This window comes from Haliotis rubra, unplaced genomic scaffold (genome assembly GCF_003918875.1).
Source record: "Haliotis rubra isolate DU_JTF1 unplaced genomic scaffold, ASM391887v1 Scf1319, whole genome shotgun sequence".
Lineage (NCBI taxonomy): Eukaryota > Metazoa > Mollusca > Gastropoda > Lepetellida > Haliotidae > Haliotis > Haliotis rubra.
The window spans coordinates 51,508-195,686 of NW_025765247.1; the positions used below are offsets into that span (position 1 = coordinate 51,508).

At 40.3% G+C, this 144,179-nt stretch overlaps 3 protein-coding genes and 3 long non-coding RNA genes across 9 annotated transcripts; 3 read left to right on the plus strand and 3 right to left on the minus strand.

Annotated features, from left to right (window-relative positions):
* Window positions 1–1,159: 1,159 nt before the first annotated feature.
* LOC124267527 lies at window positions 1,160–32,355 on the plus strand. Of its 3 annotated transcripts, XM_046702452.1 has the most exons (19): window positions 1,160–1,284; window positions 1,700–1,764; window positions 6,577–6,958; window positions 8,693–10,144; window positions 11,074–11,153; window positions 12,211–12,441; window positions 16,077–16,295; window positions 17,657–17,711; window positions 18,741–18,808; window positions 19,695–19,925; window positions 21,657–21,878; window positions 24,292–24,367; window positions 24,700–24,804; window positions 26,557–26,613; window positions 27,564–27,743; window positions 28,816–29,025; window positions 29,871–30,070; window positions 30,651–31,046; window positions 31,982–32,355. In XM_046702452.1, exons 3-18 carry the CDS (start codon window positions 6,592–6,594, stop codon window positions 30,894–30,896), a joined length of 3,999 nt encoding a protein of 1,332 aa, XP_046558408.1. In that variant the 5' UTR covers window positions 1,160–1,284; window positions 1,700–1,764; window positions 6,577–6,591; the 3' UTR covers window positions 30,897–31,046; window positions 31,982–32,355. The 3 variants fall into 3 exon arrangements, with proteins under 3 accessions (XP_046558408.1, XP_046558409.1, XP_046558407.1); XM_046702453.1 differs by lacking the exon at window positions 1,700–1,764 and having other exon boundaries at window positions 1,161–1,284; window positions 30,651–31,087; XM_046702451.1 differs by lacking the exon at window positions 1,700–1,764 and having other exon boundaries at window positions 1,161–1,284.
* A 2,452-nt stretch (window positions 32,356–34,807) lies between these two features.
* Window positions 34,808–59,107, minus strand: LOC124267531. The gene is made up of 3 exons (XR_006896058.1): window positions 59,098–59,107; window positions 58,430–58,431; window positions 34,808–34,930 (listed from the first exon to the last, which is right to left on the minus strand). It is a non-coding gene; the product is annotated as an uncharacterized LOC124267531 (long non-coding RNA).
* Window positions 36,073–50,072, plus strand: LOC124267528 (protein mono-ADP-ribosyltransferase PARP14-like). Of its 2 annotated transcripts, XM_046702455.1 has the most exons (12): window positions 36,073–36,793; window positions 36,890–36,948; window positions 40,308–40,369; window positions 40,626–40,862; window positions 43,267–43,485; window positions 43,787–43,859; window positions 44,708–44,809; window positions 47,229–47,402; window positions 47,822–48,004; window positions 48,437–48,591; window positions 48,992–49,160; window positions 49,773–50,072. In XM_046702455.1, the coding sequence occupies exons 1-12, from the start codon at window positions 36,705–36,707 to the stop codon at window positions 50,039–50,041; spliced, it is 1,791 nt and encodes a 596-aa protein (XP_046558411.1). In that variant the 5' UTR covers window positions 36,073–36,704; the 3' UTR covers window positions 50,042–50,072. The 2 variants fall into 2 exon arrangements, with proteins under 2 accessions (XP_046558411.1, XP_046558410.1); XM_046702454.1 differs by having other exon boundaries at window positions 36,074–36,948.
* LOC124267529 lies at window positions 51,285–57,741 on the minus strand. The gene is made up of 3 exons (XR_006896056.1): window positions 57,730–57,741; window positions 54,404–54,408; window positions 51,285–51,392 (listed from the first exon to the last, which is right to left on the minus strand). It is a non-coding gene; the product is annotated as an uncharacterized LOC124267529 (long non-coding RNA).
* A 281-nt stretch (window positions 59,108–59,388) lies between the features above and the next one.
* Window positions 59,389–105,004, plus strand: LOC124267535. Its single transcript, XM_046702458.1, has 31 exons — window positions 59,389–60,476; window positions 61,089–62,015; window positions 65,293–65,369; window positions 65,802–66,038; window positions 67,334–67,555; window positions 67,922–67,997; window positions 68,108–68,212; window positions 68,336–68,395; window positions 68,951–69,127; window positions 69,910–70,119; window positions 70,910–71,091; window positions 72,274–72,679; window positions 73,302–73,438; window positions 73,914–74,088; window positions 74,849–75,255; window positions 80,590–80,841; window positions 83,464–83,574; window positions 85,720–85,771; window positions 86,825–86,989; window positions 87,993–88,610; window positions 89,136–89,200; window positions 90,868–91,089; window positions 94,555–94,770; window positions 95,175–95,226; window positions 95,719–95,853; window positions 97,412–97,477; window positions 98,068–98,248; window positions 98,983–99,156; window positions 100,006–100,082; window positions 100,571–100,752; window positions 103,972–105,004. Exons 1-27 carry the CDS (start codon window positions 60,053–60,055, stop codon window positions 98,148–98,150), a joined length of 5,859 nt encoding a protein of 1,952 aa, XP_046558414.1. The 5' UTR covers window positions 59,389–60,052; the 3' UTR covers window positions 98,151–98,248; window positions 98,983–99,156; window positions 100,006–100,082; window positions 100,571–100,752; window positions 103,972–105,004.
* Window positions 63,529–64,497, minus strand: LOC124267530. The gene is made up of 3 exons (XR_006896057.1): window positions 64,335–64,497; window positions 64,110–64,213; window positions 63,529–63,562 (listed from the first exon to the last, which is right to left on the minus strand). It is a non-coding gene; the product is annotated as an uncharacterized LOC124267530 (long non-coding RNA).
* Window positions 105,005–144,179: the final 39,175 nt, after the last annotated feature.

A 144,179-nucleotide genomic window follows, 5' to 3' on the forward strand; every position in this document is an offset into this window, starting at 1 on the left:
CACTAGGCTTTACTCCCACACTAAGCTGACACGTCCTGTCTATGTGTCAGAAGGCTGTTCACAACAGTGTTAAAAACAACGTACCGTGTTTTCTCTAATAAGTGGGCAAACATTCACGAAGCCTTTTAACGTTTTTGCGCATTAAACTACGCCGTATTGCTGTTTAACATAAAGCTGTGCACCCCACCCACCCCCCCCCAAAAAAGAAAAAAGAAAAATTCAAACGAAGGACCGCACTCACTCACTCTTAAGCTACTTGAGTGAAGATTATTGGGTCGCAGATGCTAGAAGTTGATTCTGGGCAGGGATTCTAGCCGCTGAGGCTAGAAATAGATATAGGGCGAATATCCTAGACATAGATGCTGTAAGTAAATATACTGAGGGAATCAAATAAGGGAACGCCACTTCATGGCATCGTTCCTATATTTATTATCGTTTTCCCCCACAGCGCTATTCAAAGCTGGTGATAAAAACTGGAAAGCATTAAAGGAACGCTTGAATTTTCCTGTGTTCCTTCATTTGATTCTCTCAGTATGTCAATCGGAGATGCTGGTCGTCAATGAAGACAGGGCTAGAGGTAAATGCCAGGCTTTAATGTCCGACATTGAAGTTAGACATGGATGCTTTGAGAAGACGCTGGACAACTGTAAATGATAGTCAGAAATGCCAGACAAAGATCCAAGACATAGATGCCAGACGTAAACATTAGACGTGCTAGACGTAGATACTTGACGAAAATCACCACTGATCCACAGCTGCAAATCTCTTGAGCAGACTAATATGATACTTATTTTCCTGGGCCCTTATTCTCGAAACGTTCGTAGCCCTAAGAATTCTTCACTTTGAACGTAGCCAATATGTTAATAATGGGCTTCAGAAGTTCGTAGTGCTACGACCGTTTCGAGAATAGCTAGCCAGATGTAAATAAACACTTAATAACGTATTAATTTTGACCAAGAAATACCTGTCTCTCAGCCTTGTATGTTTTATGTCATATGTCAAGTGTTATCCATGTAGATATTAGGGACAGCAAGCATGGTTGATATTAATTATCCTACAATGAAAACCTGTTCAACAGAACGCAGTATCTATTTCGGGCTCTGGTTTACCCAATATATATAGTTAATAGTCACCGAGACGGAGCAGGCGGTAACAAGGAAGTGTATCAGCTGTCATTGTCATTGAAGACACGGGGCATGCAGTTGCTCGTTGACATATATATCTACAAGTTGACTATGTAGATTACAACTCTCATACAGTGATACAGTGTTACGTGGGAGAGAGGTAAGATACTGTTTTCAGTAATAGTGCAGGAAGTGTCCGCGATTTATGGCTGTAGTTCTAGCATATTCACTATATGACTTCATGCGAACATTCAAAGCTATATGAACCAATTGGGACTGTGTAAGTACCGCTTTCTAAACCCCCATTGATCAATGGCTACTGACTGAACTTTGTACTGTGCAGTCGTCGTGATGGGGATTTCATTGTGGTCCACTGTCATAGCTGTTTAGCTACTGGGATTTTCGGTATGCGATGTTATTGTTTCGTTGTACTGCTTTGAAGCGCGAATGAGGGATTGCTTCTGTGCGGTGAAAAGTCGAGGTTTTATTTCACTGTGTCTAAATTTAGATAACAGCGTTGGGTAACTAGTGAGTGTTTTCTATACAGTTCGGGTTGGGGAGTATCTTACACACAGATCGGGTTGGCGAGTATCGTATTTACAGATCGGGTTGGTGAGTGTTCTCTATACAGTTCGGGTTGGTGAGTATCTTACACACAGATCGGGTTGGTGAGTATCTTACACACAGATCGGGTTGGTGAGTGTTCTCTATACAGTTCGGGTTGGTGAGTATCTTACACACAGATCGGGTTGGCGAGTATCGTATTCACAGATCGGGTTGTTGAGTGTTCTCTATACTGTTCGGGTTGGCGAGTATACACACAGATCAGGTTGGTGGGTATCTTATATACAGATCGGGTTGGTGAGTGTTCTCTATACAGTTCGGGTTGGTGAGTATCTTACGCACAGATCGGGTTGGTGGGTATCTTATATACAGATCGGGTTGGTGAATGTTCTCTATACAGTTCGGGTTGGTGAGTGTTCTCTATACAGTTCGGGTTGGTGAGTATCTTACGCACAGATCGGGTTGGTGGGTATCTTATATACAGATCGGGTTGGTGAGTGTTCTCTATACAGTTCGGGTTGGTGAGTGTTCTCTATACAGTTCGGGTTGGTGAGTATCTTACGCACAGATCGGGTTGGTGGGTATCTTATATACAGATCGGGTTGGTGAGTGTTCTCTATACAGTTCGGGTTGGTGAGTGTTCTCTATACAGTTCGGGTTGGTGAGTATCTTACGCACAGATCGGGTTGGTGGGTATCTTATATACAGATCGGGTTGGTGAGTGTTCTCTGTACAGTTCGGGTTGGTGAGTATCTTACACACAGATCGGGTTGGTGGGTATCTTATATACAGATCGGGTTGGTGAGTGTTCTCTATACAGTTCGGGTTGGTGAGTGTTCTCTATACAGTTCGGGTTGGTGAGTATCTTACACACAGATCGGGTTGGTGGGTATCTTATATACAGATCGGGTTGGTGAGTGTTCTCTATACAGTTCGGGTTGGTGAGTGTTCTCTATACAGTTCGGGTTGGTGAGTATCTTACGCACAGATCGGGTTGGTGGGTATCTTATATACAGATCGGGTTGGTGAATGTTCTCTATACAGTTCGGGTTGGTGAGTGTTCTCTATACAGTTCGGGTTGGTGAGTATCTTACACACAGATCGGGTTGGTGGGTATCTTATATACAGATCGGGTTGGTGAATGTTCTCTATACAGTTCGGGTTGGTGAGTGTTCTCTATACAGTTCGGGTTGGCGAGTATCTTACGCACAGATCGGGTTGGTGGGTATCTTATATACAGATCGGGTTGGTGAGTGTTCTCTATACAGTTCGGGTTGGTGAGTGTTCTCTATACAGTTCGGGTTGGTGAGTATCTTACGCACAGATCGGGTTGGTGGGTATCTTATATACAGATCGGGTTGGTGAATGTTCTCTATACAGTTCGGGTTGGTGAGTGTTCTCTATACAGTTCGGGTTGGTGAGTATCTTACACACAGATCGGGTTGGTGGGTATCTTATATACAGATCGGGTTGGTGAGTGTTCTCTATACAGTTCGGGTTGGTGAGTATCTTACGCACAGATCGGGTTGGTGGGTATCTTATATACAGATCGGGTTGGTGAGTGTTCTCTATACAGTTCGGGTTGGTGAGTATCTTACATACCGTTCTTGTTTTATCTGACATACATATCGGTGTGGCGAGTACTTGACAGTTCGTTTTTCTGTGTAACTAACAGTTCCGGTTTGTTAGTATATTACATTGTGTATGAAGTAACTCATATTTTCTCTACAACAGCGGTTGGTGAGCATCCTACACACAACATTGGATGGTAATTATTCGGCACAGTGTGCGTGTTAATGAGAATCTTAGAAACACCTATGATGGTAATCATCTTACATCGTGCCGGGGTGGCCGGTATCTTACATACAACACTGATGGTAATCATCTTACATAGTGCACGGGTTGGTCGGTATCTTACATACAACACTGATGGTAATTATCTTACATAGTGTCTGGGTTGGCCAGTATCTTACATACAACACTGATGGTAATTATCTTACATAGTGTCTGGGTTGGCCGGTATCTTACATACAACACTGATGGTAATTATCTTACATCGTGCCTGGGTTGGTCGGTATCTTACATACAACACTGATGGTAATTATCTTACATAGTGTCTTGGTTGGCTGGTATCTTACATGGCCGGTATCTTGGTTGGCCGGTATGTTACATACAACAGTGATGGTAATTATCTTACATAGTACCTGGGTTTGCCAGTATCTTGCATACATCCCTGATGGTAATTATCTTACATAGTGCCTTGGTTGGCCAGTATCTTACATACATCACTGACGGTAATTATCTTACACAGTGCCTGGGTTGGCAGGTATCTTACATACAACACTGATGGTAATTATCTGACATAGTGTCTGGGTTTGCCGGTATCTTACATACAACACTTATGGTAATTATCTTACATAGTGCCTAGGTTGGCAGGTATCTTACATACAATACTGATGGTAATTATCTTACATAGTATCTGGGTTGGCCAGTATCTTACATACAACACTGATGGCAATTATCTTACATCGTGCCTGGGTTGGTCGGTATCTTACATACAAAACAGATGGTAATTATCTTACATCGTACCTGGGTTGGCTGGTATCTTACATACAACACTGATGGTAATTATCTTACATAGTGTCTGGGTTCACCAGTATCTTACATACAACACTGATGGTAATTATCTTACATAGTGTCTGGGTAGGCCAGTATCTTACATACAACACTGATGTTAATTATCTTACATAGTGTCTGGGTTGGCCGATATCTTACATACAACACTGATGTTAACTATCTTACATAGTGTCTGGGTTGGCCAGTATCTTACATTCAACACTGATGGTAATCATCTTACAAAGTGTCTGGGTTGGCCGGCTTCTTACATACAACACTGATGGTAATTTTCTCACATTTATAGTGCCTGGGTTGGCTGGTATCTTACATACAACACTGATGGTAATTATCTTACATAGTGCATGGGTTGGCCAGTATCTTACATACAACACTGATGGTAATTATCTTACATAGTGCATGGGTTGGCAGGTATCTTACATACAACACTGATGGTAATTATCTTACATAGTGTCTGGGTTGGCTGGTATCTTACATACAACACTGATGGTAATTATCTTACATCGTGCCTGGGTTGGTCGGTATCTTACATACAGCACTGATGGTGATTATATTCCATAGTGTCTTGGTTGGCTGGTATCTTACATACAACACTGATAGTAATTATCTTACATAGTGCATGGGCTGGTCGGTATCTTACATACAACAGTGATGGTAATCATCTTACATCGTGCCTGGGTTGGCCGGTATGTTACATACAAAACTGATGGTAATTATCTTCCATAGTGTCTCGGTTGGCTGGTATCTTACATACAACACTGATGGTAATTATCTTACATAGTGTCATGGTTGGCCAGTATCTTGCATACAAGGTGAGGTGATATTGGGTTTAACGTCGTGCTTGAGAATATTTCGCTCATATGACGACGTGCATGCGTGTGTATGTGTATGTGCGGCTGCTTGTACTAGCCCAGACTTAAGCTGGTTTTATAGTGCTAGCTCACTGAGATACCATGCCGCAGTGAAGCATGAATACCCCACTCAGACACATTATACTGACTCCGAGCCGACCAGTCAATGTTGTACCCATTCATGCCGAGCGCCAGGCAGGGACCAACAAGTACCATATTTTAACGTCTTTTGGTATGACGCGGTCGGGGATCGAACCCGCGACCTTCCGCTCTCCGGGCGGACGCTCTAACCACTACACCACGGAGGCGGTCTCTTGCATACAACACTGATGGTAATTATCTTACATAGTACCTGGGTTTGTCGGTATCTTGCATACATCCCTGATGGTAATTATCTTACATAGTGCCTTGGTTGACCAGTATCTTACATACATCACTGATGGATATTAACTTACATAGTGCCTGGGTTGACCAGTATCTGCGATGGAAATTACAAACTGACGTTTCTTTTGCAAACAAAGAGAAAAGGACATACAGCACTGATGGTAATTATCTTACATAGTGCCTGGGTTCACCAGTATCTTACATACAATACTGATGGTAATTATGTTACATAGTGTCTGGGTTTGCCGGTATCTTACATACAACACTGATGGTAATTATCTTACATAGTGCCTGGGTTGGCAGGTATCTTACATACAATACTGATGGTAATTATCTGACATAGTGCCTGGGTTGGCCGGTATCTTACATACATCACTGATGGTAATTATCTTACATAGTGCCTGGGTTCGCCAGTATCTTACATACAACATTGACTGGTATGTATCTCCTGAACTGTTCAGTCTGGTTAATATCTGGTATGTGTTCGAGTTATAGGTATGTATGAATAAATGATAAGAGTCAAGTCTGAAGGCGACAAACAACGTCTCACGCTGTCAGGGAACAATGACGTCCAGATCAGCTTTCAGTCAAGCCGTATGACAACTGTTGCTTGTTAGGGATCCACGATTTTCTCTCCAGATAATCCCTTAGTGATAATCTGCAGGGTACAGCTTAATTAAGCCTTATACAACCAAACATAAAATGTGTTGTTTTAAGCGGTCTGTCTTTTGGGAGGCCTGTCTTATGGGAAGATACCAATCAGTCCATATAGTTTATGGGTTGAATAGTGGTATTATCATATTATAATAGTGGTATTGATAATGGTATTATTGTCCTGGCCCGACAATATGAATCGTCTATGAACACTCGAATCCTCCTTCTTCATTAACACACATTTTGCTGTTACCTATATATATGAAAGAGGGGTCGATAGGGCATTTTGTTGTTTTGTTGTTTCCTCAATCTAAGTAATACTCTGTACAAAATTTACGATATTTGTTTTTAACAAAATTTGACAGAAAAAAAGCTCGACTATGATGGCGGAACCAGCAGATACTGACCGTTCTGAAACAGAACCTGAGACAGATACGATTGGTGTAGATGTATTCAGTAGAGCCATACTAAGCTTGGTAAAGGAAAAAGAACTATTGCCTGAAAAGCCTCACACTGTTTATGAACGAATTAGTGGTGAAGAAGATGAAGAAGAAGAGGATATGCGCAAGGAACCCAAACAGGATGAGGAATCCCCATATTTGTCCTTTAAAACATGTCTCAAAGACTGCTTCAGGGAAGATATGAAGAACATGGTGCAGAGCATGAGGATATCGCAGATCAGTGAGAAGATCCAGCAAAACACGCCACCCCCATTGCCTCCTCCAAGACTTGGTGCCAAACCAAAGGGTGAGCGCTGTATCAATATTTCATTAGAAAATTCGTGATTTATTGCGCATTGTAGACCATCGGCCAATAGTACATTTAGGTATTCAGGTCCACAGATGACAGAGCTCCTGATATTGGTGCATGGGGTGTAAACTGACAAACAAAAGAAAGTACACACCCGGTGCTTTTGGATTACTTTCCAAAATGCGACGTAAATGTTTTCAAAAGAGTTTTTACAGTGATATATGTCACAGACTTTCCTAATATGTTGCCAAAACACCCCATATATCGTGCCCAATTGCGACATTGCCAGTCAAAATAACAACACTTTTCAAATAATCCCAAGACACCAGGTGTGTACTTTCTTTTGTAAGTCAGTTTATATAATGAATGTTTTTTCATGATTTCATCACGGCATATTGGCATCGGTACGTTAATAATATTCAATGCAGGATGGACATGGTATTTTCCTTGTATGTAGATTATATTAGAAGACTATTATATATTTTATAAACAAAGAGAAAAGGACATGCACCAGAGGTTACAGAATCTTTGATATCTGCCCACTTCAATATGGACTCTACGAGAACCACAGCGAGACTACACATTTATCAAAAATATGTAAATGCGGTTCAACACAGAAATTCAGTTTAAATAAGAAATAGGTATACATTTTAGGGCTATTCTGAATTCCTTTCTTGTTCATGAATATACTTTCATCGTTATACAAATTCAGTGTTAAAAAGCCTTGGATAAGAAACTGCTTGTTTTTCCCAAACATAGTCCAAACCAAATGTATGTAAGCTTAACCTCGGATACCTTATTAATCTAGCTATTTAGCTTCTTTGAACAACACAGTATAACCCTTATTCAGGTAACGATTATGAGGCATAGATTTCACCGTACAGTCATAGTAGCCGCTAGGGATGTAACGTTACATCGAACTATCGATGGATTCCAATTGTTGAGTCTCCGATAGCAAATAATCGATGGTAGAAACGAAAACTATCGATGCATCGATAGTATGTGTGACTATCGATAGTTTAGTAATTCACTTTCGTTGATAAATGCGCAGCGCAAAATACAGGAAGTACCAGATTTGTTCACTTTGAGTTACAGTTTCCCGCCTCTGTTACCTCTTAAACAAACTTGATCTGGGTTTGAAGTTTCTTGTCAGTTATTAAAAGAGACTGAAACTACTTCAACTTGTTAGTATTTCATATCAACTATATATTCATTTGGGAAATTACTTCAAATGAGACAATTCAAGGAGAGAAAAAGCTATTGCAATAGTATTGCAATAGTTGGTCGCAATAGACTCTCGCTATCGCAATAGTTGTTTCACCCTCAATAGTCACCCCTACTAGGCGCCAATAGCTGCAAAATTCCTGATGCGGCTTCATGCAACATTTACTCGCTCACTATAAGTGAAATAATGATCATCGATTAGCTTTACAATGATAAGTGATGATAACGCTTGCTTGGTAACAATGTTAACATCCAGACCGAAACATCGCATCTCTTGTAATAAAGAAGTTGTCTATCAATAAAACTTGTCCTTCTTGAACGTACCAGCTCTGGCGAATCTCATCGTATCCTGGTTGCATAGATCGATGCTAGCAAAGTCAATCACCTGATTGTCTGGTCCAGCTTCGATTGAAATAGAATGTAGTCGTCATTAAATAACAAAAGAAAACAACCGAACAAACAACTTAAATTAAGCAGAAATTTATTGAGCATATGCTCCATTTTCAGTTACAAATGAACACCAGGCAGACGCAGATGTCCCGACAGAGTACGAACCAGTGACTATGCTTGTCATGCATAACGAGGATAGCAATAAGCTATCCCACCTTAAACAGTCCGATACTTGTAGGAAGAGGCTGACAGATATCCTCAAGAAACACCGAGCAGCTATACAGTGGGCCAACGTAACAGCCGACCGCATTGTTGCACTGGAAACAAAGGAAGGCCCGCGAATTTCATCTCAGCTAGACATACAGTTGTGGAGAGAAAGTGCTGAGTCAGCAATAAAGGGTTTCCTTGACGACATCCTGGTGTTGAAGGTTCCACTTATGCCAAGGACATGTGCCAAAATAAAGAATTCCGAGTTCCCAATACAAAATCCTAACCCAGAAGAAATGAGTATTACGCTGTCCAACGATCTGGTTACCCTGGTTGGGTCTCATACGCATGTACATCAGGTAGCTGAGAACATCACGGAACTAGTTCGGAAGGTCGAAGGGGACATAGACAAAGAAATGCTTCCAGTTGCTCAACAGAAGCTAGTCGTTACAGAACTGAAACCATGGCAGTTCAAGTATTTGCAGATCATCGAGTGTTCGGTCTTTCTGGAAAATAAATACCTGGGTCTTACTGTAGAGATCAACGCAGAAGGTGGAAAGGTTACCATATCTGGTCAAGGAACAGACATAATGAATGCAAGGATTAAAATTGAAGAAACCCTTAAAAAGGTTCGGAGTTCAACTCTCCCGAACGTGCATAAGATTTTGCTGTTCGCGTTCACTCGTGTGGAATTCCAAAATTACATTCGGGGCAAATTCGCGGCCAAGGATCTGCGTGCAGTGATCGAGGTTCTCTCGGGCGAACTTTGGATTCACGCGGGCGATTCGGCGACGGCCTCGGCTGCATCCACAACGATCATCGAGTCGGTGAAGGTGACCTACCTGAAGACGGACATGTTAACACGGGGAAAATGGAAGACGCTCATCGAGGACATACACCAGAGAGTTAAAGAGCCGTTTATCATCGACAGATTAAACGAAGACGAACCTGCCGTTATGGCCTGTGCTGCTGAGGTTCAGGAGACTGTCATGAAGATGTTGAAAGAAGCGGCTGAAAGAAGCAGTATGTACGAGAGGAAACTCATCTTCGAGAGAGGGATATTCCTTGCCATTACCCGCTGTTGTTCTGCTTCCATTGAAACTATTAAGGCCAAATATGAGGTGGATGTTTCTTTTGATCATGCCTCTTTCTTGGTGAAGGTTGTTGGACCAAAATCACAGCTTAGCAGTGCCATAGGCGAGTTGCAGTCGTTGAGTGATGACGTTGTCGTGAAGTATTCCAGTTTGGATAAACCGGGTGCTGTGGAATTTCTCAAGTCCCCATCAGGGAACAACATGATGAAGGTGGCTGAAGATGCACATGCTTGTGTAATAGATATTGAGGAAGATACGCCTCCTATAGGTAAGTATATTTGATATCTTTGTGTAAAGCTGTCTTAAACATATCTTTCATCAGAGAGAGAGAGAGAGAAAGAGATAAGGAGAGAGAGAGAGAAAGAAAAGAGAGAGAGAGAGAGAGAGAGAGAGAGAGAGAGAGAGAGAGAGAGAGAGAGAGAGAGAGAGAGAGAGTGAATTGTCTTACAAATATCGTTATTCAACTGTGTGAGTGAATTGTCTGACACATATCATGGTTATTCGACTGAGTGAGTGATTGTTAACATCTAAGGTTATCCTGAGAATCGAATCGAATAATTCAACCTTATCTCGGAGAAAGTCCCAAAATGAAATACACGTTCATATATATACACTTTGGTAAACCCTAGGTCATGGGGGAGGAGCTCTCAGACCAGCATCTTGAGCTGCGACTGACAATTAACCCCATGGCACTGGGGAACCATTGCGGGTGGCGGACGACATGTAGTAATATGTCCACACCCGTGAAGATGCGAGTTAGAAGTAGTCTATAGCAACCAATGCTTGTCGAAAGAGACGACTAACCGGGTGGGGTGGTCAGGCTCACTGATTTGGTTGATGCGGGTCATTGTATCCCAAGGGCGTGGATCGATGTCCATTATGTCAATCACTGGATTGTCTGGTTCAGACTCGATTATTTACAGACCTCGATCGTATAGCTGGAACAGTGCTGAGGTTGACGTTGAACAACAAACAAACATACAAAGAAATACATGATGACATGCGAACATCCCCCACCCCATCCCTCCACCCTCCACATGGGTTTTGCCCAAATTCTTTGTACTCGTCTCAAACACATTTGTTCAACATATCCCGGATTACCAAGTATACGTGCAAAAACATTATCATTGGATCCTAGGCTGACATTTTCACGAATAATATGTGATATTAGCTGACATGGTCATGTTTTTTTTCTAGGTTCAAGGTCTAATGAGGAAATTGGAAACGTTTTGAAGGCCAAGGTGACAGTTGTCAAAGGGGATATCACCAAACAACTTGTGAGTATTTGTAACTTGATTCCAGGTTCGGTTTCAATCAACACACTGCTACAGCATGGAACATGATGCAGTTCTTTCAGGTGGTTGGTTTGCTGCTTCATGCCGAACAGCAATATTCCTGCTATATGTCGGCGGTCTGTAAATAATCGAGTCTGACCAGACAATCCAGTGATCAACAGCAAGAGCATCGATCTACGATGTCAACCAAGTAAGTGAGCCTGTCCACCCGATCCTGTTAGTCGCCTGTAAGACAAGCATGGGTTGCTGAAGACCAATTCTAATACCGGATCTTCACGGGCGTGAAATTCTGTTAACATTCCATGCTGTTGTACGTTTCGCAGTTCTTGCTGCAAAATATAATCTGATATTTGCTTTGATACGGTTAACCCAGTCAACCGAGGGGCCATGATTCACTCTGCGGGATGACTTTTTTAAGACAGTCAGGCATATCGTGAGTTCGAATTCCAGATTCTCAGTATTTTAGCACCGTCTTAAATGACTAAACATAATCGCACATCCTTTACGACATTCCTTCCACATCTAGCAGAATGGAAATATTGTTCAAAGCGACAAAACACCCATGATGTTTGTTGCTGAAACTGCGATAAGGTGCATCACACGAATAACTCTGTGAGGATTTCCGGGTACAGCAGATACTGATTGTCGAATGACCCAACGGAATTAACAAGCTTGGTGACTGTCCGTGCATGCATGCTAGTGCCATCATCCCTCGGATCCGTAAAGATCCGGGTAAGAATCGATCTTCAGCAAATGCAAGCTTGTCGTAAGAGACACCAAGCCTGATCCTCCGATCCCGTTAGTTGTGTCTAACGTCAAGCATTGGTTGCTGAAGACTGAACCGGCTGTTGAGAAACACCCAACTTATTTTCCCTCTGTCGGGAATAAAACTCAACTAAGATAGATGTTGTAGGTACTATGACGTGGTAAGTTTAAGACACCTTAACAATGCCTCTTAGGCAGTCGTAGGTTTAGTCGTAAGTCGCTAATGCTAATACAGCTCCGAGAACTAACCTCTACTTATGTCATTTGTGTCCAGGTGGATGTGATCGTGACGTCCGCCAGTAAGAACCCTACATATAAGGATGGAACACTAATAAAAGCAGTATCGGTGGCGGCAGGTGCCGGCCTTCAGAAGGAATACAAGAAGAAGGTTTCTAAAGGCGTGGCATACGGGCAACTTACTGTGACGTCAGGCGGAAATCTTAGGTGCAAAAGTGTCTTCAATTGCTGTCTTCCTGCCTGGGACACGGTGAAGGGGAACATTAAGGTAAGCTGAGTTTGGGCCTTTTGACCAGAAAACTGTCAACGTTTCACAGTATCCATACGGTTCTCTAACCTTTCGTAAATTAATGTCTGGGAGTTATGATAGTGCAAAAGTCGCTTCATGGAACGGGCGCTAGAAAGATAATATTACCAACTGTGCGTCGTATATGCAACAGAATTTGAGGTGTGGATTTCAATTTTGGATAAAGGTTATTCATGTGTTCATAATACACCTGGATACAAGTTATTCACATGTGGAAAGTGCACCTGGATACAAGTTATTCATGTGTGGATAGTACACCTGGATACAAGTTATTCATATGTGGATAGCTAGTGCACCTGGATACAAGTTATTTATGTGTGCATAATACACGTGGATACACGTTGTTCATGTGTTCATAATACACCTGGATACAAGTTATTCATGTGTGGATAGTGCACCTGGATGCAAGTTATTCATATGTTCATAATACACCTGGATACAAGTTATTCATGTGTGCATAATACACGTGGATACACGTTATTCATGTGTTCATAATACACCTGGATACAACTTATTCATGTGTGGATAGTGCACCTGGATACAAGTTATTCACATGTGGATAGTGCACCTGGATACAAGTTATTCATGTGTGGATAGTACACCTGGATACAAGTTATTCATATGTGGATAGCTAGTGCACCTGGATACATGTTATTTATGTGTGCATAATACACGTGGATACACGTTATTCATGTGTTCATCATACACCTGGATACAAGTTATTCATGTGTGGATAGTGCACCTGGATACAGGTTATTCATGTGTTCATAATACACCTGGATACAAGTTATTCATGTGTGGATAGTGCACCTGGATACAAGTTATTCATGTGTAGATAGTGCACCTGGATACAAGTTATTCCTGTGTTCATAATACATCTGGATACAAGTTATTCATGTGTGGATAGTGCAGCTTGATACAAGTTATTCATATGTTCATAATACACCTGGATACAAGTTATTCAGATGTGGATAGTACATCTGGATACAACTTATTCATGTGTTCATAATACACCTGGATACAAGTTTTTCATTTACGAATAATACACCTGGATACACGTTACTGAGATGTGGATAGTACATATTGCTATGCAAATTATTCAGATGTGCATAGTACACTTAAAAACATATTTTGCAGTCAAGGTGAAAAGAGGTGAAATGAATGTGGTGAGATCAGGTCAAATGAGTTGGGTGGAATGGAATGTGAATACATGTGACTTAGGTGAGATACATACGAGGGTCGGTCAAAAAGTACGTAGCCTAACTATATTCTCAATGTCCAATGTTTGAAAAGCTTCCATTTTAGTTTGTAGGAATCATTAGCAAAGTCGTATAAAAAATTTCACATATGTGGGTAATGTGATTAACGAGATATTAGTCATCACAACACATTGGGGTATAATATTTCTAGAAAAAATGCAGAAAATGAAAAACGATCCGTCATTTAGTACCTCTTGGATAATGGTATGCCGTAGATAATGTCGTATAAAATATGTTAGTATAGTATTGGATGACTTCCCGTCATAATCAACATTCAAAGATTTGGATTGCTTGATTTATGTTTAGACAGGGCTGTTTTTTTAAGGACACACCCATTTTAGTCTTTCAAAAACATTGTGTCTAGATATTCAAGCTGGCCCTGTTTACAATATACAGAGAGTTGACACTTGTGTGACCATTCAGTATTTACTTTGAACCTTTAGCATCATGTGTGAAAAAGTCAAAACATTAGAATAAGTTATGTCCTTATGAAATCGTCGTCTGAACGGGGGTGGGTAGTGTCTCCAAAACAAGCTGTTTCAGTAAACATGAAAGGGGAATCACTTTAACAAGCGATTGTACTTTCAAATTGCTTTTTTATCCACTTTAATATCTAAGTTTGATTCTAGCGGACGTCTACCTATCTCAAACACACAAAATGTTTCTTGCATATTTTGTTACCTGAAGTTTGTGGTGCATTTATTCCAGATTTTGCGCTTTTTGGGGGTACCAAGATAAAATTTCAAACAAAATGGGGATCGTAAGGCTGAAACGTAGCAAAACCAATTTGCTTGAGGTTGACAGATAATATGTAGAAAAATAAAACATAAGAACAGCTGCATTTGTATCATTTACTAGGTCAGGCTCACTACTTTTTGACTGTCCCTCGTATAAGAGAAAAGGACTGCAATTTATGTATTTGAAACGCGTGTTTTCAAACCCGTCAATGTATGAGTATGTGGCAAAGGTGTCCTTTCAGTTGTATATTGAATGGAAAAAAAACTGACGTCGATTGTAGACGATTGCAAATTTGTTGAAATGTTATCTAGACATGAATAGATTCAGGGCGACTCCAACCCGCAATCAATGGTTTCCGGAAAAGCTTAGGAATGCAAGAGATGAGTTTTATGAAAGTCGTACAGCCAGGTGAATCCGCGCCTCAATTCACCGTCATCCCTGTTATCAGTGAGTGGTAGAACCACCATGCTGGTAGAATAACAACACTTACTGTTTCATACCAAATACACTCTTCAAAAAAGAAAGAAAAAAGAAACGTATAAGCCATTTATTTTAAGTTTAAGAGCAATTATTTCGGTCCACAGTCGGAATTATGTGACGTGCAAGGACTTCGTTGATGTACCGATTTGCTGTCAAATTCACATGACCCACCACTAAATCAGATCTTTGTGTGCTGGATATCGCTCCTCACACCATGATACTTTCTCCACCGAATCTGTCGACCTGTCGAATGCAATTAGGGGCAAAACGTTCATCGGTAAACACGCCGGTGAAGAAGAAATCGTGATTCATCACTGAGCCAGACTCCAGTTTCTAAGGTTCCAGTTCCGGACTTTACGATACCACTACAAGCGATTGCGTCGATGGAAGTCTCTCAAAACAGGGGCGACAACTGGCCTTCTTGGTCGAATCCCCACTTTATGCAATCGATTTCTGACAGTTTGGTGGGAAATTCTTCTCAAACCAGGGATGCGTTGTGCAGTCTCCACGGCTGTGACAAGACGATGACGCAAGTGAGCAGCCCGGATTTTGCGGTCCTGGACTTGGGTGGTGACTCTTAGTAGGTCACAGGCAAGATATGGTGCTCTGATGAACGTTGAAATGTCGGGCAATTGCAGACTGCGACTCCCCAGCTTCATGTTGATGTTTCGATTGGCGGTATTCAGATGAGGCAGGATGATTTCCTCTTTTCCAGGAAAAACGAATGACAAACTTAAACACACCGTTTGCCTTTTTATAGTGGTCAATACCGCATGTTTTTCCGCTTACTTGCACGTGCAGTTTGCTTTGCATGTTTTCATGGTGACGTTTTGGCGAATATTTCTTCAAACGCTTCTAAAACAAGGGGAAAAAGTCAACATTGCCGCGTTTTGGCGCTGTTTACAAAGATGACGTTTTCACTCAAAGATGACGTTTTTGGAAAGAAAGAGTATATTTGTATTGTTTTTTCCGCAGCTACACGAGTCCAAATTTCTTTTTTATTTGAAGAGTATAGTTGCATTTTCACAACAAAGGCATGCACTACTTTCTTCTATAGGAGGTTTAGACAAGGAGCCTCTCTACCAACATGCTTCTTCAAATGTGTTTTTTTACCTGTAGGTCTTCCAGAAAGCAGTTTTGTCTTGCCTTGAAACGGCCAACGTCTCCAACTACACTAGCATAGCGTTCCCGACGATGGGTTGCGGTCGACTCGGATACCCTCCTCATTTAGCTGCCAAAGCTCTGTTCGATGCATTCTCCTTGTTTGAAAGGACAACCAAGAGTGGCTTACAGGAAATAAATATCCTGGTCTACGGCACAGAAGAAAAGATATATAAGGTACTAGTGAGACATAACCGTCTGTCTTGGAGACATTGCAGTTGGTGGTGGAACATTAAGAATAATTGATTAGGCTTAACACTGCTGTGAAGTTATATCTCGATAATGTCAGAGCTAACATTTTAATGTAAGACTAAAGCAGAAAGAAACATCCTACTGCCGCGAATATCATTACTACTACCACAATAACAACTACCACAACAACAACTGCTACGACGACTACCACCACCACCACCACCACCACCACTACTACTACTACCACCACCACCACCACCACCACTACCACCACAACCACCACCACAACCACCACCACTTCTACTACTACCACCACCACCACCACTACTACCACCACCACCACTACTACTACCACCACCACCACAACCACAACCACAACCACAACCACAACCACAACCATCACCACCACCACCACCACCACCACCACCACCACCACCACCACCACCACCACCACCACCACCACCACCACCACCACCACCACCACCACTACCACCACTTCTACTACTACCACCACCACCACTACTACTACCACCACAACCACAACCACAACCACCACAACCACCACCATCACCACCACCACCACCACCACCACCACCACCACCACCACCACCACCACCACAACCACAACCACAACCAAAACCACTACTACTGCCGCCACCACCACTACTACTACCACCACCACCACAACAACAACAACAACCACACCCACCACCACCACCACTACCACCACCACCACCACCACTACCACCACCACCACCACTACTACTACTACCACCACCACGACCTCCACCACTACCACCACCACCACTACTTTTACTACTACCACCACCACCACCACTACCACAACCACCACCACCGCCACCACTCCTACTACTACCACCACCACCACCACCACCACCACCACCATCATCACCACCACCATCACCACCACCATCACCACCACCACCACCACTTCTACTCCTACCACCACCACCACCACCACCACTTCTACTACTACCACCACCACCACTACCACAACCACCACCACCACCACCACTACCACCACTTCTACTACTACCACCACCATCACCATCACCACCACTTCTACTACTACCACCACCACCACAACCACCACCACCACCACTACCGCCACCACTACTACTACCACCACCACTACTACTACTACTACTCATGGTAGTAGTAATAGTAACAATAGCAGCAGTGGTATTAGTTGGTAGAAGTTAACGTTTTAAGTTTTCAGTATAAAGTGCAATAATAAAACTGAAGGAGTTGTCGTTAGTTATTGTGCAAATAATTAGTAAATCTTCTTGTGTGAACGTTTTAACGACACATTTTGTTGGTTTCAGATATTTGAGAATGAGAGAAACAACAGGCTCCTTGGAACAGTTAAACGGTCGAAGGGTAGGACTCAATGATACTATTTCGATTCGAAATGCCTGTGTACTTATTTGGTCCAGATTTCTGTTTGTTTGAAAAGGATCACATGTTTGTACGCGTGACTCACGGAGAGGGTTACTATAGGGCCTGTAAGTCTCGCGATGTGCTACTGCCGGTACTAAGCTGATTCCCGGCTCAATTGGCGTGCTTGGCTGTCACAGCTGTTCACAGTCGTAATAGTTGGCTAATTTAGGGATAGTTAGATCGGAAATTTGTTATTCCTGCAAGGATTATTGGTTCCTTACAGTCAACTGACAACCATGAGACCATTCGAAAGGATATGAAACGTTGTTTGTCACCGAAAGTACTAAGGTCTCGGGAAGTGTCGTGACCTACTTACGGGCCCGATACACTACCGGGAAATGAGAACGTGCTCGTGTTTGAGGCGGCTAAAAATGAAATAAACAAAATACATGTACTGTTATTACATTGCAATGTATTTAATACAGGCATAATACTTGTGTTTATGGACCGTAAGTTAAGTGTTTCGGCGATGTTTCAGCCAATAAATATAAACGAAAATACACACCCACAAGAAATCTCCACTAAAAGGTTGCCCAACTCCGTTAATTGAGTACAATTGTTAGTTTCGCTCCCTTTAATTACACAAAAACAAACGTGTGAAACAGTAGCAAACGTATATGTTGGCCATTGTACAATTCCGACCTCATCATAAGCATGTGTTTAAGAATCTCTATCAAAACAGTGATGATATCAGGTGTTCGCGTAAAGTTCAGCGTATTCTGCCCCATCGGTGGCACCCATGCATCATACACACACGCAAAGGCTAGTCAATTGTTCAGCTGAAAACGTATGGTATTATATTTGTTATTGCTGCGTCAAATTTCCTCCACCTGTCTACTGTACAACTTTAACGTTTTGGGAATGTTTGAAGCTTTCTATACAACATTGATTGAAGTGTATACTTTCAGTTTATGTATACAGCCCGTACTTATCAGTATATTAGAGACTTATGTAGATGTCTGTATTCAGATGTTGGTGATGGAGATGTCACGGGTGTCGAGATTACAGTCAAAGTCGGCGAGCTGTCCAAAACCATGGTATGTTCTCTCTGTTAAGGGGCGGTGGGGTAGCTGAGTGGTTAAAGGGTCCGATCGTCGCGCCGAAGACCCGGGATCGATTCCCCACATGGGTTCAATGTGTGAAGCTTGGCGGGTGTCCCCCGCCGTGATATTGCTGAAATATTGCTAAATGCGGCGTAAACCTATACTCACTCACTCACTCGGTGTGTGTTAAACTTACAATATTAGTTAATATTTTGCAGCTGACCAGTCATTGTTGTATTCCCTAGTTGGGCAGCAGCAAGTCCCATGTATTTTGTTACCACACAGACGGGATTCGAACTACCGACCTACCGCTCTTGGACAGGCACATATCTACTCATCCTCTATATAGCCCTATGCAGAAGAATAAGTGAGTGAGTGAGTTCAGTTTTACGCCGCTTTTAGCAATATTCGAGCAATATCACGGCGGGGGACACCAAAAATGGGCTTCACACATTGTATCCATGTGGGGAATCAAACCCTGGTCTTCGGCGTGACGAACGAACGCTTTAACCACACTGCTACCTCTCCGCCCTACAGAACAATAAGGATTTAATGTCAATGCATACTGACTGATTCAGGCATCCCTTCACGAAAATTAATGTCTGAGGGAAAGTACCCGTGAAGATCCGGGTTCGAATTGGTCTTTAGTAATCCATGCTTGTCCTTAGAGGCGACTAACGGGATCGGGTGGTCAGGCCTGCTGACTTGGTTGACCCGAAAATAATCGAGTCACCAGGCAATCCAGTGATCAACAGCATGAGCATTGATCTACGTAATTGGGATACGATGACATGTGTCAACGAGCCTGACCACCGATTTTACTCACGGGCTGCGCGACAGACTATGCATAGCAACTGAGTACTGTATTCTCATGGAACAGGCAGATGTCATAGTGAACACGACCAACAAGGACTTGAGACTCAGCCAGGGAGCGGTTTCCATGGCGATATCTACAGCAGGGGGCCCTACCATACAGAACGAGTGCAACAGCCGTTACCGCAAGGGCATCAAATTCGGCGATGTCGTGGACACAGGGGGAGGTAATCTACGCTGCAAGAAGGTGTACCACACATGCCTCCCAAAGTGGGAGGATTCAAGCGATGCTTTACAGGTGGGCCCTCAGTAATGACCTGATGTAGTCAACAGGCCGTTTGCTGTAACATCGTAACGATGATATACATATGTGTGCGTGCGTGCGTGTGTGCGTGCGTGCGTGCGTGTGTGTCCGTGTCCGAATAGCAACAAGTTGTATGAAAGATATTTATTTGTCGACACCATAATTAGACGTTGACATAACTTAACCTATGGTTAGAGATGCCCGTATTATTGCTTTTCGGATAATTATAATGCAGACAACGGTATGTGCTCTATATCTCTTTACTATACAGTACAATACAGAGATTCAAAGATGAGTTGAAAATGTTTACATTTTACGTTTATGATTATTGCAAATTGGATGGGGAGGACTCTTTTTACAGTTTCAAAAACAACAACTCCACACACAATAATTGGCGGACCTTTCTGAACGGAAAATGGAGCACTTATTACAGAAAAGTGTCCACCATTTCAACCATCTTAAAGGACTTAAGTCGAAAATATGGTCAATTGTCAACAAGAACTTGCAATTCTGAAGTTGGTATCTTTGCGACTGTTGAAGGATTGTTTATACCTCATGGCAATGTCTGAGATTGTGGTGACGAGTTGGTATGGAAAAATAAAAACAACTTTCATGCCATATATTTCTTTTTAGATGTATATTTATTTTGCATTTCATTGTTACTATTTCGCAGCAAGCGGACATCAGTGTACATTCTTTCAAACATATAAACGTGCACTTCATATTCAGTATTCTTTAAGAACTTGGATACACCGATGGAATCAGTGTTTAGACGCGGGTTCCGATACCTGATCAGGATGCTAACAAATTACTTTTTTCTTATGTAACCACTGAGGATCTAATCAGTATCCCAGAACATCTGTCTACTGAGCAGTTACAGTCACTGTGGTTATCAATATCCTTTCACTTCGAAACTTGTTTATGACTGAAAGTTTCTTTCATTTTTAACACGGGTCACAATCAAAACACGCCAGTGTAGTCTGTACTCACGGTAAAAATAGAAAGATCTTTGAAATGATTTAAACAAATTTTATTCATCATGAGTAATGAAAATGATTGGCAAACAAGCCAAAGGCTTATCTTAATGCCGCCCCAATACAACAGCATTGATTATGTACATATGTATGACAGTTCAACAGTAAATAATTAAGTGACATTGAATCTGATGAATGAAATAAAGGTTTACAGTAGGTTTACAGTTATGTATTACATTGTGTTTCAGTACATTACTTCTTAAACTTATTTATTATTATATATTTTTCGATAAAACAATGAACAGATTTAACAATTTGCAAATTTTAAATTTCCGATGATTGAATATTTCCACATAGTACTGATTTGAGATTGTATCCATTTCTATGAAAATGGATATCATTTCTTAAATTGTCATAATTTGGACACAGGAAGAAATAGTGTAAATTATCTTCACAAAATGCACCACAGGACCAAGATGGGTCATTAGATATAAAACGATTAACTTTGTGCGAGTTTAGATCACTACATCCTAATCGAAGTCTACAGTGCATAATTTGATAGAATCTGCTTCCAGAATTTGGATCATAGGCAAATTAATACCTGGGTTGTGTGAGATTTTATTTGTGAAAGATTTAGGAGATTGTATTTGTTTAATATCAAGAAAGAATTTGATTAAGATCTAAGAAATCACCAATGGAGAGTATTATTCTTAGTAGAAACATAACAGTTGCTTTAAACCTCTGCTTTCAGTTTTTGATAAAGACTGTGGACGCGTGTTTACAACGAGCACCTTCCAGAGGCTACGGGACCATCGCTTTCCCGGCCCTCGGGACCGGCATACTACAGTACCCACCCGAGACAGTAGCCCGGGTGTTCAAAGAGAGAATAGCCGCTTTCTCCACAGATAACCCACTGACGTGTCTGAGGGAAGTGATCATTGTATTGTATCACAAGGATGCGAAAACAACAAAGGCTTGTATATTTTACACGTCTAAGTGATACAGCCAAAGCTGGTCAAATCGTCGTTCTGGGGCCATTATAACTATAATTCGTAGTTCGAGATAAGCAGGGCAGTGATCCACATATACTCCTACAGCCCTAGGGATCATAAACTTGCAGTGTCGAATTACCCCTCTTTCGAGACAAGTGGAGTTTTTATATTAGTTTGGAAAGATAATACAATTTGTTCAAAAAGAATTAAGTTGCATAATGAAAAAATAATAAAATAAAAAACTCACATAACTTTCAATGTCAAAGGATAAATTACTGTGTGTTTCGACAGTCTCAAAGTCATTTTCGGAATTAGAAAACTATGAAGACACTGTACACCTTCGACCTTACTGTCTCGCGGGAAGCCTATAGGCTACCATTCGGAAAGTAAAAGAACATTCTGCTTTGGTAACGATGTATACTGAGTCAAAAAAGAAACTTCACATTCTTTCTTAAGGGCAATTAAAAAAAACAAGAGATGGTAAGATGGTTAAATTGTTACTATTTCATTGCTGAGATCTGTGTGACACTGACAGTGCCATAATCAGTTCCATTAGGCTACACCGCCGTTCCAAAACATGGGTATACAGAATGTCAAGTCACAAGAATAAAAATGCGAAATTTCTCAGTTCAATATCGTGTATGGCTGCCCCGCGCATTCACCACTGCCAAACACCGTCTCCTCATCGACTGCCTGATGCTTGTGGACACGTGGTTGGGGATTCTGCGCCATTGCTCTTGCAAGGCAGCGGCAAGTTCCTGCAAATTCTGAGGTTGGTTCCTAAGACCACGAAGCCTTCTCCTAAGTGCATCCGAAACGTGCTCTATTGGATTAAGGTCAGGGGACCTCGATGGCCAGTCCATGACGTTGATTCCAGCGTTTTGAAGGAAATTTCGTGTCCACATCGAGGTATGCGGCCGAGCATTATCATGCTGGAACTGTACACCTGGACCATGAGCCGCTATGAAAAGAACGAGTTCAGGGGTGAGCACCTGGTCGCGGCAAGCAGCAGCTGTCAGGTTTCCACGGATGAACAGAAGTCGGGAACGGTTGTTCCCACAGAAAGCACCCCACACCATGCAACTTCCGCCTCCGAATCTGTCGACTTCCTGTACACAACATTGGGCATACCGTTCACGACGTCGTCTCCAGACTCTATGCCCGCTGTCCGCGAATCTGAGGGTAAACCTGGATTCATCGCTAAAGACGACTCGATTCCAGTCTCTCTGGGTCCATCGGAGGTGACGTTGGGCCCACAGCAGACGTTGACGTTGATGAAACGGCGTTAATTGGCCCACGATATGGACGTCGAGAATGGAGATTGGCAGCCCGCAACCGATTTCGAATGGTCTGTGAGGACAGTCGACCTCTAAACATCTCAGCCCTGGTTCGTGTAGCCGGCAGAAATATGTAACGTAGGTGACGTAGGACGATTTGACGGTCTTCTGCTCGTGACGTCACACGTGGACGACCCGACCTTGGGCGATCAGAAGTGGTGCCAGTTTGTTGTAGACGACCTCGCAAGTCATACACAGTACGTCAATAACTGATCTTCCCGCTTGCAACATGCCAACGGCACGTTCACGTTGCACATTTGACAATCGTGGCATTTCAAGTACCGTTAGAACTGTGGTTTAAAAGTGTTTTTTCAATTCTTGAGGCCAGTGCAAACACGTGCATATGAAGAAAACTTCGATGCGAAGATCACGTGATCGACTGCACGTGCAAAACCTGATTTGGCAATAACGTCATTTGCACGAGGAATGGATGGGTTTGAGTGGGTTTTGCTAATGTTTTCCTAGAGTCGAAAGATAGGGATTCCATTTCGGATACATAGATGTATCATCAGAGAAAAATTATTCATTATTTTTCAAATTACATTTTGTGAAGTTTCTTTTTTGCCTCAGTTAGTATCATTTTCTGTCATGATGTTTGAGGATTAGATAGATCTGACACAAATATGGACGCTGTGATTTTAACGCAATGACAATGTTATCGCAAATGTCACCTCAAGTCAGGTTCTTAGCGGATAGTAACAGCGGATAGTAACAGCATCTGGTTCCCGATCCAAGCGTTCCTAGCGTCACGAGCCATCGCAACTATACAGTTTATCATAGGATTACGAATGACGTAGTGCTACGAACGCTGTGTGGATTGGAACCCTGAAACCTACGCCGACGTCACTTAAATGCATGATGGAGTTAATGTTTATAGGGGCGATGGGGTAGCCTGAAGGTTAAAGCGTTTGCTCGTCTCACTGAAAACTAGGTTCGATTCTCCACATGGGTACAATGTGTGAAGCCCATTTCTGGTGTCCCCCACCGTGATATTGCTGGAATATTGCTAAAGGCGGCGTAAAACCATACTCACTTATGTTTAACGTTTGTTTTACAGGCTTTCAATGAAGCGTTCGACAGCGACCCGAGTATGATCAGAGAACCAACGACCATGGATAGGACGAACAGTGAAGGTACCAAGTCAGCACAAAGACTAATACCTGGTTATCAAACCAGCTTCAACTGATAAATATGCCTATAAATATTTGTTATCTGCAGTGTGATTGTACAGACTTTGGTCCCGCTCCACAAGGCGTTCGTAGCGTGGCGACATTCCTAAGCCTACGATAAACTATAGTTACGACAGGTCGTAACGTTACGAACGCTTTGTGGGACCCAGGTTCAGTAAAGATGTAACTGTAGTCGGGCAAATACAATAGTTTGTACTTTTTTGTTTCCGTTTATATGCAAACTATTGACATGTTGACACAAACGGTTACTATGACCGAATGTTTTCGTCTTGTAGAATTTTGGATTGACCCCCTCAGGATTGAGGTGAAAGTAGGAACTCTGCACACGGAAAAAGTGAACACAATCGTGGTGCCAACTGACAACAAGGTGTCACTGCGTGGTAAGTGAAGTTCGCAAAGATGAATGAAGAGTAAATGAATACGTTTTTTCCTGTTTTGGTTGGGGTTGTTTTTTGTTTGGTCTGTGTTGTTTTACGCCGCACTCAGCAATATTCCAGCACTGTCTGGCGGCGGTCTGTAAATAATCAAGTCTGGACCAGACAATACAGTGATCAACAGCATGAGCATCAATCTACGCAACTGGGATACGATGATATGTGTCAAACAAGTCAGCGAGCCTGACCACCCGATCACGTTAGTCGGCTCTTACAAGTTACTGAAGACCCTTTCTAACCCGGATCTTCACGGGTCTTCTTGTTTTCAGAAATGCTCCAGCATTATATCATGGGGGCTTCAGACATAGTACAGTGGAATCTGTCAAATCCGGATTCTGTGTAATCCGCTTCTCTCCATAATCCGGACTACTCTCTGAGTCCCGGCAAAATTGTTTTTAATTTATCATTTAAGAGTGCTTTATCCGGACTCTCTCAATTACGGATTACAGACTAAAATAACAGTCCCGACAATCAACATGCTATGAGAACAATTCTTTGTAATCCAGACGTAGCTGACTAAAATAACAGTCCCGACAATCAACTTGCTATGAGAACAATTCTTTGTAATCCGGTTGTAGATGACTAAAATAACAGCCCCAACAATCAACTTGCTATGAGAACAATGCTTTTAATCCTGTCGCAGGTGACTAAAATAACAGTCCGTTGAATAAACATTTCCGTTACTTCTGCTCCGAATTGCTAATGACTGACAACATTGTATTACGTGGAAATTTACAGAGGCAGAAGAATTTCATGTTAACAGACTTTTTCCAATGAGAGTATAAATAATATAATAAAAAACATATTGTCTGGTCCAGACTCGATTATTTAGAGACAGCCGCCATAATATATTTGCTACTTTGCTACTTTGCTAAATCTTTGCTACTGCTGTTGATCACTAGATTGTCTGGTCCAGACTCGATTATTTACAGACCGCCGTCATACAGCTGGAAAACTGCTGAGTGCGGCGTTAAACAACAACCAACCAACCAACCAACATATATAATCTCAAACCTATGCGATCTTGGGTTCGAATGTTCGTAAACGTCGGAGAACTGCAACACACTAGGCTTTTCTCCCACATTAAGCTGACACGTCCTGTCTATGTGTCTGAAGGCTGTTCACAGCAGTGTTAAAAACTATCTACCGTATTTACTCTACTTAGCGCCCGGGCACTAATGTTTTCACCGGAGTTCTCCCGGGACATCCGAAATATATATTTTAGCCTTCCCAGCACGACACTATGAGATACCCGGCGCTTATTAGAGGAAATACGGAATTACTGTAAATTGTAACGATTGCATATTAATAACTTTACCGTAGCTTTCTAAGACCACCGCGATATAATATTTTTTTGAGTCCGGCGTTAAACAACCAACAAACCAACCTCTCTCATACAACCAGTAGTAGACAAATAAAAACTTATCTAGGTGAGCTAGCACTAGAAATCAAGCTCAGGTCTGGGCTAGTACAAGCAGCCACACATACACACCCATACATGTTGTCATATGAGCAAAATAATCTTAAGTGCTACGTTAAAGCCCATATCGCATCACCTAACCCATCACACCCACTCAGGCCCTTACGACGTTCTGGTTTAACCCTTAGCGGGCCTGTATGTTATATATATTTTTTCATTTCTCTTAGCCGTTTTAATCTACTAATGTATATAAAGGACAGTTTGTCTTTTTGTTTCAGGCCAAGTGGCATTTCTGAAGTCCGAGTTTGGGCCTGACTGTATGGTTGGAAGTGACCGTAAGTTCTCTCTGCCATTGTATCGCCTTTAGAGTTCAAGTAATGACTTAGACTCCAAACTCTATATTTTCATTAGGAGAAAAGATCTATTTAGAACTGAATGGTACAATCACAGGCCATCGTGTCTTTGCGAGAAATAAAGATTTTTTAATTTTTTGTAGAAATTTGAGATGACCCCGTACTCGAAATGCTTCATATTAGAAAAAGTCATGACGCATTGTACTGTGAAGCATTTCGAGTCGGGGGTCATCTCAAAAGCATTTTGTTAAATCTTCAATCATCGCAAAGACATGATTGTCTGTGGGTACCATTGGCGTATTATTGTATACCGTTAGTTAATGTGCAGATGAAGAATCATATGCTGATATAATGTAAGTGAGTGCAACATACTTCTTTCTTTTCCATATTGCGAAGCCTGGAAACTTTCCCCCGTAAAGATATACGCTATCATGATGTTAAGTTAGTGTAATGTATTGTATGATTTACCCTCTCACAGTGTCTGTAAACATAATTCGTAAATTTGGATATGTAGGTTCATATGTCGGTTAACACTGGAAAGGGGCCGTGGGGTAGCCTAGTGGTTAAAGCGTTCTCCGGTCAGGCCGAAGACCCGGGTTCGATTCCCCATGTGGGTACAATGTGTAAAGCCCATTTCTAGTGTCCCCCGCTGTGATAATGCTGCAATATTGATAAAAGCGGCGTAAAACCATACTCACTAACACTGGGAACATAGGGTTAATTGGATTTGTACGGAACATCGTAAGGGACATTCTTGCTTTCGCGACATCTCTATCTTCATGCTAAAGTGCGAACGTGATTATTTGTCTCGGTGCTCGCAGTCTCGTTGTCAGGGCACAATGTTTTTTTTACAAAAGATAAAAGTTCGTATATCTTACAATATTTCATAATTTGGGTGTATACCATCAGTTTGTCAACGTTTTCTAATCCAGGAGCAAATATCACAAAATCCGGAGCTGTCGTCGTTCCTGCTCAAAATATGTCCTGCACGAACGTCATGCTTGTGTCTACGGAATATTTCAAGAACAATGTAGAGGAGGTGATCAAAAAGTGCTTCAGAAAGGCAGAAAAGGAGAAAATCATGTCACTCGCAATTGGCCACGTTATTCCAGGTAACATGTTCATCAATATGCATCGACAATTCGAGTTCCCTGTAACGTTTGCATATTAGTGCACACAGACACACATGCACGCACGCATGCACGCACGTCACACGCACTCACACAACCATCTGGGGATTCCTGGCTACACTAGGATCAGTTGATCGTACGAGGCAATGGTCAGTTGGCAGGGGCGGATACAGCTTTTTGAGAAATGTGAGTGTGTGTGTGTGTGTGTGTGTGTGTGTGTGTGTGTGCACTCTTTTGAGAAAGGGGGTGCACACCACGCACTATTTGAACACTTGCTTATGAGTGAAATACCTTCAGTTCTAATTTGCAGTCCAACTGAAGTGTTCGAAACACGAAGAAACTACTAACAGATACTACACCAGAAATATGTTTTGAAACATATGCAGATCTTATCTTTGAAATTATGAACGATATTATTATATCTTCGGCTTGAATAGATAACACATTTTACGGACAGCCACTTCTTTTTATTCTTTATACGACGTTTCAGAGCTATTTCTTGCTTCTTCGTCACATGATGAACTTCTATAAAGAATAAAAAGAAGTTGCTATACATAAAGCGTTTCGTGTATTCATGTTCTTCCAACTTCTAAATGCCTTTTAAGAACTTTATCTTCGACTCATTGAAGACGGATTTGACAATGGGTGAGTGAGTGAGTCTGTTTAGTTTTACGCCGCACTCAGCAATATTCAAGCTATATGGCGGCGGTCTGTAAATAATTGAGTCTGGACCAGACAATCCAGTGATCAACATCATGATCTACGCTGTTGGTGTGTCATGTGTCATGACATGTGCCAACCAAGTCCACGAGCCTGACCACCCAATCCCGTTGGTCGCCTCTCACGACAAGCATGGGTTATTGAAGATCAATTCTAACCCGGATCGTCAAGGGTTATTTGACAATGGCTTTGGCGACATAGTCAAAGCGTATGACAAAGATTATGAGGACCTAACAATAGTATGCATGCTTTCAACCGTGCTAATTTATTAGAAAACATTCCATGTCTTCAACCTCATGTTTTATAGAATAATAAACACTAATTGTTCTTACAGAGCAAGACGACGACGCTAAGGTATTCGCCACTGGCATGGAGAGGGCCATCAAACGACACAAGACTAACCTGAAGGTCCTTAGTGATGTTCGGATCCTCCTCAACAACACAGAACAAAAGTCCACATTTGATTCCATTTTCCGACAGAACGTTGGTCGCCCAGCTATGAGGAAATCTTTTGTGCTGTCTCATGAAGATGAGTTGTCTTCACGTACGTCCATTTGATATAACCATCTTCTTTTTCATCATTTGTGTTTGATAGATGGATGGAGGGATGGAGGTTGTGCAGGTGTTGCCTTCATGTACGCCCACTTAATATAAGCATGACTCTTTGTTATATTTAATGTCCAAGGTGACCGTGTTGGGTAAATGGGTGGAGGTTGTTGAGGGGTTGCCTTCATGTACGCCCACTCAATATAAGCATGACTCTTTGTTATATTTAATGTCCAAGTTGATCGTTTGGTGTAAAGTTGATCGTTTGGTGTAAATGGATGGAGGGATGGAGGTTGTGCAGGTGTTGCCTTCATGTACGCCCACTTAATTTAAGCATGACTCTTTATTATATTGAATGTCCAAGGTGACCGTGTTGGGTAAATGGGTGGAGGTTGTTGAGGGGTTGCCTTCACGTACGCCCACTTAATATAAGCATGACTCTTTGTTATATTTAATGTCTAAGTTGATCGTTTGGTGTAAATGGGTGGAGGGACGGAGGTTGTTAAGGTGTTGCTTTCACGTGCGTTTACTTAATATAAGCATGGCTTTTTGTTATATCTAATGTATTTGAGGTGGAATAAATGGGTGGAGGTTGTTGAGGGGTTCCCTTCACGTACGCCCACTTAATATAAGCATGGCTCTTTGTTATATATGATGTCTGAGGTATCGGCTACGGGTTGGAAACCCCACATGGTTAGAATGTGTGAAACCAATTTCTGGTGTCCCCCCCACCGTGAGATTGCTGGACTATTGTTAAACGCTGTGAAAAACCCAACTCATTCACAAACTCTATGTTGTGTTCTCAGAATTGGTTTATTTGATTTTTCGTTATTTTGTTCGTAGGCTCCAAACCACAAAGATACCAAAGTAAGTCCATGAGGTCGGATGATCCGTGCCTGCTTCCACTGCCGCGACTGCGTCTATTGGCCGTGACCAAAGAGCACCTTGAAAACTGCATGGACACTGTCTCCGTCATCTTGCTGAACAATGTTGTGTCAGATATACAGACAGGTTCGGCCATTGAAACTCTTCCTGACGACAAGGTGAGCTGAGGCGTAGCACTTCGTTGTCTTTGGACCTTAGTATCCATCCCTTCAAATATTTAAGGGCAGTGGGGTAGCCTAGTTGTTACGGCGTTCGCTCGTCACGCCGCAGGCCCGGGTTCGATTCTCCACATGGGTACAATGTATGAAGCCCATTTCCGGTGTCCCCCGCCGTGATATTGCTGGAATATTGCTAAAAGCGGCGTAAAACTATTTAGCTCATGCGCTTGTTTTGTTTCTTGGATTGTGTGCAGCATGACCGAGGTCTTGTGAGTGAGTGAGTGAATGAGTATATTTTTACGTCGCTTTTAGCAATATTCATGCATAATTACGACGGGAGACACAAAAATGGGGTCTACATGATGAACCCAATGTGGGGAATCGAACCCGGGTCTTTGGTGTGAGACCTAACACTTTAACCACTAGGCTACTCCCACATGAAGATAACACCCATGATACAAATGGAATACTCTTAACAAGAGGTGTTAAACCAAGCCCACTCACTCACCGTAACCTTAGGTTCGAATCCAAGTTTCGTCATGATCGTTTTTCTGCACCATGCAATTGCTAATTGTTTTAGGTGCCACGCGTGACCTCCCTCTGCGCGGATCTGCACGTGCTGGCGCAGGTAGACAAGAGCAACGGGATGGTCCACTTCCACGGCTCCAGAGAAGACGTCATGGCAGCGAAGAGAAAGACTCATGAATATGTCCAAGGTCTAAATACGAAGCACCAGACACGGGAACGAGCCGAAACGATTCAGACCAACGTCCAGTGGTGGTACATGACCACTCCGGGAGGGGAACTCAAGGCCTTCCCTCAGTGACCAACATGCTGCTGGAGCAGGCCTTCAAGGAAGATTTCCCATCGGCTACCTTCAAAGTCTCGGGAGGCATGGTCACTGCTGACTTCCGTACAAATCGGTTCCACATGTCGCCTACAGAGTCGTTGAAGATGTCTCGGGTTGAGAAGCGTGGTGGGACTTTCTGACATGGTCGTGTTAACACTACGCGAAAAGTATGATTTGTGTCAACTTGCAATATATGGGATATTGAAATGTTGTTGATAAGTGCATGTGCTTCTAGATATTTGAGCATGTTTGAATGGAACTGTCCCATCTTCTGTTTCAGCCAAGTTACGGTGTCATGACGTTTGTAACGGTTATGTTTTAGCAAAATCCCGTTTTCTAATGTTTACTTCGATTTGATGGCGATTTACTTGATGCGGGTGTCATATTATATTTCCACCTTCATTTGGGACGGTGAGGTAGCCTAGTGGTTAAAGCGTTCGCTCGTCACACTGAAGACCTGGGTTCGATTCCCCACATGGGTACAGTGTGTGAAGCCCATTTTTGGTGTCCCCCGCCGTGATATTGCTGGAATATTGCTAAAAGCGGCGTTAAACTAAACTCACTCAAACGACCTTCATTTTGCATTGTTTCGTTGTTTTGTTGCAGCCTAGTGACGGTTTGAAGACGTTTGTAACCTTTTGGGAGGCAGATCCAGTTTTTTAATGTTTACTTTCTTTTGCCAGGCAATTTAAAAACGTCAACCTTATGTTTGCTGGGAATATTTGAGAACATTTACCACGTTAGAGCCGTATCGTTTAAACTCAATTCAGTCCTTTTTTATAAAATATTTTATCAGTTCACTGTGTTGTTTCCTAAAACTTTCGGAAACCTCTTTTTTTAAATGTATGCAACCATCTTTTCTTATGGCTTATGTCATGTGCTGGATGGATTGTGAAATAGCAGACTAGAAGGTAAAACCGGGATACTGGGATAAACACTGTTGAATCACGATAGAACAAATACTGCATAAAAACCAAAGGGGAAATACTGTTACACAGTAGATACCGACGACTCCCACTGTAGACTGGTAGAGCTGTTAAATGTACGAATTTGTCTTTCAGCTGCTTTGCCAACTCCACCTTCACACACGTTGTAGTCTGGCCTATCATGTGACAACTGGCAGTCATCTTCGGGTCTACTGGGGACACTTAAATGTCTGGTTTATCCTGGACTCAAATGAACATTTAAGTTGCTAGGGTACAACGACCTTTCTCTTTGGGATCTTTGAAAGACTAACATGGAGAGAAGGCCTTCGTTACTTGTCAGTATTTTCTTAAACGGAATATTTTGATATTTCTTGATTTGAAATCTGATATGTCTGTCTCTTGTTGAATCATTGATTAACTTTATTAGGTTAACATAAACTCACGGGCGAAAAAACGTCACCAAAATGATTATTTTTATCTTTTATCGTACACTAAGTGATTATTCATATCTGTAGTTCACACTTTCAACATTCAGAATGTTGTAGATCCATTAATTTTCCAAATATGATTGTTAAATTTTCAAAATCTGAGTTTGTTGTTTTGTGACAAAAAAAGCGAGGTGACGTTTCTTTCGCCCGTGAGTTATATTTGGAATTACACTTTCTCAATAAAGTACAAATACTAGGAATATTTTGGATGGAGAAGCACCCGGGATCTAAGCGAAGATCTCATAGAGAAACACCTAATGGCCAGCACCAATTGCCTCACTCTGTTAGGTTCGAATCCCGGATAGGACTCCGAAATGAACTATTAATTGTACTTACTAAAACACTGTAATCCGCTTAATGGCAAACATCATGTATTTGTTTCACATTCATATACCTTATTTCAGTTACATGTTAAATCAGTTTACATCATCCCATTGGTTTCATGAATTATTTTGTTTGTTCATGGTATTTATTGTAACCAGACTTGCCTAAACGTCAACGTGCAATGTGTATTTCTTGGTTAGCATTCAAGCGTTATATACTACCCATCAAAAGTTTAGACTCACTAGTGTAAATGTAGCCACTTACTTCAGTCAACTGTTCTAAACTAGATTTTGCATAATATCCCATACTGTTTGAAGGTACTGTTTTCACATGAGCTGATGTATTGTAAAACGAATTCGTAACGTTGAAAAGATTATTGTCATGAGTTTAATAAATGATGAAACTCAGTGAAAAATGGCGAATTCTTAACAAAACTTTACACCAAAACGCAGCTGTTCACATTCGCGATATTTGCACATGCTTTTCAGCAATTTGATCCATGATACCTGTGCAATTCATCAACATAAACTTTGCAGTTGGTTCCCCCCAGTTAGTGGAGAAATTCATCTCAGATGTAACCATATATATTCATAACATATAGTAAGTGATTCTAGTGAGTCTAAACTTTTTATGGGGAGTATATAAGAGCCACCAATACCAATATAGGGGCTATCGTAATATCATTTTAATGCTGACGTTAACCAGTATTCTTGTACTATATACAATAAATATTTTAGACTTATCTTAGTGTTATTATGAGTTAAAAATACTCAATAGTTGAAATGAACACCATCAAATTGTCATATATGATTTCAAACGATTTTTATATTTCTAAATGTATATATTACAGTCAATGTCTACAATCAGGCAATGTGTACAATGACTGATTTAACCAGTCAATGTGTACGTTGTCTGAATTTCCAGGCATTGTGTACATTGCCTGATTAATTAACCTAAATATTGTACATATTGATTGATTGTTGAACAGTGATTATTGAGAAGACAAGAATAGCATGGGTTCCGTTTTATATCAAACAGCTCATCAATATGAGTGAAATAGCTAACTGCAGATTCTGATTCTGGCTTTCACCTTCTGATTAACTTCTGATTAATACCTACTTCTATGTAAATGGCCACAATCTCCAAACTGTGTTATACGGAATATCTCCGGCAAACAACAACGTCAATAAGAACATAATAGAGTCCCTGCATCAATACATCTTTAAGTCTAAACGATTTGACAAATTATACTAACAATTATATGCAATCAATTAATGAAGTGTAGCTGCAAGCTCAATGTTTATAAGCACCTACAACGCACATAGATGATTTAATTTGTCGGTTTTTGTATCCAGTTCTTGTGCATTTTGTTTAAATGATATATGTACTGGTGAGGTATTGATATAAGCAGAGTTCTGCTTGTTTACCAAAATACCTCCCAAGAACGTAATACTGCCGGAACGTCCTCTTCTCAGCTCCTAGTGAAACCTTGACTTCTTCAATCAAACTAAGGTAATCTCCTTTAGTCAACAAGATTGACTTCGAATCGGGCTGTCGTCTGCTCACGAAATGCAGGCTCCATGATGATAACAAGAATGAATGTCAAGTCTAGTAAGAATTTGAAGACTTTATTGAATTCTATCAATCTGTTGATGATTTTGTGAACTCTATATCAGCTGAAGCGATTGATGGAACTGTTTATATGGAAAGCGAGTTAGATCAAGCTATCAGTATAGGTGAGTTGTTATCAGCACCAGCAGTATGAAGCCAGGTAAAGCGCCAGGCCTCTCCGGGATTTCAGTTGATGTCTTTCAGAATGCGCCACCGGTTTGTCTGAACATGTTGTTGGATTGATTTAATCTTGTATAAGCCTGTGCTCTTAGGAAGCATCATTACTAGGGAAACCTTTGCTTTAAGGAAAGTTGGATTAATCTAAACTATAAACATTACTTTATTACACGAAGCCTCAGTGATCACAGAACGGAACCCATGCTAATCTTGTCTTCTCGATAATCCCTGTTCAACAATCAGTCAATCTGTACAATATTTGGGTTAATTAATCAGGCAATGTACACAATGCCTGGATATTTTAGACAATGTACACAATGACTGGTTATTTCAGTCATTGTACACATTGCCTGATTGTAACCATTGGCTGTAACATATATAGATCCGTTGTCCAATACAGGTGTCCTTATCACACCCTTGTCCATTGCTCCTATTCAGACAATGGTTAGTTGATCTGTCGGAACTAGTGTGAGGGAATTTGGTTCTGAACATTATTTCAGTTGCAAAACAATTGGTCATTGTTGTCGGGAGTATTGGTGTCATTACCGGGGATATAATCGAGGGATCTTAGTCGGACCGACCACTGTAGTTAACAACCAGTCCAAGTCAGTCCACTTTTGTCACGTGACTGCGGCCAAACTATTTAATTGTTTTGTTTTTTCTTATCTAAGTGGGTAAGGTATTAGTTCGAGAAAAACCTGAAGTTATCATTGACGTTTATTACTTTGATGAAAGCAGGAAAACGTAGTGATGTGACTGATATTCTGCTTAAAGTGGCCTTAACCAAACTCACCTATGAAGTGAGTCTCTGTCTGAACGATTTGATCTCTGTCTGAACGATTTGTATTTGACAACGATGCCAATCTGTCTCAGATAAAACGTTTACTGTGATCAATAAAACAATTTTTGTTCCACTGAGTTCATTTTGGTATGTTTACGTCCGGTACAGACACAAACATTACAATTAATTACCCCACAACGGGTATGTCAGACCAGACATAACTTTAGTCGCTGGGGGCGATGGGGTAGCCTAGTGGTTAAGCTCGTCGCGCTGAAGACCCGGGTTCGATTCTCCACATGGGTACAATGTGTGAAGCCCATTTCTTGTGTCCCCCGCTGTGATATTGCTGGAATATTGCTAAAAGCGGCGTAAAACTAAACTCACTTACTCACTAACACCGGGAACATAGGGATAATGGATTTGTAAGGAATACCGTAAGGGACATTCTCGCTTTCACGATATCTCTGCCTTAATACTAAAGAGCGAACACGATTATTCTGCGTAAAAGCTGCGTAAAACCATACTCACTCACTCACTCGTGTATAAAATGTGTTTGTCACAGAACAGTTACATACATGATGCCAAAAAACAACAGGAACTTTGCTGGCTATGGTCTATAATAAGCAAATCAGCCTTAGGTATTCAATTTTACAGTGATCAACAACGTGAACGGGGAAAACCTGCGCCTGAATGCCATTACGTCCTGGCAGAAATATGTTTGTATGGAGGTTGCTCAATGTCCCATTCAACGACGTGTGAATGTGATAGAATAGCAATACATCGCACATACAAACTTCCCCGTGTTCAGCATACACGGGGTTAGAAATGTTACCAGCTTTGTATTCGTATGTTGATGTGCGTCCTCTTTGAAACAGTGACTCAGTGTGGTAGGCGATTTCCTACTAATCTAACTGCGTAGATGTGCGGTGTATGTATTTATAGAACCGATACAAAAGATTTCCTTATTATACCCGTTGTCGTTTGATATTGTGTACATGTTTTAACTGAACATACCGGTTTGTGGGTATATAATGAGACGCTGGAATCATACCAATTAACAACACCGTCGTAGCCGATGTTACCTTGTCTCTGAAATGGCGCCGTACTGTTTAAGTGGTATGGTGCAAATCTGCTGTATAATTCCCACAGAAGAAGAAGTATCTGTGCCTGTTTGAAGACAAGCTAGTGCATTTTTGAACGAACTGTTGCTCCTAATGACATGGCAAATAAAAGGTTGGAAAAGCTATTTGCGATAGCTTGTCGTGCAAATAATATGCTTCATGTCAAGGTCTAATAGTTATTTACAATGGCAATGGATTAAGAGTGGCGGATTTTCCATAACATAAACACACTGAAGTTTCGTTTGCTTTGTACATTAACAACGGCTGAACAAGTGGATTCCTTATTCAGGTTACTGAGGTCGGCTGTTTGTGACTCATCTACGTAACAAGGTTTTATTTTGTGAAGCTGAAATTGCATGGTCGTGAAAATGAATCCGATAACTGGAAATATCAGTGGGTCAGATACTGACCAGCAAAGGATGACAACCCAGGAGGGGGTTCACTGGTCACTTTCGGACAGCGAAGCGTCATATGTGAACGTAAGGAAGGATGGGTCAGATACTGACCAGCAAAGGATGACAACCCAGGAGGGGGTTCACTGGTCGCTTTCGGACAGCGAAGCGTCATATGTGAACGTAAGGAAGGATGGCACTGAACACAGTAAGTTAAAACATGTTTGTATATTTTTGTCTCAGACAAGTGGCCTTTAATTATCTGTGTTGGTGCCGAAAGATGGCAATATATGCATTATAAACAAACATTCAAGGTGGAGTTGTCAGCGGTGTCCCCGACGACGTGTTGTGTCCTTTATGAATGTGAATATTTTGGATCCCGACTTGAAAAGAGTAGATGAATAGCTGTTTGAGTCATTCTTATGGCACGGTAATATATAACCGGGGTCCGTTTCAAAACTCTATCACAACTCAGTGATGTAGTATGTCTGTGCTACAGTACATGATTATCAGTAGACCGAGTGCTGAGACTGTATTCTGAATAGGGCCATGGGCATGCCAGTGTTAACTTTATGAGAGGGACTTTCAATAAGAAGGTTTTCATTTCAACGGCAGGTAGGATGTGGGTATTACCGGCCTTCGTTTCGCTGCATTCAAACATGTTTCCTATCAGTATAAAGACTAAGTGTAAATCCTTGCCACAGGATTAACATCCACAATATGCTGAATACTTCACAGGATAAAAGCGCCGATCGTACTTCTCGACGTTCCTCCACGTTTAATCGAAAGTTGTCATTGTTGACAGATGTTCATATAAATAATGCTGTTATTGCACTGTGACGTACATAGGTCACGTGAAACTTTAAGTCTTGGAGTTTTTATGTAGCGTTCGATGCTTTCCCCGGAACACATAAATCCATTGTTGTGTTCACCATCATATCAACAAGAGAAGTTGCAGCGTAATCAGAAATTGTAACATATTGCATGAACAATAGCTGTTTTACACGAGGGTGGCATTACAGGTTACTTGAGAGCGGCATTACCAGTTACATGAGAGCTGCACTACAAGTCAGGTTACATGAGAGTGGCATTACGAGTCAGGTTACATGAGAGTGGCATTACGAGTCAGGTTACATGAGAGGGACAGTACAAGTCAGGTTACATGAGAGTGGCATTACGAGTTACATGAGAGTGGCATTACAAGTCAGGTTACATGAGAGGGACATTACAAGTCAGGTTACATGAGAGTGGCATTACAAGCCAGGTTACATGAGAGTGGTATTACAAGTCAGGTTATATGGGAATGACATTACAAGTCAGGTTACATGAGATTGGCATTAAGAGTTACATGAGAGTGGCACTACAAGTCAGGTTACATGAGAGTGACATTACAAGTCAGGTTACATGAGATTACAAGCGGCATTACCAGTTACATGAGAGTGGCACTACAAGTCAGGTTACATGAGAGTGGCATTACAAGTCAGGTTACATGAGAGGGACATTACAAGTCAGGTTACATGAGAGCGGCATTACCAGTTACATGAGAGTGGCGCTACAAGTCAGGTTACATGAGAGTGGCATTACAAGTCAGGTTACATGAGAGGGACATTACAAGTCAGGTTACATGAGAGTGGCGTGACAAGCCAGGTTACATGAGAGTGGTATTACAAGTCAGGTTATATGGGAATGACATTACAAGTCAGGTTACATGAGATTGGCATTAAGAGTTACATGAGAGTGGCATTACAAGTCAGGTTACATGAGAGGGACATTACAAGTCAGGTTACATGAGAGTGGCATTACAAGCCAGGTTACATGAGAGTGACAGTACAAGTCAGGTTACATGAGAGTGGCATTACAAGTCAGGTTACATGAGAGTGACATTACAAGTCAGGTTTCATGAGAGTGACATTACAAGTCAGGTTACATGGGAGTGACAGTACAAGTCAGGTTACATGAGCGCGGCATTACCAGTTACATGAGAGTGGCACTACAAGTCAGGTTACATGAGAGTGACATTACAAGTCAGGTTACATGAGAGAGGGCATTACAAGTCAGGTTACATGAGAGTGACATTACAAGTCAGGCTACATGAGAGTGACAGTACAAGTCAGGTTACATGAGAGGGACATTACAAGTCAGGTTACATGAGAGTGGCATTACGAGTTACATGAGAGTGGCATTACAAGTCAGGTTACATGAGAGGGACATTACAAGTCAGGTTACATGAGAGTGGCATTACAAGCCAGGTTACATGAGAGTGGTATTACAAGTCAGGTTATATGGGAATGACATTACAAGTCAGGTTACATGAGATTGGCATTAAGAGTTACATGAGAGTGGCATTACAAGTCAGGTTACATGAGAGGGACATTACAAGTCAGGTTACATGAGAGTGGCATTACAAGCCAGGTTACATGAGAGTGACAGTACAAGTCAGGTTACATGAGAGTGGCATTACAAGTCAGGTTACATGAGAGTGACATTACAAGTCAGGTTTCATGAGAGTGACATTACAAGTCAGGTTACATGAGAGGGACATTACAAGTCAGGTTACATGAGAGTGGCATTACGAGTCAGGTTACATGAGAGTGACATTACAAGTCAGGTTACATGAGAGATTACAAGTCATTACATGAGAGTCAGGTTACATGAGAGGGACATTACAAGTCAGGTTACATGAGAGGGGCATTACAAGTCAGGTTACATGAGAGTGACATTACAAGTCAGGTTACATGAGAGTGGCATTAAAGTCAGGCTACATGAGAGGGACATTACAAGTCAGGTTACATGAGAGTGGCATTACGAGTTACACGAGAGCGGCATTACAAGTCAGGTTATATGGGAATGACATTACAAGTCAAGTTACATGAGAGCGGCATTACGAGTTACATGAGAGTGGCATTACAAGTCAGATTACATGAGGGTGGTATTACAAGTCAGGTTACATGAGAGTGACAGTACAAGTCAGTTTACATGAGAGTGACATTACAAGTCAGGTTATATGAGAGTGGTATTACAAGTCAAGTTATATGGGAATGACATTACAAGTCAGGTTACATGAGAGTGGCATTACAAGTCAGGTTATATGAGAGTGGTATTACAAGTCAAGTTATATGGGAATGACATTACAAGTCAGGTTACATGAGAGTGGCATTAAGAGTTACATGAGAGTGGCATTACAAGTCGGGTTACATGAGAGTGGTATTACAAGTCAGGTTACATGAGAGTGGTATTACAAGTGAGGTTACATGAGAGTGACAGTACAAGCCAGGCCACATGAGAGCGGCATGACAAGTTACTTTACGACTCACTACTTGGATATACAGTCTTCGAATGGCGGATGATACCGGTAGGGCAGGACACCTGGTGTCATCACTGACTTTGTTTTGTCAATTCACACCATTTTAACAGCTATTTTCCCCTCTGTACCAAAAGGATATGGGGATGGTCAAGATGGGGTATTGTTTTGCACTGGGGTATAATGTTTAAAACACTGCCTCATAATTGAGAGATTAAAATTTCTCATCTTATAATATCGTTTCATTCTGTTTTGCTTTGTTCCAGAACGTGGTACTTTCGCTGAGATCGGGATCACTCTTAAAGTAGGAAATTTGGCAATAGTAAAGGTATGAGGGTTGAATCTGACAATTGGTAATTTCACAAATATTGCTCTGTTTATCACATCTCTTTATATACCACTACATCATATAATTAATGTCTTGCTGGAATATTGCTGAGTACGACGAAAAACTAACCTCACTCACTCACTATTTAATGTCTTGGGTCATTCAGAGTTTGTTTTGAATGTGACGTGTATTGGTGTATTATCGCTAACACATAATATAAACCATGCATAACCAGTGAGTTATTCTTCATCACCAGGCGGATGTGATTGTCAACTCTACAAACACAGAGCTCGACCTGTCAACATCGGCCATGTCCAGGGCTATTGTCAGTGTAGGCGGTGCTATTGTACAGATGCAGTGTAAGGAGCTCTTTCCCCGGGGTATGAAGAATGGTGACGTGGTGCAGATACGAACGTATGTTGGCAAACTCCGCTGCAAGGAGTTGCATCACTGTTGTCTTCCAATTTATAAACCGCAACAGCGCCATGAAGAGGTAACGTCAACGACGCAGCTTTTGTACAGCTTTGTATATCAATCTCATCTTCTGCGATACAAACTGTCAAATTTGTTTCTGTAACATCAGTGGTAATGTGTCATGTGTCCTGTCATTAGCACAGCTGTGTGGTGTGTGCCTGTGGCTAACACCAGTTGTAGTGTGTCATGTGTCCTGTGGCTAACGCCTGTCGTAGTGTGTCATGTGTCCCTGTGGCTAACACCAGTCGTAATGTGACACGTGCCCCTGTGGCTAACACTAGTGGTAATGTTTCATGTGTCCTGTGGCTAACATCCATGGTAATGTGCCATGTGTCCCTGTGGCTAACACCTGTCGTAGTGCGTCATGTGTCCCTGTGGCTAACACCAGTCGTAGTGTGCCATGTGTCTCTGTGGCTAACACCAGTCGTAATGTGACATGTGTCCCTGTGGCTAACACCAGTGGTAATGTGACATGTGTCTCTGTGGCAAACACCTGTCGTAGTGCGTCATGTGTCCCTGTGGCTAACACCAGTCGTAATGTGACATGTGTCCCTGTGCCATACACCTGTCGTAATTGTACAGCTTTTGTACAGCTTTGTATCAATTTCATCTTTTGCGATACAAACGGTCAAATCTGTTTCTGTAACGTCAGTGGTAATGTGTCATGTGTCCTGTCATTAGCACAGCTGTGTGATGTGTGCCTGTGGCTAACACCAGTCGTAATGTGTGATGTGTCCTGTGGCTAACACTAGTGGTAATGTTTCATGTGTCCTGTGGCTAACATCCATGGTAATGTGCCATGTGTCCCTGTGGCTAACACCCATGGTAATGTGCCATGTGTCCCTGTGGCTAACACCTGTCGTAGTGTGTCATGTCTCGCTGTGGCTAACACTAGTGGTAATGTTTCATGTGTCCTGTGGCTAACACCAGCGGTAATGTGTCATGTTTCCTGTGGCTAACACCAGTCGTAATGTTTCATGTGTCCTGTGGCTAACATCAGTGGTAATGTGCCATGTGTCCCTGTGGCTAACACCTGTCGTAGTGTGTCATGTGATGGTTTGGCTAACACTAGTGGTAATGTGTCATGTTTCCTGTGGCTAACACTAGTGGTAATGTGTCATGTGTCCTGTGGCTAACACCAGTTGTAATGTGTCATGTGTCCTGTGGCTAACATCAGTTGCCATGTGTCATGTGTCGCTGTGGCTAACACCTGTCGTAGTGTGTCATGTGTCCCTGTGGCTCACATCAGTGGTAATATCCCATGTGTCCCTGTGGCTAACACCAGTCGTAGTGTATCATGTGCCCTGTGGCTAACACTAATGGTAATGTTTCATGTGTCCTGTGGCTAACATTAGTTGCAATGTGTCCTGTGTCCATGTGGCTAACACCTGTCGTAGTGTATCTTGTGTCCTGTGGCTAGCACTAGTGGTAATGTGTCATGTGTCCTGTGGCTAACACCAGTGGTAATGTGTCTAGTGTCCTGTGGCTAACACCAGTGGTAATGTGTCATGTGTCCTGTGGCTAACACCAGTGGTAATGTGTCTAGTGTCCTGTGGCTAACACCAGTGGTAATGTGTCATGTTTCCTGTGGCTAACGCTAGTGGTAATGTTTCATGTGTCCCTGTGGCTAACACTAGTGGTAATGTTTCATGTGTCCTGTGACTAACACTAGTGGTAATGTGTCCTGTGTCCTGTGGCTAACACCAGTGGTAATGTTTCCTGTGTCCTGTGGCTAACACTAGTGGTAATGTGTCATGTGTCCTGTGGCTAACACCAGTGGTAATGTGTCATGTTTCCTGTGGCTAACACTAGTGGTAATGTGTCATGTTTCCTGTGGCTAACACCAGTGATAATGTGTCATGTGTCCCTGTGGCTAACACCAGTGGTAATGTGTCATGTGTCCTGTGGCTAACACCAGTGGTAATGTGTCATGTTTCCTGTGGCTAACACCAGTGGTAATGTGTCATGTGTCCTGTGGCTAACACCAGTGGTAATGTGTCATGTGTCCCTGTGGCTAAAACCAGTGGTAATGTGTCAGGTGTCCTGTGGCTCACACCCGTGTTAATGAGCAAAATGCCCTGTACTAAACCCACACTGTGATTTATCCTTGCCATGTGATTTGTCAAGGTGTCGATTATACCTGTGGCATTGAGATGTACTTCCCTGAAGTCACCCCGCCTTAAGGTAATGCGTTAATTGTCCTATGATTACCACATCATTGTTCATGTGTATAATGTCCCTGTGTATAGGGGGCAGTGGCGTAGCCTAGTGGTTAAAGCGTTATTTCGTCACGCTGAAGACTCGGGTTCGATTCTCCTCATGGTTACAATGTGTGAAGCCCATTTCCGGTGTCCCCCGCCGTGATATTGCTTGAATATTGCTAAATGCAGCGTAAAACTACACTCACTCACTCCTGGGTACAGGTGTTACGTCGCACAATACATCAGTGTCTCCAGAAAGCATCTCAAGCAGGACGCAGCACCATAGCATTCCCAGCTCTTGGAACTGGAGTCAGGAACTATCCGCCTCACACAGTGGCAGATGTCTTCAGAGAAACCATTTGGGAATACATACAACAAAACCCGACTTCTCTCAAAGAAATCATGGTCGTCATCTTTCATAAAGATACAAATATACTTAAGGTAAGTCGTGTATATTTAATTGTTCTGTACAATAAAACCACGTTCATCTGGATAACATGCTTTCCTTGCGACTATTGTTAATTATACCTGCATACAGTGGACTATACTCCGTTATTATTATTCATTAATACAGACATGAATTGTTATTCTAAAACTGATTGAACCTTACTTTTGAAATTACATGAAATATTCAGCACCATTTACCGTCAGAAAATGACATGTTAATTGCTTGTGTGGTAACAGGTAAATAAACAAAATACAACAGAAAATATATATACACCTTTTTCATCGGCGTAAAAAGGTATTTCAAGACACGTTTGACGGAGATGTTCGATACAGACGATCTACAACCCTAAAACAAGAGCAGATGACGGGTAAGTTTCTTCATAACAGTACAGTTCACTATTACTCACCTTCAAATTTGTTGGATGACGGTATTGGTTGTAATATTATCTCTGTCTTATCCGTTGCCTTTGAACTTAGCCCAGTGTCATTGGTTTGGCGTGAGTCTCATCTATGAGGCAGAGATGTAATTACCATACCAAGACATAGGTTCATTCAACAATAAGTCAGAGATTAGATTGTGGAGCTTCAGCCGAATGTCAAAGCTTCGAATTAAGACTTTCCCCCATTGTACGTGCGCAGGATCAATTCCTTTGTTTTTAAACCCTTTGTTTTCAGAACACGCCGGCTTTTGTTCCAGAGACCCCTGTTTCAGAGCTTCCATGTTTCTGAATACATTGATTCACAGTCTCTGTGTCCCAGAATTAATCGATTCACAGTCTCTGTGTTCAAGAATGCATTGATTCACAGTCTCTGTGTTCCAGCATTTATTAATTCACAGTCTCTGTGTTCCAGCATTTATTGATTCACAGTCTCTGTGTTCCAGCATTCATTGATTCACAATCTGTGTTCCAGCATTCATTAATTCACAGTCTTTGTGTTCCAGCATTCATTGATTCACAGTCTCTTTGCTTCAGAATCCATTGATTCACAGTCTGTAAGTTTCAGAATCCCACTTTTCAGTTCCCCATGTTTCAAAGTCTTCGTGTTTCAGAGATTCAATGTTTTAGAGATGCTGTGTTGCAGAAAACCACGTTTCAGACCCTCCATGTCTCAGAAGCCCTTGTTTCAGAATCCTTGTTATCTCAGCGTCCCTTTTGGGCCAGAATGCCCAGTGTTTCAAGGTCAATCCTATTTACGTTATGTCTCTGTGTTTCAGAGTTCTTCCACGGCAACGTGCAGCTGGAAGTGAAGCACGGGAACATCCTCAGTGAGTGCGTCGACGCCATTGTTGTCCCCACAGACATCATGGAGGCATCAGGTGAGTAACACCACCCCACCCTCAAGGGTCGATGTCCACTGACCACTGAATTACCATGGACAAGACCATTATAGACAAATAAATATGCAAATGGTACATTTAGGATTATTCATTACCATCATATGATAAGCTTCTTTATATTAACAGACCCGTGAAGATACGGGGTAGAATAGGTCTTCAGCAACCCATGCTTGCCACAAAAGGCGACTATGCTTTTAAGAGGCAACTAACGGGATCGGGTGGTCAGGCTCGCTGACTTGGTTGACACATGTCATCGGTTCCAAATTGCGCAGATCGATGCTCATGCTGTTGATCACTGGATTGTCTGGTCCAGACTTGATTATTTAAAGACCGCCGCCGGAATATCGCTGAAGGCTGCGTAAAACTCAACTCACTCACTCACTCTTTATATTAATAATGACAACATACATTTGTATCCTTGTATAAACACTGCAGGAGGTGGTGAATGGTTTGTTTTGGTGTGTGGTCCTGTGCACTGATCCAAGGTCACCAATAAGTTAAACTTGAGCAAGGTTGGTCACGAGTCCTTGGATGGTTGATCGTGTTAGACAGTCAGACTCTTGAGAGTTTCTGGGACTATCCTGCCCCACAACCAAGCACACGTGGCACATGTCTCACCCTAGGAAAGTGAATATGTTGCCACTGTTCACCAAGTACTGAGTGGTACCCGATGTGATGAGGCTATGATTGGCTATCGTTCTAGCGCCTCACAGATGGGTGTGAAATATGGGAGTTTGAAAACTTAAGTATTCCGAAAAATATCCATTTAACTTTTTTAAGGAAATTACTTACATATAGGGCAAGGAAAAGTAAACCATTATATATGATTTATGCATAGACAGGACGAAGACCACTCTCTATTGTTATATATACTAAAATGATATACTCCTGGGCGAGATTAATCACAGGAATATACTCAAAGCTGGCAAACATGCTACTGCATATTTCATCAAATAATACATCTAATAACAAATGGCTATCATGTATCGAAGACATACTAATAAAGACGGGAAATAATGATGTATGGATTAATCATGCATTTGTCAATAGGGATTGGATTAAATGTAAAGTCAAGAATAGCTTTATAGATCTTTTCATACAAAAATGGCATTCAGATATAGAAGCATCATCAAAGGGTAGGTTTTATGAGGTTGTAAAAAACAACACTGATACTGATTTTTATTTACAACACTTACCTGAAAAATATATATTCAATTTGTTACATTTTAAACTGTCAAATCATCGTCTTCCTGTTGAAAGTGGAGGATGGTACAATATCGATTATGATTATAGAAAATGTACATTGTGCACCTTAGATGTAATAGGAGATGAGTACCACTACCTTTTTAAAACTTTTTAATACTTTGTCAATACTTTAACGAAATAAGAAAAAGATTTATTCCTAAAAAAGTTGATTACAAAGCCCTCAATATTTAATATGATTAATTTATTCCAGACAAAAAATGTATCTACTTTAATAAGACTTTTGCCGCCATGTGCTCTGTAAATTCAGATAAAACTCCATCATTGTATTATTCGTGTATATGATATCAATGTATGTACTTAACCATGTATACGCCCATATGCAATTATTATATATCTCTTGAAAACCTCATCATGCTACATTGTAGCCTTGAGTGAATAAAGTAAAAGAGAACAGACAACTTGGGTTAACCGGAGTAATAATGCCTTCGCTTTGCGTATAATTTGTCCACTGAGCAATTTTGAGGTGGATACTGAGCGTTCTACAAATGCAGAGTGTCTGCCCAGATACCGGTGCACCGTGTTTAACTGAAAGACGTTAAACAAGGACTAGACTAAGTCGGCTCGGTATTAATATAATGTAAGGGACCAGCGATAAATCCAGTAATGCAGAAACAGCAACCCAAAAGAACCAGAAAGAAGGTTACCTTCCAAAAAAAACTTAGATTGTTCTCCGAGTCAGACATGAAGTAATTCACTCAAGCCTGCCGTAACCAACAATGGTTAATACGAATTTATGTTTTCCTCCCTGAGATTTGTACCGTCTATCAAAACCTTCTACCACAGGCCAGCGAGGTGTGACGATTTGTTCTATCTTGTACAGTCAAGTCAACAGTATTGTTTTCATCTTTGTCAAGTCCACATATTTTGACAAATATATGTCATAAAATAAAAATATACCATCAAATGTGAAAAAAAACCCTCCATGTGCGTAATATTTAATCTCGGTTTAAAACTGGCTGTAAGCCCCTTTTCACTTCGTTTTTGCATGTGTGCTGTGCTATGTAAATACATATATGTATCTCCTTGTATAATCCAAGTATATTTAAGCAATACTCTCAGGAAGTTTACTGACCGCATGGCTTGCACTTCATACATATCTGGGTACAAGTAACCTCCTTTAATTTTACGTTAGAGTCGAGCTTGAAGGCTACGGGAGCCATGATACTGCCTCTGCCCAAACCTCCAGCAAAGACCGTCACCACCCCGCGGCAGCCTGTGAAGTACAGCTTGTGGAAGCAGATCAGCAAGTGTCTGTGTAAAGCTGACCGAGACAAAGCAATGTCGCTCGCCATAACATACCAGTCTGGTGAGCCATTAGATATCATTCCTGTATGTGGTGAGAAGGAATCGTTTATGCGTCCTCGCGTTTTATAAATTTACTTTATCTATAAATCAGTTGAGAACGATACAATACGTTTTGGCACGATACGAGAGAATGTAACCTCAGTGTTTCGACTCTAAATCCCATGGTTAGAACTGGTCTTCAGCAATCCATGCTTGTAATAAGAGGCGACTTATAGGGTCTGGTGGTCAGGCTCGCTGACTTGGTTGACACATGTCATCGTATCCCAATTGCGTAGATCGATGCTCATGATGTTGATCTCTGGATTGTCAGGTCCAGACTGGATTATTTACAGACCGCCGCCATATAGCTGGAATATTGCTGAGTGAGGTGATTTATAATGTTGAGAATAACATTTAGAATGTTGTGTTATTTCCATGAAGGTAACACACATGAGGATTCCTTCATCTTGGCTTTCAACAAGGCAATAATCAACAACCACGAGAAATTTAAATGCCTCCGAGATGTGCGACTTGTCCTCAGTAACCCTGCTGCAGTGTCTGAAGCCGCACAGTTGTTCAAGGATACCCTCAGCCAAGCGGGTGTCAGAAAATACTGTATAACGGGTATGGCTCTTCCTGTTAGTTAGCGATGGTTACCATTTTTCTAAAATCCACGAGCACGGTAATAATGCTTTCATCATATCATCTGATCCAGTCTATATTATATTATATTCGTTTTGAAGTTTTCCGTGAAGATCCGGGTTAGAATTGGTCTTCAGTAACCCATGCTTGTCGTAAGAGGCGACTAACGGAATCGGGTGGTCAAGCTCACTGACTTGGTTGACACATGTCATCGTATCCCAGTTGCGTATATCGATATTCATTCTGTTGATCACTGGATTGTCTGGTCCAGACTCGATTATTTACAGATTGCCGCCATATAGCTGGAATATTGCTGAGTGCGGCGTAAAACTAAACTCACTCACTCAACCGTTTTGGAGTTGAATTTTTCTTTTACCATCTTGTAATAATGCTAGCCATTTATTTTACATGTAGGTCCGTCTATCCTGTCCAAGGATTGGTCAGAGGATGTGTGGGATAACATGGACGACAGTGATGTGACCACTCCGAGGGTCATATCGGGCTCAGAAGCAGAGGAACTGATGGAGATATTCCGGAGCAGTGCCAGAAACACGTTCGATATTGTAGACGTAGGTTCTAGATGTATTCTTCTCTTCTGATTTACATGTTGGGACAGGGATGGCATAAATGTGTAAAAAGCAGCTGTACAGTGCTACGTCCCCAGCCGAGCCAGGATCTGCTGTCTGGGTTCGAGTCCCTGATTAGCTCTCAATATCATCTATGTCTTGGCAATATAGATCTCTTATGATTTTGGAAACGGTTTTGTCGCATGTGTTTTAATAATTATTATCAATTTCACCGAAAAAAGGAAATATCTTTGATCTGCATTACCGTGTTCCTTCCTTACACATTACTGAAATACTTCCTTAAAATCATACTGAAACAAGTTGATTGTTTATGGTGTTCATATGCAATCCAGCAATGTAATTATCTGTTCTCAGTTGTGCTGATGGAACAATTGTATTGCAGATACTCCGTATCCAGAACAGAGAAAGGTACCAGAAGTACCAGCTGCTGAAACAGTCCATGAACGATAGACCTGAGAGCAACGTTAGACTTCTCTGGCGTGGCACCAACGTGGATGATATTGACGATATCAATACACACGGCTTCGACATTGCACATCGTGGTGACAATGGTAAAATATTACATAACTGAAACTTAGTTACTTTATAACAGTTTTGACATGTATACAGAAAAACCTATCGCATTGAATACGATATTATCACAAAAGATCGTTTTCCAAGAGCAAACTTCATTGTCACATCAAGTAAATGTTGCTCCATGAAGCTATGAGGCTTCTTTGAGATGGTATAGGCGATTCTACTCAGTAACTGGGTATGCTTTTGAACTGACGAATTATATTTACGTCATCATCCTTTGGCCGATTGACGTTTCGTTAGCGTGAGGTTCCAATGTTCAAATCTACATGAATCGAACAAACCAAAAATTACCTATTTCAAGATGTATTATTTCCAACATCGTGACAATACCGAACTCTTTGATTCCACAAACTGTGAATTAAGTGCGAGGCCAAAGTTTTCCATACATTAACGTCTTAGAAAATCTACGTCGGAACGTGACGTTTCAACCATGCCGTGATTATCACTTTAAAAATGGTGACTTTGTGATGTTTCGAAGTACAGACTGATCCTAAATTATTTAACGAAATATACTACCCTATCTGCATCTTCATTTGACTTTCATAATTGCATTTTCCAAATCAACTAACTTTATTAATTATTCATAGATACCATCTACGGAAAAGGCATGTGCTTCGCCACAGAGGTCAGTTGTGCGACTCAGGACAAATACTGCCATCGAGACTCGAACGGCATTAGGTACATCTACCTATGCCAGGCAATCACCGGTGAACGCACTAAAGCGGACGAGACGATGGCGCCAGCGATGATCATGATGGATGGACCTCCATCCCAATATATCATTTTCAGAGAAACACATGTATATCCACAGTATTTATTTGCAATTAAACAGCTACATGGTGACAATGGTGACTGAAATAACTTTGCCCTGTGTAAAAGTAAATGACTGCAACGGGTTTTTGTACATTCTAAGATTCCTGCGTGTCAATTTGTCTACAGGCAAAACCTGCGCCAAGACTTCAGCATGTCAAGCCTACTCATGTGAGGAAAGCACTGACAGTGCCTGTTGATAGCGATGTGTATTTGAAATAGTTCATCTTACTGTAGCAGTTACGAAAGTGACAGTGCCTGTTGATAGCGATGTCTATTTGAAATAGTTCATTTTACTGTAGCAGTTACGAAAGTGACAGTGCCTGTTGATAGCGATGTTTATTTGAAATAGTTCATCTGATTGTTATAGTCATTAACGTGACAGTGCCTGTTGATAGAGATGTCTATTTGAAATAGTTCATTTTACTGTAGCAGTTACGAAAGTGACAGTGCCTGTTGATAGCGATGTCTATTTGAAATAGTTCATCTGATTGTTATAGTCATTAACGTGACAGTGCCTGTTGATAGCGATGTCTATTTGAAATAGTTCATCTGATTGTTATAGTCATTAACGTGACAGTGCCTGTTGATAGCGATGTCTATTTGAAATAGTTCATTTTACTGTAGCAGTTACGAAAGTGACAGTGCCTGTTGATAGCGATGTCTATTTGAAATAGTTCATCTGATTGTTATAGTCATTAACGTGACAGTGCCTGTTGATAGCGATGTCTATTTGAAATAGTTCATTTTACTGTAGCAGTTACGAAAGTGACAGTGCCTGTTGATAGCGATGTCTATTTGAAATAGTTCATCTGATTGTTATAGTCATTAACGTGACAGTGCCTGTTGATAGCGATGTCTATTTGAAATAGTTCATTTTACTGTAGCAGTTACGAAAGTGACAGTGCCTGTTGATAGCGATGTCTATTTGAAATAGTTCATCTGATTGTTATAGTCATTAACGTGACAGTGCCTGTTGATAGCGATGTCTATTTGAAATAGTTCATCTGATTGTTATAGTCATTAACGTGACAGTGCCTGTTGATAGCGATGTCTATTTGAAATAGTTCATTTTACTGTAGCAGTTACGAAAGTGACAGTGCCTGTTGATAGCGATGTCTATTTGAAATAGTTCATCTGATTGTTATAGTCATTAACGTGACAGTGCCTGTTGATAGCGATGTCTATTTGAAATAGTTCATTTTACTGTAGCAGTTACGAAAGTGACAGTGCCTGTTGATAGCGATGTCTATTTGAAATAGTTCATCTGATTGTTATAGTCATTAACGTGACAGTGCCTGTTGATAGCGATGTCTATTTGAAATAGTTCATTTTACTGTAGCAGTTACGAAAGTGACAGTGCCTGTTGATAGCGATGTCTATTTGAAATAGTTCATCTGATTGTTATAGTCATTAACGTGACAGTGCCTGTTGATAGCGATGTCTATTTGAAATAGTTCATTTTACTGTACCAGTTACGAAAGTGACAGTGCCTGTTGAAAGTGATGTCTGTTTAAAATAGTTCATCTTACTGTATCAGTTACGAAAGTGACAGTGCCTGTTGAAAGTGATGTTTATTTGAAGTAGTTCATCTGATTGTTATAGTCAATAACGTGACAGTGCCTGTTGATAGCGATGTCTATTTGAAATAGTTCATCTTACTGTACCAGTTACGAAAGTGACAGTGCCTGTTGAAAGTGATGTTCATTTGAAGAAGTTCATCTGATTGTTATAGTCATTAACGTGACAGTGCCTGTTGATAGCGATATCTACTTGAAATAGTTTATCTTACTGTACCAGTTATTAAGGTGTCAGTGCCTCTTAAAAACGATGTCTATTTAAAGTAGTTCATCTCACTGAATTACTTGCAAATACCAGCAGATCAGGATAGTACTGACTTGTGCCTCCACGTGAAACACATAAGAAGGTACTGCAACAACAATGTCATAGATCTTATGTACATTATCCGTTGACTTCTAGAGGAGCAACACATGTAAAGGTTTTTGTGATGCTTCGATAGTGAACAAACGTTTACGTCGATAAAGAACAATAAAAAGCCGGCTTAGAACTGATCTTCAGCAACCCATGCTTGTCGTAAGAGGCGACTAACGGGATCGGGTGGTCAGGGTCGCTGACTTGTTTGACACATTCATCGGTTCCAAGTTGCGCAGGTCGATGCTCATAGTGTTAATCTTTGGACTGTCTGGTCCAGACTGGAATATTTACTCGGTTGCAGCCCTATAGCTGGAATATTGCTAAAAACAAACTTTATTAACATCAAACTTATATCTATTTGAACATTGTTGTAATTATCCCGAATAATTTATTCATTTAGATTTTCTTTAGTGGTTATACAATGTACACTGCAATAAAGAGGTAAATAAGCTGGAAGCACTGAGGTCATTTGTCAGAAGTTTCATCCAAATGTGTTCATTAATCTATATCTATGTAGATGCGGACTCAGGTTAGAAATGGCCCCTAACCGCCTACAAAACACATGCACATGTAAGAGGCAACGAGATGGATTGGGATCACAGGGGTTGGAATCACTGTTTGGACAATAATTTTTAGAAATAAAAATCTAGACTTTTGCAATTGTATATTGTTTATATATGTTATGATTAATATATGTTTCAAATTTGAATGAAATCGGTGTGGAAATGAATATTTTAGAAAACTCATTATTTTATGTAGTTATTGCCCAAACAGTAATTCGAATCCCTGTGATTGGGATGCCAGGCTATGTGGATTGGGCGTCATTTTACTTCGCCCGAATCGATCGTTGTTCGCAATATGGATCACTGGATTGTCTGGTCCAGATTTGATAATTTTGATGATATTGTTGCAATATCATTGAATACGTGGTGAACCATAAATACAATGCCGGTGTTGAGAAAGGGTCATAATATTTAATTAGTTATAACGGATTCATAGTTTAGACCATGTAGAGATCAAGGCACAATATGCACATATCATAACATCAGGAATTCCAATACGTCTTTCAAAATACACAAAAGTTGATGTCGGTTCTAAGATACGTGCACGTGAACCTGATGGAATACACCTGTATATACTCAAGTGAGTAAATTCCTTTTTTCTGGAACACCTGGTGTCATCACTGACTTTCAGTAATTCAGTTATACAGTTTTCACAGCTATTATCCCCCTTTACACCGAAACGGATTTTGTTTCTGAGTATAGTCAACACTGACATTGTATATTACTTCCCATAATCATGTTTGTTTAGTTGTTGTTTTGTAAGTCTGAAACTATTCTGATGCAGTTAGCCCACATGTTAACCACGAAGATTCAACATCACAATAATCCATAGTGTAATTCGGATATTGCCTACTACAAAGGAAACAATATGTACTAAAAACTCAAGTTTGCAAGGAGTGAGTGAGTGAGTTCGGTGTACGCCGCTTTTAGCAATATTCCAGCAATACCACGGACACCAGAAATGGGCTTTACACAATATAACGATATGGGGAATCGAACCCGGGTCTTCAGCGTCACGAGCAAACGCTTTAAGCTCTAGGTTACCCCACCGCCCCTTTGCACCCACAGCTATTGAGCAACTTATCAACTGGGTAAAGCAGACTGCACAAAGTGAAACATGTCATCATTCATGTGTACTTCACTTTGTGAGAGGCATGGACTTGAACAGAATGTACACGTGTTACATGCTGGAAATATAGGGGACGTAGGTTATGATCCGATGAAATTATGTAATAACAAGAGCAACAATGTTTGATTTATGACTGGATTCTTTATTACGTTTGTCTCACAGCTTGTCGTGCAGGTGTGTCTAAATGATTTACGACTATAATACATGTTGAAGTAATAACCTGTTTATCTACCTGTGTATTATCAGTATATATGCGCATCGATGTCGTTGAAATAGAAGCAACACCTAGATGTACATGTGTATGTATATGAAAGAAACCCGGGAAAATATCTTCTACTGCATATTCCTCTTACTCACAAAAAAACTGGGGGCGGTGGGGTAACCTAATGGTTAAAGCGTCGGCTCGTCACGCTGACGACCCGGGTTCGAATCCCCACATGGGCACAATGTGTGAAGCCCATTTATGGTGTCCCCCGTCGTGTTATTACTGAAAAATTGCGTTGAATTATGGTGGCTGATTAGGGCCGTCTCGTGTTATCGCTTTCTCGCCTCCGGATTTTAAGACGAGAAAGCGATGGCCCTAATCAGCCACCATATTGAATCCATATCACCCCGCAGAGGTGTGTCGCTAACCGTCATACACCATGTGGGCTACACTTTTCACTTGCGTGATAGATGACTTACCTTTTCCTAATGATATCGTCCATATATCTCCCCTAGGTAGATACCAAACCAATTAAATGTACTCTGTGTGCTCGTGATTGCGAACATTCGTCAAAACGCTACCTGTTCATGCCATGATCTCTAACGAGAATGTGCACGCTGTTTCCGAGCATATCAATGCAGTTGTGTGTGCACTTGGTGACAGTCGTTGGCAAACATTACTACAAAACAGTCCGTTTGGCTCAAAAGCGGACCGATGAATTGCAATCTAACTCGAAAACTAATAAACATAACATACTCAACGCTGATCATAATCAAAACATCATACCCACTCTGTGAGGTTTTTGCAGAATGTTTGTCCTAAAAATAATAAAGTTGTTTAACAAACTATCATTAAAATATTGACACAGTTCACTGTTTGTTACGAGGGAGGAGTGCAGAGAAAGGGACAGCCAGGTGTTCGAGAAGCACGTTCACAGACAAAGTTATTTATTCATTAACCTGTGCTGTGCCGTCTCCATCCGTTCTCGGACAAAACTTCTGCAAAAACCTCACAGAGTGGGTATGATGTTTTGATTATGATCAGCTTTTCATTGAGTATTTTATGTTTATTAGTTTTCGAGTTAGATTGCAATTCATCGGTCCGCTTTTGAGCCAAACGGACTATAGTAGGATCATGCTTTCTGACGAGTCTGATGAAGAATTAGTTCATGCGTCCCAAGTCATAGAGTCCCAGCTTGGTATAGAAAAAACTGCAACAGGTGAGCGTTTTGTTGAAGCGAATTATGATGAAGTTTTAAATCGTACATTGGAAGCTATATCTACAAACACTCAACGCCGAGGCAAATTTGCTGTTAACACTTTTCAAGCATAGGCTATAGCTATGAACAATCGCCGAAGTTCACACAGAAAGTTAACCTGCACATTAGAAAGCATGTCAGAACAAGAACTGGGGTATTTCATGTCTAAATTTGTCGTTGAGGTTCGGAAGCAAAACGGGGAGCCTTATCCACCAAAAACACTGCTGCAATTAGTAATAGGGATCCAGTCTCACATTAAACTACAAACCAAGAGAAATGTGCATTTTCTACAAAATGAAGCCTTCGAAGAGTTTGGCCAGGTGCTTGATGGGGAAATAAAATGATTAACACGTCAGGGTCTGGGTCAGGAAGTTAAAAAAGCCGAACCATTCACAGAACATTTTTCATTGTGGAAGTCAAAACAATTAGGAGATCACAATCCAAGGGTACTTTTGCATACAATTCTGTATTTGAATGGAAAGAATTTCAGCTTACGTAGTGGTCAGGCGCACAGGAAACTGAAATATGTGAACTCGCAGATTTCTCTCAGTAAAGATAACACTGGGCGAGAATATTTGTTTTATCGAGAAGACTATTCCAAAACTGTACAAGATGGGCTAAAACATAGGAAACTCAACCCGAAAGAAGTCAAACACTACCCGAGTTTGAATCCAGAGAGATGTCACGTAAGGCTCTATAACGAGTACCTCTCCCTCTGCCCTACCGGCGACCATGATGATGCCTTTTATCTCGATCCAGGTTTTGCAGTCGCCCACAGACAAATGCTGGTAAAAACCTTTCAAATATAATCTAACATATACATTTAAAGATTATCACTTACTGTTATTAATTATGATTTAGGAAGTAATGTTGCCCAGTACTATTCTATACTGTTTTGGTTTAAGTACTAGTATTAAATTTTATTACAAAATAGTACTTTCGAATTCGTACCTATTAATTTAGTAGTAATGATCTAATTATGATTTGCATATATATAATTTAAGTAACTAATTAAGAGAAATATTTTAATTGACAGTCGGGTGTGTTAAACAAAATTACCAGAGAAAGTAACGTCTGAATCGATCAAGTCATGTGATGTCCCATTGTTAAACTTTCGCCCGAGTTGGTATTTCCTGAACAAATGTCTGTGATTGGAAACTTCTGTCATTTCTTCCAGTATTTTGCTAATGTTACTAAAATGCGTATTTTCAGGTACAGTAGGCAGCCCTTAGGACATAACACGCTGCAGAAGATTGTTCCCGAGATGTGTGCCAGGGCGGGTATTCAAGGTTATAAAACCAATCACTCGCTACGTGCTACAACTGCTACAAGACTATACAATGCTGGTGTAAGTGAACAGCTCATTATGGAGCGTACTTGTCACAAAAGTGTTACAGGTAATGTTATACTGGATATTTTATAACTCCAAAAGCCGATTTTAAAGTACAAAAATGAATAATTTACCGTGAAGGTATAATGCAGTCTTTTTAAATGTTTCAATATGAAATATATATGTAAAATATGTAATAGATGTGTAACAGGTAAGTTTTAACTTTTATAAATTGTCTCATTTTTCAAAATAAGGGTCCGTAGTTACACGAGGACGAGCGGGGAGCAGGAGAGTATGGTCAGTGCTATTCTTACTACCGACCCTGCTTCTTCTGATAAGGATTCTGAGCCGACTGCAGTAACCGAGACAGTAACTAAAGAAGCCGTCCAGATGGGTAGGAACACTGCCCCTGAAACATCAACTATTGCGGTACCTCGGTCCGCATATCCAGAGCTTAGATTCGAGAACTGTGTTGTCAATTTAGTTATGAGGTGAACACTGACAATAAATAAAATCTCAAACATTGTGTTTTCTTTCCTAATTTGTTGTGTGTTGCGGTTAGGACTCTTTCCACAGTATTAAAGTGCTGAATATTTCTATATTAGTTTGAACACTTCCAATACACGTGCCGGGGTTACTATTAGGAGGTTACTTCTTACGTGCCTTAAATTTCGAAATTTCCATCCGTCGCCTCCAACGGCTATTTTACAGAGGGAATTTTCGAACATTGATTCGAGGCGTAGCCGAGAAGCAATATTCGAAAATTCCCGATATCGAGTGCAGATACCTACGATTCCGAGGCGAAGCCGAGGAAAGGTGAGGTATCTGCACGAGAACACATCTTATTTGTATACAGCGGTGAAAACAAATATACCTCCATATAGATACCTCCGCACGTGAAGGTTGGGTGTAGCTATGGAAAAAATCAACCTGTTGAAACAATGGAGATATCATACCCTAGTGGTGTATACACATGTATCAGCTTATGTCTCTTGAAAAACATGTGTGCGAAAAGTGACAGGTCATGTATAGAAATGTCCAGTTGAGTGAGCACACCCCACTGAATGAAAAATCGCTCGACTAGACATACATTATGTCTTTCCATTGAAATGGGATGTACACAGGCCAACACTTTACCGAGAGCAGAATTGAAAGACTTTATCAGATGATGGATATGAACATTCCAATTGTTAACTCTCCAGCCTCTAGTGCGGTTAGTTTCCAAACTTGACGTCAACTCGAGGCTTATCTTTCACTGTCGATTTCAAAGGGCGTTAGAGACTCTTGCTCGGAAACAACAGGTATTATCATGACTGTAACAGTTATATTTAAACACACACTTATGACATGATGGAAACCGTTCACCGGACTCTGCTTTTAGTGAACGTTTTGATTGTAGAGTGAATTTTGTCGCTTTACTGGCGCTCCGTGTTGCACGGCTGAAGCAATATCTCAACAGGAACACCTAATAGTTGTACCCATGTTTGGAATCGAACCAGGACCTACGACCTGATGTTGAAACTGTAACACCGACGGTATACATAGGATTAATCACGATGACACCCGGTGTAGGTGTGAGTGAACAAGGACACCGGGTTTTGGTGAAGTGGATGGTAGCTCGTTTCCGGCGCAACCAACGCCGAGTTAGGGCAAACGTAATATGACACCGGGTGTTAGTGAAGCGGATGGTAGCTCGTTTCCGGCGCAACAAACGCCGAGTCAGGGCAAACGTAATATGACACCGGGTGTTGGTGAAGTGGATGGTAGCTCGTTTCCGGCGCAACAAACGCCGAGTTAGGGCAAACGTAATATGACACCAGGTGTTGGTGAAGTGGATGGTAGCTCGTTTCCGTTGCAATAAACGGTGTGTAAGGTAAACGTAAGATGACACCAGGTGTTGGTGAAGTGCGTGAAAGTAGTCCGCTGGTAGCGATGTGTTTGGTAAACGATGACTTGACATACCTGTGACATAGTGTTGGCAAAGCTGTGCATTTCGAACCTGAGACGAATTGACCACTTGAACCGCCTTATATTAAATTGTATCCCGACTAACACCCACTGCCTACTTCGGTAAAGGTTTGCTGTAACGGTTCATTTTGTATGTACCCCGCTGGAAATGCCGAACTGTAGAAATTCATTTTACACTTCGTGTTAGTAATTCTTTATCTCGAATAACTGAGTCACATAAAGATATACGGAAATTACCGATGTTTTACGAATGCAAATCGATGGAAGGGAGATAACTCTAAATTTGTTTTTCTTGTCTGTCGTAGGTATTTGGCTAACTCTGGTTCTCCTTATTACTCAAACAGTTCAAAATTAACATTGAGGTTTTTGGTAATATAAATACATGTTTCCCTGGGGCCCATGGTCAACGTACCCTCTATGTACATCAACCCATGTCCCCTTCGTGACCAGGAAACAACTTGTATTGTGTTTACTAAATATATCAATATGACGTCAGGTTGCTACATTTCGCTGACAACTGAACATTTCCGTGATCTGTCCTATCAGCAAAAGCAAAACGTATTTTCCAGTGAGACGGATGGGGAAAACCACCATCATTTGTTGTATTGTATTGACGAATTCAACCCCAAACCAGGATCCTCATTGAATACGGCGTATGGGTTTCATAGAAAGAAAAATAAACACTGCACATCTAGGGCAAACCTAGACTTGAACAAGTCTCTAAGGTAATGATTAATAGTTTAAATAATAATTTCTAAAGAATATATTAATAACAGATGTGGTCTGTCCCTTTATCTAGACTTACCTATTCAAAGGATAGAATTATTATAATTGTATGGGCGTAGCACTCAGTACAGCCTTGGAGCAAGGCTAGAGCAAACAGGGAATGTTGAAATATAAATTGAATGGACGGAGTAGTCATGCATGAAATTTTCCTTTGACGTTTTCTACACTCGACAAGCAAATTCAAACAGGATATTATATGATACAATGTACGTGTATATATAGACATCCAGCCAATAATACAGGTACAGTTACTGTTATTAGTCACGCAGGTGTGAGAGAATGAAAGCGTAGTAGACCTATTCTACTCCATATCAAGGAACGTCATAGCAGGATGTAGTAATGCAGGTTTGTACCGGACGGGGCGTCTCATACACTGACACTGTTACAGAAGTGGGTGTTGTCTACTGACTATCGTTCTAGGTCCTGCCACGCTTTGGACGTTTGAAAACGGGACGATTGTAGCAAGGTATGAAGTTTACATAGAAGTACGTGTACATGCCTCTGTGAAGGACACTTAACATCAACAGGTGCATAGTGAAATCTGGATCAGTGTTATCCATACCGCCATGATGGTGCATGTTTGCTAATAAGAGACCCGTAAGGTGGATGTTTCCTGGGACACTGTGTGATTCATATGTCGTGTTGGAAGTTTGCTGATAAGAGACCCGTACGGTGGATGTTTACTTGGATACTGTATGATTCATGTGTCGTGTTGGAAGTTTGCTGATAAGAGACACGTACGGTGGATGTTTACTGGGACACTGTGTGATTCATATGTCGTGTTGGAAGTTTGCTAATAAGAGAGCCGTAAGTAAAATAACTGTTTTGTAAGAAAAGGTTTCTGCTGAGTAGACGTATCTTTGAAGGACTGATTCCAGCAGCAATGTCCAGCAACCCTATGTACGGACTCTTTGGGGCATCTGAGGACGAGCCACTGCTTAATGATGAGCAGCTTGGCCTCACAACAGTCCAGTTTGGACACAGTGTCCGGGTCTTTCTGATGAGCAGTGTATCTGAAGATGTTGCGGATGAAGATATACTTTACAGAAAGTTACTGGTGGGCAATGACAGTGTGTTTGACGATGATGCTGATGACTATATGGCAGCGTTTGGAGACAGCGTTAGTTCTGCAACAGCGCAACGTGATCGCAAGGGAAGAACGTTTGGCAGCCGTGAAAAGAGGCGAAGCCTATTGTCGTTCTGTTCTGACCGTCGGAAAGGCCGGGCTGTAAAACCAAGGGATAAAACTCTCCAGATTATCACTTCGGAGATTAGTGATATTATCTCGCCTATTGACAGCTTATCTGGTAAGTGAACGAATAGGATTTTACGCCGCATTTAGCAATAATCTAGCACTATCACACCACAAATGGCTTTCACACACTGTATCTATTTGCAAAATTAAACTTTCGCTTTTTTGAACGCGTTAACCATTAGGCTACCCGACTGCTTATGTCTTGGTATATGTCTGTATTTTAATAGTACATGTCTTGAAACTTCTAACCCTGAACATAACCATCGATACGCACGCGCGTCCACATGAGCACACACGTACACACACTCACATACATACATACATACATACATACATACATACATACATACACACACATACATACATACATACATACATACATACATACATACATACATACATACATACATACATACATACATACATACATACATACATACATACATACATACATACACACACACACACATACATACACACACACATACATACATACATACACACACACACATACATACATACATATATACATACATCTAAGCAATACAGTCTATAACTTTCATTTGTTTTTCATGTTAAATACTGATTGAAGACAAATTGAAGCATGCAACTGTGTTCACTAGTTCAAGAACATGCATAAAGATGACCATGTATTTTGTTCTAGATTATGAATCTCTTCCTGATCCACCATCAGCTGCGTACCTTGAGCTCCTTAGCGGGGATGACCATATTTTGTACACCATTCAGAACCTGGATAGCAACAAGGTGAAGTTTTTGAAGCAATCCCATACACACAGCATGAAGATAGCAACCTTAGCTCACACTAAATGTGGTGAAATCAGATGGGATGAGAGCAAGGATGATGAACTGGTTGTGGCACTTGTGAAAGATGATAATACAGATCATCTCGATTCTTCAGACTCCTCGGTTTTCTACATTCAGACATGGAGAGACAACATGGATACAGCCATCGCAGATGTCCTTAGAGACATAAAAGTACATCCAGTTACTGTGATGCATATTTTATGGCCAGAAATGAAACAGAAAAAATTATCGAAGATTCTTCCACAAACGTCAGATGAAGTGATGGTGAGTCTGTCCGACGACCAGCCAGGATATATTGTTATTGGAGTACAGGACCGAGTGTTACCGATTGTTCAGAATTTATTGGTGCTGGTTGAACAAGCTGAAGAAGAGCATATCCTGAAGAAGTACGCCCCGGAGCAGGTTCTAAAGGCACCAGAAGGAGCTGGTTCAGGAGAGGAACAACAGGAAAGAAAGATTTACGAAGAGCGAGACAAAATCATGTTTCTGCAAAGGCACTGCTCATCGTCAATAGATATAATCAGGAGAGAACTGTCTGTCACTATCTCATTTGATCTCAAGTCCAACTGTATCATCATGTGTGGGTCGAAGGCTGAAGAAGCCTTTAGTCGCATCAAAGCTCTGGTCGCTGATGTTAAGATGGAAGTGTACAAGTCAATGCGAATGGGAGCAAGAAAATATTTCAAATCCGCCACAGGGGAGACGTCAGTCAGGCAAGCTGAAGATAAATATAAGTGTTTCATTCACAGAAACCTTGAGAGGAGAGGTAGGTAGATTCTCTGTAGATGTGGTTATTTTTGTTCATTATTTATCCTTTTAATAAACAGCCACTGGAGGCCAAAGTGAAGGCATAAATCCTCCTGGTCTAACTTTGGTCGTTTTTTAGTGGTCTGTAGCCCAGATTTAATTTCTACTAAATAATATTTTGAGTACGTAATATTTTTAATGATGAATTCGTGTGTTTTATACTCAACATACTGTTTCACTTTAAATGAAAAAGTATTTAATCAAATAAAGTGAATTTAAGATTGCGAATCCTCATAACTTTACCTTGCCAATTGAACATTAAAATCTCAGAATTTTATTCAACTTAGGATTAAAGTTGCTTAACAAACGATCATAGTTCCAACTCGCTATTATTAGTTTGTATTACAAGGGGGGATGCATATTAAATGAACCCCGAGAAGGGTTGGTTTCTACGGTAGTCTAAGTCAACGCTCATCCACACGTGCATTTGTTTCACTGTTCCAACTACTGCGCCAACGCCACAGATCAACGAGTTCCGATCATCCTTTTATAGAAAGTACACTACTCTTAAGCCCTAACGAATCTCGGATAATAGATGCTGGCTCCCAGCTAACAATTTCGTTATGGTTTCGTTGTTACAACGTTATTCTGTCGACTCCCATTTACGTTGTCACAACGTTGTGACGTGACGTTGCACAGTGACGTGATGTTAACGTTGTCAGTAAGAATGGAAATTACTGTCACTGTGACCTCAGTACATTTATGGTATGGTAATCACAAAGTATAATATAATAGGGAAATAATGCACTACTGTCTTGTTTTCTGGATAAATTACGAATAATTCGATGTCACTCTTTTACATGGGTTTCGGGAAAGTTTACCTCCCATAAACGATAACGTTTCAGAAACGATGAAACATAACGTTGACTTATAGTCAAAACACAACGTTCTGACAATATGTGTCTACGGTAACGTAGTTAAAATGACGTAATGCTAACGTTGTGAAACCGTTGTGTCATGACGTTACCAATCTACACCCTTCACTTTAACCTTGCGAAATGTTGTGTCATGGCGTTAACAATATACACCCTTCACATTAACCTTGTAAAAACGTTATGTCATGACGTTACGAATCTACACCTTTCACATTAACCTTGTGAAAACGTTGTGTCATGACGTTACCAATCTACACCCTTCACATTAACCTTGTGAAAACGTTGTGTCATGACATTACCAATATACACCCTTCACATTAACCTTGTGAAAACGTTGTGTCATGACGTTAACAATATACACCCTTCACATTAACCTTGTGAAAACTTTGTGTCATGACGTTACCAATATACGACCTCCACATTAACTTTGCGAAAACGTTGTGTCATGACGTTACTATACACCCTTCACATTAACCTTGTGAAAACGTTGTGTCATGACGTTACCAATATACACCCTTCACATTAACCTTGTGAAAACGTTGTGTCATGACGTTAACAATATACACCCTTCACATTAACCTTGTGAAAACGTTGTGTCATGACGTTACCAATATACACCCTTCACATTAACCTTGTGAAAACGTTGTGTCATGACGTTAACCAATATACACCCTTCACATTAACCTTGACGTTAACAATGAAAACTTGTGAAATTGTGTCATGACGTTACATTGTGTCAACGTTAACAATATACACCCTTCACATTAACCTTCACATGACGTTAACAATACCCTTCACATTAACCTTGTGAAACGTTGTGTCATGACGTTACGAATCTACACCTTTCACATTAACCTTGTGAAAACGTTGTGTCATGACGTTACGAATCTACACCCTTCACATTAACCTTGTGAAAACATTGTGTCATGACGTTAACAATATACACCCTTCACATTAACCTTGTGAAAACATTGTGTCATGACGTTACCAATATGTCATTAATGAAAACGTCATGACGTTACCAATATACACCCTTCACAACGTTGTGTCATGACGTTCACATTACACCTTTCACTTGTGAAAACGTTGTGTCATGACGTTACCAATATACACCCTTCACATTAACCTTGTGAAAACATTGTGTCATGACGTTAACAATATACACCCTTCACATTAACCTTGTGAAAACGTTGTGTCATGACGTTACCAATATACACCCTTCACATTAACCTTGTGAAAACGTTGTGTCATGACGTTAACAATATACACCCTTCACATTAACCTTGTGAAACGTTGTGTCATGAACGAATCTACACCTGTCATGACGTTACCAATATACACCCTTCACATTAACCTTGTGAAAACATGTCATGACGTTAACAATATACACCCTTCACATTAACCTTGTGAAAACATTGTGTCATGACGTTACCAATATACACCCTTCACATTAACCTTGTGAAAACATTGTGTCATGACGTTACCAATATACACCCTTCACATTAACCTTTGAAAGGCTGAAAACGTTGTGTGTCAGCTGGATTATCATCTGGCTCTGATGTTTCATATTCAGACCCGGATTCGATTCCTCACATGGGTACAGACCGCCTCCGTGTTGTAGTGGTTATAGCGTCCGCCCGAAGAGCGGAAGGTCGCGGGTTCGACCCCCGGCCGCGTCATACCAAAAGACGTTAAAATATGGTACTTGTTGGTCCCTGCCTAGCGCTCGGCATTAATGGGTACAAGAAGGACTGGTCGGCTCGGAGTCAGTATAATGTGTCTGAGTGGGATATTCATGCTTCACTGCGGCATGGTATATCAGTGGGCTAGCACTATAAAACCAGCTTAAGTCTGGGCTAGTACAAGCAGCCGCACATACACATACACACGCATGCAAGTCGTCATATGAGCGAAATATTCTCAAGCACGACGTTAAACCAATTTCACCTCACCTCACATGGGTACAATGTGTGAAGCCCATTCCTTGTGTCCCCCGCCGTTTTACATTCATGCAGCTTCAACTATTTATACTTATTTCATGCACATTTGTCAATGTGAGTTATGTTAATGTGGTATGCATTGAAGCATATTGATCATGACGTACATTGCCACATTTAAGAGCAGGGTTAGAATTGACCTTCAGCAACAAATGGCAACAAACGGGATGGAGTCGTTTGGCTTTGTTGGTGCATGTCATCGTAGCGCATGTTAAGAAATTCACACGCATGGTACCAGTCACTGGGCTATTTATAGACCTCCGTTATACATTAGACAACTGCGTTACACAACAAATAGACCTACTTGTCTGGTTCTACAACCTTCCATGCAATACTCCATCACGTATAAATGATTTGTTTCCAGAAGCGGAACAGTCGGACGGTGTTGCCTCAGCTGACATTGAAGTTGTCCTGAAACTAGGAGATATCGCATTAACAAAGGTAATTAGATGAAGACGGGCCATGCTCCTCTGACGTGGAACAGATAGATTAATTCAGTGACCATTTACCTTTGTCACAGATGGACCTCAGTTCCCGCTTTGTGAAAAATTGCAATATTTAATGCTTTATTATGTTTGTTCCGTGAAGATCCGGGTTAGAATTGGTCTTTAGCAACCCATGACTGTAGTAAGCGGAGATCGGGTGACTTGGTAAACACATGTCATCGTATCCCAATCGCGTAGATCGATGTTCATGCTGTTGACCACTGGTTCAGACTCGATTATTTACAGACCACCGCCATGTAGCTGGAATATTGCTGAGGCGGCGTTAAACAACAAAAAACAAACAAATATTATGTTTTCATATGTATTATGTTTTATATTTTGCTTACTAACATGAATTAATCTGTGTTCACAATTTGCTTATGACTAGGTGGACGTAATCGTCAACTCAACAAACGAGAGACTCGACTTATCTGGTAGTGAACTGTCCAAGGCCATAGTTAAAGTAGGAGGCGCTGCCATACAGACGGAATGCAAGGAGCTATATCCACAAGGATGCAGAGTTGGGGATGTTGTAAAGACTCGTCCAGGGAAACTACACTGCAAAGAGCTGTATCATTGCTGTCTTTCAGACTACAGACGAGAGCATCCCGGTCAGGCTGAGAAGGTGACACTATTTTAATTCCTATAATCATTTATGCGCTGAGGTTTGATTATTCCTTTACTGAGGTTATCTTCCAAATACATGTAATTTTTTACCAACTGTTAGTATAGGTCATCGTTACACGTGTGACCATGTCAGATGAGGCACCGCAACCTGTGCAGAGTTAGGTACCTTTTGTACGCCAGAAACCTTGGGTTGTGGGTGTGAATCCAGGTTCGCCCATTTATGCTTGTAGGTTTGTCATTAGACCTGTTCTCGTGGGTCTCACCAAAATAGTGAACGTCTGAGACATGCGTGACTCCGGGCTTTCCTCCCACATTAAGCTTGCCATTTTGACTGGCAACAGAAATCCTGTTACAGGTCGCGTTACCGAAGCTCTCTCACTACTGGGGCGGTGGGGTAGCCTAGTGGTTAAAGTGTTGGCTCGTCACGCCGAAGACCCGGGTTCGAATCCCCACATGGGTACTATGTGTGAAGCCTATTTCTGGTGTCCCCCGCCGTGATGTTGCTTGAATATTGCTAAAAGCGGCGTAAAACCAAACTCAGTCAGTCAGTCTCTCACTACTAATAAATACTATTTAAACTGGACTTAAAGCCGACTCACTCACTTACTCTCTCACATTAGTGTCATGCCGAAACGACGTGTGGTAGTGCTGTGTTTTAAATACACGCCACTTGGTTAAACAAAACGGGCGTTTAGGCAGCGTGCTGGCTAAAAGTTAGCGCTGAAGGCTCCTTAATTCGAGTGTCGGTGTTGTAGCCTAGTAGTTAAAGCGTTCGCTCGTCACTCCGAAGGCCCGGGTTCTATTCCCCATGGGCACAATGTGTGAAGCCCATTTCTGCTGTCCTCTTGTGAAATTGCTGGAATAGTGCTAAAAACGGCGTAAAACACAATTCCTTAATTCGAGGATACACATTGAGTGATATTGCTGGTTTATTGATCAAGATTCATTAAACCTCACTCACTTATTATCCTACTTGCACTTCGTACTGAGAGGAAACCATTATTAATTCCCTAGTTGGTGTAAGAATGTTGATCACACAAGGTTTTGAACAATTACAACCGATAACCTGTAAATCAAAATTTACACTGGGATTAAAAATGCCAATGTTTTTTCTCGCATGATATCGAAGGACAAGTATTAAAAATGGCGTTAAATATCAACTTATTGCCATCTTGTATTGATATATCCCTCATTTTGCATTACCTGTTTTGAAAATTATGATTTACTTAACCAACTTGTACTGCTATTTTACACTGAAATTACATCACCAACGTATGTGTGTGTCCTTCACAGCTTCTAAGGGAGATAATTCTGCAGTGTCTGCACAAAGCGTCTGTAGCTGGTCATAGCAGTGTGGCCTTCCCTCCCATTGGCACCGGCAAAAGGCAATACCCAACCGATGAGGTGGCAAGAACCTTCAGAGAGGCTATCAAAGACTTCACAAAATCAAACCACTTCAGTTCTCTGGCAGAGGTCATGATTGTGTGTTATCACACGAATCAGGACCTATTGAAGGTACAAAAACACATATATTAAAAACAACAATTATCAACCAGTCAGATTATGCATAAATATTGATGCTGCAGCTATCAGAAAGAAACCTGAATACATTTCAATTCTGGGAAATGACCAGTCTTGATTCTCTAACAAAACTATCAACATGGCGTAAAATGCAAAATGGATGCGAAAACTATTCATGCCAATGCATGATTAATGGTTTCTGAAATGCATTAGTTATAACCAAGATTCAAAACATCATTGCTAATTATTGAGAGTCTGACCTTCAACTAAGTTACTTCGGAAAATTGTTACTGTTGTTTGATATAGTAATTGTGTAAGTGATAGTACGAAATGTTCCTTACTGAATGTTTCTTCCTACAGATTTTCAAGGATGCTTATGACAGTGAGAAAACGAATCCAAGACACTCCTCCCTTTCAAACATTTCCATGATGACAGGTACGGTCATGGTATCACAACCGTTTATAACCTTTAATTTTCTTAATGTCCTCAATGATTAAATCGAATGATGAATTTGACTTTATGTTATGGCTTGCTCTCTTCAACAGAGTTCCACATAGGCCATGTTCTGCTCATTGTGAAAGAAGGCAACGTCTTTAAGGAGGACGTGGATGTTGTTGTAGTCCCAACCGACAACAAAATGTCAGTGTCTTGTGAGTATCTTGTAGGGCGTGTACATGAATTATTTGGGGCGCACAAACCTTTTTTCACAAGTAAATCCGTTTTTGTTACACAATATTTAGATCTATCAGAATCATTTTGGTTAATGTTTTCAGGCGAAGTGAAGTGGACCTTTGTACATGAGTTTGGAGACAACACCTTTCGTCAGTGGAAAGGTAGTTAGAAGATTTCATTTGAAAAAAATGATCGAAAGGTTGTTTTCCATTTCTCTTGGAATGTCAGCACACCATTTCGAGGTACCACTGGACAAATAGACCCTTTCATTCCTAACTGATCGTCTATCTTATCGTATTCAAACATAAGTATATAAAATATCCATTACATGTTCTGATGCAAAGATCAAAATGGATCCAAGTGACACATTACAAATTACCCTAACCCATGCAGTCAAACATATAAAACGCTGAACCATCTTGAATTTCGAGTCTCTGCCCAAACATAGAAAAATAGTGATAAAACGGATATGAATTCATCATTGAAAATCAGTGAGGACTTAAGTAACAATTTGATTAACTAATATTCTCGCTCATGAGCCGGCCCGATTAGTTAATCGAGGCAGTTTAAAATTTGAGTTTTCGAAAAACTATTTTACTCATGATAACTGCATGTTGGATTTTGTCAAATCCTTTGTCAGAAACTGGTCACAGTGCGGAGAGTTTCTGGGCTTTTGGGTTTCCAGAATTACGTGTTATTTATTTTTTTACTCCCAGAGTCCAACATCCGGAAGTCTGGAGGAGTGATGCTGCGTGTACCCGGACATCACTGTTCCAGTATCCTGGGCATATCCAGGGACTTCTTTACTGGCGACTTGTTCATGATGATCTGCAAGTGCTTGCGGAAAGCTGAGAAAAACAAAGTGACATCCATCGCTATCCCTGTTATGACAGGTGGGTTACTACAACATTCTTTATTCGTGAGAAAAGGGAGAAGGAAGTCCCGACTGATAGTTATCATAAAGTGACTGAGGATAAACAAATCCGAATCAATTTGTTGGATTTAATATACTCATGGAAACGAATAAGGAAACACATGGAAGTACAAGTGTTCCTTTATTTATTTCCAGAATTTCCACAGTGCAACACAAACCTTGTGAAGAAACCTTGAAAAGAATAACGGAAAGTTGTCCTTTCTTGTGTTCCCTTATGTGTTTCCATGAGTATATTAAATCCAACAAATTGATTCGGATTTTGTTTATCCTCAGTCACTTTATGATAACTATCACTCGGGACTTTCTTCTCCCTTTTCTCACGGAATGTATATATATTCACAGTCATTGCTGCTCTGCGGTGTTCTTACATTTTGGGGCACATTCTGTGAATTGCGGATGCTAGCAGTAGGGTCGGACACGATTTCCCTTTCCGAGAACACCCGGTGTCATCTCTAATGTTGAGTGTTCTGATCATATGATATTCACAACTATTGTGCCCTTTACCCAAGATGGCTTGTGTTTCTGATAATTGTCAAGAGAGTGTATTCTTTTCCCTGACATTATATATGTCCGTATTATTTTATACAAATCCATGTTTGTATCCAAATAGTTCTATCGTTCTGATATCTGTTGAGTGTCAGTCACATATGAATCATCGCAGTTTTGAAGCCCTTTGATTTTGTTGCAAATTATATACAAATATATGCATGAAGAGAAACCAATGATAGATGTTCCGCCCAGGTAACACTAAGGGTGAATCCCTTCCGGCAGTATTGATTAAGTCCGTCAGATGTCTCATGGGCTCACTTGAGTTTGTCCGAGAAGTCAGGCTCGTCTACACCGACCCTGCAACCATGGTTGCCGCCGTGACGGTGATTGAAGAACAGCTCCCTTCCACATGCGTGGGAAGGTACAGGTTTGCGGAAACGACCCCGGAACCTCCAGCAGAGGGTAGGTGACAAATAGCCCAGGTGCAGTTACAGTTGGTTATTCAGACGTTTTCAGTTGGAAAGAGCTTCGTTTTACGTCCTCCATAACAATGCAGACTTAAGGACATTGTTCTGTGTCGTTTAATGTCAAATCTGTCTTCTATGATACTGGAGCAACCAATATGAAACCTAAATGAAACCTGTTTTTAAATTCTGGAGAATTACCAAATGATTCCACATTGTGTAAAATGTACATGCAAATATTCATTTCAATGAATCCTCCATCATTCCTGAAATGGTTTTACGTGAACAATGCATAAGCTTACATCAAAATCGACTCAAACCATCATTGTTAATTATCGACAGTCTGACAGTTCGCAAACGTAAATACTGTTGTTTAATAAAAGTGAGTGGGTGAGTTTAGTTGTACGCCGCTCTTAGCAATATTCACCCCCTTCAATTTTTTTTATTGGAGAGGGGGTGTGGGGTGGTTTAGGGTGGGGGGTGATAACCATTATTGGCATGAGTATATATGGCGGCGGTCTGTAAATAATCGAGTCTGTACCAGACAATCCAGTGATCAACAGCATGAGCATCGATCTACGCAATTGGGAACCGATGACATGTGTCAACCAAGTCAGCGAGCCTGACCACCCGATCCCAATAGTCGCCTCTTACGACAAGCATGGGTTACTGAGGGCCAATATTCTAACCCAGACCTTCACGGGTGTTTAATAGAATAATAGTGTTACAAGTGATAGTACAAAACTGTTCTTACGGAATGTTTAGATACATGTCCTTGTTGTTATAAGGTTCACAAACGCAGAGTGAAACGGATGACTGTACACTTCAAGGTGGCCTCGCCATGAAAATAGTGTGTAACAACAGGAGGAGTTTCGGAGAATGTCAGCAGTTCCTAGACAACCTGCTGATGGAAAACCTGTCTGTGGAGACACTGGAGAACCCAACCATCGGCGACCTGACAGAACAGCAGGTTAGGATCTGGCAAATTATTAAAATATATTCACGAGCCATCCATACGACTCACACATATTGCAGTAATTACTGGTGGGTTGATAATATATGAGTGAGTGAGTGACGGAGTTTCAGTTTTACGCCGCTCTTAGCAATATTCCAGCAATATCACGGCGGGAGACACCAGAAATGGGCTTCACACATTGTACCCATGTGGGGAATCAAATCGGGGTCTTCGGCGTGACGAGCGAACGCTTTAACCACTAGGCTATCCCACCGCCCTGATTATACATATCAAGTAAGCAATACTTCAGACCTTCAAACAAAGAACAGCCTTAGAAACATTTTTTCAGCCCATAAGTTATAGCAGTATCGAATTAATATAATATGAGAATTATGAAAAACGATTTCACTATCCACATGAATCTTTTTAAAAGTGGGAAGTTTATTAATTGTACCTAACATAAGACAGGATATAGAATAACAATTTTGACTTCGAATGATTACAGCCTTATAATCTGTCTGAGGTGAAGTCCTGACAAGTGCTGATCTTTAAAAAGTCTGAAATTAATAAGTCAGCATTATGCACACAGCTGAAAGGAGTGATATAAAACATTTTGCATTCATGTTTCAAGGCTGGTTAAATAGATAATAATTACATAATTACATAATAATGGAACATCAAGTTTCAGGAAATAGAAAACGTTAACTTCAAGAAACAACAGAAAACCTTTTAAAAGCAAAAACATATTTAGCAATACTTTAATTCGATAAGATAATATTTGAATTTATAAAACATGAATACCGTTTTGAAGTGATCGTCGAATACCGTGCAAAATACGATTAGATGTGTTTGCCATCTTTTCTTGAGGGACCTTTGGGGAGTTGTCATTTCATGCATGGGTGCTCGTTTGTAACCCGTTGATTCTCAGAATTCAAGGTTAGAAAGAGCAACAAATGATGAACCACATGCACCATCTAGGCACCAGAGGCCATTGGGTCTATGGTTATTGTTTGATCTGAATTCTCCAAACTCAAAGCTCATAATCATGTTCTTATTCATGAAAAATTGTTTGTATTTTATTGGTAAGTGGTACGTTATGACAGATGACTTCCCGTATTACCAGCTTGCAAACTGTCATAGATTAGAAATACGCATTGATGTAGCGGAAAGATTCTGATAGTATCACTTAAATTCCAGGTTCAAGATATACAGCGCTTGTGTGCTGATATTGACGTGACCTCCGAGGTGGACACCACGAACTGTGTCATTTATCACTCCGGGATGAAGGTTGACGCCATCAAGGCCAAGGGTCAGACCCAGGAAGTGCTGAAAAATATTGAGTTCGTCCAGAAGAACCTAGAAAAAGCTGAACTTCTTCGTCGTCTTGTGGAATGGTGGTACATCACTGAAGATGGTCATGAGATGAGCTTCGCGCCCATGACCAGCATGCTGATTGAAGAAGCTTTCTTGATGAGATCTGCACATCCTACGGCAGTAGTGCAGACAGCGACGTGTAAAGTCAACATAGACTTTACCTCCATGGATATCAGTTCCCGGGAAAACCCCAACCACAGATTCCAGATTATCAGGAAAAAAGGCCCAGGTAGGTTCACAATGCAATTTTGTCATGTTTGGTATTAATGTTATTTACGTTTGTTGATGTTCATGTCATACCATGTATATTCCAAATGTATCCTGATTGTTCCTGACATTTATATACTTGACAAAGAAAACAGCACACCATGGCGTAGTAAAGACCTCAATTTACACCCGTTGTGTATCTGTTTCTAACAAGCACAAGCAAGGGACCTTTTTCAAATTTCATTATTCACAACGGCGTCTTTTTTGTTGTAGAATTGTACTAAAAAACAACACAACGTAACCAATTTGCATCGTTTGGCTTGACAAAATTACATCAGATCCAAATTCAGTATCTTTGGAAGACGCAGAACAAAGTATATCGATTATCCAGACTTAGAGTATGCTTCAATCACAACTAATATGTGAATCCGATTCCGTATAATTCGATACTCACAATAACCACGAGTGTGAGAATTTCTGTGATGTGAGTTCACTTCCGGAACGAAAATCAATATGTAACCAAGGAAATTTTTGGACAAGAATGAAAGTATGACACACTGGAAAAACAAACTTGAATCGTAACAAATGGCATTGATGAGTTTATACTAAAGGAAAGGATGTATCGTTGACTGTTGCACCTTCAGCTGTGCCTCTCCCTGACATCTGGGAAGACATGGGAGCCAAGGATATCATCGCGCCAAGGATCAAGGATGGACCTGAAGCTGATAAACTTCGTCAAATGTTCATGTCCAACGCTGGGAACAAGTATGAGATTATGGGGGTATGTCAGTTGTTAACTGACCCAACTACGTAGAATGTTAAATTAAATTGTTTCATAACCTAAAGCATAATATATGCACAGACACGAGTTAAAGCACTGAATACATTAATGATGTAATCAGTGATAGAATATTTCTCAATATAACCCAATTGTCTTTGTTTGCGCTTTGTTCATCTATATGATGGTGGCCTATAGAAGATGATTCTAGCCCTAATCTTCACGATTATCTTTAAAAACTTCTTTGCCAGGTCGATACCTGGTTTTAGCTAAACATTGTGTGATGTTCATATTACAAAACGTGAGTATCATGGTCCTCAAAACATGAAAACATCTCAATAGCACGCCGTGCAATAACATTCCGGTGCAATAACATGCCCGTGAAATGTGACAATCACGTCTTTAAAAGCGAGGACATCGTGATTATGATTTAAATATATGGCATCTAATAAGACACATCTTCGTCAACCCTTCCTAGGTATACCGGATTCAGCATAAATACCTGTACGAGCAGTATCAGATACAGAAAGAAGCCATGGAGAAAAACTACCCTCACAAGAGCAATGAAAGACACCTGTGGCATGGCACCAACGTGGAGGCCATCAAAAACATCAACAAGTATGGATTCAATAGGGGCTACTGTGGAAAGAACGGTAAGGCTACTACAATCAAATTGTCATCAGGGCACCATTAAACTCAGACCTGAACATTTAATTCTGTTTATTCACGAATACATGACACGTTTTATGGATAACAATTTCTTTTATATTCTTTATCATGACGTTTCATAGCAAATTCACGCTCCTTCATCAGGTGAATGATTCAATAAATGATTCATTTTGATCTGAAAGAGATAAATAATATAAATAGAAGTTGTTATTCATATAACGTGACATGTATTCATGTTGGCCCAACTTCCTAATGCCTTTCACGAACATTTTGGTTTATACCCATAAGAATCCATCGAACGATGAATCCCTAGTGACGGGGCAGTTTAAATTATACGAAATGTGTAGAAAAGATGTAGCAAAATAATGGAATCATTAGGATGTTTCAGTTAATTCAGACTGTTCAGTTACTGTTGATTGTCTTTTGTATGAATTGTACGAATTGATCTTCAGCAACCCATGTTTTCTAGACGACTAGCGGGATCGGTTGGTCAGCTCGCTGACTTGGTTGACACGTCATCGTATCCCAGTTGTGCAGAGAGATGCTCATGTTGGATTCGACTATTTACAGACCGCCGCCATATAACTGTAACATTGCCTTGTTTGGCGTTAAACATCATCAACAAAAAAACAACTTATCTCACTCAATTTAAAGAATTGGTGATACATTCATTTTGAAGTAGCAGACGCTACTTTCATTTCAGCGATATTTCCCCGGCATTATAGGGTGTATATATTTTTGTAGGCACGAAGTTTGGACGAGGCGTATACTTTGCCACAGAAGCCAGCTATTCCTCCAGTGATGTCCTGTCTGTTCCGGACGAGTCCAAACACAAATACATCTATCTGGCACAGGTTCTGACCGGGGTTTCTACAAAGGGCAGCAAGAAAATGTTTGACACCCCGTTAATCGACCGGAAACGATCTGTCCGCTATGGGTGCACCGTGGACAACAGTGACAACCCATCCATGTATGTCGTGTTCAGGGACACACAGGCCTACCCGAAATATCTGTTTGTTATCAGAAAAAAAAATCCAAGTAGACATGACAGCCACTGTCGTGTAAGATCCCTTTGCGTATGCAGCGTCGCAAATACCGTTATGACTCCAGCCATTGCATGCATGGTCGAACTACTGTCGTGGAGACTGCATGTATAGTCGTACATATACTTAAGTCGTAGCTACATTGCGTTTTAACTGTTATTCTACCTATATTAAAACTATTGATTATTCTGTTTGAATGTCTGTTCTTGGTAATATTTTCGGGGGATTACCCTATTCTTTAAAAAATGCAACATCCTTAGTGATCTAGGTACTGTTCACAATGAAATGACGGACTTTAAAATATCAAGATCAGTGCCACAGACTGATATGTCTGGTTGGAAAGACATTACTGAATCGTGACTCATTATGTGAAGATTAGCGGGTCTGTCTACTGTAGAAACATTATATGTTTGTGCAATAGCTCATACATGCTCTATGTGACACCTTGCAAATGTCATCTGTTTTTGTTTTGCTTCTTTAGCTTTGTAAAAGATATGACAATAAAGTCAAGTTTGGGCAAGATTGCATATAAAACTTAAATATGTCCTGTTTAACATATTGAAGAGAATGTTATATTTAATGCCAATGTTGTAGTGAATGTTATCAGTATTGTAAAGAACGTTCATACCTATTTCAATCCACTCACTCTAAAAGAAGGGAACCACTTTCGAGATTTCTGTGTACTCAAACAATCGCTGTGATAACAATGACCAGGAAATGGTCCAACACACTACTTGTTGGTGTTGCAACAGATATAGTTGTAGGAAATTCTGACTAATGCATATGCTTAAAAAATACATAATTCTAACCGAGCTTTTGGTTGGGTCTGACTCTATCGTGCATACAATAATGTGGATTTACTGCATGTGGAACACTTACTGTACACACAATTAAGTCAGATTAAGGTGTGATTTGACCTACATTGCAGCCTACATGCTAACTGTGTGGCTGCTCACTTGTGATTGTCTTGCATAGTAGCGTGAATGCTTACTGTATGTACGATAGTCAGGCTAACGTGTAATTGTCCATTGTAGCTTGAATTGTTACTGTTTGCAAGACACCATCATGTCCTATTGCCCTATATTGTAGGTAGCGTGAATGCTTACTGTATGTACGATAGTCAGGCTAATGTGTAATTGTCCATTGTAGCTTGAATTGTTACTGTTTGCAAGATACCATCATGTCCTATTGCCCTATATTGTAGGTAGCGTGAATGCTTACTGTATGTTCGATAGTCAGGCTAATGTGTAATTGTCCATTGTAGCTTGAATTGTTACTGTTTGCAAGACACCATCATGTCCTATTGCCCTATATTGTAGGTAGCGTGAATGCTTACTGTATGTTCGATAGTCAGGCTAATGTGTAATTGTCCATTGTAGCTTGAATTGTTACTGTTTGCAAGACACCATCATGTCCTATTGCCCTATATTGTAGGTAGCGTGAATGCTTACTGTATGTTCGATAGTCAGGCTAATGTGTAATTGTCCATTGTAGCTTGAATTGTTACTGTTTGCAAGACACCGTCATGTCCTATTGCCCTATATTGTAGGTAGCGTGAATGCTTACTGTATGTTCGATAGTCAGGCTAATGTGTAATTGTCCATTGTAGCTTGAATTGTTACTGTTTGCAAGACACCATCATGTCCTATTGCCCTATATTGTAGGTAGCGTGAATGCTTACTGTATGTACGATAGTCAGGCTAATGTGTAATTGTCCATTGTAGCTTGAATTGTTACTGTTTGCAAGACACCGTCATGTCCTAATGTGTAATTGTCCCTATATTGTATTGCTATATTGTAGCTTGACTGTACTGTATGTACGATAGTCAGGCTAATGTGTAATTGTCCATTGTAGCTTCCATTGTTACTATTTGCAAGAAACCGTCCTGTTGTCCTATATTGTCCTATATTGTAGTCAGGCTAATGTGAATTGCTTACTGTATGTACGATAGTCAGGCTAATGTGTAATTGTCCATTGTAGCTTCCATTGTTACTATTTGCAAGAAACCGTCATGTCCTGTTGTCCTATATTGTAGCTTGAAGGCTTACTGTATGTACGATAGTCAGGCTAATGTGTAATTGTCCATTGTAGCTTCCATTGTTACTATTTGCAAGAAACCGTCATGTCCTATTGTCCTATATTGTAGCTTGAAGGCTTACTGTATGTACGATAGTCAGGCTAATGTGTAATTGTCCATTGTAGCTTCCATTGTTACTATTTGCAAGACACCGTCAGACGTATATGTCACTGTCCTATATGTCATGCATGCTTACTGTTAAATTAAAGTGTACATTATTCCATACAGCACTGCAAGCATACATCAGTACATTAGATGGGCTGAGCAATACAGTGTCATTTTTTTGGTTTTATCATAACAGAAACTTACATTACGATAAAGTACAGTTATTCAATACAGCACTTTAAGTATACATCAGTATATGAGATGTGCAATGCAATGTTTTTGTTTGTTTTCGTCACTACAGAACTTTGATTTAGGTTTATGTGTGTGTACGTCATTGTTACAATAAAAATGTAATCTGTAACAATTTCCTTACAAGCATCCTTTGTGTCACATTCTAGTTTCTGTTAGGATTTTACCAAAGTATTAATCTCGCTCCTTTTAAATGTAATCCCTGTATTTCCTTTCCATATCGCAATCACGTATAACGGAATATGTCCCTAAACACTTAACATAGCAGGATATCAAGTTTTAGTTCCCACCAAATGTGTTCACCACGAGCGTTAACAAACGGAATCAAAAACTATTGTATCAAGTTCCGTTCATGACAACATGCATATAATTTGTGGACAAAATAACACGCAGAACAGATCTATATTTTGATAAAGGTGATAGAGTGAGATTAGTTTTACGCCGCACTCAGCAATATTCCAGCTATATGGCAGCGGTCTGTAAATAATCCAGTGATCAACAACATGAGCATCGATCTGCGCAACTGGGAACCGATGACATGTGTCAACAAAGTCAGCGAGCCTGACCACCCGATCCCGTTAGTCGCCTCTTACGACAAGCATGGGTTACTGAAGATCAGTATTCTAACCTAGACCTTCAGGGGTAAATTTGATAAAGGGCATAACATTTAACGTATGTCGTAATAAGCATACGTGTTATAATCTTCCTCTGTGGGTGTAAGAGTTGACTGTTGTCTACTTTGCTACTGCATTTCATTCTTAGAGGTTATGTTATTGAAGTGAATATATGATATTGTAATGACTGCTGGTCATATTAATCAAGTATTCCAGGATTTTCATAAGAAACAATTGATTAAGTTCTGTTTGTCATGACGTGTCACCTCATTCTGTGTGACCGTGGGTTGTTTTTACAGACCATTGTGCTGTTTGTACCATAGGATGTCAAAAGGCACATCCATCTCGTCATGTGAATATACAATTATGTAACACATTTATAATTATATATATGGTCACTCACTAATGTGGCGTGGCGTGGTGGGCGAATACGTGCAAACACCTAGTTGCGGGTACAGCAACGTGCAGTAAACTTGGACAAAGTACTGTGACTATGTGTCCCAGTCCACCCAGCTGTGAATGGGTACCTCGTAAGGATGGGAAAGCCACGATAACTCGGTGCACTTGTGACAGTAAGAGTTGTATGCTCCCCAGGGAGTTGAGATTGATAATAAGATGTGCCGTTGAGATTGACATCCAATGATCGAGGGTAAAAATACCAGCGCCTTGAGCATGCACTAGTGCGTGGATATGTGCGCTATATAAGTATCCAATGATGATGATGATGATGGTGATGATGATGATGATGATGATGAATGTCGAATGGAGCATGAACACACTTGTATCATTTGCTTGAATGTAATCGATCTGTACCTCTCAGTGTAGAGCCTTCTCAATATAGCTCGTCCCCGAATAGGTCTACTCTAATGCGAGGCTTTAACCTGATCGGGATAGATGATATTAGGGGTTTGTCCTTGGCCTTTGTGACTAAGGATATAGTTTCTGTTACCTTCACTGCAGCCTATGCTATATGTAGCGTAAACTGTAGTAAGTATCATTTTGTATCGTCGGATCCTACATGTGAATCTTTGTATGTCCACAAAATCCTAAAGGCTCAAGACAAGCGTCGGCGACCGACAGACATCTCTCAACAACCTCATCATAATGTGTATGATTATCTCGACAACATCATCATAATGTGTATAATTCTCTCGTCAACCTCATCATAATGTGTATAATTCTCTCGACAACATCATCATAATGTGTATGATTCTCTCGACAACCTCATCATAATGTGTATGATTCTCTCGACAACCTCATCATAATGTGTATAATTCTCTCGACAACATCATCATAATGTGTATGATTCTCTCGACAACCTCATCATAATGTGTATAATTCTCTCGACAACCTCATCATAATGTGTATGATTCTCTCGACAACCTCATCATAATGTGTATAATTCTCTCGACAACATCATCATAATGTGTATGATTCTCTCGTCAACCTCATCATAATGTGTATGATTCTCTCGACAACATCATCATAATGTGTATGATTCTCTCGACAACCTCATCATAATGTGTATGATTCTCTCGACAACCTCATCATAATGTGTATGATTCTCTCGACAACATCATCAACTCCTCATCATAATGTGTATGATTCTCTCGACAACCTCATCATAATGTGTATGATTCTCTCGACAACCTCATCATAATGTGTATGATTCTCTCGTCAACCTCATCATAATGTGTATGATTCTCTCGACAACCTCATCATAATGTGTATGATTCTCTCGACAACCTCATCATAATGTGTATGATTCTCTCGACAACCTCATCATAATGTGTATGATTCTCTCGACAACCTCATCATAATGTGTATGATTCTCTCGACAACCTCATCATAATGTGTATGATTCTCTCGACAACCTCATCATAATGTGTATGATTCTCTCGACAACCTCATCATAATGTGTATGATTCTCTCGTCAACCTCATCATAATGTGTATGATTCTCTCGACAACCTCATCATAATGTGTATGATTCTCTCGACAACATCATCATAATGTGTATGATTCACGGAACACTACACAGACTTTGTACACGGAAATTGTAACGTAGAGAAATCGCACGAAACCGGTCTGGCGTTCCTCGCAGTGCTCAAATTCCGAATTTGAAACCTCACCTGACAATGTACAGTCTGCTTGAGGGGTTCAGTAACACGCGGGCATTTGTACTGGTTCACCAAAGAATTCAGAAACAGACATGCCGTTTCCAAACATGGCTTTAAACGATGAAAAAGTGTTACGTGTTACAATCATTAAATAATCATTTGAAGAGCCAGTGACAACATGATATTACTCCACTCCTCGCTTAAAGAAAACGTATCTCAAGTTGTATACAGTACGTCAACACTGGTAGAGCAAGATGTGTCATACTGCTAAATGCAGCCGTTATATGAGATGAAAGAACGTAACGTACATTTGCCAATGCGTGTGTATAATCTCTTGTGTGCTTATTTTGTCCAGATCGTAATGGACGTTTACAGTCTAATTCAAATGCATTCCAAATACATATTATTTAAAAAGGGTTATTATGTGCCTATGCATGTACGTTCAAAGCCAGTGTTTAGGGGACATGACACAAGTTTTTCCCCTACATTTTCTGACTACGTGACCGCTTGCACAGAACGGCGCCTTAAGGTTAGTGTTTCCTGAGTAAATTGTTTGGTCTGATTCAAATTAAGAACTTTTTTTTATAGAAAACCATTTGCCTTGTTAACATACCTTTGATTCCCCATACACTATGGGTACAATAGTTCATTTTGTGATCCAAATATTTGGAATATTACTAAACGCTGCATAAAAGCATACCCACTCTAATTCGTTCAACAACAAATAGACGGAGGCAAGTTGGTAATACTATGTCATGTATACAGTTTTCAGTGTATATTTCATAGTGTATGTATGTAGTTTATTTGGTAAAGTGAGACCTTAAATAAATGTCAGTGAACGTTAGTCAACTTCAACCACACAGCTGAAAACATGACATGTTACAAGACACCGTTTACAATTGCATGCTTTTTGTTGTTGGTGGTGGTTTGGTTGTTTAACGACGCACTCGGCAATGTTGAATAGAGGGAGTGAGTTTAGTTTTACGCCACACTCAGCAATAATCCAGCTATATAGCGGCGGTCTGTAAATAATCACGTTTAGACCAGACAACCCAGTGATTAACAGAATGAGCATCGATCTACTCAAATGACATGAGTCAACCAAGTCAGCGAGCCTGATCACCCAATCCCGTTCGTCACCTCTTACGACAAGCATGGGCTGCTGAAGACCCGGTTCTAATTCTAATTCTAACCCGGTGCGATGACATACAGTCATTTATTCCTAAGAGCCTGACCATCTGATCGTATTCATATGTGAACAACTTCTGAGAAACTACTCAAGCATGGGTGCCTACGAGGTTTATAAAAATATCAATTTGAATGTTCATACAAAATATTACTGAAAACTCGTTCTACAGTTTAAAAAATGAAGCGTGATGACTAAAATAACACAATTGAAACGTATCAAGTAATCCTGGTTGAGGAGGAAGGGTGGCACAATGGTCTCATTAGGTGCAATCCACCATTCCGAGTTACCTCCCCTACTCATACAAGGATCCAGTGATTCGAGTGTCAGATTTCACGTGATTTGTTCCGAACATTTACTTATTTATAAAGAATACGAACTTTGATCCATTCAAAGACTAAAAAGTTATTGCCTTGTGACATACCTTATTTCTGATACTATTGAAAAAGGCATTTGTCATTGATCCGTTAGCAGAATTAGTTTTTGCAAAACACGATTTTAAGGTACTTCCATCAGTTAGGCTGATCAATTTACTTTTCAAGAGACCAGTTTGCTGTACACATTACTTGTTATATCAATCATGTGGTGGTGTGTGGACCTGTGCATAGAGCTCAGGTCACGAATCAGTCGAAGTAAAGCAACATTGAGCACGGAGAGTCCTTGGATGGGTGACCGTTTCCTGAGAGTTTCTAGGACTTCTGTCCTGCCCCACCACGAAGCATATGTGATACATGTGATCTCACCTTAGGCAAGTCAGTATGTTCAAAATTGCCTCTGTTCACCCAGCAGAAAATGGGATAAGTCATGTGACTATTAACCTTGTAGCGCCTCACAGGCAGCTATGGTTATTCGGGGTAATAATTCAGCGCTTCTGAGCATTGCTACATTTGACAGAGGCCCTGTACAAATACCATTATTATTAATTGTTTGACACATTCAGTTCACATGCATTTGGTTATCATAACCCTTAGCATTCTTGTCATTGTGTTGTGGCTGCTACACTAGTGGGAATGCATCTCACTGATTCATTTTCACTTGTCCATATACAAAATATAGTAATAGCTAAAAGAGATTCATAGTGGTCATATACAAATTTACAAACTTGAAATATCAACGCCAGTAAATAACTAGTCTTGAATAGCCAACAAACCCGGAAGGAAAAGGGAGTATAAGGTGGATTATTGACGATCAACACCAGGTGTTCGTGAAAAGGAAAACACGCCAATGTATACTCGGGTCAGACATGCACTGATCTATACACGCCGCTCCAGTGAATACGATCATGTATTCACCGTGCCTACGCTGTACTGTATTCAACTATTTAAGAGGGACTCTTTGTTGTTACTTCAAGTAAATATGTCGTGTTGGCTCAAAGTCAAAAGCAACAGATTAATGCATGATAATATATTGCAATATTATCCTGGGAACATGTTTTGTGTAACATATGCTACATGCATCTGTCGGAAGAAAATTTACACCTTAAAGTATATATAATAGACATTGGCTTAACATTTCAGCTTTCCACTCGCTGCAATAGCTATTCTCGTAACAAATCGGATGATACTACTTCTTGGGTTACACCCAAATTCCCTTCATTGTTAATGAATGAAATCAGCAGCCCTATGAAGCCATTTCTTTTTTAACTCTGAATACACAAATCTGTGAATTCAAGCATATATTCATCGATACTCAGCGCAGACAATAAACCGAAACAGAGTTCTGGAGTTTCAGGAAGTGAATGAGGTTAAGAAGTCAGTGTAATAAGAAAAAAGCTAATGGATTCAAATGACAGGGTGTGACTTGGCGTTTCTTAGTACCCGCTTGTTTTAAAAGACGTTAGCCGACCAGTCAGACTGGGTGAATTTGCTCCTCGGGATTGGGTAAGTGAAAGGCTGTTTGCTTTCATGCTCATGAAACCAGATATCTGTTACGTGTTCACAAACTGCATGTCTATGTTACGTTCAGGAAGCTGGACAAGCAAGTGCTGGGTACTCACTCCAACCATTTAACCATATACAGCCACATAACGTGGAATACAGCAGGACATCAACAGTGTTGCTTGGTCATCAGGATCAGGTAAGAATCACGGATTAGCAAGAACTGGATGTTGCTGAGAAAGGTGATCTCTTTTATGTGAACTTCTTTTAAGTATGATACATTTACCAACACAGGACCCGTGAAGATCCGGGTTAGAATTGGACCCATGCTTGTCGTAAAAGGCGACTAATGGGACCAGGTGGTCAGGCTCGTTGAGTTGGTTGACACAATAGAGTAGAACGATGTTCATGCTGTTGATCACTGGATTGTCTGGTCCAGACTCGATTATTTACAGACCGCCTCCATATAGCTGGAATATTGCTGAGTTGCGGCGTTAAACAACAAACCAACCAACAGATGGAGCTCAGTGTTCTGTATGGCAAATAAAGTCTGCTGTATGTCTTTGAAACATATTTTAAATCTATAAGATCCAAGACGATAAGACCCTTTCAGCTTGACCAGGGTGCCGTTGTTTAAAGCCTGTTTTAAGGTATAGGAGTTACGAACATCCTCAGCTAAGATCGCTTCTTAACAAGGGCACCGAAGATAATCAGATCATGCTTTGATTTAATGCATTGCCTGGAACCTAACAACTGGAAATAGTCAAGATTGGGTATTCTTATACACTTTATAAATGAACCCTAAACCTTAGTTTTTATTCGGTTCATGTATGAACCTGTGACTGGGGCGTTCTATAAACTTCAGTTTGACGTGTCCTCTTCTGGGTAATATGTAAACTGTGATTTTATTTTCTTAATTCTGTTGGATGAATGGAGTGAATGAGTTTAGTTTTACGCCACACTCAGCAATATTCCAGCTATATGGCGGCTGTCTGTAAATAATCGAGTCTGGACCAGACAATCCAGTGATCAACAGCATGAGCATCGATCTATGCAATTGGGATACGATGACATGTGTCAACCAAGTCAGCTGGCCTGCCCACCTGATCCCGTTAATCGCCTTTACCACAAGCATGGGTTAGTGAAGATCAATTCTAACCCGGATCTTCACGGGTGGGTGGATGAATGGACATTAAGCTGGTCAAAATTAGGTGTTTCATCCGGGCTGGAGGTTGAACCTTAACGTAAGATGCTGGTTTGTGTATTGTATCTTTTAGTGTTTGTTGTTGGTGGTTGTGGAGGTGTTTTTATACTTTGTTTTGAGTTTGGAATGAGTTGAGGCCTAATTCAATCATGCATGGGTGCTTAAATCTGGGTTGTGAATGACTGAATGTACCCTCAGCCTGTACCAACTGAAACAGACCCGTGAAGATCCGGGGTAGAATAGGTCTTCAGCAACCCATGTGCTTGCCATAAAGAGGCGACTATCTTGTCGTAAGAGGCGACTAACGGGATCGGGTGGTCAGTTTCGCTGACTTGGTTGACACATGTCATCGGTTCCCAATTGTGCAGATCGATGCTCATGCTGTTGATCACTGGATTGTCTGGTCCAGACTCGATTATTTACAGACCGCCGCCATATAGCTGGAATATTGCTGAGTGCGGCGTAAAACTAAACTCACTCACTCACTCACCAACTGAAACAGTACCTGAGCATTTTTATCTGGGTAGTGACTGAACCAATAGCTGAGTTGTTCTATTCTGGGTAATGAGTGAACCAATAGTTCAGGAGTTATATTCTGGGTAGTGAGTGAACCAATTACTCAGGTGTTCTATTTTTGGTAGTGAGTGAATCAATAGTTCAGTTTTATTCTTGGTAGTAAGTGAACCAATAGTTCAGGAGTGATATTCTGGATACTGAGCAAACCTGTATCTGGGGAGTTAATTTCTTGGTAATGTAGCCTTGATCTCACGTGTTCTCTTCTAGGTAACAAGTGAACCTTGAACACCGAGTCTCCATAGAAAGGGGAATACCCGTCCGCAATTATTAGTACAGTCATTGCAGCAGCATACACGCTCCATTGCTCCCTAAAGTAAAAGATGGTTGAAAAATATATCCGGCTCAAGACCTTGAACTCACAAACACATAATGGGATAGGAGGGAACATCCTTCCACAGGGTAGGATATGCAGGGTATGGTATAATAGCGCCTACGTTCTGTCAACTAACCCCTAACAGATACAGGCCGGACCCCTGAAGATGATTCAGCGACTTGTATGCTGTTTGAACAATTACTGAGGAAGACGTGTGTCTGACTACATAAAGAGTGCATTACATTTTGCAGATCTCTGAAAAGAAGAACATGTCACAGCAATTAACTGGATTGACTGCTGAAGGTTAGAGTACATTGAAATGTCCTACATTTATTAGCTTTGTGATGTGCCCTATGGTAGATGTATATTGTACAACTAGTAACTGTTATACTACCTGCTATATGTAAGTGCACATTGATCTTTGCTGTATCAGTTAGGGTTATACCACCTGCTATATGTAAGTGCACATTGATCTTTGCTCTATTAGTTAGGGTTATACTACCTGCTGTATGTAAGTGCACATTGATCTTTGCTGTATCAGTTAGGGTTATACTACCTGCTATATGTAAGTGCACATTGATCTTTGCTGTATTAGTTAGGGTTATACTACCTGCTATATGTAAGTGCACATTGATCTTTGCTGTATCAGTTAGGGTTATACTACCTGCTATATGTAAGTGCACATTGATCTTTGCTCTATTAGTTAGGGTTATACCACCTGCTGTATGTTAGGGTTATACCACCTGCTGTATGCTATATGTAAGTGCACATTGATCTTTGCTATATTAGTTGCTGTTATACCACCTGCTGTATGTTATACCACCTGCTATATGTTAGGGTTATAGTGCTATATGTAAGTGCATTGATCTTTGCTCTATTAGTTAGGGTTATACCACCTGCTGTATGTAAGTGCACATTGATCTTTGCTGTATCAGTTAGGGTTATACTACCTGCTATATGTAAGTGCACATTGATCTTTGCTCTATTAGTTAGGGTTATACCACCTGCTGTATGTAAGTGCACATTGATCTTTGCTGTATCAGTTAGGGTTATACCACCTGTAAATATGTAAGTGCACATTGATCTTTGCTGTATTAGTTAGGGTTATACTACCTGCTCTATGTAAGTGCTTATTAGTCTGTGTTATATCTGTTACTGTTATGCTGCTATCTTTGTTATAGTAATAACTGTTATACTGCCTATTATTGATCTAAGTGACTACTGAAGTGAATATAATCATCTTATTTCTGTAACATTTGCTACTGAAAGGAATAACTAGCCCTGTTTCAGTAACAAATATAAACTGTAAACACAACAAGCAAAACCAACATAGTTGTCTTCTGCTGGCAAATACAGACGACCGGAGGGTCATCGTCGAGCCCGAGTCCACGATGAAGTTGCCAGACCGAGAGGTGTTATGGAGGTACTTCGAGAGCCGGGAGGTGTCAGGGGGAAGGAAGCTCGACTTCATGGATGTTCTGTCTGACAACACAGCTCGGCTGACGTTTCGAGACCCTTCAGGTTGGTTTACAAATACACTTCCACCAAATTGACTATATGTTTATGCGCAATAACACGGATTAACAGATAGTTAGGGAGTGAGTTTCATGAATGTTTGCTAGTAGTATTTCTGTTTCACTACGGCGTAGTATCGAAGGCAAGCTTGCAATACGGGCTTAGATAGTTACCACTTTAGTTTTGTTTTACATTCATGAACGAACGTAAACACTCGACGCTAAAATTACTTTTAATGATACTAATAGCCTAATCGTCTCCTGGCATCATGGCTTCGTGGCGTCATGGCGTCATGGCATCCTGTTGTGTTGTATCCTCAGATTCTGACGTCAATTCGTGATTAAATCGATAGAGGGAATCATAAACTTGAAGTCAAATATTATATTGTTTAGTATCAAACAATCAACACGTGTATCACCCTGTCACGAATCCATTTTAAAATGTTTTCCCTTTTCCTTTTTCCTTTACCTTTTATTGTAAATGTGTGACTCGTTTCCTTTAAACTAAGTTGAAAATGGATAGAAATAGCCACATGAATATTAAGCTTATTATGTATCCAAATTCGAAAAAGGAAATAAATTCTATTTAATCTGATAAAGATTTATTTTTGTACAGGAAACACATTAAATATAGTAAATCTGGGTGAACAATGTATGATTCATACTTATTCTTTGGTCGGACACACAGCTGCTAGTGTTAGTTAACTTTTGTAATGTATGATGTAATGTATTATAATAAAGAAAACATTTTAAATCTTCAATTAATAGAGACGAAAGTGTTTTCGTATATATTGCTACGCGAATAGTACTAAAAGAAACTCAAACTTTCAGCAGGGCGACATGAATATTGAATTTTAGAAGTACGCCTATAACGAACTGACAGTTATAACGAGCCTATTTTAGCCACTGCCATTTGATGTTTAGTCAAAATGCTTATTACGTATTACGGTTGTGACGAACTAAACACAGTGGTCCCTTCGAGTTCTGTACTGTACATACTTTCACTTAAGATGCAGCGAATATTGAGAGTCGAGACCATGAAGTGAACGGTATTCGTCTCATGGTGTACCCGTACTACAGCCAACCACAGAAGTCCAACGACGACCTATACGACAATAGACTGGAACTGTCTCCCCTCTCAGAAGACTATTCCACAAGAGACACTCCACAGCCAGAAGACGCTCAAGAACCAGAAGACTCTCAACAACCAGAAGACTCTCAGCTTCCAGAAGACGTTCCAGAACCACAACAAAGAGGGAAATCACCAGTAATACCTTCCCCTCCTCTCAGTAGTGAGGAACTGAACATATCAAGCGGTAAGGTACGCTACATGAAAACATTTCCTTCCAAGTCGCTTCAATCTCTGATCAAAGACTTCGTTGAAGTTGAGTATGCTACTGAAGCTGTCATTGTGAAAGGGAATGGGTCGGACTTTAAGAAGAAGGTGAATAGTCTCAAGATGGCTATTTTGGACATTAAAGAGGACACTTTTGAAATGCACAAGCGCCATGTGTACGAATTCTTGACGTCATCTAATGGTAGAAAGGAACTCCGGAAGGTTGAGGACAGATTCCGATGTGCTATAAGCGTCGACCAGGGCGTGTACTCGGATTTGAAGAAAGATGGAGGTATGTATAAAATGTCAAAACTTGTTTACGTTACCCTACCCTACCCTACCCTACCCTACCCTACCCTACCCTACCCTACCCTACCCTACCCCTACCCTACCCTATCCTACCCTACCCTACCCCTACACCCTACACCCTACACCCTACTACCCTACCCTACCCTACCCCCCCACCCCCTACCCTACCCCTACCCTACCCCCACCCTACCCCACCCCTACCCTGCCTAACCCTACCCTACCCCTCACCCTACACCCTACCCTACCCTACACCCTACCCTATCCTACCCCACCCTACACCCCACCCTACCCTACACCCTACCCTATCCTGCCCTACCCTACCCTACCCTACCCCACCCTACCCTACCCTACCCTATCCTATCCTACCCTACCCTATTCTACCCTACCCTACCCTACTCTACCCTACCCTACCCTACATTTACAATATGTAATGAAGCGGAACAAGATCGAAGCCCTCTGAACACAGACTCACTGTAAGATATTAAAGCTAACAACCTTCTACTTTCAGAACCAGACTCGAGCATTCTCGGCACCAATCTGAAGTTTATCCAAGGAGATATAGTTCGCCAGCGGGTAGGTACTTACTCAACTAACATCTCAAACACTTCCTAGCATGATAAGTCGTGTCATAAAATGTATAGTTGGTTAACGCCTGACAAACTTACATGTGTCAAACTTAGATGTGTCAAACTTAGGGTTGTCTTAAAGTAACAGCTTAGTCCTGCATATTCCATATTCAGCCATCATGTTTTGGCTATATCAAACCTCGGATACCTTGGGTACCTTTGACTTTGATTAGTTTGTTGTTTAACGTCATACTCAGCAATATTCCAGCTATATGGTGGCGGTCTGTAAGTAATCGAGTCTGGACCAGACAATCCAGTGATCAACATGGGCATCAATCTACGCAATTAGGATACGGTGACATGTGTCAACGTGCCTTACCACCCGTTCGCGTTGGGTTACTGCATGAATTACTGAAGATCAATTCTAACGCGGATCTTCGGGGGGTCTATAAAATATACTACAGACAAAAAGTATGGGAACACTCGAAAATGTGATAGTCATATATAAACTTAAACGTAGTGACGTCATTTATACTCTAAGGTAAATGCAACTTTTTGTGTGCTTAATGGAAACTTTAAACAACATACTGGAACATGGAGGGAGGCAACTGATTCAATATTCGTTGAGTTTGAGAGAAATGAAACATTGTCAAAAAACAGCGAAAAACAAGGGTGCTGAAACACACCAGCACCATGTTTGATTCAAACGCCGAAACACAACAGCCTAGTGCATGTGGAAGACAGACTTTCCATGCAGCTCTCAAACCCAACGAATACTGAATCAGTTGATTCCCTGCATGTTCCACGATGTCGTTTAAAGTACGCATTAAGCACACAAAATGTTGCATTAACCTTAGAGTAAAAATGACCTCACCATGTTTAAGTTTATATATGACTATCAAATTTTAGGGTGTTCCCATACTTTTTGTCTGTAGTATATTGAAAATATATATTTAACACATGATGTATTATCCAAACGTTACACCTGTGAAAATGATGCTTTGCCTTCTCTATATTGTCACCACAACCTTCAATGTAAGTTTTAGAAATTTCATATTGATCTTATTTGTTATTTTTCTGGATAAGTTTAAGCACTGGTTCACAGTAAGCATAGGTACAATTGAAAGAGTTGTGTTACTATTGATAGAGATGTCATTTAATTATTGGGTCGCTGTATGTCAGTATTTTGATTTAATATAATTGATATTTAACAACAAAAACAAGCCCTTTTCTCCATGTAATCAGGAAGGATACCATTTTAAACACCAATATATAGAATAATGGAGTGAGTGAGTGAGTGAGTTTAGTTTTACGCCGCTTTAAGCAATATTCCAGCAATATCACGGCGGGGGACACCAGGAATGGGCTTAACACATTGTACCCACGTGGGGTATAGAATAATGGAAATATATAAGTATGAGCTGTGTTTAGTGTATTTCCAGGGGCGGTGGGGTAGCCTAGTGGTTAAAGCGTTGGCTCGTCACGCCGAAGACGCGGGTTCGATTCCCCACATGGGTACAATGTGTGAAGACCATTTCTGGTGTCCTCCGCCGTGATATTGCTGGGATATTGCTAAAAGCGGCGTAAACCTAAACTCACTCACTCACTAGTGTATTGCCAGGTGTAAGAATTGTATAAACAGTTGTATATCCTGAGTATGTCTTCTGGCACCAGGCTGATGTACTGGTCCACACAGTGGAGAAGGATCTTGATCTATCACAAGGATCTCCTAGTATCGCGCAGGCAGGGGGAGACGAGGTACAGGCTGAATATAGAACCAGGTACCCCAATGGTATCAAGTACGGCAAGATCGCAAAGACCAGAGGAGGGAATCTCAGCTGTAAGGAGGTGTTCCACTGTTGTTTGCCAGAATACTCCAGCGACCCTAAACTCAAGGCAAGTCAATCATTGGAGGAATGGGTAGAGTCATTTTCGATGTGTGAAGGTAGTGGATGCATCTACGTATGTCAGTGAGTGCGTGAGGGGTGGATGAACTCCTGTTTGGGTGAGTGAAGGAGTGGGTACGAGTGAGTGAGTGAGTGAGTGAGTGAGAAGTTGGGGCAATTTGAGGGCAATTTGCTGAGTGAATACACCACAGCACAAACATCACATGTTGTAAACTTCACAAAGTTGGGGCAATTTTAGGGCAATTTGCTGAGTGAATACACCTCAGCACAAACATCACATGTTGTAAACAACCCCCCTTCCCCCTGCCCCCCTTCCATCCCAATCAATTAAAAAAAGGAAAATACCACAGCAAGAGACACCAGATGAGGTTTTACACCCAGTACCCATGTTGGATAAAAGGCGAAAAACACTTATCTACCTAGCAACTCCACAGTCCCTCAAAATCCCAGCAATATCACGGCGGGGGACGCCAGAAATGGGCTTACACTTTGTTCCCTTGTGTTGAATCGAACTCGGGTCTTCGCCGTGAAGAGATAACACTTCCACCACTAGGCTACCGTACCGTCCCTGTGATGACCATGAATATGTTCAGGTACGTTGGATGTAATAATGATGTCTGATTCCCTGTCGGCTTCAAGACATTAAAAGCAAGGAAACTGTACCGTTAACTTTATTGACTAGCTCATCCACCGTCATGACACAGTTTTTCCCATGAGTTGTCAGTATTCACACTCGTTGTGATAATATACGCACTACGTGATGAATTGGTATAAAAATGTTTACTTCACAACGCGGACGTGAAGAGGTAAAAAAGCCCCACTCGGATATACACCGTCAGTTACGCTTATAGAGCAGGGACCCATTCAGCGAGGCAACATTTGTATAGTGTCTGCTGTCAGTACATGATGATCTATGAGGTTGGGGACGTCGTAGCGCTGGGTTCAGATTCTGGAACGCGGCCCAACTTCCTTGTCTATGACATGACCTACCCGAAGCAATACCTTCTGTTAGGCTTTAATGCAGTACGCAGTTTTGGTGCGTGTAAAGAAATACCCATAGATATCCTTGGTATGCTATGGAAGCGCGTTAGGGTCACTGTCTAAAATAGTTTATCGCCTACGTAAATGATACTAACATATAGGAAGATGATAGTGACATCTACGTAGAGAATACTAAATTCATTTATACTAGGACTTTCTATTATCGCTGGCACATGAAAACACCGGGAAAGCAGAAACACAACGCGCCGCATCGGCTCTTTACATATGCAAATTACGTTAAAAATATTCATCGCTCTTGAAAAAGTAATTTATTTCATTGGAATGTCATGTCTAATCGTAGATATATTACAGTATTCATCTTTTCAGTAAGTTCTGGAACATTTTTAAACTAGTATGATCCCTACTGCCATTACATCTGGCATGAATCAAAACTTACTTCGTCAAGAGTAATCCTGTGACAACTATAAGGTCATTTGCATATTTTCCGTATTAAAAAAATAACAAGAAGTGACGTATTATGCAAATTCACCCTGCACACGGCAGTAAATTGTATGGTACGTTTTAAGGCGGAAAACATTATTTTGTTACGTTATTGTTACCTTGCATCCAAATGAATGGAAGTTTCAGATGTTTGGGTTAAAAACATGATGATATTACTAATGTGAATGAAATTCCTAAAATACTTTTTAATGATCAAACTATTTAGATTCGTAACTTGTCTTAGTAAACGTTTGACTGTGTCATTTGCTTGTATCGCGTGCCATAGTAAGAAAATAGCAATACCGCGATAATTTCCGGGTCAAACGAGACACTCGGAACTGCCGCAATGGTATTAAACGAGTAGCGACTACGTGTCACATTATTTGTGACAGAAATGAAGATTAAACATCAGTCAACTGAAAATATATATGAAATGCCAAATGTCAGTAGGCGTTCATAATCCCGATGGCGACAGCATAACTACCGCGAAAATAGAGGGTCCCATGATACGTACGAGATGCCTTCATCTACGTAGAAAACACTTTTATCTACGTCAAAAACACTTTCGTCTACGTAGAAAACACTTTCATCTGCGTAGATGATATTCAAATTCTGTTTATAGAATGTAATTCTGCTCAGGAGAAAAAAATCATTTAGCAAAAATTTTAAACACATATAAATGAAGACTTAGTTCACTGAATGTTCTGACTGTAGCTCAGTAAAGACACATCGAGGTTGAGCGTTGGTGGGGTAGCCCAGTGGTTGAAGCGTTCGCTCGTCATGCCGAAGACCTGGGTTCGATTCACTACATGGGTACAATGTGTGAAGACCATTTTAATGTACTTTCAATGTATTGAAGCCGGCAGGGAAACAGGCATCATTATTACATCCAACATACCTGAACATATTCATGGTTATCACAGGGGCGGTGGGGTAGCTTAGTGGTTAAAGTGTTCGTTCGTCACGCCAAAGACCCGGATTCGATTCCCCACATGGGTACAATGTGTGAAAACCACAACGTCACAAATACGCTTCCATAGTATAGAGTCATAAGACTGTTGTAGCGTAGAAGCGGTGAAAGGTCAACTTGACACAGGTTATTTGTATAGCTATAACACAGGTTATTTATATACATTCAGCTCTCATTGCACACATGAAGATAACTATCAAAGTGCACTTGAAATCCATTCTCGAGAGCTTACCATTAGCAGACTTAATCTTTTTACGCGTCGACATATAACACAGATTGTGCAAGATTAGTTCACTGATTTACACACAAGTGACACGACAACTAACAGTTGCCAGTTGCATGTGTGGTATTATATCACATGCGGGCTGGGTTGTTGTTGGGTACATAATTAAAGTGGCAATAAGGTACGAGGAGTTATGTCCCTTGAATAGATCACATGCATCAATGAATTAGTTGTCAGTGCTCTGAGTGTGGTATAAATTAGTGAGTGAGCTTGGGTTTGTTTGTTGTTGCTCAACGCCGCACAAAGCAATATTCCGGCTGTATGGCGGCAATGTGTTAATAGTCGAGTCTGGACCAAACAATCCAGTGATCAATATCATGAGCCTCGATCCACACAATTGGGATACGATGGCAATCATAAGAAAAGTGAGTGAGTTAGAATTTAACGTCACCTCAGGATTATTTCAGCCATATAGTGACGAGAAAAGTTTTGCATACACAATAGATACAAGTTGTAAAATAACCAGTCATCGAAGGACTGTCAAATAACTAGAGTATCACAGATGGTGTCTAAAACTAGCATGTAAACCTAAAACTATTTTATTTACGAAGACAATACAATATAAATACAAGCAATAGGTCGCCAACAACTTTAGGTCGATCACCATACTAAACATAAGAATAATAATGGTAGTGTGTGTGAAAGAGGAACACTGCAACCAATAGATTTCCCCAACATTAAGAGATACAGATATTTCTTTATTGTTTGTTATTGACCAGCTTCTGGAGAAAGTTGTCTACAAATGCCTGTATGACGCGTCCATGAGCGACTACCGCAGCATGGCACTACCAGCCTTAGGTACAGACAAACTGGGCTACCCCCCTGATGAAGTAGCACAGAAAATGCTGACAGTTATGTTAGACTTCATCCGTTATACTTCATCTCTGAAATGCATCACCATCGTTATTGGCCCTGGCAACAGCGGCGTCGTTCGGGTAAGGCATAAACAAGTACTTCGTTGCATATAATTTTGGTCGAAATGTCTCCAGGTGTATTAGTTGGTAACGTAATGGAATTTAGCTCCACTTTGATCAAATTTTTAATTACATCAGTTTTTTTATGGGAAGGTAAAAAACGGGTCTTCAGGTCGAGGGATTTAAATGCAATTTTTCTGTCAGGGCTGTGGAATTGGTCGATGGTGTCACAAAAGCTGAAACATCGCTGTTAACTTGATATCAGATTTGAATTCAAGGCTATCACAATTGCTTCAGTTGTTCGTGTTCGCCTAAGCAGATACTGAGAAACTGTTTACATCTTTCAAGAAATCTTAGACGTGATCATGTTTAAGGGCGGATGAGTTGTGTTAACTTGACATATAGTGCAATTTCTGATTCCCCAGGCATTTGAAAAAGAGAAGATCAGGCAACATCGGAACTCCAAGCTATCCGAAGGTACTGCCTTATTTTACTTCAAATTGAACGTATATTTTATACCGGGATGGCAATATTCCTCCAAAATTGAGCGGAAAAAACCAAAATGGGCTTCACACATTGTACAAATGACTGGAATCGAACGTGGGGTTTCGGCTTGATAGTGGAGTGAGTGAGTGAATTTAGTTTTACGCCACACAATATTACGCAATATTCCAGCTATATGTCGGCGGTTTGTAAATAATCGTGTCTGGTCCAAACAATCTAGTGGTCAACTGCATGAGCATCGATCTACGCAATTGGGATACGATGACATGTGTCAACCAAGTCAGTGAGCCTCACCACCCAATCCCGTTAGTCGCCTGTTACGACACGGCTTGATAAGGGAACGCTTGGCTACCCCATCTCCCAAGCATGTAAGTACAATAAAAATGTATTGTATGTTGTATATATCTTCTCAGAAGGTATAACTAGACCTAAAGTTTTTTTAATGTTTTACTATTTGGTTGCTAGCCGATGTCTCCGCTGTGGCGGATGCTGGGTACCCGGTGGGGAAGTTCAAGGTTCACCTCCGACACGGCGACATCAGCAAGGAGAAAGTGATTTGCATAGTCCACTTCACTAACTCAACAACACCCTTGAACATAGGTGGTTCTTTGTGTTTCAAATACTTAGATGTTTAGGAATGAGAAATTAATGTTTTTTATGAAATGTTAATGTTATTCATTTGAAATGTAGAATTATCAGAGAAAGTCCGGTTATAGACGATATATTGAATTAATGAAGAAAGGGTTGATTGACGAAAGAATATGTTTAATGTGGTGTTCCGTCATTTGTGCAATATGTTTTAGTGTTATTTCAAATTGACATGTCTAATTTTGGTTTTGGTCATGCGAAAATGTGTTTGGTGTACAAAGAATAATTTCATTGTTGACATATATATGTACTCCTGTACATTTTCCATTGATCCCACCGCCTCTGTAGTGTAGTGGTTAGAGCGTCCGACCGGAGAGCGGAAGGTCGCGGGTTCGATCCCCGGCCGCGTCATACCAAAAGACGTTAAAATATGGTACTTGTTGGTCCCTGCCTGGTGCTCGGCATTAATGGGTACAACAAGAACTGGTCAGGTCGGAGTGAGTATGATGTGACTGAGTGTGATATTCATGCTTAACTGCAGCATGCTATCTCAGTGAGCTAGCACTATAAAACCAGCTTAAGTCTGGGCTAGAACAAGCAGCCACACAGCTTGTGGCTTATTCTTAAGTGCGACGTTAAACCCCATTTCAACTCACCTTCATTGGTCCCCGTAAGGCTGAAGATAAATGCTTATATAACAAATAACAAGATCCGCTCGTTTCAGTTGATAATCCATCTAGACCGGTAAATGATAATGGTTTGGCGTTGTACATGTATGTGAGTGGCAAATTGGTATTAGTGAGGGAGTGAGTGAGCTTAGTTTTACGCCGGTGCATTCAGCACTATTCCAGGTCATTTATGATAAGAGTAAAGACAGCATTTTCATGCGCAGGGAGACAGCAAAATGGCTCAATAAAACCAATCTCCTGGCAATGGCTATCAAATGCACGAATCTTACCATTTCTATCCACTAGATCAACAGATCAACTTGCTAAACACATGAGTCTACTGACGAACTGGTACCATTAAATGGTTTAGGATTTATTGATTTATTTTTGTTTATTAATTTTCATGACAAGTTGGAAAACAACACTGAGCACCACTCAAAAATATCCAAGAATATGTTTGACCAAACTTGCTATAAAGGCCAGTCTAGTGGTGAACTGGTGCCTTTTGATTACGCCGCACTCAGCAATATTCCAGCTTTATGGCGGCGGTCTGTAAATAATCGTGTCTGGACCAGACAATCCAGTGATCAACAGCATGAGCATCGACCTGCGCAATTGGCAACCGATGACATGTGTCAACCAAGTCAGCGATCCTGACCACCCGGTCCCGTTAGTCGCCTCTTACGACAAGCATGGGTTACTGAAGATTCATTCTAACTCGGACCTTCACGGGTGGGTATTAGTGACAGTATGGAAGTATTCCTGTTGTGATTACTCAGCTTACAGTTACTTGTATCTAATCCATAACAGTACTAAGGAGCATTGGGTACTGATAGCGATTTGGAACTGTGAAACGACTAAGTAGATTTATTTAACAACTATATTTTCTGACTAATTATCAGGTATACTGTCAAGCCCTCTGAGTGTGGCGTGCGGTAAGGACCTAGAACTTCAGTGCCAGCTGACAGGTGAGTGAGGGTTGGTGGGTTAGTGAGTGAGACACAAAGAGGGTCAATATAATGAGAATATTATAACGCTAGATATCCTGCTCAAAGCGCACAATCTGATCATTATTACCCCGGATAAAACAAGCTGCCTGTTAGGCGCTAGAAGGTTAATAGTCTCACGATTTATCCCACCGGGTACCCATTTTCTGCTGGGTGAACAGATGCAACTTTGAACAAACTCACTTACCTAAGGTGAGACCACATGTATCACGTGCTTCGTGGTAGGACATGACTGAAGTCCTAGGAACTCTCAGGAGTCAAGTTGTCAGACACGGTCACCCATCCGGTCTCAGCACTCAACCTTGCTTATCTTCAACTGATTGAGACCTGAGCTCTATGCACAGGACAACACGACACCTGATATCACAATATCCTGATATTAAGTGGGGATACTCGTAAAAGAGGAGATCCTATCTTTAACATATATTTTTCATATACATGGTTGAATGGATTATTAGATGGGTCAGCCATAAGTAGACGTCCTGGTATAGCTGTGTGGTCATACTACTCCGTCCTAGCCGGTTCAGTGAGAGAGCTGTATGTCATTCCAGCTGGTCAAATGAAGGAGAAAAGGAATTGCCATGACAACGGCACCAAACATCCCTGCCGACATCATCATGCACATCGGCGTTGACCGTTTCAATGGCAACTGGAAAGACGTCATCAAAGCATGTTTGAAAGTTGCGACTGAGAACTGTTTCACATCGATCGCATTTCCAGAGTTTGGAACAGGTGAGAAAAAAATTAAAGAGATAAGAGTCGTTTGAATAATATTATAACTCTATGCTATGGATGAATCAGTGTTGTAACTTATTTATTAATGGAAAACCATTTCTGGCTTGTATTTGTCGTAGTAGTTACGTATAGTGTGAATGGTGGTTTCGGTTTATATACTTCCTTTCAAAAGTTAAGAATTCGCCAATTTTCACTGATTTTTATCATGTATTGAACTCATGACAATAATATTTTCAACGTTACAAATTTACAATACATCAGTTCATGTGTAAACAGTACCTTTAAACGGTATGGAATATTTTGCAAAATTTAGTTTAGAACTATTGCCTGAAGTAAGTTGCTATATATTTACACTAGTGAGTCTAAACTTTCGAAAGCAAGTATATTTAGGCGGAATGAAAGTAGTCTAGTTTCTGTACACAATCAACACGTCTTGTCAAAATATATGAAATGTGTACATCTACACAAATCTAATAACTTGTTTGTGTAAATAGTAACATCATCAACAGTACGACAGGCTGCTATCTCTTCCGTTTTTATCTGACGTCACTGGCGTCATTGGCTCTTGCAAATCAACGGCCTCCTTTTGTACAACTACCCTGCGTCGTCGGAGATTAAATGGCAGATCTTGGCTTCTGCAAATGATAGTGTCCCGTAAAATCTAGTTACTTTTAAAATAAGCCCCGAAAATTGGAAACATCTTAATGGTCAACTTCTGATAATCGTGGCAGGTGATGGGAAACTTCCACTCGAGAAAATGCCGAAGCTGCTGGTGAGATGCTTGAGGGACATCGAGAAGAAGAAGTGCTCTCTCACCGACATCAGCTTCATCAGCAGCGACGCAACTACACATACCTTGTTTTGTTCACACTTGGAGGCGCTCATTGGCCACAAGGATATTGAAGGTGAGTCTGTCTTATCTCAATGATTCAATAATTCGTTCTGTTGATATATTCATGGTAACAAAAAGGGAACACATGAAAACAACATCTTTCGGTTTCTTTGCATGGTTTGTATTGCACTGTGGGTGAAAAGCAGGAAAAGCATAAAGGAACACATGTCCTTTCATGTGTTCCTTAATTTGTTTCCATGAGTATATATATCGTCACATCTGTGTTGACTTTGTTTATATGTATACTATTTTTTCATGGTTATAACCGGGGTAGACAGCGCCGACACGACTCGACGTGTGCGTGTTTATAACATCGGACTTGTTTGGTTTGTTGTTTAACGCGGCACTCAGCAACATGTCAGCTATATGACTAACCGTGTCTGGACCAGACAATCCAGTGATTAACAGCATAATTGGTGAAAATGGTGTGATCATACAGCGAATAGCGTGGTGGCAATCCAGTGTTTCAATTAAGGTTCGAACCTAGAAACATATTTTAAGAAACGAATGTCTTCCAAAAAATCTCTTTTACCAACCGCAAACAGAAAAAGTACTATTTATGTATGCAATGAAACTACATGTCAAGCAGTTTGCCCAGATGATTCAGCCAACTGAAGACATGGCACCAGACAATGTATTTCGACGTCATATCTCTCTTACAGCCTTCATAAACAATGCTTGTGCTACATTTTTTTATAGTATATGCAATGTCGATAATGGCGTGTGGTTTCAGAATTGCGGTTGTTATTAAGTATTTGACGGCCGCTTACTGTTTGAATAAAATGTCCTTTCACAGAACACTTGATCACATCACTATAATGTTTAACGAGCTATTCTACTTATATGATGTATGTTCCTGTAGGTCTGTTGTCTGGCGGTGTCTCTGGACCGACCTCCTCCACAGACACTTTACCAAGACAAACAGTGGAAGCACAACAGGTAACACTATCACCATACATGTTCCTAACCATATTGGAGGTCGAAGCTGGACCTGGTTATTGTTTTTCCCGTACTAAAATGAATCCCAAAATGGAAGGTTTGCGTAAGAGCAAACGCATATGATAATTATGGGTCACAAAGGTTTAACCAGCCGATAGCGAGTCATCGAACCAGACAAGGGTAAAATATGCTGATGCAACCAATCATTGCCTTGCCTGGCAAAGATCCATTATTGACAGACCAGATTATATCGCTAGACTACTGCTGACAGTGGCATACAGCGATCATTTATTGAGGCATTATCTTATAAAAGGAAATTTGAAATTTGATCCAAATTTTGAAATTAACATAAAATAATGTCTAGTAACCGTTTTATAATCTTTTTATCTTAATACATGAATATATTCTTTTACATTGGTATTAAAATGTAAAATTTAAAATGGTTTTAAGCTTGTGAGTGTAACGTAAATATCCTCCTCTTCCGTCAGTCGGGACTGTGGAGCAAGTGTTCGCGAAGACCGCCATGGACGGTGAAGCCGACATTACAGTGTATTCAGAAACAGAAGATGTTCTACGTCGAGCGTTTAAAGCAGTAGAAGGTATCTGTGACATTCGCATAGTGACGAGGACGTTTGAAGAAAAGAGGCTGAAGAATATGTCACCCTCTCAGGTACTGTATGTCGTGACTGGGTTCTGTATTCCGTGAACGGGTACTGTACACTGTGATCGAGTACTGTATTCCGTGACTGTGATCGATTACTGTATACCGTGTTTGAGTACTATAATCCTTGGTCGGGTGCTATATTATTGTAACAAGTACTGTACTCCCTGATCAGGTACTGTATTCCGCGACTGAGTACTGTATTCCTTGATCGGATACTGTATTCCGTGATCAGACACTGTATCCTAGCATCGGGTACTGTATGCTGTGATCGGGTACTGTATCCTAGCATCGGGTACTGTAGGCTGTGATAAGGTACTGTATTCTGTGATCGGGTACTGTATTATAGCATTAGGTACTGTATTTTGTAATCGGGGACTGTATTCCGTAATCGGGTACTGTATTATGTGATTGGATACTGTATCCTAGCATCGGGTACTGTATTCCTTGATCGAATACTGTATTCTATGATCGGGTACTGTATCCTAGCATCGGGTACTGTATTCTGTGATCGGGTACTGTATCCTAGCATCGGGTACTGTAGGCTGTGATCGGGTACTGTATTCTGTGATCGGGTACTGTATCTTAGCATCGGGTACTGTAGGCTGTGATCAGGTACTGTATTCTGTGATCGGGTACTGTATTATAGCATTAGGTACTGTATTTTGTAATCGGGTACTGGATCCTGGCATGGGGGACTGTATTCCTTGATCGAGTACTGTATTCTGTGATTGGGTACTGTATCCTAGCATCAGGTACTGTATTCCTTGATCGAGTACTGTATTCTGTGATCGGGTACTGTATCCTAGTATCAGGGTCTTTATTCCGTGATCATACACTGTATCATGGCATCGGAGACTATTCCGTAATCGAGTACTGTATCCTGTGATCGGGTACTGTACCCTAGCATCGGGTACTGTATTCCTTGATCGAGTACTGTATTCTATGATCGGGTACTGTATCCTAGCATCGGGTACTGTATTCTGTGATCGGGTACTGTATCCTAGCATCGGGTACTGTAGGCTGTGATCGGGTACTGTATTCTGTGATCGGGTACTGTATCTTAGCATCGGATACTGTAGGCTGTGATCAGGTACTGTATTCTGTGATCGGGTACTGTATTATAGCATTAAGTACTGTATTTTGTAATCGGGTACCGGATCCTGGCATGGGGGACTGTATTCCTTGATCGAGTACTGCATTCTGTGATTGGGTACTGTATCCTAGCATCAGGTACTGTATTCCTTGATCGAGTACTGTATTCTGTGATCGGGTACTGTATCCTAGTATCAGGGTCTATATTCCGTGATCATACACTGTATCATGGCATCGGAGACTATTCCGTAATCGGGTACTGTATTCTGTGATCGGGTACTGTACCCTAGCATCAGGTACTGTATTCCTTGATCGATTACTGTATTCTCTGATTGGGTACTGTATCCTAGCATCGGGTACTGTATTCCGCGATCATACACTGTATCATGGCATCGGAAACTGTATTCCGTAATCGAGTACTGTATTCTGTGATCGAGTACTGTATCCTAGCATCAGGTACTGTATTCCGTAATCGGGTACTGTATCCTGTGATCGGGAACTGTTATCCTTGATCGGGTACTGTATCCTGTGATCGAGTACTGTATTCCTTGATCGAGTACTGTATTCTGTGATCGGGTACTGTTATCCTTGATCGGGTACTGTATTCTGTGATCGGGTACTGTATCCTAGCATCAGGTACTGTATTCCTCGATCGAGTACTGTATTCTGTGATCGGGTACTGTTATCCTTGATCGGGTACTGTATCCTGTGATCGAGTACTGTATTCCTTGATCGAGTACTGTATTCTGTGATCGAGTACTGTATTCCTTGATCGAGTACTGTATTCTGTGATCGGGTACTGTATAATAGCATTAGGCACTGTATTCTGTAATCGGGTACTGGATCCTAGCATCGGGGACTGTATGCCTTGATCGGGTACCATATTATAGCATCGGGTACTGTATTCCATAATCGGGTACTGTATTCCGTGATCGGGTACTGTATTCTGTGATTGGGTACTGTATCTTAGCATCAGGTACTGTATTCCGTAATCGGGTACTGTACTCTGGGATCGAGTACTGTATTCCCTGATCAAGTACTGTATTCCTTGATCGGGTATTGTATTCCTTGATCGGGTACTGTATTCTGTGATCGAGCACTGTATTCCTTGATCGAGTACTGTATTCCTTGATCGAGTACTGTATTCCTTGATCGGGTACTGTATTCCTTGATTGGGTGCTGCATTCTGTGATCGAGTACTGTATTCCTCGATCGAGTACTGTATTCCTTGATCGAGTACTGTATTCCTTGATCGGGTACTGTATTCTTTAATTGGGTACTGCATTCTGTGATCGAGTACTGTATTCCTCGATCGAGTACTGTATTCTGTGATCGGGTACTGTTATCCTTGATCGGGTACTGTATTCTGTGATCGAGTTCTGTATTCCTTAATCGAGTACTGTATTCTGTGATCGGGTACTGTATTCCTTGATCGAGTACTGTATTCTGTGATTGGGTACTGTATAATAGCATTAGGCACTGTATTCTGTAATCGGGTACTGGATCCTAGCATCGGGGACTGTATTCCTTGTTCGGGTACCATATTATAGCATCGGGTACTGTATTCCGTAATCCGGTACTGTATTCCGTGATCGGGTACTGTATTATAGCACCGGGTACTGTGTTCATTGATCGGGTACTGTATACTGTGACCGGGTACTGTTTCCTAGCATCAGGTACTGTGTTCCTTGATCGGGTACTATATTCTGTGATCGAGTACTGCATTTTGCGATCAGGTACTGTATCCAAGCATCGGATACTGCATTCCGTAGTCGGGTACTGTATTCTGTGATCGGGTACTGTATTATAGCATCAGGTACTCTTTACCGGACTTGATGGCAGATGTAGGAAAGTGTCACACTGTTACATACAGCCACAATCTAACAGATAATCCATGTTCCATTGCCATGTATTCATTACCAGTGCGATTTGTCCTAGTGATTAAGTGAAACTGTGACATGTGGAGTTAATGTTTAGAACCTTTCTCAGTTGTTAAATATCTAAATTATGCATTATTGAAAAATCGTAATGAAACGTATTAATATACACCACTAAGTTGAGTTAAAGAAAAAGTTATGAATGTTAAAAGGAGGTTTAATCTACGATATCAACTTCTTTCGTGTGACAATACAGATTCAGAGCGTTAAACGATCACTTGAGAGCATGCCCATGGACATCACCATCACGTGGGCGACGGGGATGGTGGAGCTGAAAGGTGTTGACGATGACGTGCACGAGGTGGAGTCAGTGCTGACACGGATAAGCTGATTGATGACGATTCAACCTTATAATAGTATTAACTGCCTCGCGCAGATATTAAAACAAAACTGTATGGGCTATGTATTTTGTTTTGGTCTGACATAATTATGTACTTCTATTTCTAACATATATCGTATTGTGTGTCTTCAACTGACTATGCCCCAATATATGTGTAAATCTTCCTCGGCTATGATTCCCCAATTATGAATGTACATTACAAAGTCCCGATGTACAGTACCAATGTGAACGACAATGATTTTGATTTTATCCTTGTTAAACATTTATAAATGGATGTTAATGAATTAATGGAATTAAATGGAATTAATTTATCAGCTTGGTATTACTTGTACTGTTTGAAGATTACAGTTTTGTTTGTTTAACAGATTTTTTCATAACCGTCTTATAGCTCTCACTGTGCATAAAATCCATAACATGTATTTATTTGTGTATGCATAATTACGTATATTTTGTCCTTAACACATTTTGCTTTAGAGTGGTCGTCTTTAATAAAATCGTGCGAGGATTTCTAAAGAACAAGATTCGAACCACAATTCACAGCTGTGTGTAATGACTACCCTGACATATTCTCATCCCTCTCCTAACGTGTGCATTCTAATATTTCATTCTCAAATTCCATGAAAGAAATATTCTCTCAAATATACTGACTGAGTATAGCTAGGCTACCCCACCGCCCCTCTCAAATATAACTTGCAAATACAGTGAGATAGTGCCAGGCTCTTTTGATAAACAATGTGTGTGTACAAGCTTATGATCATAAAGAACTGATGTTTTGAATGATTACTATGTATCAATACATAGATATATGTGTAATGTATATGGATTCAACTAATGCGTCATTGTTGAGTTTGGTTACCGTCTTGGTCTGAAATAAAACAGAATGTCTGTCTTTCCTTGTTTTATGATTTTGTGTTTCCTACGAGACTCAACCATTTTAACATAGCGCTGGAAAGACGTGTGTGTCTGTGTGTTTTCGCTGTTTTGATTATACCTAGATACAAATGTACTTATCTTTTCAATGATCGACAAAGCCGTAACGGTTCAGGTTATTTAACAATACAGTATTTTGATAATAATATATTATATTAACATTTGTCATATCAACATATATCAACGATTATGGTTTGTAAAAGTGATGGTCTGCGTGTATAAATACGAAGCTGCTGATACCTCGCACATTCATCCACGAATTACAATACATATGTATCAATTAGGAGATAAACATCATGTGTTGACCAATTTCCGGGTGTTATTGAGTATTTGAAGCACGGGAATTCATTTGGAACCGACGGCGTCAGCCGGAGGTTTCAAATGAAATATTCCCGTGCTTCAAATACTCAATAACACCCGGAAATTGGCCAACACATGATGTTTATCGACATTGTAAACACAAAAGTAAACCAAAAGGTCCACACACGCTTTTGTGTCTGCACTCATTGACATAGAGTACGGGTACAGCAGTGCAATGTCATCAGCCGGCCGTTTCGGCTGTCTGGTAGCATCTGGAACTGCTCATTTGTGACGTCATTCGGACTTTACGTCACAATATGATTTGAATGACGTCATCTCAGCTGACGACGCAACAATACAATGGTGTGAGCGATGTTTGTATGTATTAATACGCAGCGAATTTCCGGGAATCGAATACCATTTGATCATGTTTATCAACCAATCAGATTAAAGAACGCAGTGACGTTTGGTTTACAATGCATAATACTAGCATTACAAACTCATTATTAAAGAACACAACCACCACCAACACCAACAAATACCCGTGACCACAGTAATATGGGATTTTCATTTTTCAATTTTCCAAGTAAAGATTTGATATTCAGATAAAAACATACACTGAATTACGCCAAACGGACGTGAAAGGTGATTTAGTATTGTGAAAAAATGGCGAGATTTACGATGTATGAGTGGATGATATCATAGGGAAATGAATTTCAGAACTGCGAAGTGCATTTATGTTGGTGATGTATTTGGACATTAAAGAGGAGGGACATATAGTACAACCAGAAATGATTGAGAATTTAAAGATTGTTATTTTTTATTTTTTTTCACTCATTACTCACGCGTTAAATGTGAATATTAGCAGAACATAACTCCAGATTCAAAGACAGGTGAACAGTTAGTATTTTGTCAAGTCACCATGGGCAGCAATGCAGGCTTCAATGCGGCGGGGCATACTACTGATCAAAGAAGTTAGAAAGTCGTGGTCCATGGTGGTCCGATATTGGGACAGCATGGACCACGACTTTCTAACTTCTTCTCTTCTTAAATTTCAGCAATATTTGTCAGATTTTTCTTATTGACACTTTCCTTCATAAGTCCCCAAACATTTTCTATTGGATTTAGGTCAGGGCTATAGCTTGGCCAATCTAATAATGTCATATTTTGCGTCCGAAACCAGGCCCTTTGAATGCTTTGAACGATGTTTTGGCCGTTGTCCTGCTGGAAAATCATATTCCCTTCAAATACACAGAGGGGCGTTGCCCCTAACACAGATATGCCACCTTCGGACTGTACTTTGGGCGCTGATACAAAGGTTTTTCAGTTTGTTTGGTCCAGAATTTCAGTGTATTAGGAAACAGCCACACAGAACTTTCATCTGAGAATATCACATTGTCCCAGTTAAAATTTCTATGCTGTAAGCACCAGTTCAACCTTCGCTCCTTTTGTTCAGGTTTCATGATCGGTGATGGAATTCCTCGACTTTCCTGCCAACCCATTGCATGCAGCTCAGTTCTAATTGTCTCCTTACAGACAGCCACAGTTCCTCTATCAATCATATCCAGCCTTAAGTTTTCTAAACTCCTTCGTTTGTTTTTCAAAACAAGAATACCAAGCCGCCTCCTGTCACCGACAGTCAATTTTCTGGGCCTACCTACGCCTCCCTGGTGCTCAATGCCATATCCATTTGCAATATTTTTCAAAACACGATAAACAGTGGACAAAGGGATGTCTGTTCTACTTGAAATCACTTTAGCTGATCTGATTTCTTTGTTATAATACTTTAATATCAACGTCCTCTAAATCATCCATACTGAGGATCACTGAAAATGTCGTCTGCTAGCAAGTAAACAAAGGGGCAAACTAATGAAAAAAGATTAACGGATTTGTCTCTCTTGAATGAAACCAAGCACTTGATAGCTGGTCAAGGTTGTTTATACTAGAAATCAAATTAAACATATTCCTAACATTCTCAATAATTTCTGGTCATACTATATAATTTACGATTTATGTAGAAAAGTAGCAAATATAAAATGCCGGCACATTCACCGATGGCTAGGAAAAACTAATGCATGTACGATTAGGATTTGCTGAAAGAAGATACTGTTTCAAAGACAACAGACTCAAATTGAATGTTATACAAAAATGGTATTACAGAAATAATAACGTTGTAACACTGATCGGTACACCATGAGATACTGTTTCAAAGACGACAGACTCAGATTGAATGTTATACAATATGGTATTTCAGATTTAATAGTGTTGTAACACTGATCGGTACACGATGAAATACTGTTTCAAAGACGACAGACTCAAATTGAATGTTTATGCACTCAAATTGAATGTTATGCAATATGGTATTACAGAAATAATAATGCTGTAACACTGATCGGTACACTATGAGATACTGTTTCAAAGACGAATAAAGACTAATATAAAAACACTTTACCATACTTCTAAATCAATCTATTTATAAAATGATAGATAGGCTTAGTAACATGTGTTGATGGTCCAAATCTGAACAAAACGAACATGTAATAGGAGAGTCATTCAGCAACCGATTTTGCCATGACAGGCCCGGATTGAGGTGAGATACAAAAATAGTTCTAAAATCTAAAATCGCATAAGTTCAAGGACACGACACATACGTAGAGTGTATGGCAATCCCCTGCTACAAGATACTTAAAACCTATTCGCCCAAAAGAAAAGGTCAGTTGTCTGGTGACGTCTTGTAGTGAGTGAGTTGGTTTAGTTTTACGCCGCACTCAGAAATATTCCAGCTATATGGTGGCGGTCTGTAAAAAATCGAGCCTGGACCAGACAATCCAGTGATCAACAGCATGAGCATCGATCTAGGCATTTGGGAACCGATGACATGTGTCAACCCAGTCACTGGCCTGACCACGCGATCCCTGTAGTCGCCTCTTACGACAAGGCTGGGTTGCTGAAGATCAGTTCTAACCCGGATCTTCATGGGTCTGGCGTCCCAGAGGTGTTTTATGGGGGACATGTCCGGAGAGAGTACAGGCCACCGCAAAACGTTGGTGTTGTTGACTGCAACGATGCCCTGCACAATGCTGGTTGTATGGGGTCTGGCGTTGTCGTACCGATACAGACAATTTTACTTTAGAGATACATCTTCTCAGTGATATTACCAGTGTGGCTAACTATCGGATGTGTCTCTTAATTTTTGCTATGAAGGATGTATACAAAAACTTGGACATGACTGTACCTGGCTGAGTTTGTCTCTCACCTACAATAATTAATAGAATATTTTGCACATATCTCCAATATATACACGTTGTACTGTACTGTATAACCGCATAATATTGTGTGTATCATTCTTTTGTGGTTGAGAAGAGTTTTTGTCCCTGTTGACAAACGTATCTACATGTTGAACATATTGTTTGCAAAGACTAAATACGGTTGCGTGGGCATTGCACATTTGATGTGGTAAATCAATAAGTGGAGATAAACTCTTTCAAACAAATCGACGATGTATGACGAGGCATGATCGTGACATTTGTCGTCCATTTGTCATCACAATTACAGTTTCTACATGTATCGTTATGTATATTTGTAATCAGCTCTGGGGTGTCAAATTATAGAGTTTGACTCGGTGCTTGTGGCTTTTAGCGGTAATACTGAATCCTGCGCTTATAGACTGTTAAATATCTTCCTCAAATAGCAACGAAAGTATCAGTGACGCACTAAAACATGCCCACGCGCAAGCACGTGCACACACATGTGATAACCATCCAACCATACTATTCTGATTCTGACTTACCTCAGTTAACAACATGGAGATTGCGAGGTCAGTTCCTAAACGCAGCTAAGATAACCAGATCCAGATCACATTTTGAGTATGATACACTGTTTAACTGAGGATCATGCGTATACATTTTCAGTGACGTTTACTTCATTGTTAAAGACAAAACAGAAAAACATCACAATTCCGCCATAAATCCTTTTCTTTTAACTTCCTGTTAATTTAACCTATGGTATGGGGGATGTTTATCACACACACACACAGGTTCCCTTTCAGTGAATTTGCATCTAAGTAACATTCTCTGTCTGTTGTTTTGTGACAATAAATGTCCCGTAGCGACTCAGTACTCGTTCTGCTGTCAATCGCTCATCGCTCTTCAGTGTGCTCTGTACTGAAGCTTATCCATTTCTGCCGTTTCAATAGGGGTACATGTGACTTGTGACTTGCTGCATGTCAATGATACGTCTATGTAAATGATATAAACCGTTCTTCAATATCATGCTGTTATTTTTATCATGCACATATCAAAAGTAGTTTAGGGTCAAAACTGTTTGATTGCCCCTCGTATGTACTCTTAACCACCATAAATGGGACAGTAAAAATGGTTTGTACTCATTGGCCTTTACATGGTCTATTAGCAGCCTTCCATTGTGAAGTCATGCCAGGAAATGTGCTGTAGGATTGTGATTGATACCTTATACATTGCTAGAGGTGTTGTTTTGAAGTAATAGTGTACTAGGTTCAGATATCAACGGTTGGAAAACGAGTGAGTGAGTGAGTGAGTATGGTTCTTTAGCGATATTCCAGCAATGTCCAACGGGGACACTAGAAATCGGCCTCTCATATTGTGCCCATGTAGGGAATCGAACCCCGATGAAAATATGTGTAACCACAGAATACAAATGTGAAATGGTTTTGTTCACCAAATATTACCTAATTCTCAAACTATCAATCCCTAATGTGTCTTTATTGGCTTGATATAATCATACAACCGGGTCCTACTCCAGACAAGCTTTAGCACAAATGTTAAACCTAAATACCTGTAGAATGAAACAGTTTTTCAAGGCTGGCCCTTGTAGAACCTCTTCTTACAAAGCACGAGTTGTTCCCTTGTCCTTGACAAGACTAGATCAGTCCTATTGTTCACTAAACTGTGTGAACAACTTAATCAAAGTTCCAGTTTGGCAATTACATTAACCTAACATTACATCACGCGGTTACTAACAATCAAATCTTCAGCATGTATTGAGTGTCACAAGAGGCGTGTTTGCTCCTGTGTCAGTCCATCTTGTGTACTTGTTTAGTGGTTAGGAATGACAATATCTTAATCATTTCAAGTAATCCACACATACATTATATTTACTGCTTACCGAACAAATGTCTTCACAAACATGAACAATACGAGCAACCCAACAGGCATATACGAAAACAACAAATGGCAAAATTTGTTAGCTCTGATTCATCAGAACTGAGACAGGATGACAACGTTCACGACTTCCGAAGGTGTATGCTCACAACCTGTCTATCTTATATACCTCAACGAGACCATTTTCTTCCCTCCAACCCTTAATCCAACGATACAGTTCTTAATGAAGCATGTCCAGATTTTTCCAGGTCTGAATATACCCGGTTTCAGTAAAATGTAGTTGTTTGTTTCCATCAAATTATACATTATCAGAGACTAAGCTTTACTATAGCCTGGGTACCGCGTTTCAGACAATGCAAGATGGAAGCCCCGACTTCTGTCTGCTGTTCGTAACATATGCTGAATATATTAAAACGAGAGTTAGGGACTGAGCCCGCTCAGAAGAGGTACCAACTCACACAAGACCTCAGTATATTTATTACACAGTGGGTTTTGCGACTGTAGGATTGAGATATATGAGACACGTCTCTAATTCTTGTTACCACATTTAGAAATACATGTGCATACCTTAGATGGCGAAACGTTCACGAAACGCTCCTTTTGGAGTCGTCAGTCAGGGCTGCACAAAGGGTTCTGATAAACCGACTTGACTTGATTGTAACGTTCACCCTGTTGCATACTTGACCCAGGATGTATGACTATATAGTCATCCTCTGCTTTTCATGACCATTGTCCCTTGCATCAGATTTTAAACAAAAATAACAAGGCTACTATGAGGGTTCTGACCCACTTCACTTCATTGCAATGTTTACCCTGTTGCACGTTGAGACGCAGTATCTTTTCAGCTGAGAAGTACTGTCACTTATCTTGGGTATCAGTACCCCTAGAGCCATGTATGTGTTGTGAGGGACTGTAGACTTGTTGACACTGGCTTCAGAGTGTTCCTCTGATTGTACCGTGGTAATGTCATCGTTAAAGGTGTTCTGTCGATGATCACTTACCTTTGGTTTGTGAGGCTTACAATCTGAGTTTGTGGTCTGAGGAAAAGTAGAATTGTCGATAGCAGTGTTCATGTGCATGTTATATATGTTGCAGACATCAAATAGTTGTGTTACCATCCGCCATTAACCGAGGGCTACAGGTTGTGAGTGTGATATCGTTTATTCCACAAAATCGTGGAAGAAGACCCTATGTAGTAACAATAATTACAAATATAAAGATCAGATAAAATCACATCTGATTCACACATGCCTTCATTAAAAAATAAGTACAAAAAGGTGCCTGTCTATATTCTTATGAATAGTAGAGCATGTGTTCCCAAGTATGAGCACGTATAGTTCATGTTTGGTTATGCGTGAGCGCGAAGCAATTACTTTTTTAATGTCTGCTCAAGCTTTGTATCTGTGGTTTACAGTCTGTTTGGCTCAAAGGCGGACCAGAGTCTGACTCGGTGCTAGTGACTCTTCCCAGCTAACAATTTCACGTTGTCACAATGCAGTCAGACGTGCTGTTGTGGATACGTCATTGTCACGTCGTCACAGTGTTATAGGAACGTATAAGTACGTGATGATAACGTTACGTTGTGGGAACGCAATGATAGTACGTCCATACAACGGTATTCTGTTCACTGAGCCTCCTATTTATGTTATCAAAACGTTGTGGCATTGTAATACCACAGATAGCACTCTGGTGAGTCTGAAGTGATACATTCTTCAAATTGAATTCACTTTGGGCTGTATACATGAAACACCTCTGGATAGATAAATGTTGACTCAAGAAATATTTCACAACAAATATTTCTGAATACAATTAGTTAATATAAAGCGTTGGCTCGTCACGCCGAAGACCCGGGTTCGAATCCCCACATGGGTACATTGTGTGAAGCCCATTTCTGGTGTTCCCCGCCGTGATGTTGCTGGAATATTGCTAAAAGCGGCGTAAAACCAAACTCAGTCAGTCAGTAGTTAATATATATTATGCATATTTTTCAAAACAATTTAAAGTCCACGTGTCTCACAAAAGATTCAAACAATATTTAATAATTGATTTCAAATTTGTAACCATCAAACAACAGGCCCTGAAACATTTGATTTTTCTTGGCCTTACCCCTTTAAAGTGAACAAGAGCGAGAGCAGCAAAATATAATCCGTAATCAGTATAATCCCGAGCACTTAAATCGTTTATGGCTTTACGTCATTGTTTAAAAAATCATGACTTGGGTCCAGTGGAATGTATTTCTGACGATCTTGTGGACTATTTTTGGAGATTGTACGTGCGCTTTCCAACACTTTTAGGAAATATACATAGTTATAAATAGTTTATAAATCGCTACGAGTTTTAAAACAACAATATTATATTTATGTGAACTAATCAACATTAATCTTTAACATTGGGCTTTTTTTTACATATCTCTGAATTTTTAGACTGACTTTTTGGGGGTCATTCATATATTCTTCATTTTAAAATTCCACCATGGGTTTTTGTCCGGCAAGGTTACATCAATGTTCAAAATCTGAATATCTTCAAACATTGGCCATCATTACATCAATCAAACTTAAAGATTTCTCTGTTTATCCTAATCTGTTATTATTCTCAAACTCAAGATCTCTCATGTATATCTTATCTGTTTCTTCAATGTAACTTGTAAATATTTGGAGAGGGTGTCATTAAGTTGGATAACTTGTGCCCAATCTTTTTCTTCAATGAATAAAATATTTTTAAATCGAATGTTCAGTTGGATAAATAGTTTACCGTCATTTTTTAGTATCTGCTTTTGGATTTAATGTAACTGGAAAAAAAGATAATATCATTTGCATATTCAATCTAAAGAATCCCATTTGTGAACTGACAACCAAGTGAAACTTATACATGTATAAAGAATAAAGAAGTCGTCTGTCGAATCACTAAAATACTCAAATAAGGTTAAAATAACTAGTCATAAATCTATGTACACAATAAGCAATGCCTGTATTCATCCCTGTTACATATACATGTGATTAAACATCGTATCCCTTATGTTAAAGGTCACATGCAACGTAAAACACAACTTTGCAGATTCTGATACCTTTCGGTATGGACATACCGAAACAAATCGTCAAAAATGCAAATTCAAGGAAGTAAACCGAAGTACACAATTTTGCACTTTCGATTTGCGATTGTACGCTTATAATTTTGTTTATATATTTTTTCGTAACCAGCAATGTATATTATATGTCATGAATAAGTGATAATTGTGTTTTAATTATGTTTGATTTTTTGGTTGCATGTGACCTTTAAACCCACACAGCGGTTTCAGGTCAGTGAATTTACATACATACACTGTCTCCTGTTGTATGACAATTAATTTTGATTTTACATGCCTACCCTTTCGCGAAACATCACTGATTTGCGAGAATCTTTTCCTATGTATTATGTAGACACTTACATTAATATAAAGGTCACGAAATATTGCGGCTACCACATCTCATTGTGACCTAAATCCAATCGGGATGATATGGGGTATTCTAAAAGGTGATGTTGCAAGATAAAATACCACGTTTGAGGCCTTGGTGACCGACTCGCTGGGTAAAATCTCTGTTGACATGTGGCAACACTGTGTAACTAAGGTTGTCAATGAAATTGAAGCAGGTTACTGGTCTCGTGATGGTATCCAACAGGCAACTGTCGCACCGCTTGTTATTTCCATCAGCTCTGATTGTGATGCCAATGATGACGAAATCACAGATGATTCAGAATAGATTTTGAGACGCTCCCCTCCGCACCTGTCTATTCCCCGTTGCTGCCGTGTCAACAATCATTTTTATAATGGTGATAGTTTGTTAAACAACGTTTTCTGTGATGCATTACAATTTCCAATAGATGAAAAGGTGTTTGGGTATAGGTTATTCATGAACATCTTGCCTCGTTATATTTATTAACTACCTTTCTAAACTGATATATTTAGCAGTTCACGGGGACACTTTCTATTCAAACTGACTAGTCTGTTTGCAGTGATAACGTACCGATGAATTTCACTGTAAACAAAAAGAATCAAATAAAGTGAAGTTGAGATTGCGAATCCTTTTTTTTTCCTTGCCAATTGAACATTTAAATCTAAGAATTTTATTCAACTCAGATAAAAGTTGTTTTACAAACCATCATAGATTCAAATACCTATTATTGGTGTGCATTACAAGGGGGTAAGCGCAGTAGTTGGAACAGCGAAACAAATGCACGTGCGGTACGTGATGAGCGTTAACTTAGACCCACATTCGTGACTAACTCGTGTTATTCCGGGACAAGCCGAATAGCGGACTCGTGCCCCTCGGAAAGGATTTCATATTGGCGCATGAACATCGGAACTACTTTAAACAAGAACGATAACTCTATCCCTGTTTGATTCCAATGTTTCTTAATTATCAACGAAGCACATGTATATTGTATTGTTAGGTTGTTGTTTTGGGGGTTTGTTTACTTATTTATTTTAAAGAATTAAACCTCTTTGATACAACTAAAAGAAAGAGAAAAACATATTTGTTAAAGACATATTCTCATGTAATTATTACCAGCTGTTAACCTTATATTTCCAATTAGGGTTTACTAATCACAACTGGGAATTGTTTTATTGAATATGCCAATAAAAGTTTTAAAAATTCAGCTACGTTAAATCCCAAAGCACTTACTCAAGAATGATTTTAATATATTTCTCAAACTGAACATTCGTGTAATCTTGCTGTCATACCCCTGGTGGAATTTTAAATTTATTCACTGAAAAAAATTAGATGACCAAATAAATAGTCAGACTAAAATATCCCCAGAGATTTGAAATATAAGCCCAATGTTTGAGATTAAAGTTGATTAGTTACATACAAATATAAATATTTTGTTTTGAAACTCGTAGCGATTCATAATTACATTCCTAAAATTGTTGGAAGCGCACGTACAATCTCCATAACAAGCCCGCAAGATCGTCAGAAAGACACTCAGTTGGACCCATGAGAGCCGTTATGTCAACAAACGCACGTGCGTGTTTTTGAATCTCTCACCGTCAATCGCATGATTCTTATTAAAAACTTCATAATATGCAGCAAAATCCTGTTAGTTACGTTCCTTGTACTTTCAATATGGCGATATATATTGTTCATGATTTTTTAAACAATGACATAATGCCATAAACGATTTAAGTACTCGGGATTATTTTTATCAAAGCACCGCGGTCATTTACGCGCGTTTTGATTGGTTTGTCGTACTTTCGCACATAACAAGCATCGAGAGGGGGGCGAGTCTTCTTGGAGTTTACGGAAAGGGGCGAGTGGTGACGAATGAGACCAACCCTACTTGTTCTCGGTGTTTCATTTAATGTGCATACCCCCTTGTAATACAAATCAATAATAGCGATTTGAATCTATCTACGTTTCTTAAACAACGTCATTGGCGAAGTGGTTCCATACCAGCTTCTCCCAGAGGCCCTTATCTACCCAGGTAGTTGTCACATAGTCCATAAATTTCGTGCTTGTCTCATCCAGTGGAGCTCCAGCAATAGCGTCTATGGGCCAGTTGTCTGAAGTCGGTGTCCTCCTTGTATCGTGATGCAAGTCCGAGATTCTGCATCTTCCTCCATAGTGCCTGGGCGTTGGCGACGGCTCTCTCAAAGTCTCTCTGCAGAATCTGCGTCTGGTGTGGTGTAGGTTGTATACAAGCATGTATATGTTACCGTCAGATTGTAAAATCAGTCATATCGTGAAATGACTAAAAGCCTCAGTCATTTCGTGAAATAACTAAGAGGGTTAGCCATTCAACTATCCATACTGCTCGTTCTCTTTCTTCCTGGGTTAACCTTGGCATTCTCTGTGTGTGCAGTGATATTGCAGTGTTGGACAGGCCATTTATACTGATTTTTTCGCATTATCTTTCCCATGTATCCGACAAAGACATTTTTTTCGTGTTTCTGAGAGATTCGTTTCTTGCATCACGAACATTGGCAATCGTTATCAAGCACATTTACATCAAATTTGATGGAAACTTCCAAACCCATTTATATAGGCAATAGCGAAATGACTGATTTCACAATCTGACTGTAACATTTACAAGAGGATACATGATCCCTTGGACTTCGGCGTGGATGGAGTACGTCTACAGGAACAGTCTGGGTGAGGAGTAGAAGGTTCCATCTGCATACAAAATGTCCGCTTTACAGAGATGTTCCAGATTCTGCCTACATAAGCTGATCAGGTTTTTTAAACGTAGTATATTTGTGATTTTACGTTATGGCTAAAATTGACTGAAATCGCCAGCGGCTAAAGGGATGATGTAAATCCAGCTATTGTCCATGCAGGTAGAAACAGAACTGTAAGTCCCCATGGTCTCTAGTATGTTGATCTACCTTCAGTTGTTGGTGATCTCCAGTCCGCTTTTATATTGTATTGTCCATAATATAGGTTTAATTCAAAGTTCCATGCTAGTTTTAGTTCTGTATCTGTAATAATCTAGTTATTTTACTACCCTTTGTCGACAGAATTTATAAGGTGACTTTATTTATTATCAAAAATGACTCGTTTTAATCACGATATGGCTGCAATATTGCCGATGTGACGACAATACTAACTCACTCACTCACCCTTCCTGCAAGGAATTACGAGGATAATACAGGTCCCAATTAACATACATGACGATCATGAGGGCCAATTATCATCTAAACACGGCCTTGACAGCACAGGAGTGAGTTTTACACCGCACTCAGCAATATTCCAGCTATATGGCGGCGGTCTGTAAATAATCGAGTCTGGACCAGACAACCCGGTGATCAACAGCATGAGCATCGATCTGCGCAATTGGGAACCGATGACATATGTCAACCAAGTCAAGGAGCCTGACCACCCGATCCCGTTAGTCGTTTCTTACGACAAGCATGGGTTACATAAGGCACATCCTAACCCGGACCTTCACGGGTATGACAGCACAGGGAGGTTTTATACAAGAAACACTCGTCTTGGTCAGTTGACAGGATATAATAAATACTGTAGGATAATATGGTGGTGATATATCATGTAATAGTTAATGTACAGATATAAGCATTACCATCACGCAAACGGTGCGTTGTATGTTATGTTCATGTGAAACATCTGGCTGAACAGTTTCGAGTTGTTGTATATTCTGTATTCTTCCATCATGGTTGAACAGTTTTCTATTTTGTGTTCTTAATTACCAACAAATAATGAGAGCTGCAAAGCACACGCATGGCTGGAGATATACAATAACACAAGTGATGTACTTATCTGATAAATAAGACCAATCAAATATATAATTATTTAAAACTTTCGAATACATAAGATATATTGTCTAATAACTGAAATAATTGAAATCATTATTATTACCTGCAGTATCTAAAAGCATTATCAGAAGTGAATTATAAAGTTATTTTTAACTAAGATCGGTGGGGTAGCCTAAGGCCGGGTTCGATTCCCCACATAAAGTCCATTTCTGGGGCCCACGCCGTGATATTGCTGGAATATTGCTAAACTAAACTCACTCACTCACTCACTCACTCACACTCACTGACTATTGTTAAGAACTAAATATTTGGACTCAATAGCGAGATAAACTAACTTGACCGATGCCATGATCAGAATTATATAAACAGAAAAAGATAAAACAAAAACAAATCGTTTTGATCTTGTATTTTGTATTAATGAAATTGATAAATTAAGACATCTCTGGTAAAAGCAGAGTCGATTGTACAATTGTGACTATATCATGATGTTGTTTGTAAACAAATCGGTTCTGAACCAGATCAATCCAGTGATTGTCACCATGCGTTACATGAGAGAGAGAATGTGTTTATGAATCACTATGAACTGGTGATGATAGGTGCGCGTATCTAGCCCCACCGGTGGCCTTCTGTTTGTCCAAGTGGAGAAAGCGGTTTACTTCAAAATTCTGTGGGAGCATAAATAATTAACTTTATGACACGAGAATTGCCTAAAGTAACAATGGCCACGGACTTGGTACCAGTGAAGACAGATACCCAGAAACCTTTCAGGTTGGAGCAAAATTTGTGCTATTTCCGAAACCCAAGAGTGATGACGAGAGATGACTACGATGGATGCAGCTTTGTGGTCGACTACACGACCAGTTCAACCCATTGAATATCACGTAGCGTAGCGTAAGAATTTAACTAAATAATTTAGAGCTATTATAATTTCGTTATTTACCTCTGATTTTCCAACACAGTATGTTTATCCCCATTCTACCATAACCATACCATTATTAAGATTAAAAAACATTCATGTGTTGGAAAAGCAGAGGTATATAACTTGATTATATACCTCTGAATGACTTTATTAACCGATAACAATTCATTATTTACTGAAGTCATAGTAAAATTCATTATTGGTTGTTACATTTAACACTCAATTGCCCACAATTTATAGTGTATGCGTCTCATGCTTTAAGTTAGGAACATTAATCTTGTGCATAAGAATTGTGCAATACTCTATACAACAATGAGCGTACCTTCTATAAATTAAGTACATACCGCAGTATGTGATGTATCAGTCTCCGTTTGATTGCAGGTGTGCTTGTTTGGTATTATAGACGTTGATGAGTAATAAGAAAGGCATCTTACTCTTTGGACAACAACGTCTTTTTTACATTATGGTGTGACGTTTCGGTATAGATTCTTATACCGTGGTCAAACGTGAATGAAGTAATGCAGCATAGAACAGACTCGTATACATATAATTTGATCTATAATATATCTTAATAAATCCCTATTATATGTGGGTCTAGGACAAGTGTCACAGGACAATTGCCACTCAGGACAATTGCCACCCAGTTATTTTTCTATAACAGTGAGGACAATTGCTACCCAGAATTTTTATGTAATTTTGTTTGAGAAAATGAATGCATGTTGTCAGTAAACACAACTTTAGATGATGAAAGGCAATGTCCTAGGTGGTAATTGCCCTGGGTGGGAATTGTACGGGTGGCAATTGTCATGTGGCACTTGTCCTAGACCCACATATAATAGGGATTAATCAAGATATCGTGATGGTATGCATGAAAGTGATTAACAACAACAAAGGGTATCTGGTAATTAATGCAGTAACCACTGGAGGAAACCAACTGTTAGTAAAGCGGTCAAAATATACATAGCTAATAAGATTAATTAGCAGTGGTAGCTGGAGGGCTCTGTTGGTTTTTATCAGAGTTCATTCCAATAAAACAAGTACACAACCAGGATGACTTCATCACCAGTATTGAAAATGGCCTCCAACAACAAGCGCCAGGAGACAAGTTTTACTACCTACACACCAGATTAAAGCCAGCCCACAACCTCCCAACCTGTCAAACTGCAGACAAACAAGCTATCACTGACCAATGCAATGACAAGGATATCACCCAACAGACAAGACCACAGTTATCCTGAACATCTCAGGCTTCCTCCACATGGTCAGCAAGCCTGAAGTCTGGAGGTTAAAAAAGACTTTCAGCGGAAATAACTCGAATTACAAGGTGATAGTTCGTTCAATCTTGTTTTCTTGTTCCGCCTGAGCATGATGTTGAAACTCTTCTTGCATTTCGAAAAGGTGGCTAAAATTTGAAATGGCATGAAATCGAGTGCACCATGTTGTTGCACTATGTATTGAAGGGAAAAGCTCAGAAAGTTCTGCCATACCTATTGATAGGAGATCTGATTATCAGAATGTTAAAACTGCAGTTTCGAAAGCTTATGAATTAATTCCTAAAGCTAATAGGCAAAAGATTTGGTTTATTAAGATCTATTAAGAAACGGGTTGGCACAACTTTTGTTCAGTGTGCGGGGAAGAAGGAAACGTCGAGAGGTGGTGTACTGCAAAAAAAGGGTCAGTGTTGATTTTGATGTTAGGCTGTGTGTCTCCGGAGTGGGACTTATTTCGATGTGCAGAAAGTTTATCAGTTACACCAGGCTACTACTTCATTATTCACTGACTCAGGGTTAGTTTTAAGCAGTCAGTACTTTTAGGCCGGAGATCAGAGGGTTATAAACTGGGAAAAGATGGTTCAACCTCTCCTAGTTCTACTCCTGTCAGTTCTAAAGGCACTTATGGATTTTCATCAGAGCCTACTTGTAGATATCGCCGTAAGTCAGGGCACATCATTTCTCAGTGTAGCAACAGTTATACTTCCCCCATTTGTAATATTAACTCTACAATAAGAGCAAAAATGTAGTTGGAAGCATATGTCCCTCGTCATTCCATTCTTTGCTAAAACCTATTCATAATTAGGGCTCCTTGCCTAGGCAGGAGACCTATTGTAATCGTTCGGATTATTATTATTATTATTTATTATTCCGCCGATTTTTGTACCAAACATAACTCCAAAACCAAAGCTCCGAATCGCTTACAAAACTCACACAGATGCGCACCGAGGTGTAGATATTCCCTTTAAAAATCTCTAGGCTCTTGGCCCAATAGCAAAGGAGAGATAATTCAAAATTAATTCCAAAATTTCAACGTTTGACAGCAAATATCTCAAGAACTAATTATTCCAACACTTCCAAATTTCTTGTACAGATGCACAATCGAATTGCCAACAATTTTGCCTGGACGGGTCAAGTCGCTAAAACGTACCGTTTGGCAGTTATTTTTGTTTTCAGTTTTTGGCCATGTTTTTCAGCACTTTTCTGAGTAGTTTGCTCCCAAAATGTGCACAAATAGTGCTGCACAAATATTCTGCACAAATAGTGCCAGTATGGTAGATGATGTCCTGGTGATTCCAGAACACTAATTGTTTTGAACGTAGACCCAAGAACAACTGAGATACAGCCTTTTAAAGAGGGAACTATTTCTTCTCCGGAACTACTTAAAAGTTACATGACCCCCGTGACCCCGGCTGTATTTGGAAGATCCGCTCGCCTGTCAAAACATGTGTTCTGGCTCCGTTTTGGACGATGATATCTAGCCCTCAGATACAATAGATAGAAAGTAAAGCCAAGGAGACCTCATCGTTGCCCGCAACTATATTTACCAAGTTTCAAATTTGTGAGCTTAACTCTGCAATAAGAGAAAATGTATTCCTCGTCATTCCATTCTTTAGGAAATCTTTTCCAAAACTGCGCTGGAAAAATCCCTAATATGCTTTCTGCGAGTAAAGACGCTCTGCGAGTGTTGTGTGAAATAACTCTTTCATGTGTGTATTGTGGGCCTCCGGGCGTTTATTGAACAAACCTGTCTCCCGGTAATATAAACTGACCATATTTGTGCAAACAATAGTTATGGGCACACAATGTCATAGAACGCTCAAACCTAAAATGTGACATAGAATTGTCAACTGTTTCTAAACACGAGTGGCAATGTTGGACAGGTGGACTGAAACAGTTTTACTTGATCAACCCCGGTATGTTCATTTGTACACACCAGTGATTTTCAGCGATGACTGTATAGAAACATTAATATCTGATACACCCATCTGTAAACACAAGTGACCATCAGTGTTCCATTGCAGATCATCGGGCAAGCCAAGTCTGACATATTCATTTGTAGACTAGACAGCGTTAATTTCGAGTGACCAGACAAGTTGGACTGAAAACCTTTTGTGTGTAACAATATCTTTATCTATCCGTAGACAGTAGTTACTATCAACGATGACGAGTATGTGAGCAGGATGGTTCATCAGACCTGAATTCGGATATTCTTCCGTCGACACCAGTGACAATCGTCGTTGATGGTGATAGATCAGGTTAGTATGTTTGAAGTCTTGTCATCTGATCAAGTTTGACATATTTACCTGTAAACTCCAGTTACTATCAACGTTCAGGCTAGATGATTTGTAATCTGTGACCATGTTTGGCATATTCACATGTAGCCGCTACTAATGACTTACCCTTACTTCAGAGGGGGGTATGTTGATATGTTCATTTATCATACATGTGCTTAACAACCTTCCTCTCCAGCACGTTCACAACACATTTGAACAGAGAGGGCTATTGTTGCAGTTCGCTTTGGTTATTGGTCAACCCATCACTATAAGCGACACAGGTTCAGTTGATTCACTCTTAATGTAACTACTCGTGGGGCTAGCAATGGTGCTGACATTCGTGGACATACTGGGACAATGTTACGTCGTAATCTTTCGATTGGTCAGAAAGAGCCTATCTCGAGTTATTGACTTACCACAGCATCTGTGCAGTGCGCAACCGTATTTAGGCTTTCCAAACAATATGTTCAACATGTTGATACGTTAGTTGATATACAGAAAAACGATTACTGTATATGTAATACGATACAGTACAACGTATATATGCGATGTTTACATATAACGGATTTATTCAATTCTGTTTCCTTAACACACTCTGAAGGACATTCTACAGGTTCCTCCCCTCTTTTGGCCCATATTTTGTGATATGCTTTGACAGCGTCCAGAATCATTTTGAAGTTGTAATTGCAATTGGTAGTAGACTGTTAACGATATTTCGATCCATATTTGAATAGCCTTGTCAACAATCTAGAAGCCACATGTGATTATGATTATGTCTTACTGGCCTGTAGCAAAACAATGAGTCTTCTGCCAAGTCCACGTTCTGCAACGCATTCCTTTATGTGAACAACATGGATGGAATTGTGTTCGTTGTGGAAAACGTTAGTGTTGGTATTTCCAGAAAAGTGAAATATTTTGACACATTTTGGGAAACTGACTTTTGTCTCAAAATGCTGCTGAAATCAAAACATCAGTTCCCCTGTGCTTTTAAATATTGCGTCCCCCAGTGATGCCAGGATCTTCTGATTGTGCTTCCGCCACCATTTGACCTTGCTTAATTGTTCTGCACATTACCAGGTCTTAGAATGTGGCGAACAGCTTTCCCAACGGACTTTCTCCCACGTGAAGCTGTTACACAGTGATATAACTAATATATTTATAAAATTGACAGTAAGGTGTCTGTCTCAACAATAGGTCCTGGGTTAGACTCCGTCACCAGCAAGCTGAAGTAACAATATAAAAATCAGGATGATATTGACTTTTGTAGCCTGTGATGAAAACAAAAACACGCAACAAGCTTTCAATTCCAACAATAGTAAATTACACATAGTTTCTGCTTCAACACATAGGAACCTGACTAGTACATGTTTGTTAGCAAGTAAGCTACTGGTTTTCGAAGATTTCTTATTGGTACTAGAACACGTAAAACTGCTGAATGACCCGATCGCCGCACAGTGTTGCATTATGTCATTACCTATACGGCTTGTGTATGTTGGTAGAGGACACCCGTGCGGATACTAGATCTGCAGACATGGCAATGCATTTGATAGTACATGATAGATTGGCAATGCAGGATCTCTCAATGGTTTTAAAGAGGAGTGAGTGAGTTTAGTTTTACGCCGCACTCAGCAATATTCCAGCTATATGGCGGCGGTCTGTAAATAATCGAGTCTGGACCAGACAATCCAGTGATCAACAGCATGAGCATCGATCTGCGCAATTGGGAACCGATGACATATGTCAACCAAGTCAGCGAGCCTGACCACCCGATCCCGTTAGTCGCCTCTTACGACAAGCATAGTCGCCTTTTGTGGCAAGCATGGGTTGCTGAAGACCTATTCTACCCCGGATCTTCACGGGTCTTTTAAAGAGGAAGATATAAAAATGGATATTTACAGTGATCAGTCTTACATGTGTACTCTGAAATGTAGCTTGATAGTGGTAAAGTTGACAGGTAAGGTTAAGAAAAGTATATTCACAATTTAATGCAAACATATATAACAAGAAGAAAGACAGAATGTGTTGTGTGATTATATGATGCATACAATTAATAAATAAATATACATAATCATACTTCCATATTTGAATACCTTTAACATATAAGCCAAGCATGAATGTGAAACACACTTAAGACACTACTGACGCTTATACTTGTCGAGGCAGATTCCCTTTGAATGACACTTCACACTGTTTATTATAGGATATTTATATAGTGCACATATCCACGCAACTAGTGCATGCTCAAGGCGCTGGTATATTTTCCCTCGATCATTGGATATCAATCTCAACTCCATGGGGGAGTATACAAACTCTTGCTGACAATAGGCGCACCGAGTTATTGTGGTTTTCTCCTCCTAACGAGGTACCCATTCACAGCTGGGTAGACTAGGACACATAGTCACAGTACTTTGTCCAAGTTAACTACACGTTGCTGTACCCGCAACTAGGTGTTTGCATGTATTCATGTGGCCACCATCTGGTTCTTTTAAGTGCACAGGGTTGTGTACTGTACACTAGGGGTTGTGACAACACGGAAAGAGTCTGCCCACAAAGTTAACTCCAAGGTTTTTACACCCAGTCACAGGTGGGCTCGATCCCGGCACCTCAACCTCTCTGGATCACTAGCCTGGCGCCTTAGCCAGCTCGCCCACCGCGCCCCTGTTCACATATACAGACTCTGCCATCGTATGTCCAGGTGGAATAAATCCTCTGCTCCTTCTTCAGATCTCTGGCGAGCTTGAACAAGTGATTTCAGTGCTTTGTCAGATCCTCGTTGATGTAGACATTGTCTCTTTTACCTTTGAGCTTGAACTTGTTCCTGGTCACTTTGTTTCTGTCCCAGTAACTAACAAACTTCACCACTATGCTCCTGTTCTGTCGTCGCTGTTTCTTGCCCACCCGGTGGCACCTGTCAGTATATGTGAGTGACATATCCGAGCACACATCCTTAAGCACATCTTGCTCAATATTTCCGTCGTCCTCCCCCCACTTGGGTTTCTTGATTCCTGATATCCTCAAAGAGTTGTCCGACTGTACTTCTAGTAGCTAGTCAGTCTTGAGGTTGAGTTCGACTCTCAAATCACGTATCTTTTGCTTGAGAGGGGCCAAAAGATCCTGTGTTATCTAGTTCAGCGCTTCCTTAGCGACAGTCACAAACGATTCCCCGAACTTCTGCTGTAGGGCCGGTAACATGAGTGCATTACTCAGTTTCGTAATGATCACATCCATGGAAGCATCACTGATGAAATTGAACAGTGTAGACGGGTAGGTGTGGTCCTGGTTCTGGTCGCCGTGACTTGTCCCGCTGTGTTGTTGGTGGGGGTCGCCATCTTGGTTTGCGTCGTTGATCTCGGCGTACTGCAAGATCCAAACGAAAACACTTCTGATAAATCAAGCTGCAGTGTCTATTGAACCAGTGGTTTCGCGGACTTCGGTGGCACAGAATCAAGAGAAGAACCAGATGATCTATACTGGACAAAATAAGTTAAGGATCTATATAATTTAATGATTGATATTTTTCAGTGTGACAATGAATAAATAAATCATTATTCATAATTTCAAAAATTACATATATCCTTAACTACTTTTGTCCAGTATAGTATGGTGAACTACCTTCAGTTGTTGGTAATCTATAGCCTGTTTTTCTCCATTGTCTTGTCATTTCTAGCTAAAAACATTTAGATTTAATTGGTAGTTTTAAATGGATATATGTGATACACTAGTAGTTTTACTGTTCTTCGTCAACAGGCTTTTATTTTCTAATTTTATTGATCTATAATACAATTATGAATTGTTTTTCTCACGATATGGCTGAAATATTGCTGATGTAACGATAAATATCTAAACGATCTCTTTATTCTTCTTAAACATGTAACCTTCATGCACTAATATGCCACTTCCACGGGGGTCGGTGGGGTAGCCTTGTGGTTAAAGCGTTCGCTCGTCACACTGAAGACCGGGGTTCGATTCCCCACGTGGGTACAATGTGTGAAGCCCATTTCTGGTGTCCTCCGCCATGATATTGCTAGAATATTGCTAAAAGCGGCGTCAAACTCAACTCACTCACTCACTCTTCCACGGAGGGACGGAATGAAATTACGATCTATCTGTGCGGAAGCAATGATTGCGAATGCATGGTTTAGTAAATGTATCATTATTTTATTTATACTCTTTTGTGAAAAATGTTCAATACTTTCCAAAGTATATTCAGTAAGTGGGGAACATGTTTTTAGACTGAAGTAGTGAACTCAAAGTCAATGTATAACGTAAGTGGTGAGATAAATTCACTCGTGCTTAAATAAACTAAACCACAGACTCAAAGCTTAATTGCATCGTGTTCACGCCCCAACGCACATGAACTATGAGTGTTCATACTTGCGTAAACATGAGCTGCAGGCTATACTACTCTTAAGATTATAGATAGCCACGTTTGTGTACATTTATTATGGCACATATGTGAATCAGATATCTTATGCATATTGTGTTATCATTGTTATTACAGGGTGTCTTCTGTCACCACTCTGTGGCCTATGGTTAGTCACGGATGGTAACACCGACATTCCACGGATACAACACATATGACATTCTCATGAAAACGGCTACCAGCAACTCTTCATTCCCTAAGACCACAAACTTAGATTGTAAGCCGCACAAACCGAAGGTAAGTGATCATCAACAGAACGTCTTGAAGATGACATGACCACGGTACAATCAGAGGAACACTCTGAAGCCCTTCGGAAGTCGTGAACGTTATTTTCCTGAATGAGCTAACAAATATTGCCGTATGATGTTTTCGTATTTGTCTGTTGATTTTACCCGTCTTGATCACGTTTGTGAAGACATTTGTTTGGCAGGCAAATACCTGATACCACTGGATGTAATGTATGTGTTGATTACTTGAAATGATTAACATATTATCATTCGTAAACACTAAACACTTACACAGCATTGACTGACATAGCAGTAAACACGCCTCTTGCGACACTCATGGGGTGCTGAAGATTTGATTGTTGGTAATCATGTGATGTAATGTAATGTTTGGTAATGTAATTGCCGAACTGGGACTTTAATTAAGCTGTGAATACAGTCTGATGAACAATAGGACTGATCTAGTCCTGTGAAGGACAAGGGAACAGCACATGTTTTTGTAAGCAGAGGTTCTACAAGAGCCAGCCTAGACAAACTGTTTCATTCTACAGGTATTTAGGTTTAACATTTGTGCTAAAGCTTGTCTGGAGTAGGACCCAGGCTGTATGACTATATCAAGCCAATAAAACACATTTGGGACTGATCGTTTGAGAATTAGGTACTATTTGGTGAACAAACCATTTCATATTTTTAATTCTTTGGTTACACATATTTTCATCGGGGTTCGATTCCAAACATGGGCACAATGTGTGAAATCCATTATATTGCTGGAATATTGCTAAAAGCGGCGTAAAACCACTCTCACTCTCTCATTTATTATCAAGCAGCATATTTATACCGTACTCATTTATTATCTTGCAACACAGTACTTGATAATTGACACTCGAAAAACACATATATATTTTATTTTCAAGTTTTGTTTCTATGAGTTTAATTAATCAATACTCACTAATGCTGAATGAAAACGTATCTGTTTATAAGAAGAATGCTCGTTTTATTCCCTATTTTAGTACTTGCGCAGTGTTGAAAAACATTAATATTTGTAATATTTGACAAGATCAACATGAACTTTTTGAAAGTAAATGGGAGAACGTGTTTCAAGACACATGCTGCTCAGTTTTTAGACAAGTAAACTACGTACACAATACAAATCATCAACGATTGCCCGTGAAAAGATAATACAAAGATAATCAAATCTTATTCATTTCTAAACCATAAACATATGCCGTTTAGTATGACACTCACTCACTCACTCACCCTGCCAGCCAGCCAGTGACACAATGAGGCCATGCTCTGATATCGACTCTGATATCTGAACCTAGAACACTATTACTTCACAACAACACCTCTAGCAATTTGTAAGAAACCCATCACAATCCTACAGCACACTTCGATTCTCCCTATTTCCACATTTTTCGTGGCATGAAGTCACAATGGAAGACTGCTTATAGACCATGTTGGCCCATTTATGGTGGTTGACAGTGCATACGAGGAGCTATCAAAAGGTTTTGAGCCTAAAATACTTAGGCAAAAATGAATAAGCTTGAGTACAGAGCAGTCATAAAGTTTTTGTCCTTGAGGGCCACCCAGCGAGGCACATTGAAGAGCGACAGCAGTACGGGACATTTATTGCCACAGAGAATGTTAGTTCACTGAATGTAAATTCAATGAAATGAAACCTCTGTATGCAATACATATTTCCATTACCATATTGACTCCCATAAACACGATGTGGATTTTAGAACATATATCACCGAGGTCCTAAGTATGGCGTGGCGTCTTTTAGAGGAAAAACAAAAATAAATAACTTTAAAGGAACTTCAAAGGAAAATGTATATGGCGGAGTTGTAGACCAAACGGACAGTAGCTTGGCTTTTTTTTCAGACCCTGTAATTGCTTTGGTATTTTGTTTTTAATATGAAGTAAACCTCCTCACTGAAAATATATACGCGTGATTGTTCAGTTATACAGTGTAGTATACTTGTGTATATCATTTCTAAATGCCATCCAAAGATCTATTATACTTTCATTCCAACTGTGATCTGGGTCTAGTTATCTTAGCTGCGTTTAGGAAGTGATCTCGCAATCTCCATGTTGTTAACTTCATGAAGAAAGTTTCATGCAAATCAGAATAATATGACGGTTTGGTTATCACGTGTGAGGGCATGTGTGTGCATGTTTTTGTGTGTCACTGATACTTTCGTTGCTATTTAAGTAAGATATTAAACTGTCTGTAAGCGCAGGATTCAGTACGACCGCTAAAAGCCACAAGCTTCGAGTCAAACTCTGGCCTATAATTGACACGTCAGAGATGATTACAAATATGCATACCGATAATGGCAAATGTCACGATCGTGCCTCGTCATACATCCTCGACTGGTTTGAAAGAGCTCATCTCCTCATCAAATGTGCAATGCCTACGCAACCGTAAATGGCTTTGCAAACAATATAGATACGTTAATGTATAGGGACAAAACATTCTATATTATATTCTCAACAAAATTTAGTATACACAATATATTTATTGCAGATATGTACAAAATATTCCATTAATGATTGTAGGTGGGAGACAAACACGGCCTCGTACACAGTCATGTCCAAGGTTTGTATACATACTTTCTTCATAGCAAGAATTAAGAGACACAGCAGTTAGTTACCCTCACTGGTAATATCACTGAGAAGATGTATCTTCAAGTAAAATTGTCTGTTCAATGGCTTGGTTCCCGAAATGTTTTCCCGAATGTTAAGTTAAGTCAGTATATATACACAAGTAGACATTATGAAGTTAATAATTCTGTTATTAAACGATTACTCGTATGAAGGAAATATGCGGATAATATATTAAAATTCCCTTTTCTTGTTATTTTACTTTGATGTGTTTGGCATTACTGAAAATATTTAACAGTTACGGTGGGAAAATGAAAACAAATCTATTTGCCAGACATTTGCATTGCATGGCCCAAAGGACATTTTTAATTGTAGCTAAACACGTTGAATTAATAAAAGTCATATGTTCCAGGTACTGGCATGTCTTCGAAAGAACGTATTGCTGATAGCAAACCTCACTTCAGTTACTCTGGGTGTTACAATAGGACTGCTGTGTCGTCCTCTCAACCCCTCTCCTGATGTGGTCAGCCTCATCTCCTTTCCCGGGGAGATATTTTTCAGAATGTTGAAGATGCTGATTCTGCCCCTGATGGTGACAAGCATTGTTACTGGTAATAGAATATTTCTTTTGTTTTTCACATCTGCGCCACCTCCACGTCGTCCACCTCGGCGGTGGGTTAGCCTAATGGTTAAAGCGGCCTCTCGTCATTCATGATGACCCCGGTTCGATTCCCAACATGGGTAAAATGTGTGAAGCCAATTTCTGATGTCTCTTGCCGTGATATTGCTGGAATACTGCTAAAGCGGAGATAAACCATACTCACTCACTCATTCACTCACTCTCCCACCTAAAGAGGCATTCTAATTCTCAAATGTTTTATATGTCTTGTCGTATCATGTATCAGTTTCTGGCAGTTTGTGTCACTGTAAAATAGAGTAACATTATTTCATTAAAAACGGGATGTGAGTTCCCAATATAACCGTTCTGGTAACCAGTGAATATAAATCACCAACGCCTGAGATTAACCAGCTGACTTCATTGGGAGAGGGACAAAATGGCGGTGCAAATGATATTATAAACTCATGAGCAAAAGAAAGTGAACACTTTCTATTTTGAATTTTTGGAAAAGGTGTCCAAGTTAGTAAAATCCTTTTAGGCCGAAAAGGCCAGGTGAGAAGACGACCACGGCCCCCAGCGAATCGACAAGAACTTGAAGACGCTCTCAGGAACGAGTGGAATAGGATTCCGAATGACGTCATTAGGCGGCTGACGACATCGGCGAGTCGGGCGTGTATTGCTCCTAGCGGTGGTCACACTCGTTATTCGTGTCTGCGTGACCAGAGACTTGACATGACGGAGGCATTCCATCATTGACTCTTGTTGTCTCTGTGAACTGTGCTATTCCTACCCCTCTGTTCATTACATGACACGCGCTCTTTATCTGTGAGGGGTTTATCATAGACAATGTGGGTGCATTGTCCCAAATGCTGGCTTTATAAAATGTACTATAACTTAAAAACATTGTATGTTTTGCTTTGATCTTATCGATCATTAATAAGGGTGTTCACTTTCTTTCGCCCACTAGTTTATATGGATCATCTGTTTGACTGGCGTTTTAGAAGCTGGTGAGTAAAAAGACTGACTGACTGAGTTTAGTTTTACGCCGCTTTTAGCAATATTCCAGCAATATCACGGCGGGGGACACCAGAAATGGGCTTCACACATTGTGCCCATGTGGGGAATCGAACCCGGGTCTTCGGCGTGACGAGCCAACGCTTTAACCACTAGGCTACCCCACCGCCCCGAGTAAAAAGAAAAGTAGGACGCATATATTATATTATACTGCTGATCATGGCGGTATGCATGAAAATGATTAACGACAAAAATGGATATTGGTAAATAATGCAGTAACAACTGTTCGTGAGGCGGAACAAAATATTGAAGTGATCGCTGGGATGCTCTGCTCTGTTTTATGAGTTCATTGTAGGCAAATAGGATGAGATATCCTTGGTCTCTGTTGATTGAGGGTTTGTGTCAGCGGATTTGATCTGCTTTTGCCAGTTGTATTTTTGTGCAGCTCTGTGTTTTTTCGATAATATTTCTACATTGTCCCACTTGATGTAGTCAGGATAGTTGATGATGTCTGACATTTATTGTGTGTCATAATTAATAATGATTAACTACTAAGAACAACGTACCGAAGGATGTTTTTGAATTGTCACATCCTTCCTTGCTTTCTGAATCCAATTCTGAATTAGCCACTATCATGAATATAGTGAGTCCATTCAGAGTTAAGGTGCAGGGACTTGAACTGACAAAAAACAATGGAACGTATATATCATTGGATGATCATATATACCGTTTCAACACAGCCACAAAATAGTGTTTTGAGGCTTCCATTTAGAAATGTTATAATCGCAATTCCCATTTGGTTATTTCTTATTCCTCACAATCGAAGACCTTTCAACCATTACTTCTGACAGGGCTAGCAAACCTTAATGGAAAATCTGCAGGCAAGATCGGCTTAATCACCATCGGCTACTACATCTGCACCACCTTGGTTGCACCATCGTCGGTATCATCCTCGCCATCTTGATCAGGCCAGGTCATGTGATCAACAATGACGTCATCACAGTCAAGTCTGTAGACGATACCCCATCGCTGTCTGCTAGAGATGTGTTCCTGGATTTAGTAAGGTTGGCATCATCATCATACTGCTATTGCTATTGTTGTTATATACTCAGCAGTAAAAAAAACGTCAGTACGAATTCAAAATTAGATAGGCACTGTAATCAAATTATTACAGAAATGGACATAATAAGCGTACAATATCCTGACACATCAATGAATAACTCAGCACAATTTCAAGACATTACGTGAACATTTGCAGTCCATTCAGACTCTTAACTTCAGTATCTAGTGTGACAACCACGAGCGGCAATAACAGCAGCACAGCGTCTATGCATGGAGTGCACCAATCGATTGATGAAGGCCATTGACACCTGGAACCACACTCTGAGAAAGGCCTGGCGCAATAAATCGGCTGTGTTCGGCTTTGGTATGGCAGCGTCCGCCCGGAGAGCGGAAGGTCGCGGGTTCGATCCCCGACCGCAGCATACCAAAAGACGTTAAAACATGGTACTTGTTGGTCCCTGCCTGGCGCTCGGCATTAATGGGTACAACAAGGACTGGTCGGCTCGGAGTCAGTATAATGTGTCTTAGTGGGGTATTCATGCTTCACTGCGGCATGGTATCTCAGTGAGTTAGCACTATAAAACCAGCTTCAGTCTGGGCTAGTACAAGCAGCCGCACATACACATACACACGCATGCACGTCGTCATATCAGCGAAATATCCTCAAGTACGACGTTAAACCCAATTTCACCTCACCTCACCTAATGTAACATTTGATAAAGTGGAACATAGTGATAACAATATATTTTTTTCTGTTCAAGGAATATCTTTCCTGATAATATAGTACAAGCAACATTTGCAATGAGTGGCACCGTGTATGTGAAGCTGGACACCCAAACTGCCATCCAAAATGAACATATCAATGGAAGAAACTCAAGCAATAATGACACAGATACCACAGAAGATGAAGCATGGACACCGACTTCCGTCTACAAGCCAGGGATGAACGCGTTAGGTATGATATTACTAAGTTGGTCATTTTCAGCTGCTGTGGTCCAGTTGTGTAGTTTAAATGCAGTAGTGGTTGAATACCACTTTCCCCTTGTTTATCAGGTTTTACAACATTGAGAAATAGTCACATCAAACAAAAGTATGTCCACCCAGATAGAAATGAAATTGCAACGTTGCTAAGCAAACCAGAGTACAGTGCAGAATCTATCCATGTCTATGTATTGTGTAATGTTATTCAGAACAAAATATTACACTGAAGTAAGTGTATGACTTTAATATCAAAATGTACTATATGCCTGTGGAATAAGGAAAAATAATTGAATGAAACATGTTCAACTTGCAATTGTTTCCTTACTGAAAAAATGGAGGAGGGTCCTATACTTCATATGATTCTCGTGATTCGTTTACAACTTTGCCTACAGGTATATTAAGCTACTTCGTCATTTTTGGAGTTATCCTTGGCCGACTTGGAGACAAGGGAAAGGTCGTCTTGCAGTTCTTCGTAACTCTAAACGATATAACCATTCAAATGGTATGGCTTGTGATGTGGTGAGTGCCCTAATAATGGTCCACAGTCGGGTATGAAAGACACGCAAGTGAATTTGTCTACAACACCTTGAAGTGTTTGGCAGCAAAACTATTGTAACTTCAAACAAATTGCTGTCATTGTTATTTATCTTCCTGATCATATCCCATGTACGCGGTAGCCTCCCCTCCCCCCTCTCTCTCTCTCACACACACACACACACACACTCACTCTCTCTCTCTCACACACACACACACACACAAACACATACCATATTCTTCTATTGTTTTAAAATTGAACAATCATTCTAAAAAAAGCTAACAATAACTTTTAGTTTTTAATTTTATCAGAACATACTTTATTCATTGAAGAAAAAGATTGGGCGCAAGTTATATCCAGTTTAATGACGCCCTCTCCAAATATTTACCACGATTATAATTACATGAGAAACAGAGAACATATACATGAGAGATCTTGAGAATATAACAGAACAGAATTAACAGAGGAATCGTTTGCTTTGATTGATGTTATGATGGACATGTTTGAAGGTATTCATATCTTCTTCAGTTGAGAGGTCTGCATTGGCATAGAAAATAAGACATATATCTAGTAATTATTTGTTTTGTAAAACATCATCTATGTTAGCTAACAAAGTTTCTCTATGTAATCTATAGCGGGGAAAATCCAAGATATAATGATATACATTTTCACAAAGGCATCAACAAGAACATGATGGATCGGTTATAATGTTGATTCTATACAAATCATAGTTGAGCGTACCTACATTGTATCTTAACCTTGTGTGTAAAATATTTAGCTTACGTATACCAGATGAAAAGTATGATGGGGCACTATTACGCATTGTTGTAATATTTCTTTTAAATAATGAAATGGAGTCACAGTTTCTTACAGTTAATGGGAGATTGTTCCAGGCGTTTATAGTCGACGGAATAAATGAAGAGGCTGAATATTTTAGTTTTGTATTGGGCACAGTATAACTTTCAGCATTACGTAAGTTATAATGAGTTCTTTTTCCTACAACACTAGTTGGTAACAATTCATTTTAAAAAGACGGGGCGATATCATGTTTAATCTTATAAAACAAGCTTCATTTACGCTTCTTTCTTCTCTCTGATAACAAATCCCGTCCAGTCTCGTAATAAAGAACTCCTCTCGGCTTGTATTTGGTGAGGCCAGTTACTTTACGAGCTGCCTCAAGCTGTAGTCTTTCCAACTTGTTCGAATCTTCAATCAGACACCCTTCCCATACCTCACATGCATATTCAAAATGTGGCCTTACAAACACTGTCTAAATTCTTGATAACGTTTTCCTATTCAATATATATTTAAATTTTCTAAAGGCATCGATCACTCTAGAGGTTTTTTCCACAATATTTCCGATAAGACCAACTGCCATTTGAAGAAAAAGTTAATCCCAAATGTTTGTGAAAATAAACAATAGCTATACAAACTCCATCAAAATATTGTTTAATAGGTTGGCTACTATCTTGTAAAGAAAATATCACAGCTTCAGTTTTGTCAGGATTATATTTATTCAGCCATTCCTTTGCCCAACTACTCAATAAGTTACAACTGCTGCAACTCAAGCCCTTGTTCGAGCTCTTGTTACATCTAGGCTTGATTACTGTAACAGCATCCTTTCAGGCCTCAGTTCTAAACTCCTTGATAAGCTTCAGAAGATCCAAAATACTTCCGCCCGCATCATCAGCAAGACTTCTAAACGTTCCCATATAACACCAGTGTTGAAAGAACTGCATTGGCTACCAGTTAGGGCCAGAATTGACTTTAAGATCCTCTGTCTGACATACAAGTGCCTCCATGGTTTGGCTCCCTCCTACTTGTCTGAACTCCTACATCCGTATGTCCCCGCACGCAACTTGCGCTCAAACACACAAAACCGACTGGTCATCCCATCCTACAAACTGAAATCCTTCGGACACCGATCATTCTCTTACTCCGCGCCTGTGCTTTGGAACTCTCTCCCATGTGCCCTTAAAAGCTCTGCCACAATTGACATTTTTTAAGTCCAGACTTAAAACCCACCTTTTTCTCAGTATATTATGTATAACTTCATCTGTTAATACTCCAGTGTAAATATTCTGTAGCGCTTTGAGCATGCCTTAGGGTGTGGAAGGGGCGCATTATAAATATGCATTTATTATTATTATTATAAGGTCAAATTATCATTCATATTTTTTCCATTAAGTATTCATCTTTTGAAATAGCCCCAAGCGCCGTGTCATCAGCAAACCGTCTGGTTAAACAATAGAGTATATCGGCTATTTCATTGACGTAAACAATGAACAAAACAGGACCGAGTACTGAACCTTGTGGAACTCCAGCTTTTAACATTCTCGGCGTGGATATAGCTCCATTAACAAATAGTGATATATTACGATTGCTTACATAACTTTTAAACCAATTGAGTAACTTTCCTTTAACACCATACATTTCTAATTTTAACATAAGCCCTTTGTGCCACACTCTATCAAACCCTTTAGATCGCAAAATACCATGCAGTGGTTTTCCTTGTTGTCAAGGGATATACAAATTTTATTATAAATTTCAATTAGTTGATGAGCAGTTGAATGGCCAGTTTGGAATCCACATTGATACTTATTTAATAACTTATTGTCTAAAAAATAGTTATAAACATGTCAAAAAAGTGGTCTCTCAAACAACTTTGCACCACAACTAATAAGCGATAACAACAACTGAGGGACATATTGAATAATAAACACAGTACAGGACTAATAGAGTTGACCGTTTTCTTAAGCAATTGATGACTGATTCTGTCGGGTCAAGCAGCTTTCTTTATAGGCAAGCATTTAATATCAGATATTTCATTACTGATAAGAGTTATATTTTCCAAAAACGCGTCAGTGCGTTTGTCAAACTGAGGCAGGTCTAAATTCTCATCTTCTTCTAAATTGCATATAGATTCAAAATATTCATTCAACATATTAGCCTTTGCCAAGTCAGAGAACGCTGACGGACCCTCTTCATTGCCATTTCTCTTTAGAGCGGGAATGTAGAAAGCGGAATAGGACTTTTTAACTATGTTTCTTAAGAGTTTCCAATATGAAGATTTATTTTCAGCATAAAGCTCAAAAGTGAATTCATCGTCAATTATTCTGAAAAAAGGTTTTGATTCTAACCAAACATACACACATAACTAACTATACGTTGGTAGTGAAACCAACAAGCTCAATTCATCCGAGTTCCTGCTTTAACTGCAATTTGAGTAGAGCGCATATGTCAACGTCATTTCTATCATATATTTTGCAGGTATTCACCAGTGGGGATAATGTTTCTGATAATAGGGAAGGTGTTATCCGTGGAGGATCTGACAAGCACGACCCAACAGCTTGCCATCTATTTAACCACCATCATTGCTGGCACCAGTCTCCATGTTCTGATACTCTTACCTCTGTTGTATTTTGCTTTAACTAAGAAGAACCCGTTCAGAATCATCAGAGGAGTAACACAGGCGATCGTCACGGCTCTTGCAATTGCTTCCAGGTAAATAACCAAGGCTATGCTAATGTAGTCTGTCTCGTAGTCCCTCGTCATTTTCCCTACGAACCAATCCTATCATATTAATCCAAAAGCTCAAATGAAGCAAGTTCAGATATTTTCTCTCCCTTCTCACTAGGCCTTCTTTCAAATTTAAGTATTTGAATAATTGTTGTTCGTTTCTATCATAATTATGTAGGTTTAGAAGGCTGAGTCTTAGTCCATATGACAAGCCATAACATTTATTTTAACTGCATTAACATGAACTTTGATTTTTGTGTTTACAAACTGATAATTATAACATATATTTCCTGAAGACTTTTCACCAAATACTGACCTCTGACCATATCTGTCTTTTGGTATATCCCATGGTCCTTATCTTGTTTCACTCGTGAAGATTCTGGTTAGAATTTATCTTCAACAACCCATAATGACTATCGTAATGTGCGACGCACCGGATCAGGTGGTCAAGCTCGCTGACCTGGTTGATACATGTCATCGTAGATCGATGCTCACGATGTCAATCACTGGACTGTCTGGTCCAAACTCAATTATGTGCGGACCGCTGTCATATCACTGGAACAAGCTCTCTGTTCCTGGTTGATACATGTCATCGTAGATCGATGCTCATTATGTCAATCACTGGACTGTCTGGTCCAGACTCAATTATGTGCTGACGGCTGTCACTGGAACAAGCTCGCTGACCTGGTTGATACATGTCGTCGTAGATCGACTCACGCTGGTCCAGACTCAATTATGTACTGACCGCTGTCATAAAACTGGAACATTGCAATAGTGCGGCGTTAAACAACAAACCAGTAAACTTTATTTTGTTTCACACTTAGCTCTGCCACACTACCAGTAACTATCCGATGCTGCGAAGAGAACCTGAAGATGAACAATGCCATCACTCGCTTCGTACTACCTCTTGGGGCAACGATCAACATGGATGGTACGGCAATCTTTTATGTGGTATCAGCAATCTACGTCGCCCAGATGCATGCGATATCCCTGCATTTCTTTGAGATGATTCTTCTAAGGTAAAACAGCAACTCAGCGAAACATACAAATATCTATGGCTTGAAAAGGAATTGTTATATTAGCTTCATATATATATAGTATTTGTTGTTTGACCATGTACATGGCATATATTCATTTTGTGAATTGCGTAGTGTAAACACAGCATAATCTTTCCAATTACGCTCCAGAAATAATTTGCCGATGCATGTGCAAACTGTAAAGGATTATCTATTGTTAAGACCCTTGAAGATCCGGGAAATGATCTTTAGTAACCCATAAGAGGCGACTTACGGGATCGGGTGTTCAGGCACGCTGACAAATGACATCCTATCCCAACTGCGTAGATCGATGCTCATGCTGTTGATCACTTGATTGTCTGGTCCAGATTCGATTATTTACAGACCGCCGCCATATAGCTGGAATATTGTTGAGTGCAGCCCACAACTAAACTCACTCACTCACCATTTACTGATTTTGGAGTTGAAATGGAATATGATAACAGTTTTATGTACAACTACAGAGTTGTTCCCCTTGGTTCAAATGATTCAAAATGAATGTTCAAAGCACCTTCAAGATTCATCAGTCTGCATCAATCGGCGTTTTGCTCTTGCTGTACATTTGGAGGTCTTTGTTCTGAAAATCCTGTAAATATTTCGAAACAGAATTTGCAAATAGTGATCATTTTGTGTGTGATGTTTGCTCTAAATACACTTGACACTTTTCATCTGATTTCAAATTATATTTGGTGGATCTATACTGATAATTTTCAACTCTATTTCAAATATCATTTTACATCCGTAAAATAATAATAATGTACATTTAGATGTTTAGTAATACATCATCATAGTCACAATTCTTGTTATTTCTCGAGGATTCCGGATTAACCATCAACCTACATACTATGTCCTCTAGGTGGTTAATTGGATTCACTGTTTCATCCTATATCGATGTTTTGGCTCGTTACTCTTTCACTAGTCTGCCTGTTACACATTATTTACAGGAGGTCTACAGCTAGAATATAAGTGTGTGTCACTGATAAAAGATGGGGTTGCCACTATGTAGGTTTTGAAATATATGGTTTCTTTGTTGTAATTTTTTTAACATTCATATTTGGTGAAATGCTCAAGATATGTAAAATACCATTCACTAGCTCAACAAAACTGGGTATAACGGCGATTGTTTCAGTCTGTGTACAGTGTTGACAAGTGTGGGTGCTGCAGGAATTCCAAACGCTGCTATTGTGACATTGATGGTCATCCTGTCTTCTGTCGGTCTGCCAATTGAGAGCATCTCTATCCTGTTTGCTGTGGATTGGTTCTTGTACGTATCATACAGCCCAGGACCTTTCCTGGTGTATACGTTCTAAATGATTGGTTTATGGAACTAATGACTCAAAACGATTTTAAATGGATGTAAACAGTCCTTCCTATTTTTCCTTGAGCTTTTGAGAACAACATTGGTTAATGAAAATTCCACAACGGCTGCCACGTGACGTGATCATTTGATCTTTTCCATACATTTGACCTCATGCATCTTTCGTGTATAGTTTTGAAACTAAACTGATGTAAAACGATGGAAAGGTTTCTTTTGGTCGTCACTTAAATTAGGGTTGTTTTGAGTCATTCAAGCAGTGAGTGAGTGAGTGAGTTAAGATTAAAGTCACATCGGCAATATTTCAGCCATATCGTGACTAAAACTAGTTCTAAATGCATAATAGATACATATAATATATAAAACCCTGTCAATGAAGGACAGTAAAACCACTAGATTATCACAGATTGAGTCATTCAAGCAGTGACTGAAACAGACAAATGGAGTGTAGGCATCCATATGAAAGAAGGTAACAAGATGTTCGGTAATTATATAACGGAAGGAAATACTCACAAGGTGATGATTTTCTCAGAAATGGCCAAAAGAGGATGGATAACGAAGTACAAAATACCAATAAAAACCTTGCTGTGTTAAGAATAATACCTAAATGTCAGGTTTCTTCCGAGAAAAGACTCTCCTGAAGAGGCGTTTCCCAAAGTAAACAATATCATCTGCACGAGAGTCTCTAGAGTTCATAATATCTTAAAATAATGTTAAAAATACTTCAGATTGAAGAATCGTCATGAACTCTCACGCATTCTTCAAAAACACATTTTCAATAAAAAAACAGCATCTACCACTAAAATGTACCTAATTTCAAGCATCATATACTCTACAGGGGCCGGGTACGCACAGTCGTAAACATCGTTGGGGATTGCTTGACAGCCGCCATGTTGGATCACTTCTTTCCTCAAGCCGACGTTGACGTTGAAGTTGAGATGGGGCCAGAAATGTCCCTTTGTACCTCTACAGATGAACATAACACGGCAGAACTAGTATAATATGTCTTCTCTGTTTAGCAGGTATATTAGGTCTTATTCCGTAATGATTGTATCTAACCATATGTATAAGATCCAGTATAGAGTTGTGGCAACGGAAGGAAGAAATACGGGTCTTCTCATGTTGTAATATGTTGTTTATTCATGAATTAGGCCATCCAGCCCAAATTACAGTTGTACATGTTGATATATTTGTTTATTTAGAGAATAACCAACTCGGTACGAGTGATTACGGTAAATATGCCCTCGTTAAAATAATGTTCAGTGCCTCGCCTTATAATGTTCACAGTGCCGAGTCTTGGCGAGGCACTGAACATTATTTTAACGAGGGCATATTTACCGTAATCACTCGTACCGAGTTGGTAATTCTATTTATTACCCATAATGTAATTTAAAAAGAAGTACCACGAAATAAAAACCACCCGGAAAGAGGACTTGTGACCTCAAACAGCTGATTCGTATTCATGCGCATATTAAACCTAACTCCTCTCTCGGTAATAACTACGCTATGGAAAATAGTACCTCGTAAAATCGCTTTAAAATACAACAAAAATAGTTTTTATGGAAAAATTTATTAACATTTGTTAATATGATAAAAACAATCTTTTAAATGCCATATAATATAACTTAATAACAGCTTAAACGCTATTTGATCAAGACAGTGCGCCGGGACATCGTTCATTCACGACTGACGTGTTTCAGTTGACAATAAAATTCAAGCTTGTGATTATTGTTGATGTAAGATTGCCAATTCTGTAACTGTATGTTTTCAAGTCGTTGGTTAAAAATATGGTTAAAAACGTCTGTTCACGCCCTACTCCTTGTGCAATGGGACAAGCATGACCAAATCAAAACGAAAATAGTAAATTCCTGATGTTACCAGCCCAGGTCTTCCTGTCAGCGTTATTAAGGGAGATAAGCATTTCATAGCACTGTTTCGGGTGTCTGTCGTCTGGCATATGCAGTAATTTCAACCAAAGCTTGATACATATTTTCATATAATATACTGCTAAAGGATATCGTCCAAGTTCACCTAAACAGCTGCGTTACATGTTTTACTTCCAACTCCCAAAGTCTGTTTGCAGAATTGATGATGAATCCTCTCTATACGCTCTTCATACTTGAAATACCAAATCTCTGATCTATATGTTATTATTGGTGCGATGGTCCTGTCAAATAAGAATAATGATCTGGTAATGTCATTCTTGAATTTTCGTATGAACCTTATCAATCCGAAAGTTACTTTTCTGGCTTGCTGTGAAAGATGTGAATAAGTTTAACTCCATGTTAGTTTTCTTGTAATGAACACTCCTGCATACTTATATTTGGGGAGTATTTGTAATTGAAACCCATTGTAATGTCATGTCTCAGTCATCTTGACAATTCCTCCTCTTCTTAATATACTATTCAAAAAAGAAACGCATAACTCAGAAATCTGTTGCGAAAATGTTGTATTTTCAAACATGTCTAAATCGCCCACAAATAGACTTTAGTACATGAATTTTTACATCAGTTTAGAATGTATATACAACCAAGTGGATAATTTTAGATAACGGAGACGTTGAGCGCGATGGTGACGACGTAGCACGGTCCCGACGTCGGGTCTCCTGGCTCTCAGTCCAATCTCTCTCAACCTGTTCCGTACAGTTTGACCGAATATCCTCCGAAGTCCAGGCATCCTGGCTGCTGTGCCCTCACCCGTGGCAGTACGATAACGCAAATGTAGTACCCGGATGTACGGACCTTGGGCTGCAGTGACTCGAGGTCTGCCTGTACGGGGACGGTCATTTGTTATACCTGTTTGGTTAAAACGAGCTGCAAGCCGAGATATCGTGCTCAGACTAACATTCAGACGCCTGGCAACAGAAGATTGGTAATCTCCAGCGTGCATTCTTTAAATGGTGATGTTTCGTGTCGCTGGGTCAAGACGTGGCGTTGTGATTTGACTTTGAAACTCCTTCAAAACGAATGACGATTTCCGAAAGTAATCTGGATTTTTATAACCAGACAGTGCATGCTCTTTGCTGCACAATTTCAACTGGAAGGTGATTTCTGTGGCGTCGTGGCGATGCCTTTTAAATCCTTGTAAGAAATCTCATCAAAATCAACATTTTCAGGTAAAGTGGACTGTTGCAAACAAATTTGGTTTATGTGGCAAAAGACAATTAGCGCACTACTTTGCGCAGGCTCGAGTTACACACAGCAGGATACTCACATTACTGCACGTGCGGAGTAACATCTTTCTTTTGTTTTAAAGTGCACCATTTGGCATCACACGAACGTCCCCGTACACGCGGACGAGCTTGCAGAGCGGTTTCACCATCTCTGACAGTTCTTACAAGCGCGAGATCGTCACGTCCGCGGGGGCGATCGCGAAGTCCAGCGAGGTCACGGGCCACAGAGACAATGGCGTCCCTTCGTCGGGGAATTCATTGATGCATCCCGAGGCCTGGACATCGCAGTTTATGAGGCGTATGCTGAATGAAATCAACATTCAGATTCAGGAAGGAGGTTATGTTAATCTTGCCTTATTGTTAAACGACCCTCACCAAGATAACAACGACTTTCGGACAGTAGCAGACGTGGATGGTAATGAAATCCGTATCAAGGGCCCACAGTCAACCAAACTGCTAAAAGCACTGACTATAAATGAATTTCATGTTGCCTTTGGACGATACATGTCTGTACTTTTTTGCGAGACAGACCCGGACAGACGAGCTGATCTACAGGCATATCAAGCAAGCATTGCGGAAATGGCGTCCACTTATGGCGGCACAGTTTTCTATGACTACCACCAGGCGTTCGCGTCCAGAGCGGCTACCCTGTGGTGGGTGTATGGTACCAAAGTGGATTGGTCTATCACTGATATACCACTCCACGTTTCCATCACTGCGGGTAGGCGGGCATCAGTATGCACCATCTGCTCTAGTACCCTGCATAGTGCCGACAGCTGTCCACGTCGCCACACTGGGGCCGACAGACGAGGACGAGTTTTTACAGGGATGTGCGGGGTCGCCCTGTGGTACACCATGGCGGACAGGACGTCTGCAACAATTTCAATGGAGACAATGGCTGTTCCCGTGCCTGTTTGCACACGTGTGCTTGGTGTGTCGTGGTCGTCATGCTCAGGCTGATTGCAAGATGAAGCGTCCCAACAAAGAAAAATGACTCCCTCTTGAGAGTGGTAGCAGCAGATATACTACAGTTACCTCGCCTGTAAACATTTTAGTTTTATCCCAGTTACTGAAAAAAACACCCAGATCGGGACTTTGTTGACACACTTGTGGACGGTTTCACTTTTGGCTTTATGACAGGCATTAACAATATTCCTTCTCAAACCGTGGTTTGTAGCAACAATAAGACCGCTACAGAAGATCCAGAGAGTGTCACTCTTTTGCTTGAAACAGAGTGCGCCAAACATTACGTAACATCACATCGCCGTTTCCAACCTTTCGAATCAGCCCTCGAGGCGTAGCGAAGAGTAAATACTCACAGAAGAAAAGGCTCATTGTCGATCTGGTTGCTCCACACAATGATTAAGCTACTAGTATAAATAGTTAAATTGACAAAGAATCTTTCTCTATGTCATACGTTACACTGGATCATGCCATTCACTGTATACAGCTATT

Bases quoted from the DNA above. Each gene is read 5' to 3' on its own strand.
- LOC124267527 (XM_046702452.1), top strand. From the start codon at position 6,592: ATGATGGCGGAACCAGCAGATACTGACCGTTCTGAAACAGAACCTGAG. The intron at 11,154-12,210 runs GTGAGTATTTGT...ATTTGTGTCCAG, and splicing joins GGGATATCACCAAACAACTT to GTGGATGTGATCGTGACGTC. The intron at 24,368-24,699 runs GTACCAAGTCAG...TTCGTCTTGTAG, and splicing joins GGATAGGACGAACAGTGAAG to AATTTTGGATTGACCCCCTC.
- LOC124267528 (XM_046702454.1), top strand. From the start codon at position 36,705: ATGGTCGTGAAAATGAATCCGATAACTGGAAATATCAGTGGGTCAGAT. The intron at 40,370-40,625 runs GTATGAGGGTTG...CTTCATCACCAG, and splicing joins GAAATTTGGCAATAGTAAAG to GCGGATGTGATTGTCAACTC. The intron at 43,860-44,707 runs GTAAGTTTCTTC...TCTGTGTTTCAG, and splicing joins AAAACAAGAGCAGATGACGG to AGTTCTTCCACGGCAACGTG.
- LOC124267535 (XM_046702458.1), top strand. From the start codon at position 60,053: ATGTCCAGCAACCCTATGTACGGACTCTTTGGGGCATCTGAGGACGAG. The intron at 71,092-72,273 runs GTTAGGATCTGG...CTTAAATTCCAG, and splicing joins GCGACCTGACAGAACAGCAG to GTTCAAGATATACAGCGCTT. The intron at 85,772-86,824 runs GTTAGAGTACAT...TGGCAAATACAG, and splicing joins AACTGGATTGACTGCTGAAG to ACGACCGGAGGGTCATCGTC.